Source organism: Carya illinoinensis, chromosome 10 (assembly GCF_018687715.1).
Source record: "Carya illinoinensis cultivar Pawnee chromosome 10, C.illinoinensisPawnee_v1, whole genome shotgun sequence".
Classification (NCBI taxonomy): Eukaryota; Viridiplantae; Streptophyta; class Magnoliopsida; order Fagales; family Juglandaceae; genus Carya; species Carya illinoinensis.
Window position 1 is genome coordinate 39,510,703 of NC_056761.1, and position 144,179 is coordinate 39,654,881.

The 144,179-nt window shown below is 36.9% G+C and overlaps 6 protein-coding genes across 10 annotated transcripts in view; 4 read left to right on the top strand and 2 right to left on the bottom strand.

Annotated features, from left to right (window-relative positions):
- The window catches only part of LOC122278913, a 2,765-nt gene extending 1,266 nt beyond the window's left edge, over positions 1–1,499 (bottom strand). Inside the window, exons 1-2 of one of the 2 annotated variants that reach the window (XM_043089122.1) lie at positions 664–1,499; positions 1–64 (exon numbers count right to left, since the gene is read on the bottom strand). The exon at positions 1–64 is cut by the window's left edge and continues 1,266 nt beyond it. In XM_043089122.1, coding sequence (XP_042945056.1) covers positions 1–17 — 17 coding nt within the window. In that variant the 5' untranslated portion in view covers positions 18–64; positions 664–1,499. Of the gene's footprint in view, positions 436–663 lie in introns of both variants that reach the window. The other variant, XM_043089121.1, reaches the window with a different exon arrangement.
- Positions 1,500–15,062: 13,563 nt separating this feature from the next.
- Positions 15,063–22,678, top strand: LOC122278912 (RING finger and transmembrane domain-containing protein 2-like). The gene is made up of 9 exons (XM_043089120.1): positions 15,063–16,023; positions 16,263–16,900; positions 18,075–18,151; positions 18,256–18,424; positions 20,087–20,175; positions 20,527–20,691; positions 20,822–20,899; positions 21,825–21,928; positions 22,345–22,678. Exons 2-9 carry the CDS (start codon positions 16,288–16,290, stop codon positions 22,448–22,450), a joined length of 1,401 nt encoding a protein of 466 aa, XP_042945054.1. The 5' UTR covers positions 15,063–16,023; positions 16,263–16,287; the 3' UTR covers positions 22,451–22,678.
- An 8,730-nt stretch (positions 22,679–31,408) lies between these two features.
- Positions 31,409–36,599, top strand: LOC122278911 (2,3-bisphosphoglycerate-independent phosphoglycerate mutase). 2 transcript variants are annotated; one of them, XM_043089118.1, is made up of 10 exons: positions 31,409–31,569; positions 31,759–31,975; positions 32,130–32,257; positions 32,923–33,073; positions 33,169–33,372; positions 33,832–34,256; positions 34,935–35,127; positions 35,212–35,307; positions 35,710–35,865; positions 36,193–36,599. In XM_043089118.1, exons 2-10 carry the CDS (start codon positions 31,814–31,816, stop codon positions 36,355–36,357), a joined length of 1,680 nt encoding a protein of 559 aa, XP_042945052.1. In that variant the 5' UTR covers positions 31,409–31,569; positions 31,759–31,813; the 3' UTR covers positions 36,358–36,599. The 2 variants fall into 2 exon arrangements, with proteins under 2 accessions (XP_042945052.1, XP_042945053.1); XM_043089119.1 differs by having other exon boundaries at positions 31,410–31,569; positions 31,768–31,975.
- Positions 36,600–60,115: 23,516 nt separating this feature from the next.
- On the top strand, positions 60,116–65,371 carry LOC122279875 (sufE-like protein 1, chloroplastic/mitochondrial). Its single transcript, XM_043090762.1, has 2 exons — positions 60,116–60,383; positions 63,912–65,371. The coding sequence occupies exon 2, from the start codon at positions 64,020–64,022 to the stop codon at positions 65,118–65,120; it is 1,101 nt and encodes a 366-aa protein (XP_042946696.1). The 5' UTR covers positions 60,116–60,383; positions 63,912–64,019; the 3' UTR covers positions 65,121–65,371.
- A 789-nt stretch (positions 65,372–66,160) lies between these two features.
- Positions 66,161–90,098, bottom strand: LOC122279874 (ethanolamine-phosphate cytidylyltransferase). Its single transcript, XM_043090761.1, has 9 exons — positions 89,704–90,098; positions 89,290–89,525; positions 87,866–88,047; positions 74,550–74,621; positions 73,640–73,707; positions 68,162–68,282; positions 67,352–67,417; positions 66,796–66,918; positions 66,161–66,521 (listed from the first exon to the last, which is right to left on the bottom strand). Exons 1-9 carry the CDS (start codon positions 90,006–90,008, stop codon positions 66,450–66,452), a joined length of 1,245 nt encoding a protein of 414 aa, XP_042946695.1. The 5' UTR covers positions 90,009–90,098; the 3' UTR covers positions 66,161–66,449.
- Positions 90,099–127,659: 37,561 nt separating this feature from the next.
- LOC122278942 (L-ascorbate oxidase homolog) lies at positions 127,660–130,215 on the top strand. Of its 3 annotated transcripts, none has more exons than XR_006229391.1 (4): positions 127,660–128,003; positions 128,129–129,235; positions 129,354–129,760; positions 129,965–130,215. XR_006229391.1 is itself a non-coding variant. In XM_043089162.1 (3 exons), the coding sequence occupies exons 1-3, from the start codon at positions 127,756–127,758 to the stop codon at positions 129,652–129,654; spliced, it is 1,656 nt and encodes a 551-aa protein (XP_042945096.1). In that variant the 5' UTR covers positions 127,660–127,755; the 3' UTR covers positions 129,655–129,907. The 3 variants fall into 3 exon arrangements, 1 of the variants encoding a protein (XP_042945096.1); XR_006229392.1 differs by having other exon boundaries at positions 129,986–130,215; XM_043089162.1 differs by lacking the exon at positions 129,965–130,215 and having other exon boundaries at positions 129,354–129,907.
- The last annotated feature ends 13,964 nt before the right edge of the window (positions 130,216–144,179 follow it).

Here is a 144,179-nt window from a genome sequence, read left to right on the forward strand (position 1 = left end):
CAAAGAAGAAGCCCCATCGATGCTTTGGAATATTTGACAGTTTCAGCTCAATGCCACTGAAATTCTGAGCTTGTAAAATCCCAGAGAATACCAGATGGACAACAACAAGAAATATTTTTAATCCCTCAGATCCATAGAATAATTGCGGAAACATGCAAATCTGAGCAAATAAGCTTCAAATCTCATACTTGGAGGCAACGTCTATCTCTACCAAATGTAAATAAAAACGGTCTTGGGAGTGTCAAAAGGAACAGTTATATTCTCAGGGAGGGTAAAGGGTGGTATAAAGCAGCTCTGAAGGTTTCAACCGTTGCAACGCCTTATGGCCTCAGCTCAGAATACCTTTATTTTCCTTTTGGGATCCTTGTAAAAGAAGCTCTCAAAGGCTCGGGGAATCTTTTAAGCATGATTTCATTTCTCCAAGGAATTGAAAGCCTGATTCCTCGCCATTTCCCCATTGATAAAAATTAAAGCAAACAATAATTGAAATTAAAAGCAAAGAAAATTATACACTCGAGAGAGAAATCATCTTGTTAAGTTTAAATGATCAACCTTAAAAAAAAAAAAACCAAACCTAGCTCTTACTCTTATAGAGTTTCTATATTTGGACCTAGAATCATAGGAAATCGTATCAGATATTATCAGCAGGAGGCAACTAAATACCTGATCTCCCAACGGATTAAGATGATGGGGTTTGAGTAGAAATCCCAAATTCTTCTCCGAAGTTTGAGCTACCCAACAAACAAAGGGCGAAATGTCTTACTTTCACAGTTCGCTTGAAACAGATAAAACCATGCAAAACCTGAATTCCCAACTCACAGAAACCCACGACGGCACAGCTATTAAAGACGTCAACGAATAGCATATCACCCACCAGAAAACGCATAAAGCCCTAGAATCTTCAAGAGTATCATCGTTCAATTTCTGGGTAAGATCACAGGAAAAGCTTAGCACCACCACCGACCCATATCAGAGTCGCCAGACGGCCTGCATTTTGGCTAAATCTGGATTCTATCACAGAGACATACGTTAGTTAGTGAAGATTATCACGGAGTGTGGAAGGAATACCGAGATATTTGGATAAGGTGGTGAAAGGAATAGTAGTAGAGTTGGGATTCTTTCTCCTTTCTTCAATGGACATGGCTAAGATTTCTTGGAGAGGGTAAAGAGTGGTACAAGAGTGAGCAATGGATTTGGAAGTTAGAAAGACAAAATCTTGTTGAGAAAATCTGAAGAATAGCTAAAAAGATAAAAGCTTCTGGATGCGGATGGACTGCAAAAGAGATGGACCGGAGGAACTCGTGGAAGTGGAAGAAGAACCATTAAAAAAAAAAAAAAAAAGGGGGGGGGAGAACATAAAAGAAAGGACAGAGTGAAAGTACGTAGAGCACTAACATGTATTTGAACGTAGGATATGTAATGCATTATGATGAGTTTGGTTTGGGTATAATGCAAATGCAGCGTAGTGTCGGAATAAAACAACAGCTGATTTACAGAGGTGAGTAAATGCAAAGACAACATTTGATTTGATAGATAAATCATAAAAGATAAAACCCCACATAATACTTTCGTCTTAACTCCTTTAACTTGAGCGTTGTATTGTGCCGAAATGAGCAATTGCCAGTTGCCACTGCTCATATCCTATTTTTATTATAATTATAATTTTATTGTTCTTAAGCTACCACTGGTCTTATTTGTTTTGTTATCAGTGTTATATCTCTTGTCTTTATTTGCCTGAAAACAGAACACCAACCAGGCCTACCTTGCCACTGCTCTTATACTGCAACTTCTCCACCAAACCAAGGTAATGCCCTTTTTCACTCAAACTTTTTTTTTATTATTTTTTATTAGTTAAAAAGTAATATTATATATAATCTTAAAATTCATAAATATCATATAGTTATTTTAAAAAATAATAAAATTTATTATTAAAAAAATTATTTTCTTTTTATATAAATCTCATATTTATTTTTTTAAAAAAATAATTACGCCTACAAGTATCATTCCTCTATTTCGTAAGACCGTGGAAAACTAAGTTCGTCGAAGACAACGTAATTAGGATCCTAATTACATCTTTGGATTCCAAAAATAAAAACTAAAATTCAGACTAAATAATTGTATAATAATTTCGTTATAAGAAAGGAACGCACTATAATCCAAGCCCTGTCTCTCCATCAGTTGTATTAGCTACGACTCTTGCTCTCTCAATCTCTCTTCTCTCCGCCCCACACTCTGTCAAGCAGAGACCAACTTGAGCTTCCCCGCCCCATCACTACCAACTTTGTAAAGCCCCTTTTTCGCCATCTCTCTATCTCTTCTTCTCAGGGCTGAACTTTTGTGGGTCTCTGCCCCATCACGCCTCTCTCTCCCTTTCCATTTTCTCTTCTCATTTTAGCATTTAAATAGGTTATATATATATATATATATATATATATATATATATATATAAGACAACTGCAAGATGTGCAGAAGTCTAAAAGGTAGGAAGCCAAAACAATTATTTCCAAGCCAGTTAATACAACGTGAGAAAAAAAATGAAAAGCGGGATATGAAGCCAATGGCTTATATCCATTTCCTACAAGGGGATGCCACTAAAAGAAATTTTTTTAAAGTCCGATAAACGGGTTGTGATATTAACACGACTAGAAATCGCAATAGATTGTGTTGTGCTGCACTTTGCTAGTCAAGTTTGGTCGAAAGAAACGCTCACTTCCTTTTTCGTACAATCTTTGGTTAGAATAAATGGTAACATAAAAAAAATAGCATCTGGTAGATGGTTCGATACATTGATGAACAGTCGTTAGTGGTTGTGAAGGTGCGTGAGAATCATGCGCCACTACTAGGGGTGTATAGAATTTGGTCTAGATTGGATCGAATCCTCCCCTGGTCGGTCTCGGTCCCATACATTATGGATTGAATAAATTCAGTCCGATTCCGAGGTCCATAAATTTTAGACCGAACCAGGCTGTACATAACTATATATATTTAAAATATTTTTAATAATTTAATATATTATTTTTATGTAGTAATTATATAATTTAATGTAATTTTCATCTAATCTATTATTATTGACTATATAAAATATTAAATAATATATGCAATCAATTAATAATATATCATAGATAATGTGATAAAGTTTAATGAAAAATTGCCAAGTATTTATTAATAATATACAAAGTGTAAAAAGTTTAATATAGCCCATTATGCATTAACTATCATAATACATTTACATATTCTAAATTAGTAACAAATTAGCAATTAACATTATGAATATAAATATAATTAATTATTTTTTAATGAGTTAAATAGTTAATTGCATAATCCATATTAAATAGTTTACTTAATTTTAATTTTACTAATTTAAATAATTTTTTTTATTAATTTATGTGCAAAAAAGAAAAAAGAACGGACTGACTGGACTGATAGGGACCGATCTGGTTTATTTCCTTTGGGGGTTCGGTCCGGTCCAGAGTGGAAAAATCTTGGACCAAAGGGATTCAGTCCGGTCAAAAAAAAACTCTCTGGACCAACTGAATCGGACTGAATCCACCTATAGCCATTGTTGGTGAGAAGATATTTGTTGGATCTACAAGATCTAAGGCCACTGATCCTATTTCTACCATGCATGACATTAGAACACGCATCGTAATACCACCATGAGTGGATCTCATGCACTACTCGAATGGATGCGATTCTCTCGGAAGATAATAGATCGGTAGTTGAGGAGTCTTGCAGAGTTGAGCGTGATAGTCGAAGGTGGCCGGAAAGTAATAGATCGACCCATCTCCATGCTATTTCTTTGAAAAAAAAGGCAAGACAAAAGCCGATGGACAACGTTGAAATGTACTAAAGAGAAAGAGGGGAGAAGGAGCTGAAGCTCCCACCTGCCTCTAAACAGCAGAGGGAGGATTTAGGAAAATGGATTTTGGAAAAACTTTTCAGAAGGGGAGAGAAGAAAAAAAAGGGGAGACCTTGATGATTATTTGATTGGAGCCTTGCTTTTTATCTGTGATAACAAATCTCATCTTCGAGTGTCCTTGGTTTTTCCCTATAAGAGCATTGGCAATGGCCATGTCTAAATTTTGGCTAAAATGAGAGCTTTTAACTAAAGTCTAAATCAATAGAGATAGTGACCCACATTGGACTAACCATCAAAATAATAATATAATATTATATATTTAAATAATAATTTTTAGTTTTTTTTAATATTTTGCAAATACTAGCCTTTTTTTCTTTTCAAAGAGTCGATAACCACACACATAGCAACCACATCCCGAATTTATTAAAATACCCTCACTTGTGGTGGAGAAATATTATGGAAAACATTATGACACTTGGGGACAAAGTATAACTAGTCCAAAACCAAGTGTCCAAACAAGCCAAAAAAAAAAAAAAAAAAACCAAGAAACCTGAACCAAAAAACCAAAAATACACTATGTATGTAAGATCCACTCCAACATGCCTAACAAGGTCCAAGAAACGATTACTTCCTAATGGATGGGAGTCCCAAAGCATCTAATCTAATAATACCCCTCAATAGCCTCAGAATGCAATCACTAAAAACAAAACTCTAGTTTAAACCCTCTTCTCCTTTCCGTGCCAAATAATCCACAGCTTGGTTATCTTCTTTAAATTGATGGACCACTTGGAATTGAAATCCATCAAGTTCCTGAATAAGGAAATCCCAATAATCCCAAAGATACCATAAATTATAGCCTCTCTTCTTCACCCAATCCACCACTACCTTGGAGTCACATTCCAAAATAATATTCTGACAAGCCATTTCTTTACATACCGTTACCCCTTAGAGTAAAGCTCTTAATTCAATCTCGTTATTGGTACCGAAGCCATAGTAAGCGAAGAAACCTGCTACTATCCGGCCCCCATGGTCCCGCAATACTCCACCCTCACCACAATTCCTTGGATTCCCATGGCAACTACCATTCACATTTAACTTCCACCAGCCAAGAGGAGGCTTTGGCCATGCAACTTGAATTGGTTTACATGCGACCCGAACTAATACGTTAATATCTAATGCATGCAGAATCTGTGCATCAACCGTGGTTAGCTTCTTATCCTTCATATCATTGACCAAGATCCCTAACCAAATCCGAGTTGATCTCCAAACATCCACTACATTGACCTGAACTCCCTCCATCTGAGATTGATATCATCTTTGCCATAAGCACCACGTAAGGATGCTCGATGGTAGGCCAACTAATATTCCCCTTTTTGTTCCTTTTTTTCGCACACACCAAGCAGGCCTCCACACGATGCCAACATGTTCTGGTACACAAACATGAAATGCCCAAAGCCAACAAAGTCAAATGTCATACCTATTCTGCAACCTGCCCAGTAGCAAGAACATGGTCCAACGATTCCGTCTATGGGGATTGACGACAATTGCACTTTGAAGCCATGACCACTCCACGTGACTGCACCTTAGTATCTGTAGCTAGGCAATTAAACCGAGCCCTCCACATACAAACTAAGATTTTCTTCTGCAAATATTTACTCCATATCTAGTCCATCCAAATGTGATGATCATCCTCCACTCGAATTAAATCCCAAGCACTAGCTGTAGTAAAATTTCCACTCGAAGTTGGTTTCCAAATTAAAACATCTTGCCCAAAACGTCTTGCACCAATTTTCCTGATCACATTGTCTGCCAACTCCACACCAACTAATTGTTGAAGCATATCAAAATCCCAAGAATCTCCAACCCAAGCCTCCTTAATTTGTAGAGAATGTCTACTAACCACATCCACCATATTGCATAATGGACCATTCGAAAACCATCTATCATACCAAAAAGACACCCTCCCCTCCCTCACTCTGATTTTGGTAGCCTCATAGACGTTTGGAATGACGGAGATTATTGATTTCCAAAGTCTCGAGTTGTTACTTCGAGCTACTAGCAGAGAAGCATGATGGCCCCTTCCCTACTTCTACACCATGAACCGAGACCACTACGAGTCCATCGATAAAATACGCCAAGCTAATTTCATGTGCATTGCTCGTTGAATTTCCAAAAAATTCATCAAACCCAGACCACCCTCCTCTATTGGCTTACTTATCTGAGACCACGCACACCACTTCATTTTTGCTTTCCCACTCTTCTCGCCCCAAATGAACGTGGCTAGAATTGAATTAATTTTTTTAATAACAACATGGGGGACGTTCGTCACAGCCAAACAATGAGAAGCCATGCTGGATAACACGTGCTTAAGCAGTATCAAGCGCCCCCTTGAGACAGCAATCGCGCCTTCCACCATGCAACCTTAGCTCGAAATTTCACTACCAGTTGGTCCAGATGGACATCTTTCAATCGACCACTTACCAATGGAACCCCCAGGTACATGAATGGGAAATTACCTGGTGCAAACCCCGTTAATCTCACTAAGCCACGCTGCCTGAGCTGCACTAATAACTGGGGAGGTAAAAATTGCCGATTTCTCTCTACTAACCCGCTGGCCAGACTAATTTTCATAGTAAGATAGGATGCTCCCCAGCCGTCTCAGAGATCTTTTCTCACCATTCAAGAAAATTAAAATATCATCTGCATATAATAAGTGTGACACCAAAGGGGGCCCCATAGGATGATAATACTTACCTATGCGGCCCTCTTCAAATTCTTTCCGAAGAAGTCTCGAAAGAACTTGCATCAATATAAATAAATATGGCAATAACGGATCCCCTTGCTGCAGGCCTCTAGTCGGTTTGAAAAAACTTTTATACGACCCATTCATCATCACCAAATACCAAGGGGACACTACACATTCCTTTACCAGGCTACAGAATTTATCCAAGAAACCAAAGCTAGCTAGGACATTAAATAGAAAATCCCAGTGCACCATGTCATATGCCTTCGCCATATCAAGCTTCACCATTACATTTCCTCTAATTATCTTCCTCTTCAAAGCATGAACCATCTCTTGAGCAAGAGAGATGTTTTCAAAAATACTACGACCCGGAATGAAGGTCCCCTATTCCGCTGAAATTAATCTTTTCAATCGATTCACAAGGATCTTTGAGAAAATCTTATAGGCCACAGAACATAGGCTAATTGGTTGGAATTTTTCAAAACTCTTGGGGTCTGGCACTTTCAGAATTAACACAATATATGACGAAATATAGAACCTTGGTAGCGTTGCACCCATAAAAAAATCCCTTGCTGCCTCTACCACCTCTTCCTTCACAATGTGCCAACAAGAAATATAGAAAGAGGAGCCATACCCGCCGGGCTAGGGCTGCTGTGATATGGGATCGAAAAAACCGCATACTTCACTTCCTCTTCCGATGGCAAACGACATAAATCTGAGTTATCATCTGCAAACATTTCCAAACCTAGCAACAGGGACAAATCCGCGGGCTCAATGTGCGGCATCTCAGAAAGGAAATATGTAAAATAATCCACCACCCCCGAGTGAACCTGCTTTGGTGAATCTAGCAATGTGCCATCCACCAAACGCATCTGGGAAATGACCGCTCCATGCCGCCGCTGCGATACAACTGCATGAAAAAACTTAGAGTTCTGATCTCCCTCTTTAAGCCACTTCTTCTTTGCTACTTGGGTGATATGTGTCTCTTCTCTTTTCTCCCAAACATCAATCTCTAATTTGGTGACGAGATAATCCGCTTCCATTTCTTTTGAGTACTCAGATTGCAATTGGGCCTCCAATGCGGCTAGTCTCTCTTCAAGTTCTGGCATGTTTTTTTCCACTTGTCCAAACACATTTTTATTCCAGGTGTGCAACTCCATCTTAAGCTGCTTCAATTTTGCTACCAATTTTACCAGTCCCGATCCCGACGTGGGTTTACCCTATCTCCTTTACCAAACTATGAAAAGAATTGTGAGAGCACCACATTTCTTGAAAGCGAAAAGGAGAGGGACCGTACCTCGTATTGACTCAGGATAATCACACCACCATGGGGCTATGATCCAAAGTCTTCCGTTTAATATACTCAACCTCTGCCATGGTGAAACGTTCCGAAAAACCCATATTCATAAGGACACGATCAAGTCTCGCCCACTTTCGAGCAGTCCCCTCCTGCCCATTACACCAAGATAGAGGATTACCATGATAGTTGAGCTCCACTAGGCAACAAGCATCAATACACTCATTAAAATCATCCATAGCTTGAGCAGCTCAGGGGCATCCACCCACTCGTTCCTGATCCTCTCGTATGATATTGAAGTTGCCCATAACAACCCACAGATGAGCATTAGACCTAAAATCCACCAAACTCTCCCACAATCCTCTTTAATCCATTTGAGTGCACTTAGCGTAAATGAAAGATACGAGCATCTGTGTACCCTCTAGCAGAAACCATCTTGTAATCATCTAATTTGATACACTAACCACCTCAAACTCATAAGGGGCTTTCCACAATATCCAGATTTTCCCCCCTACTGCCTCGTTACAATGTAACCATCAAAACCCAAGGAACTGACTAGACGCTGAAGCTTGTCTTCTCTTGCAAGAGCTCAATGATAGAATTGGTATACGAATGAATAAAAATTATTATTCTCTTGTTGTTGATGCGGGGGGTTTTGAGAATCTTTAATTTCAAGAAAAAGATTGTCGGAATTACATTGACAAGGCTAGACATTTACGATTGGGTAAAGAAGGTGGCGATGCACTTAATGAGTATTTCAAAAGCATGCGAGATCAGAATGATGGCTTCGTTTCTAGCATGGACGTGGATGATGAGGGAAGGTTATGGAATGTGTTTTGGGCTGATGCTCGTAGTCGAGCCGCCTATGAGTATTTTAGAGACGTTGTAACCTTCGATACAACGTACCTAACCAATAGGTACAGGGATGCCTTTTGCTCCATTCGTTGGTGTTAATCATCATGGGCAGTCCATATTATTAGGGGGGATTGCTTTCAAGCGAGGACACACATACTTTTATATGGTTGTTCCGAATGTGGTTAGATTGCATTAATGGTCAGACGCCAAAAGCTATAATAACCGACCAAGATCGGGCAATGAAGAGTGTTATTGCCATTGTATTCCCTGAAACTCGTCGTAGGTATTGTTTATGGCATATAATGTGCAAACTTTCAGAGAAGTGAGGATCTCAAGCCAAATTCAATGCTAGGTTGAAGACTGACATTCAGACTGCATTATATGACTCACAGACCATCAGAGAATTTGAGGAGAGTTGGGGTCAACTACTTGCGAAGTATGATTTGGTCGACAATAAATGGCTAGAAACCTTGTACGAGGAAAGGTCTTTTTGGGTTCCAGCTTACTTGAAGACTGTATTTTGGGCTGGTATGAGCATGACCCAAAGATCTGAAAATATGAATGCATTTTTCGATGGGTATGTCCATGCTAGAACGACGTTGAAGGAATTTGTCGACCAATTTAATAATGCTCTTAGAAAAAAGGTCGAGGTAGAGACAATTACGAATTTCAATTCTAACAACCAAACTATTTCATGCGTGTTTCATTTAAACATTGAGAAGCAATTTCAAAACTTATATACAAATGCGAAGTTCAAAGAGGTCCAAGTAGAGTTGTTGGGCCTAATGTATTGTAATTGTTGTTTGGTAAAAACACAATGGTGCATTTTAAAATACAATGTCTTGGATGAAATATCTATTGATGACCACATTAAAACAGTCCAATACTCAGTTTACTATAATGAGGAGGAGGCGGAGGTAAAATGCACGTGTGCACTGTTTGAAACGAGGGGGATTCTATGTAGGCATGCACTCAGAGTTTGTCAGTTGAAAAAGATTAATGTGTTGCCAGATCATTACGTCTTGGATCACTGGAGAAAGGACGTAAAGAGAAGATACACATTATTCAAAAGTAGTTACGATGACCAGCGGGACAGATCTGATGCAAGGAATTATGAGCTTGTGGTTAAAAGATGTTTGCAATTAGCAACAAAAATATCCTCAGATAATGAAAAAGTCAGTGCATTCCTGCATGTTGTTAATAAGTTTGATGCAAAATGTGAAGTTCAACTCCACCAAAGTCGAGTTCCGAACAAACGAAGGGAAAATCAAATGTGGTCTCGGAGAAGGGTAAGAAGATCTTAAGTCCCAACGTGGTCCGAGAGAAAGGGAGACCCCCAAGTAAGAGGAAGGTTCCACCCGTGGAAAAGATGGCAACAAAGAGGAAGAAATCGGTAATAATTGTCGAAATTTGCACTCTTAATACTTAGTATTACGATTCTAATACTTGCCTATTTTTATTACTGGTTTTAGACTTACAGGAAAATCTTGGTAGATGAGCCACAATTGGGTGACATCCCGGGATCTCAACAGGGTTAGATTGATGATGGAGTTGGTTTTGGTACGCAAAGCAACATTCTTATACAATTAACTTCATCAAGAAATGAGGTTAACTGTGTATTTTCAATAAATGATGACCAACGAGGACTGTTTTTTAACAAATTATAAACAGTTTGTTGAACACTTGATTTATTTTTGATTTTACAATCTTCTGAGGGTGTGTGCAGGATATTAGAACCTGACTTTTGACTGGGATGGCTTCCACTGTCGAGTTTGTTACTGCAGCAGCAAATATAAAGGTATTGCTTTTAAAGCTGAGGGAAAAGCACGGTATTTCACAACCATGGGGTACTTTTTAATCTGCTGCGTGTTGTTTTGACATGTTGCAGGCAAGACAAGCTTTGAGGGCATTGAAAGCAGTGGTGAGGCTTCAAGCTAGGATTTATTTTTGGTTGGCTTACATTGAGTTGCATGCAATGGTTGTTTGAGTTCAAGCTCTTGTAAGGGCACAGTGTATGAGGGTGTCCCCAGCTCTACTATTTGAGTTCAATCTTGCTGATCCTGTGAAGGAAGCTAAGGTATTAATGTCAAAACATCTTCACATCTCAACATTTTATGTATTCCCAAGGCCCAGAAAGTGAGGGCCTTGCCAAGGTGAGATTCCATGTCATCAAATAAATAAATATACCTCATTTAATGTATAGGCAATGCTAACTCTATCATCAATGTCATTTTTTCTAATAATTATTAGCAAGTATGGATCCATAGTCCAGGAACCATTGATGAAGTTAATTGAAAGTTGCAAATGATGATTGAAGGTGCTATGAAGAGGGGGAGAGCAATTGCATACACGCTCTGAAGAGATGCTGTACCGGTAATATTTGTTTCAGTATGTTGAACAAATTATAAGTAGTTATGTTGAATTTCTACACCTTCATTTGTTTCAGTATGTTGAACAAATTATAAGTAAAAATGTTGAATTTCTTGTTTTCAGCAATCAAGATTGAGCTGGTACACTCAATAAGTAGCAAACCAGTGACTGGGAGGTTTGGGGGTAGAGATGAGAATTTTGAGTTTGAGATGAGAGTTTAAAATATTATTTTTAGTATTATTATTGTTTTAGAATTTGAAAAAGTTGTATTGGGATTTGAAACAATTGAATTGTTTATATATTTTGTGTGAGAATTTGAGAAAGTTATAATGATGAGATGAGAATTTTGAGTTTGAGATGAGAGTTCTTTGCCCCCAAACCTGCCCTAAACTCAAGCATCATAGATTTGATAAGCAGATTGATGGAAGAATTTCATCCCGTGGGGTTTTGAAGCAAACCAGTGAATTTTCTCAAGCATCTACGTGGGGCTTTGAATAATTCAATGCGGCGTCTTTCCTGTTGTTTTTTGGGTAATTCAATGTATTTGAGGAATTGTAAATATTAAATGGTACAAGAATTCCCTACTGATCATTCTATGTGAACCAGATAAATATATAGAATATAACAACTATTATCTGTTTTTAAATTTTTTCCAAGGGTATATTTTAAATTTGTTACATTCCGATTACCTGTTTAATAATATTTTACATTCCAGAGAAGTACACTATAAAGAAATTGTTTGCTTGTTTCAAGTTCAAACTTGAATAGAAGATAACTATGTACAATGTATTTTAATTTTCAGTACACGAGTTAGGTCCAAGCAGTTTCTACATCCATAGGTATTGCCTTGACCATAAATAGCAAAAAGTCAGTTTGCTATTTACTTACAATTTATCCAAACCAAGCAAAAATAATTACAAAAATGACAACCCAATACAAATACAATAATTTATATTTTTCCTTACAAAGAGTTGTCTCTCACTCTTGCACTTTATTTTCCTTTTGACGAAGATCATCTTGCATTTTACGAACAACTTCTTGCATTTTATAAACTTCATTCTCGCGCACCAATACGTCATTCCACATCTTCCAAACTTTACTCTCTTATACGAATGTTCTTTTCTAATAAGTGAAATATATCTGCACAAACAAAGAAGTCACATTTCCTCACTTCTCCCTGCACACAATAACAAAATTTAATTAAAGTGATAAAACATGAATGCTTAATGAAACTGAAAAATGCTAATTAACTTTTACCGTTTTATAGTTTGGGTAGGCAAAGAATTTCCTTCAAGGATTTTTCGTGGTGCGCGATGTCTTTAGTGGTGCTTTCAAACCATACCAATAATTTGGTATTTCCAACATAAAATCATCAATTACAGACGACGATGATGATGGTGTAGATGCCATTAGTGATTCAAAAGACACTATACACAAGTTCAGATTAGTAAGGACAAATGGAATCTGAAACTGCAAATCTACTAGTAAACGATAAAAACTTGTCAAACACTCAATGTAAGCTCATATTTGCATCTTACCAGGGGTAAAGGATAACATTTGCATTTCTACGTTTTATGAGGTTGTAGAATTTCAACTAACTCAGTTCCTTTTACCAAGACTAATCCATTAGACTTGCAGAAAAGTAGATTCAGAAATATAATTTTTTGACTAGTTATTTCTAAATGAGTTTTTACTGTGTTGATGGGTTGGAGGCATGTTGGTTTGAAATACTTGCTGATGAATTCTCTGCTCATATAGGTATACATGCAGCCAAGGCAAACTCACACACATATGGTCATGATATACCATACTCTTATTTAAATCATATTGGGATTGCTGGGAGTTCATATAATTTGGATTATCCATGTATGTGAGGGTCTCACTTTCAAGAGTCAAAATAATTGGTTATATATATCTATATATATATATATATATATATATAAGGCAATTACATAGAAAATGAAGATAGATATGAAAACAGAGCCAAGGAAAAATATATATAAAGCAGAATGCAACTTTAAAGAAATTGGTTAAATCAGCAAAATTATAACATAGATACATATAAGGAAATTACATAAAAAATGAAGATAGATAGGAAAACAGAGCCAAGAAAATATATATAAAGTAGAATGCAACTTTAAAGAAATTGGTTAAATCAGCAAAAGTATAACAAAGATATATATAAGTCAATTGCATAGAAAATGAAGATAGATAGGAAAACAGAGCCAAGAAAATATATATAAAGCAGAATGCAACTTTAAAGAAATTGGTTAAATCAGAAAGTATAACAAAGATATATATATATATATATATATATATATATATAAGGCAATTACATAGAAAATTAGGATAGATAGGAAAACAGAGACAAGAAAATATATTAGAATGCAAGCAGAATGCAACTTTAAAGAAATTGGAACCCTAGAACCCCATCTATGATGTGTTGGGAAAACTATAAAGAAATTGAAACCCAAAACACCACAATCTATAAAGAAATTGAAACACCAAACACGACAATCCACCACACAACCCACCACCAAGCTAAGCACAACAACCCTAAGCCAAGCACGACACCCTTCGCCAATAACATTAAGATTGAAGACCAGAAACGATCTGCAAACCTTGACATTCAAAATTGAGTAAAATATTTTTTTTTATGAGAAGAAACTTAAGCCCCAAAATTTAAGCATTAAAGCAACGAAGTTAAACTAAAGAGGGGGTAGAAACTTAATCAAACGAAGCCAAATAAATTAATCTATTGGATATTCGAAAAAACCCTAATCTAAGTGAAAGTAAAACACAAATACAATAAGATGAAGTAAAAATCAAAATCAATTAACAAATAGCAAAACAAAGGAGATAAGCCAATACCAAAACTTCCAGATAGCGTGGAGAGGCCTCGGGTCGGGGAGCATGTATATTGTGGGGAAAGGCGCAGAGGGATGGGTTTCGGGACGGAGAGAACAGGGATGGCTTATTCGAGATTGAAATATGGTACAGAGAATAGGAGGCTCCGTCGTGGTGGGTAGGGATGGATATCGCTATGGGGAGGGGAACTGTCGGTGTGCTTGGCTTGGTGGTGGGTTGTGCAGAGAATATGAGGGCTGGTTGCACGGGGGAAGATCTTGATCGACAAAACCGGAAATGGCTGAATGAGCTAAACCGGTTCAGGCATTTAGTGAACTAGACACTTCATGCGTGCATGCAAATTCAAATCCTCCCTTATATCTGGTTAATGCATTAAGGTGACATGTCTTTTCCCAGTCAAAATTTAACAAAATAGTTAAAATTGGAGAGACAAGTTATAAGCTTGTGATGGGCTCTTTAATGGGTTATTCTTCTTCTTCTTCTTCTTTTTGTTTTTTTTTGGTCTTCCTTTGACTCAAAATTCATTTTTAAGGGTTGTAGATAGGGCTTCCAGTGGGTTGATGCTGCCCATATATTTTTTTCATTCTCTCCATCTCGTGATCTGATTGTGCCACTAGAATCATCCACTGGTCTTCCTAAAAATCATTATAGTCTCATAAGTTTCTCTTTTTTTAATAGAATTAATGATATAATTGACTAGGTAAGTGGTCTTAAGTTCAAACTTAATCACAAGTTGATGAGATTATTGTTCTTTATTTGCAGACATGGCACCAGCCATGAGCACGAGGAAAAGGGACAAGAAATACATATTAGAGATTATAGTATCTCTAATATGAGTTTTGTTGCAACAAATTAGATGGCATAATTTGTCTTCACCCTCAACTCTCTTAAACAATAAAACAAACAAGTTCCAAACAAGAATCCGAAACCCAGGTTATATTAACAAAAAAAAGCGAGTACTTTAGATGCTAATTAATTAACTTGTGATATTAGGTTTTAAGATTATACCTTTCTAAGTCTATCTGTCACCAAAGAACAATGTTTTTCTCCAAGCCCTAAGCTGCAATACCCATCTTACAAAATCTATGCATCAACTCTCTTAGTACACAAAAAGAAGATAATAAATAGTATGGAAGGTAAAATGGTACAACATTTACTTGCGAATGTAAAACAGAGCTCCATCGAGGCAGTGTTGTTGGTTTGGTCAGTTAAATGAGCTCACAAGGAGGGGCAACGTTGGGCAGACAGATGAGCTTCGACGGGTGGCTCTGAACAAAGGGATGGCATCTTGAGGTGGCATTGGGCAAAGCGATGCGGGTTGCTTAGCTTAGCTACGCGGGATTCAAAACTTAGCTGCTCCGTTTAGTGAGCATGCAGGGAGTGGTGGAGCTGGACAGACGGAGGAGCGTCGCTCGATAGCGTTAAACATAGAGATGACATCGCGTGGATGGTGCTGGGCAAAGGAACGTGACACGGGCAAGGGAGGAGGGATTTTGGGGGAATTTCGAATGAAAAAATGCAAAATTCAAACCGAGCTCGTTTAGTTAAAACAAAGAGCAGTTACTGTAGCAATAGAGCAACCACAGTGCATACTGCTACAGTGGCTGCTCTATGAGCTTCCTTTTTGTCTTTTAGCTCCCCTCCCTTGTTGCTCAATTCGTTATTGAATGAGAAAGCCCTTGTTGCTCAATTCGTTATTGAATGAGAAAGAGGAAAGAAACAACCCTCAATTCCATCAAAGCCAGAAAGCAGAGTCAGAGGCTCCCCTACAGGCCCTAGCCTTCCTTCTCACTTCCACATTAACCGGTTTTCGACCGATCGAAGCCCTAAATTTGTCTTTTCGAATTCCCATTTCTACACGCTCATCGGTCGGGAAGGTTGATTTCTTATCGAGTATAGTAACCGATTCTGAAGAAGCGGAAATGCCAATAATTCCGTCTACTCAAACCTCTTTCTACTTGGACCTAAGGGTTAGGGTTCGATGACGATGATTTGAATTTGGAGGTCCTCCACGGAGTTACGTCTTCGAAGGTAAAAGCTTGACTTTTTCAACCTCTCCTCTAATTTTCTGCGTGTTAACATCGCCTCAAAAAAAAAAAAAAACAAAAAGGGGAATTGTTTCAACCTTTTCTTGCTCCACACGGATATGATATACTATCCCATCATGTCATGAATAGACACATCCCTCTGTGTGTGTGATGGAGGAGATTCTTGGATTGATTAAGATGATTATCTTTCTCATTGCCTTTATGGTAACGATTTACTGATAGGTCTAGGGTTAGGGAATTGGGGCGAATGGATGCTTCCGGAAGCAATCTCGACACTCCGTACAGGAGAAGATACGGGTTTCTGTCTGCTTCCAGTATCATTCAGGCACCACTCTCGGCGTTGTTGGAGTACTTGGGGCTTCTTCGTGGCAGCAGTACCAGGTCTAATTACCAAGAGACCGAGGGTTTGATTCATGGACGTGTCTCTTCCCTTCATGCCCAGCTGGACCAACCTACGTCGACGAGTGCCACAAACCACGGGGAGGTCTCCATTAGGATAATCGGCGCAGGGGAGCACGAGCATGATGATAGGGAAGCCGCTGCTGCTGCCACTGCCCCTGGATTGGTTGTTGGGCAGCAGCACGGTGGAGAGGTTGCTGCTCCTAACGAGATGGCGATGGCCGGCCTGGCGTCAGAGACTCGGGAAGCAGATTCTAGGATTGACCGTGATGGCATGGCAGAGGGAATTTCCCAATCCGTAAATGTAACTGCTGACGGAGAAGCTGTGGATGCAAGCGCGGCTAATGGGAGGGATTCCTCTTATCAGAGATATGATATTCAGCAGGCCGCTAGGTGGATTGAGCAAGTCCTCCCCTTCTCCTTGCTTCTGTTGGTGGTCTTTGTTCGGCAGCATTTGCAAGGTAATTCTCTTTTTCCAATTTACATTATTATTACAGGTTATGATTTGATGTTGCCATAGATTCTGCTTATTATTAGGCATCACTTTATTTAACCTACAAGAAACGGTGTGATGGTTATTAGCTTGATCGGTCTAGGAATTTTTTGTGTATGTTTTGCCCTTTTTTCTCTACATGCCTGAGTTGTGTCAATGTGAATTTTCATATGAATGCTAAACGTTGGGAGCATTCCTTGCAACTTGATATTAAAATGGTTGTGGTGGGGAACATGCCTTCTTAGTAGAAAGGGGCAGACGATTTCGAAATTCTATGGTGAGCTCTGTTGGATGATATATTATTGTTCTGAGATCTCTAAGGTAGTTGATGATTATTAGTTAGCTTGAAGGAAGGCCTTGGAGACCAAATAATGTTCACGGGAGAAATATTCTTAGATTGATATTGCTGTGCTTATTAGCTAATGAGCCTTTTGGCATCATAGATATGCTTTGTTGATGTATTTCTAAATGCTTTAGATTTGCTGTCTCTTTTTTTTCTAAGGATAAAAGGCTTCACTATCTTATGTCATCTCTCTTAACTGATAAGAGGGTTTTTACAGAGTTATGGTCATTTCTATTGTGCTGTCATTATTTCAAATTTCACGGGAGTTAGTTTAAGTTGATAAGATAAACCCTTTTATGTGGTTCTTTGTTTTCCTTTAACACCCCCAACCCTTGGAAGAAAACCATTGAAAAAAGGTAATATACATGTATAAAATATTTCTATGCCTTGAGTGTACCAGATCCTTCAGATTTTAAAAGGTCCTGATTCTACTTGCTTCCCAATGACTCCTGTCCATTCTTAACTGCTTCCTAATGACTCCTGTCCATTCTTAACTAATTGGTTGTGTTCCTTCGTATGTTAAGTTGATGATTTCACTTTTTTTTGTGCCTGGATTAAATGTAAGTGCTCCTGTTCTGCACATGGTCTTTTCTGACCTTTCAGGTTCTATCTTGTATGTCCAAGAATCAAAGAAGAATTAGGGATGCATTGTATTTTTTGCTTTACACATAAAGAATTAGCCCTATATAGTGAATTGAATTTCTTGAACTGTACACATGGGTCTTTCTCATTGTGAGCATGTTTTAGCCTTTTTCTTTCTTTAATTTTAGTGACCTTGTCCTTCTGCCATGACTTGTAGGTTTCTTTGTTACTATTTGGATTGCTGCTGTCATGTTCAAGTCAAATGATATTCTGCGGAAACAGACAGCTCTCAAGGTACTGTAATTTGTAGATATGAATTTTAATGTTTTTGGTAAGGACTTTCTTTTTGGCATGAGAAAGCTTCCTGAATTAAGCAAGGGAATTGTTGGTGGTTGCAGGGGGAGCGGAAAACATCTGTTCTGGTTGGTATTTCTCTTGCATTCGCAGTTCATGTGGTTGGCCTTTATTGGTGGTATCAAAATGATGATCTTTTGTATCCATTAGTGATGCTTCCTCCAAAAGCTATACCACCTTTTTGGCATGCTATTTTCATCATCATGGTGAATGGTATGCTTTTCTCTGGCTGTTATTGTGAATTAATGAAATCAATAATATTTTTTTATGATGAGGAATCTTAGAAACCGTGCAAACGCAACATGTCTTTTATCCTCTTAAACCTTGGACCTGTGTAAGTTGCCCCTATCACACAGATCAAGTAAATCATTGGCTTTTCGCCAATGGGACATGGCCCCTATAAATTGTTTGTACCTAAGGGTTTGAACCTTATACTTGAAGGGAGCATACCACTAAGAGCAAGGCCCTTACCACTTGAGCAAACCCCTAGGGTTTGAATGAAATCAATATTATTGTAGCTACAATACATGTTTTAGTGAGCTCATCTCATTTTATTCAACATGCAATTCAATGGATCCTTCGGATATTGGCATGAAGGTGCTAAGAACATAGTTATTAGTAGAAAAGTAGTTAACTTTCTTCTAAATTTTTATTTTTATTTATTTTTTATTTTTTATTTTTTATTGCCGAGCATGTCAAACTCTACTAGTGAGTGGTCTTTTGAACTTGTCATATTCTGTGCTGCCATGAAGTTGTTGAAACATGCGTTTTTATATACGGAAATGGCTAGAATTCTGCAGGCACAATTCACTTTTGGCGATTAGCATAATTGTAGCACTCCAGAACCACATTAGGAATATTTTTTTTTATTGGTGCCGGGTGTCCAAGAACAGCATCCCAACTAATCCCGGGGGTGCAAAGGCCATCGGCAAGGAGTTTTCCGCAAGTGCACCTCGGGTAATTCAAGGGAAAAATCTGCCAGTCCAATGGCCTCTAAAGATTGTTTGCACCCAATGAGATTTGAATATTAGACCTGAGAGGAGCATACCCTCAAGCCCAAGGACTTTACCACTTGAGCACATTAGGAATATGAATAACCAATGTAGAGTGGGTAGGTTATAAAGATGGTGATGGGTGCTGTGTCCTACATTGAGTACTTACTAGGTGAAACTGAGTTTTAGAACTGACATTAGGGAAGCTTGAAATTGATTAGCCTTTTTGGGGTAATAGCACATATATGGTTAGTGCTTTTCCCAAGTTCTTACATATAGTGTTAAAGCCACCTACTTATAAAAAAAATAGTGTTAGTGTTAAAGCCACCTAATGAGGTCTGCCATGTGAAACTGGAGCACTTGATGATAAGTTCCTGAGAAGAATTTAAGGAGGATTTTGTAACACTCTAGTGCTGCATTTAGAATACGAATAACCCACAGAGTGGGTAGGTTATACAGGTGGTCATGGGTGCTAACTCTCACATTGGTTACTAGGTAAAACTGTGTTCATAAGTGATTCTAGGGAAGCTTCAAACTGTTACCAGTTGTGACTACACTTTCCCCCAATCCTTACAATAACTCCTGTTTTTGGCCTTTTATATTTATCTTTTGCAACTATGGGAAGGAGGTATTTTGTCATAAGCATCAGTTCAAATTTCTTTTTCTTCATTGAATGTCAGATTGAATTCTCGAGCACTTAATATTATGGAGTGCAGATGCTTTGTGTGTTTTTTTTTTTCTCATTTTACAAATTTTTATGGATCTGTCTTTTTTTGTACATAGTGATTATATTTTAGTTTGTTTTGGAGCGTTTCAATAGTTTCTTAGGTTGGAGTTTGTTTCGGAGCGTTTCTATAGTTTCTTAGGTTGGTGTTTCTTTCAGATGCTTTGGTTCGGCAAGCAGCAATGGCCTTTAAGTGTTTTCTGTTGATGCATTACAAGAACAGCCAAGGCCGAAATTATCGTAAGCAGGTGAGGTAATAGAATTGGCATTTAGAAAGTTTATCTGGGCTGTGTCATGCTTGAAAGTGAATGATTCAAGCAGGGTGAAGCTGCTGAAATTGATTCCTTTTCTTGAGCATTTTTCATCATTATTATCTTTTCTATTATTACTATGAACTAAACAGTATAATTAGACCCGATTCTCATGATAAATAAAATCTTGTTTACTGATTAAAAAAAAAAAAAGTATAAGTAAACTAGCTGGCTATCTGATAATTTGTACGTAACTAAACAGTGTTATATTGACATATTAACATGATTCATATGCATACGCCTTTCATTTGCAATTAATTACTGATTGTAGATGTGCATACTTTTCAGGGTCAAATGCTTACTTTGGTTGAGTATTTGCTGCTGCTGTACCGTGCCTTACTGCCAACGCCTGTGTGGTATCGCTTCTTCTTGAACAAAGAATATGGAAGCCTCTTTTCATCACTGATGACAGGATTGTATCTTACTTTCAAGCTCACATCCATTGTTGAGAAGGTATATTTTTTGTTAGTACATTTTTTTAGATTCTTGTCTGCTTAAATGTCTTTGATCTTTTCATAAGGATTGACTTTCTCCTCCAACCCTATATTTTTGTTTTCCCCTTCTCTTGGGGGGTGATGTTCAGGTTCAGTCTTTCTTTGCTGCATTAAAGGCATTATCACGTAAAGAGGTGCATTATGGGGCCCATGCAACATCGGAGCAGGTAATGTGGATTCCTTCTCCCACAGACAAGCACACAAAGAGAATGCTAGCACATATATGCACGGTCTTCAGCTTTTTTTTTTTTTTTTTTGTTTAAATCTATTTTGGGTATGAAAACAGTCATAGCAGTGTTATGAGAAAATTGAGCAGAATGGGTTTACAGAATTGAAAATGGTTAGGCTGTAGACATGGGGAGCTGGTTTGTGGGTCCCATTAGCCGTTATTTTACATTTTTGTAAGAGTTTGTTATGCATATAGCCAAATCACCTTAAATATTATAAATAGTTGTACTCCCTTAACAGCATATCACTATGTGTGTATGTATGTGCATGGGTGGGGGTACATGTGTGAACACATGTATGCCACACTTTAAATCATTCTTTTAAGGCCTGACTATGAGGAGTTTTCATTGATATGGTTCATTTCATGCATTCTTTTAGACTAGGGATTGAGTTTTTCGTTCTTTTAGATCTTTTTTAAAAAGCTGTAAATTGTAATTTAGTCTTTAGGATACTAACAGATGGAGTCTGTTATCTTTATATTGAACCAGTACTTTTTTAAACAGCAACAAACCTGCTGCATGTATGGTGCTTATGTGAAGACCTTGTCAAGTTATCATTGATAGAATTTAATCCAATTGCATGAAACAAAATGTTGGCTTAATCCTTGGTTGGCAGTGTATCCTTGCTCAATTTTACCTCTACTTATCACTCATATTTTCATATTATTTATTTTTGTGTTAAACATGGGTAGAGAGTTAAATGCCTTGCGAGAAGAGCTGAAGTTTTGACTTCACTCTTCTATATCAACAGTCTTCCATAGGTCCCGGCTTAATAAAAAATTTTGCAGTTTTCTGGGGTCTCCTATAGTGGTTGTGAAACTTCAGTTCTTGCCTGGGATTTTAAGTTTGTAGGTATCTGATGCAGGTTAATGCAGCAGGCGACATGTGTGCTATTTGCCAGGAGAAGATGGATGCTCCTATCCTTCTTCGTTGTAAACACATATTTTGTGAAGACTGTGTATCAGAATGGTTAGTTTATTTCTGTAATTTATACTGTTAATTTTTTAATTTATCATTTACTCTGTATGGGCTTGGCTGGTCCCTATTTTAGACATGTCATGTGCCCCCTAGCATGGTCAATTTGCCTGTGTTGTGCACGCTAATAAATAGTTGGCCAGATTTATGGTAATCTCCATGCTGTGTATAGTGTCTTTTCTGCTCATGGGTTTGTATACGTTGTCTTCCATTTCGGTTTATCAGTTTTTTTTTTCTCTTTATATTTTCATTTTTTTCTGGTTTTTTCTTTTGAAAAGTTGTGGCCTTATTTATTTAACCTGAATTGTTAGAAGGTTTTGTGTTATAATTTCTATGCGGTCATTCTGCTTATTCTTGTTCTTGTTAGATAACTTAGATCCTTTGAATGACTGATGGTCCTGTTTCCTCAGGTTTGAGAGGGAACGGACATGCCCGTTGTGCAGGGCTTTGGTCAAACCTGCTGATCTCAGATCCTTTGGTGATGGATCAACTAGTCTTTTCTTCCAGTTGTTCTAAATTCTTTTGATGTAAAACGGGGAGTTTTTCTGCTTTGAAGCCCGGAATCCTTATTCAAAGCAACCTTTTCCCAATCTCTTCATCTTCGTGGGTAATTGGACTATATTTTTGCTCTGGGTTGCACTGGAAAGTTGATTGACGTGTCTGGCTAGTATTGAATGGCAATATGTTCATATGTATTGAGAAAGGCTGATTAAATGTTGTAATGCCCTTCACCCCCCCCCCCCCCCCCCCCCCCCCCCCCCCCCCCCCCCCCGCCCCAAAAAAAAAAAAACAATACAGAAATTCTCCCTAGGACATACCATTTGTGTAACATTTACAATGAATGGAAGTTTTATACTTTTTTATATTTTACTTTTTTGTTTATCTTAATCTCCCCTCTCTACACTATTATCGTCAAGGAAATTATTGCCTGTTTGAATGCAGAATGGACCAAACTAGCTGCAATATAAATCCTCCTGGGTTTCAGAAGCCTTGAAGGTTGGGTTGTGGATTGATTAGATAGGCGTGCAATGCAATGTCAGAGACTGAGGCACACCGATGCGATTCACCCACTTACCTTCATGTTGAACCAATCCATTCGAATCCAGCAAAAATCTCTTTAAAAAATAATAATGAAATTCTCATCCCTTTTGTATTCGTTTGTATCTCCTTTTCAAATTGATGCCTTGGTAATATTCTTACAATTGATTTCATTTTGGTACCTATCTTCTTGCAATCTTTTGTGCTTTAGTTTAAGTTCTCTCTCTCTCTCTCTCTCTCTCTCTCTCTCTCTCTCTATATATATATATATAAATTTCGCATCCACTTACCTTCATGTTGAACCAATCCATTCGAATCCAGCAAAAATCTCTTTAAAAAATAACAGTGAAATTATCATCCCTTTTGTATTAGTTTGTATCTCCTTTTCAAATTGATGCCTTGGTAATATTCTTACAATTGATTTCATTTTGGTACCTATCTTCTTGCAATCTTTTGTGCTTTAGTTTAGTTCTCTCTCTCTCTCTCTCTCTCTCTCTCTCTCTCTCTCTCTCTCTCTCTCTCTCTATATATATATATATATATAAATAATATATGGCCTGGCCTGGCCTAGGCAACGATCAATTTAATAAGAGAGAAGTCTTAATTTGGTACAACTCAGTTTCAATCAATCATCTCCCATGGCGTTGACCATTTTCAGGTAAGAGACAATTATTTTAGGAAATTGAATCATATATTTATTATAAGTGACAATAAATTATAATTTGGGAGAGGATGTAACTCACCGGAAGAAACAAAATATAAAATGGAGAGAAGGGGGAGGGAGGGAGTTGAGCGTGTGGGTGAGTGAGCTGTGAGTGACAATTGGGTTTTACCTAACGCCGACTATTTATGTTATGTTATAATAATGTGGCGTCAGTACCTAACAACAAGCTTGACCTTCAAATAAATAAACAAAAAGCTTCTCATGGGCCCTTTTTGTCTATGTTATTCGCATTCTGAATTGTTCTTTTTCTTTATCTGATTCATGTTCTCTCAGCGTTTAATTTTTTATCTACCTAATCCATACCAAATTTTTGGTTTCTTCGCTAGTGATAATACCCATTGTAAATTTTTTATTTTTTGAAATGAAACTTGTTTTATTCATCGGAGCCTTTAATCAATGACTGTATACGTGAAGGGCAGTCCTTCATGTCCACAATTACAACATAAACAAGTAAAGCATTTTGTGCTAAAGCATGTGCTGCTCTATTAGTGGTTCTTCTCACATGATGGACATACCACTCTACATAGTTTTGAAGCTTCTTCTTGATGTCACAAACAATCATTCCTATGGTAGACTAGGATTCCTCTTCCTTTGTTGTATTTTGAACTATCTATTAAGAATCACACTTTATAATAATTTGACTAATGTCCAATTCCAGACCAAAAATGTTAGCTTCAAGTGCACCAATTGCTTCAACAAGCAGAGGGTCAGGGAATAGGGGTCGATTCATCCTCCTTGTGGCTATTACTTTTCCCTTCCAATCTCGAACTATGATTCAATACCAATTTTGTAGTAAGAGTCCTATCAACTGCAACCTCCCAATTGATCTTGAAGGTATTCATCTGAGGAAGGTCCCATCTTTGTTCCACAAAACTGGAGGTGCCTGACTGACTTGTTTTATTTGTATGTAAGGCCTTCATCTCATGCATAACTTCTTATGATTGCTTTACCATTACATTAGGATGTTTGAATTATGCTTGATTTCTTCTTTGCCACACTCTGGAAACCACAACTATTTCCTTCATAACTTCTTCTTAAAAAACAGTCAACTTATCTTCTATCAGATCCAAAAAGGTCTTCTTTGAGAGAGAACATTTTTGGATTTTTTTGGAACATTGGCCCTAGATATCTTGTGCTGTAGGACAGATCCATAGAGCATGAATTACAGATTCCTCCCCCTCTAAACAAATAGGGCAACTTGGACTATCCACAAACTTCTTTTTAAATAGGTTCAAATTAGTAGGAAGACCTTCTCGACAAGCTCTCCACAAGAAAATTTTATTTGCTGGGGATATATTTAGCTTCCACATGTCTAACCAAACTTGCCTACTGTTAATACTGCTTGAGGTCTGACCCTTTGACTGTTCTTGCAAATCTTTATGAAAGTGATAAGCACTCCTTATTATGAACTAACAATTTGTATATTTGTTCCAAATCAGTTTATCAAGACTATTTCTGTAGCTTATAGGTATTTTTTTAATGCTAGTAGCTTCCTCCCTCAAGAAAATTTCTTCAATAAGAGATGTTCTCCATTGCTTTGTATCAAGATCAAATACTTCTTGCACTTTAGCATTTCCATCCAATAACTTTAATGCATTATGGATTCTGAATGAAGATGGTTTTGGAATTCACTTGTCTTTCCATATGTGAAACTCTTTGCCATTCCCTATTCTCTAGATTGTACATGTATAAGTTATGATCTTGCTGCAATGATACTTCTACAAATAAAATAGGATTTGTTGCTAGTTTTAGCTTGGAAAGAGTTAACCTTTGGAAAATATTTCAACTTTAATACTCGAGATGCTAATGACTGAGGGTATTGGACCAAATGCTTGCCTTGCTTAGCTAGCATGGCCAGATTGAAACTTTCAAAATCTCTAAATTCCAGATTTCCAGCTAATTTAGCTTTTCTCATTTCCTGTCTTGTTCTTGTTGTCCCCACTAATAATTTTGCATAACTCTATTAATATTTCTGAGAAGGTTGCAACGGAGTTTAAAAACTCTCATGCTATAGGTAGGAAGAGCTTGCACTATTGATTTAAGGAGGATTTCTTTGCCTGCTTGAGAGAGGGACTTCACTTGCCTTACTTTGTCCAGAATAGTTTTGAATGATTTGGATTGAGACCTCCAACAAGAGTTGGCAATCCAAGATATTTCTCATAAGACAAAGTAGATCTGACTTTTGCAATGCTCAGAATAATATCTTGTGTTTCTCTAGATGTATTCCTACTTAACTGAATGGAAGTTTTCTCCTTATCGAGCCTTTGACTAGATGCCTTTTCATACATTCTTAGCATATGAATCAATCTGCTCAATTTTAGGGAATTAGCTTTGCAAAAAAGCAAGCTGTCATTTGCAAAGAAGATGTGATTGATGTGTTGCTTGCCTTGAGCAATTGGAACCATGTGATAGATCCTGACATTTATACATGTTTCAGCATAGAACTCAAAGCTTCAGCATATAAGATGAATGGTTAAGGGGATACAGGGTCTCCTTACCCAAATCCTCTTGATGGCTTGAACAATTGTTGAGGAATCTCATTAATTAGAATAGAATATGACATAGAATCAATGCATTTCATTACTAGATCAACCCATCTCTTAGCAAACCAAACTTCCTCATTACTGCTCTAAGAAACTCCCACTCTATTCGATTATATGCATTACTCATGTCGAGTTTCAAGGCCAAATGTCTAGATTTTCTTGATAGTCTGCTATTCATAGTATGCATAGCTTCAAAAGCTACAATATAGGTCTAAAATTGGACACTTTGGAGGGAGATTTTATCTTGGGAATCAAAGCAATATGAGTTTCATTTATCTCAGATACCAGACCATTTGAGTTAAGCACATACAGAACAGCTTCACTAACCTATTTACCAATTGAGCTCTAGTGGTTCTGATAAAAAGCAAGTGAAAATCTATTTGGTCTTGGGGAGCTTAATGAGTTAATCTAAAAAATTGTCTCCTTAACTTCCTTAGTAGTGAATTTCTTGATAAGGTTGTTTTTCATGTCAGCAGTCACTCTAACATTCAAGAAACTCAAGTAGTCTTCAATGCCTTCTGGTTGAGATGTGGAAAAGAGCTCCAAGAAATACTTTTGAAAGTGTGCACTAATATCCTTGTGAGTTATTGCCACATTTCCTCTTCCATCCGTTAGTTGGTGTATGGCTTTAGTTTTCCTTCCTTGGTTTGCACATTGATGAAAAAACTTTGTATTTCTATGACCTTCCTTTAACCACCTCTACTTTGCCCTTTGTTTTCATTTAATGTCCTCATCTTCAAGTAGCAAATCAACCTCCTTTTGTTAAACTTATATACTACTACCCAGATCACTTGTGTTAGACTTTTGGAGTTTTGATATCTGGGCGAGTTTAGAGTTTATAAGCCTTTTAGAATTCCCAAAACTCTCTTTAAATCATGCCTTTAGTTTTGCTTTGCATCTCAGTAGCCCTTCTATTGTCATCTTTAATTTATTAGATGCTTTCATAAGCTTGTTCCATACTTCCTCTACTAGCCAATGCTATTCTTCTCTTTGAGCCCAATTAGCTTGAATGGTCTTTCTCCTCCTCTTGCATCCTGCATACTAGAAGCCATCATAACAATAGGTCTATGAATGTTGCTCCAGACATTCATGTTATCTTTCCACAGAAAAGCAATTCCACCGCTTAGTCCTTTATTGTCCACCACAAAGCTATGTTCAAGGCCTAACACATTTCTCACATTCTCAACTTTATTCTACTGCATTTAGTTTAAATAAGAAAAATGAAACTTGGGCGCTTATCCTTCACCATATGATGAAACTCTCGAACTGTCTAAGAGTTTTCAAGTCCTCGGTAGTTCCAGTTGATACAATTCATGGCTGTTGGTGGGGTTGCTTAGTAGCCTCCACCAAATTTTCCTAGTTTGAGCTCCTTCTAGGTAAAAGTATTGTTTTTGATTTTTTAACTAGATCTCCCTCTATACTTTCCACCACATAATTACTGCAATTCCTTTTGTTTAAGCCAGTGACACTAGAAATCACATTGGTCTCATGGCCAGAAGATAGATTATTAAAGAACTTATTCCTAGCTCTTCTATACCATTTAGCTTGTTTTTTTTTTTTTTCGGAATCAGCAAGCAATTGGATTTGATGAGAAAGGAATTGATCCAAGGAGCTTGCTTGATTTGCAATAGATAAGCCTGATTGGAAGCTAAAACTTGTGATTGATTCTACCTTCTGTTCCTGATCCTCTATATCATCGAATCATATCATTGAATGCTTCCTCATTTAGAGTATCACTATCTCCCATAATGTGTTGACTTTCCTTATTCGTATCACTCCCATAAAGAATTGGATCCGTAGGAATAGGAAGAGGAAAAACCAACTCTTCTCCCTCTTTTTTTTTTTTGTTTGAATTCTTGCCACTATTGTCAACTTTCCTTAACTATTCTTGAATTTCCTGCATAATAGAGATTTCCTCCATTTTATCCAAAGATTAAGCCTGAATGACTCGATTGACATTTCCACTTTCCTTGTTGAGCTCCTAGCTAGTGCTCCCTTGCTTCCGACTATTCTATGGCTGCTGAGCAGTGTCTCCACCATACCTTCTGGTTGCGTTGCCATTAAACTTTAATGGACTAGCATGTAACTAAGGACCATATTGGGATTGCATCCCTTCTGCAGTGTTTCTGTCTTGATTAATCCTTGAACAATGCTTCTGTACATGCTTGATGACACTACATTGAAAAAATAAAGAAGGAAGAATGGAACCCATAACTACTTTTGATCGATAATTAGGAATCTTCCTCTTGTTAATAGCTTGGTGATGTCGATCTCCACTTAGATACGTAAAAATTTTCCGTAGCCAAACCCTTTTGAATTCCAACCTCTTATGTCATGCTTGCTAGAGGCATATTATGAATTTGAATCCAAAATATTTCGGTAGGGAATGGGATGTCCTTTGATGGAGTGTTTCCATCGAAGTCCCGGAGACAAACCAAGATTCTATCAAAATACTAAGGCCTTCCGTTCATTAATCTACTTTTGCATCGTTCATTTTGAAACTGAAGGACTTGGTTTTCCCCCACATTTTTGAATTGTATCCAACCTTCTAGTCTCCATATTTTAGACATAGTTGTCCTGAAATCCTCACTGTTGATCATTTTGTCAGCATTGATCAATGCTAGAAGAAAAGTCTTCACTTTAGTGAATGATATATTCAAAGTTGATGGATCCAAAACTACTTCCTGTGTTTCTTAGTCTGTAAGGCCGAACCCTTCCCTCATCTTTTCTAACTTTTCCTCTATATTTCCATCTTCAGATTGACGTCTAAGAGACAGTCCTTTGCCTAAGCAGAGACAAAAACCTCACCTTTCATAGAGGAGATGATCCATTGTAGATTTAAAACTACAAGAATTGCATCATGGAGACAGACACATATTATCGGATGCAATGAGCATAAAACATATTATTTCCAAGGAAAATAATCAACATATTATTCTATTAAAAAAAGAAGAAGAAGCGTGGTTTGGCAGTAGGGGTAGTAGGCTTTGTAGACGCTTGGGGACTACCACCAACCAAAAGTTTTTAAGAAATAATATGATGTATTGTAAAATTATAACTCTACACTCAAATATCTTTAAAATATTTACGATTGCCCTCCTAACACTCAAAACACCCTGAAAGTAGCATGTTAATTTTTAAAAGTCTAAGGGTGGGTTTGGGTGTTGAGAAGTGTTGAGGAGAGTTGTGAATAGTAATAAAAAGTAGGTGAAAAGTAATAATAAAGTAATGAATAGTAATAAAAAGTAGGTAAAAAGTAATGAATAGTAAAAAAAGTAGGTGAAAAGTAATAATAAAGTAATGAATAGTAATAAAAAGTAGGTAAAAAGTAATGAATAGTAAAAAAAGTAGGTGAAAAGTAATAATAAAGTAATGAATAATAGTGAGAAGTGTTGAGAAGTGTTGAAGAGACTTCAACACCCAAACACAGCCTAAATCTATTATATATCTTCACACACACTAACACATTATCTCTATTAGCTTATAATAGAAAATGACATAATGAAATTTAAGTATTTTTTCTCATTTGACCGATTGAATAACAAAACAACTCTCTTTTATCTGTCTTCTACATTTTTTTTTTTTTTTTTTTTTTATATTCTTCACGACAGTTATAGTGGAGGAAAATGAAATCTAGTGGAACTTAAGTGAGAGGTTCATATGAGCAATTTTAATAATCGATGGCTTTTTTCGAGAGATGTAGCAGTGCCCCTATCAATAACGCTAGAGACCAAATCCTAGTTCCGGCTGTTTGGCCGCAAACAAAAAGGAAATGGTGGTAAGGAAAGAATATACGGTTATATTCCTTCTTCTTTGAAATTTTGATACTTGGTATATTCGTTTTGGGCAGTCATATTAATTAAAGTAACTCTAGAAATGAGAAACCTCACGTGCGTGCAGCGTTACCTTGCGATTGATATAAAGCGTTCGGTAAGGAGTTGGTTTTATTGGCCGGATAGAATTGCCAATGGTAGGAGCGAGAGCACTGGATTGTTGCAGTTGCTTTAATTAATTAAATTTGTCGGCATGCCAAGTGTACCCTAACATCGTCATGGCGTGAGATGTGCTTTCTATGGGCGACTCTACTTTTTATTATGGGAAAAGCTTCAAACAGGTCGGGTGCCGTTCTCCTTTTTACACTATCCAGTAAAATTTTGACACATCATAGTTTTACGAGAATTACCGTGAGTGCGGGTCCAGCCTCCCCTTTCCCATTCACAGACCCTCGCTTGATTCCTCTCTCTCTCTCTCTTTCTTCCCCGAAAATCTCCTTCTTCTCTCCTCTATTCGAACCTACCGTCTCTGTCGAAAACCCATCCCATCCCTTCTCCATCGAAAACCTCCCTGGAGCTCTGTCGAACCCATGCCATCTCCGTCGAAAATCCAATATCCTCCTTCTCCCCCTCCTTAACACCCCCTCCGTCGTACCCATTCCATCCCCACTCGCTGGAGCACTACGAACCCACTGAATCCCACTAAACCTGAGCAACAAATGCACCCACAGAGCATTTTCATAGCAACAAATGTGCAAGGCACAATTTATTGAGGATTTTTAATGCATATATGCCATCCAAAATACTACTATTTCTTATCAAAATAGATCAGGTCCCATTTTAATATTAGATTTGCTACCTTTCATGTCTAAATAATTTTGTTCTGCCGCTGGGTTAGAGATCGAACATGATGATGATGAATGGTATCGATCATATAGGAAAGGTAAATCCTAGGTAGCTAGCTTTTTCAATTCATTCAAATTAAATAGAGACAAAATCTTTGACCTTGAATCCGTTCTTTGCATGGTAGGATCAGCTTCCAAATTCTAATTAATTAAAACAAGCGAAAGAAGCATTGCTTTAATGGCAGTTTTTTTGTACAAACTGCATGCAAAGAAAAGAAGTGGTGAGACTTTCTTTGTTTTACACCCATTACAGAGCAACAAAAACACATGAGAGGGACAACAAGCGACGAGGGAGGCGTGGGGGAAGATCCTTTTTTATTTTTTATTTTTTTAAAGGGCACAGCAAATCAGGGTTATTTTGGGGGGGGGGGGGGGGGGGGGGTGGGTTGGGTGGACAGAGAAGAAGGGCACAGAGAAGGATACACTACAAGGACTTTTATTGTTCTCCTTGGTGGACCTCCTACGTGTTATAGTGTTATTAGTGGGTGTAAAACTTCATTTTACACCCATCCGGCTGGTAGAGCCTCCCTTTTATTATTTATATTACAACAACATAAAGCGCAAGTGTAGAAGCTGTTCTGGAAAGTGAAGGCGGCTGCTGCTTCTCTCTTTCTGGATCTTTCTTTGTTTGAATTGTCGTAGTAGTAACAAGGTAAAGTGGGCGTTTCTGTGTTCGTATTTGACCGTATTTCTTGTATCCCAGTATTAGTGCGACTGTGATTCGTCGATGTTGTTTGATGGATACGTACATATTTGACCTTTTGATTTCTTTTCTTTAAATATCTTGTCAATCCGAGAACTGACCAGTTGTTGGTGGTTTTGGTTTGGGTATTACTATTAGTTTGTGCAGAGAAGGAAGAGACCACAAACATCAAAAATAGAAATCCAAATCAAACATGGGGAGCTCAGGATTCTCGTTTAAATTGGCCGATCACCCGAAGCTGCCAAAGGGTAAGACTGTGGCTGTGGTGGTTTTGGACGGCTGGGGTGAGGCCAAGCCCGATCAGTACAACTGCATCTCTGTCGCCGATACTCCCACCATGGATTCCCTCAAACAGGTACTACTTTATTTTCATTTGCCCACACAGATCGATTGACCTCTCCGATTATGCATTTTCTGTCTCTATTTTCATTTTTCTTCTTTTTTAAATTTATTCAATATCAGATCTCTGAGGTGGGGTTTTCTTCGCCACTCTATTTTATTTTCTATAGGGTGCTCCTGAGAGATGGAGGTTAGTTAAGGCTCACGGTACTGCCGTAGGCCTTCCTACAGAAGATGATATGGGCAACAGTGAGGTTGGTCACAATGCTCTTGGGGCCGGTCGCATCTATGCTCAAGGGTAAAGTTTGTCTTGCCTATCTTCCTATCCTTTTCTTATACCGTTTGCAATCATACAGAGGAGTCTGGAGTATTATAATTTAATAAAAAAAATTATTCTTTGAATGATGTATGGATCCTTGTATTAGGTCGACAACTAAAAAACTTCCTAATGTTATCTATCTTTCGAACCAGTGAAAGTGGTTTCCACTTTGTTCTAATATCCATGAATCCGTTGCGTGCTCATTACTTATTAGAGTAAATGCCGTGACTTTCTAATTATTGGGTGTTCGAGGTATTGACCTGGACTATGGTTTCGTCATAACGCACAAGGCAGTAAAAATATGTATTACGCTTTAGGCTGTAAAGCAGTAAAGTGGTGAGATCAACTCTCATTAGATGTTAGTCCTTGGTTTGGAAAACACATTTATGAGTTGTTTAAGCTGTTATGTGCTTGTTGATGGCATCGATAAATAAGCTTGGGACTCATGGTATGTCAGTTGACATGCTCTCGTTGATTCCTCTCTACACGTTCTCGTTAATCCATCAGCTTTCACTTTTACTTTTTCTGGAGATCATTTTTCGGTTTCTTTACATGTTTATATGATCTGTAATAGATTTTCAATTAAAGGTTCATTTGTGGTGTGAATGGCTACTTATTCATTTTTCTTTTGGCTGAATATATAGTGCAAAGCTTGTTGACCTTGCTCTTGCCTCTGGAAAGATTTATGAAGGAGAAGGTTTTAAGTACATAAAGGAATGTTTTGAAAATGGCACATTGCATCTCATTGGGCTTTTGAGTGATGGCGGAGTTCACTCCAGGCTTGATCAGTTGCTGGTAGGTCTTAATAGTTTAGGACTCACTTTATTGATTTGTGCTTTTGTTGACATTCCAAAATAATACGTATCCTTTTTTTTTCTTTTCATATGCAGTTATTGCTTAAAGGATGTAGTGAGCAAAATGCTAAGAGAATCCGTGTTCATATTCTTACTGATGGCCGTGATGTTTTGGATGGTTCAAGCGTAGGATTTGTAGAAACTCTTGAGAATGAACTTGCAAAATTACGGGAAAGGGGTGTTGATGCACAGATTGCATCTGGCGGCGGTCGCATGTATGTTACAATGGATCGTTATGAGGTATGAAATAGCATAGACTCGGGTTCTATTATAGTTATGATTGCTTCTTTATTGTTGTTTGTTTTGTGTGTTCTTGTTTCGTATGATTGTAGTGTAACATCAGCATATAATTCAGGCGTTCCATTCATCCTTGGATAGTTTGGCTAAATATGGAAAGTTTCTAGCCGGCCTAAACTTTTTTCTTTTATTACTGAATAGTCCTAAGTTGACCTCAAAAGGAAAGATGAAAGTGGTGGTTCCCCACCCCTAGATTTTAGAACCAAGGATGTAAGCTGCTACTTGATGGTATCATACTTGAGCCACTTTGCATCTATGTGAATGATTCCCATGATTGTTATTGATGATGCAAGCTTGTTTGTTTGTTTGTTTGTTTGTTTCATTTTAACTCTCAGGTTCAATCATATTAATTAATGATTATGATAATTTAGCTGTAAAGAATATTAACTGGGTCTTTTGCAGAATGACTGGGATGTAGTCAAACGTGGATGGTACGCCCAGGTTCTTGGTGAAGCCCCTTACAAATTTAGAAGTGCTGTTGAAGCTGTCAAGAAATTAAGGGAGGAACCTAAGGCCAGTGACCAGTATTTGCCTCCTTTTGTTATTGTTGATGAGAATGGGAAGCCTGTTGGCCCTATATTTGATGGTGATGCAGTGGTTACATTCAACTTCCGAGCAGATCGGATGACTATGATTGCTCAGGCGCTTGAATATGAAAGTTTTGACAAGTTTGATCGAGTTCGATTCCCTAAAATCCATTACGCTGGAATGCTTCAGTATGATGGTGAGTTGAAGCTTCCAAGCCATTACCTTGTTTCGCCTCCAGAGATCGAGAGAACATCTGGTGAATATCTAGTGCACAATGGTGTTCGTACTTTTGCTTGCAGGTTAGTTGTCACTAGCTTGATTTGTCACTCATTTTTACTTTTCCATACAGTAGGAGTGTTTTTTCTTCGACTAATTCTATTCTTGAAGTGAAGTCTCCTCTGCTCTGGTACATATTTTTTTATTTGAATATGTTGAGGGTGGAGCTCATAGGATTTTGTAGGAACTGGCCATTGGGGACGGAGAGAGTCTGTCCTATTTTGCAGGGGAAATGCAATTATGGGAAGTGGAGAACTTTTTCTTTTTGTCAAGTATGACAGAAAAAATTTTGTGGCTTGTGGGCGGAAATTTCTTTTGAGCATTGCTTGTGGGTTTTTTTTCGTTGCTTTCTTAAAAGGGAACTCCTCAATGTGCTGGTACAAGCAGCTTTTGAAGAGAGAGCTAGAAGCTTGTTCTTCCCAATGGTAGCAATTAAGCTGCACTATTAAGTAGATGCGATACCCAAATAAGAAGCCATCATTTCCATATGCCTAAAATTTGGCTCGATTGTGGATGATCTTTGAGATACAATATCAGTTTGACGTTACATCTCATTTTTGGAGGTGCCCAAATTATTTTTTACCCTTTTACTCCAATTAGTATCCAATTCTCTTGATTATAACTGAAAGTCATGGATGTTTGAATATCATTCTACTTTTTTTGTTGTACTTATAACAAAAAATTGTTTTGTGGGACAACAGTGAGACTGTCAAATTTGGTCACGTCACTTTCTTCTGGAATGGAAACCGCTCTGGGTATTTCAATTCGGAACTGGAGGAATACATTGAAATTCCAAGTGATTCTGGAATAACTTTCAACGTGCAGCCAAAGATGAAGGCATTGGAGATTGCTGAAAAAACGAGAGATGCTATACTTAGCCAAAAATTCGACCAGGTAATTCAATGACTTAAGTGATATTTTTGGAACATGGCTTCAGCTTGAACAAAACTTGACCTGTCATTGCATGTATCTACCTAGGTGCGTGTTAACCTACCAAATGGTGACATGGTGGGCCATACTGGTGATATTGGGGCTACAGTTGTTGCTTGCAAGGCTGCCGATGAAGCTGTCAAGGTATGAAGGTTTTTTTATTTTCCTTCATGTTCAGACTTTGCAATTCTGGGTGTCCTTGTAAGAGCGAGTGAATTAAGTCTTTTGGAGCCTCTTGCTTTTCTTATCAGAGTTAGTTGAACCGGTTGGAATTAAGTGTTTACTCGCAAGGAAACTAAGAAATATTTGAAAATGAAACTCAATAGCAGCCAATGAGCTCTAGCTCAAATTGCACTTCGTTCCCCCATGAGAATGGGCCAGAGGATGAAGTATTAGGTTCATAGAGTACATGAACTGACTAATAAAAAAAATGATAGATGCTGTGGGGAGCTTTAATCATGTCTTCCACCTTCTATTCCATTTTCCTTTTATCCATCGAAAGAAAGGGCTGCATATTGGCTGACTGAAGAAACTATCAACTTGCAGATGATTCTTGACGCAATAGAGCAAGTGGGTGGAATTTATGTTGTTACTGCAGATCACGGTAATGCAGAGGACATGGTGAAGAGGAACAAGACCGGGCAACCTCTTCTGGACAAGAATGGGAACATTCAAATACTCACTTCCCACACTCTTCAACCAGTAAGTTCACGGAACTCTTGTTTTGCAGTGGAAATAAAAGTGGATTTATCATTTTGGTTTGGCCAGCTTGATTAAAGCTGTGCTCTTGGCGTTGGGAATATTTTGCAAATAAGACTACTTTCCTTTCATATGTAGTGTGTGAATTTCAATAACTTGGGATTTTATCGGTGGCCTATGTCCTTTTCCTTCTAAAGCATTAAGAAATTATGTCCTTTTTGCACTGACCCTGGGATGTTATGGTAGTTATTGGTCTATTAGCATTCTACTGTTAAGTGTTAAAATGGATTGTGCTCAAGTTTTAAAACGTTGGATTATTTATTTATTTAGGTGCCAATTGCAATTGGAGGTCCTGGATTGGCGCCTGGTGTTCAGTTTCGCAAGGATGTTCCTAATGGTGGGCTTGCAAATGTTGCTGCAACTGTGATGAATCTCCATGGATTTGAGGCTCCTAGTGACTATGAGCCATCCCTCATCGAAGTTGTTGATAACTAGCACAGCATAAAGAAAGATTTCTATGTTTTACTGCAATTCAGAAGGCTGTTGAGTACAGCTTGTCATTCTGATAAATAAGCATCAATTTTCTTATCCTGTCACCATTATGGTGGCTTCGGTATTTTGGAACCACATTTTGATAGCTGTCTGTGGAGGTTGACAGAACAGGATGGTTAAAATGAATTTTTCATGTATTTTTCTTCTTAACCATGATCATGGTCATGCCGCGGTGTTCGCAGACATTCGTGTTTAGATTATATTTTTGTTTTCGGTAAAAGAACTTGACTTTTCTAACAACATATTTATACTTTAATTTTGTTATGAAATCATAGAAAACAGAGTCATAACGTATTATAAAACTTTTAAAAGGAGAGAGAAAGAGATAGAGTTCAGAAAGGTTATGAAACTTATGAATTTCTTAAAGAATTCAACTATATATATAGGCGTACAAAGGGAACTATGTTAGTTTACTATGCAGTACTATGTTGGTATTATGTACTGTACATATGTCGATCATTCACTATGTCAGTTATTATACTGACACTATGCACTGTACATACGTCGATCATTCACTATGCTAGTTACTATGCAGTATGGCACTATGCATTATGCATTTGACGACTAGATAAATGTGGTCATACAATTCAAGATAGTTTATAACACTTTCATTTTGGATGACCATATTTAAAGAATATGCCTCGTTAAAACCTTGTCAAGGAAAAACCCTGTGGGAAAAAATCAATGGCGAAGGAAAAAGAGTACAGTATTCATGTGTATTGCCGAGTGCTTTAGGATTGCTTTATTAAAACCTTGCAAAGGAAAACCCAGTAGGATAAAACCTTAGCGAAGGAAAAAGAGTACAATCAGCACAAGTCTTCAAGACATTACTTCCTCTGAAAATTGCATGATAACAGGTCTTCAAACCTCCGCATTCTAATATTCTGCATAATCTTCTTAAATGTTGCAGTTGGTAATGCTTTAGTGAATAAATCTGCCAGATTTTTACTTGACCGTACCTTCTTGATATCAATTTCAACTTTCTTCTCATGAATTGCAATGATCTTCTTGTGTGTATCTGAAAGATAACTCGCATCTATACATCCAACTAACTGTGGACTTGATCCATGTTGATAAAATAATCACAACTGGATCTTTCTACTCATCACTACTCTTCTGGAGTTGTACTCTTCTGGAGTTTTTGTAAATAACACAGTTAGTAGAGAATTCATCAACATTAAACCGCTAACCTCATTTTTTAATAAAAACGGTGGCCAGCCTTTTAAGATCAGACAAGCATCGCGGATTTTCAACTCCTCTGTAGGTGTCAGGCGTGCTGTCAGGCGCCGCAGAGCTATGAAGTTATATTCCATCTCTTTTCTTTTGCTTCACGAGAGATGCTGTATCATAATTTTCTCTATAAAAGAGATATTCAGTTCATCTTCATTCGCATCTCATCTTCTTTACTTTTTTGTAATCATACTGCATTTTTACTCTACAATCTCTTTCTGCATTCTTATCCTGCAATCTCTCTCTGCAATGACTCAGCAATCTTCTCAGGGTCAATATATGAGGTATTCTGCACCTCATTCATCAGCTGTTCCTGCTTCTATCACAGGTGCTATCATGCAATATAATGATCTGACTCGTAGGTCAGATAATGAAGCTATCTATGAGCTTGTGAGTCTCGATACCCGATACTCATCATCCATTGTCGCATTTTCTCAGCGACTGCAATCCAGAACTTGTGGAGTTGACAATCTCCATGAGAATATTGCTATACTTCAGCGACTTCTTCTGGAGTCCAACATGAAGATAAAATCAATAAAGAAAGAGAATAGAAATTTAAAATCCTTACTTAAATCTTCTTTTCGATTGTCCACCCCTTTAGATAGGGATGCTATGCAGATTCTTGAAGAACAAGAGCGTTTGAAGAATGAGGCAAAGTGTCTCAAATTTTTGTAATTCTTGCTTCAAGATAATAAAATAATATTTCACAAATATTCATATTTGTGTTTCTATCTTTTGGTAGATGTTCTGTGTGCTCCCTTTTATTTATTCTTTAATAATGCACACTTCATATCAAACCCATAATATGAATCTGAAATACTAATTGTATTAAAAGATGGTATTTCATGACTAATAACATCATTCATCTTCCCCTTGAAGCTGCAAGGGTTTCAGATTTATATTTCAAATATGTGCAGTTTTTATGAGCTCTTTTGGAGCCTCAATGACATTTAAATCATATATATAAACTGCAATAATAGTTTGTTTTCATTTGCGTTTGGATTGCTTTAGATCATATAAGGATCTTTGAAACTTGATAGAATACATATTTCCAGATGTATTCATATTAGAAGCTTCAGACATTTTCTATCTTTCAGGGATTTTCATATATATATCATGATCCAATGATCCATATAAATTTGCAGTTAATCATGCATATCCAAACTCTCGGTAACTTTCAAGCTAATAAAAATCTCAATATGATTTCAACCACTTTAAAATCATATCAATATTGTTTCTTCGAGAAACTAACTTGTGATTTCTATATCACATTTTCATATTAAAAGTTTCAGGCTTTTTATATTATATATATAAATATCCACTGATATTTAACAAAAATCACCTCTTTAGGTGTTTGGACTTCAAATCCATATTTATCACATTTTACTTAGTGATATCAATTCTGCAGGAATTGAGAAACTGACTCGTGATTTATATATCACATTTTTATTTCCTTTTCATAAATACCCACTGACATTCAACAAGAATCACCTCTTTAGGTGTTTGGACTATAAGTCCCGATGCATCATATTTTACTAGTGAATCAATTCTGCAGGAATTGTTTCTTTCAAATTTGGCCAATATTTTACGTCGTATTCCTCGACGATTCTTGATTCACTTTCATCATTACTTCTGGTAATGTTAATTGCCATCTCATATGGAAATACATTATCGACAACAATTTTATTTCTATCCATAATTTCTCTATTATTCATGAAATGTAACGAGATCTCGTTATTTTCAGGTACCTGTCCCTCTTCAAGGGAAGACATTTTCATGAAAAACCTCTTCAGGAGGTACTCTTCAAGAGTTTATATAGGAGAATTTTATACAGAAAATTTGGATGGACTTTATTACTTGTTTTGTGGGTATGGCCTCTTCAGGAGCACCAAATTATTTGTGCATTTCTCTTTTGAGATACTCTATCTTTTGTATCGATAAGTCTCACATGCCTTTATACATGTCTTTAGACTGCTAAATTTCTTAATTGTCCTACAGGGACTTCAATCCTCGCTGGGATTTTAACAGTTAGAATATGAGACATTTTTATCTTATTGTATCCAAAATTTAATTATCATCTGAACTTCTGGTTCATATATGATAATCAAGATAACGTCGAATAATTTCATCTTATTTGCTTCAAGCAAATTTTTCTTTTCATTTTTGGTGGTAAAACTTTATAGTAGAAGAATCTTCTGGTTCTTTTATGGACGTCCATATGAAAATCATTCGATTTATCGTAATTGATTTTGGATGATCAAGATAACCATGAAAAGATACAAATATTTTGAATTATATCACCTTTTGATGCATCATAATATTTGATTCAATAATTTGTATAATATCATCTCAAAGAGAAAGCTTACAGCTTTTCCAATACGAGCTTCTGGCCCAAAAAGATATTCATTATTACGTCCAATCTCTTAGTTTCGCATCATTCTTTTCACTTCAGGGAATAGAATGATATAAATTCATTATCATTCAATTCAGGAAATGATGTAGATCTAGTAAGACGTGAATAATGATTCTTATAAAAAACTCATTATTTTGCTCAGTCACTGATACTGATTTAGAATATATTGTGAACGTTTGCATTTCATATTGCTACTTCAGGAGCACATTCGAGACGTTCATTCAAATATATATTCTTTCCACAATTTCAATTATGTAACTTCAGGTGCATAAATTATAATGAGTTTTTGGTACAAGTATCACTCATATGAGATACTCAATAAAATTATTGATTTAGGGCAATCCTTCAGGGATGCTCCATTTCCATTCTCAGATAAATCATATCATTAATAATTTATAACAAGTATAAAAGAATAAATAAAACTTTCATTACTACAAAATATTGCAGAATATAAAAATATTTTATAATAAGATAAAGTAAATACATTAATTAAAAAGGAACACTTTCATGATCAACTCTACCATTAGAATCCTCAAAGAAATCAGAAACATCAAGACTTGTAATATCTTCTCCATCTATAGAATCTAAAGCATATGATGGTTCAGTAAAATTTGTTTCAAATTTCTTTGTTTTTTCTTTTATAGAAGACTGATATAAGTCAACCAAGTGCTTATCTGTACGACAGATACGAGCCCAATGTCCAGTCATACCACATTTATGACATCCATCTTCATCTTTCTTTAAAAATTTGTTTTGGGGACCTTTGCCCTTTTCTGAGTTGAACCACTTCTGGTGGTATGGTGTATATCTATTATTGTCCCTTTTAGTGTGGTCACTTCTAGGACCTCTACTTCCATAGTTTTTCCTACCACGTCCACGCCCTCGTTTTCTTTGAAAAGATGCACCATTCGCTTCTGGGAATGATGTAAATCTAGTACCATTCACTTCAGGGAATGAAATAGAACCAGTAGGACATGACTGGTGATTTCTTAACAAAAGCTCATTATTTTGCTCAGCTAATAGAAGACAAGATATAAGTTCAGAATATTTTTTGAACTTTCGCTCTCGATACTGCTGCTGCAGGAGCACATTCGAGGCATGAAAAGTAGTATATGTCTTCTCTAATAAGTCATCATCAGTGACTTTTTCACCACATAATTTCAATAGCGAGCTAATTTTAAAGAGTGCAGAGTTATACTCACTAACACTCTTGAAGTCTTGCAACCTCAGGTGCATCCAATCATGACAAGCTTTTGGGAGGATTACAGTTTTCTGGTGTTCATATCTCTCCCTTAAATCATTCCACAAAATAAGTGGATCTTTCACCGTTAGATACTCAGTTTTTAATTCTTCATGAAGATGGTGCCGAAGGAAAATCATTGCCTTAGCACGGTCCTGCAGGGACCATTGATTTCCTTCTTTAATTGTATCTCCCAGGTTCATCGCATCCAGATGGATCTCAGCATCAAGGATCCAAGATAAATAATTTTTTCCAGAAATGTCAAGAGCAACGAATTCCAATTTTGTAAGATTTGACATTTTTTACATATATAAATCAGGAATATAAAAATATATTGAAAAACTTACTTGAAGTTGAGGACTACTAGCTTCAAAATCGTCAGAACTTTCGTGCTGATAACGTGTTATGAAATCATAGAAAAGAGAGAGCCATAACGTATTATAAAACTTTTAAAAGGAGAGAGAAAGAGATAGAGCTCAGAAAGGTTATGAAACTTATGAATTTCTTAAAAAATTCAACGATATATATAGGCGTACAAAGGGAACTATGCTAGCTTATTATGCAGTATTATGCTGGCACTATGCACTGTGCATATGTCGACCATTCACTATGCCAGTTACTATGCAATACTATGCTGGCACTATGCATTATGCATTTGACGACTAGATAAATGTGGTCATACAATTCAAGATAGTTTATAACAAATTTCTAATTTTCTTGCAATTTGATGGGTGATGACTGCTGATCATTCCTCATTATCAGCCGGACTGGATGCGATTGCCAATCAACAAGAATGGCCAATTCAAATTAGGAATGTTATTACAGACGCACTTTCGTTTTATTTTCATTCTACCGTGTAAAATGTGGTATTTTTATTACTTTTGGGATTATCTTTTATTTTTTCAAGAAAAATTTAAAGGTTGATAGACAATGCTATTTTGTTATAACAAGATGAAAATGAGATACTTAGTTATAATAAGATAAAAATGAGATGAGAGTGTAATCTGTAAGATTTTTCAACTAAATTCAAGAGAGTCGGTGTCGGGAGTACTAACAGACCAACCAATACAGAAGGCCTATGGGTACACGTTACTTCTTATCAATGGTACATTCTGAGTACGCAAGGGGTCTACTTTATAAGGGTAAGTCTGAGTAGTGTGATGGCCTGGGGGTGATTGTGGCTGAGGAATGGTTTTAACAAATAAAATGGTGCGTTAGGAACTTCAGTGAAGCTGTGCGCTTTGGGGCATCAGGACTTAAGTGATGCTGTGCGTTTTGGGAAGCAACGAATTTTAACAGAATGGAGATCAAAATGGTGCGTTAGGAACTTGAATGAAGATGCGCGTTTTGGAATAGAAGGCATCACGCGAGAAGGAAGAAATATACACTGCATTTCTCTTAGATGCAATGAAACGTTTAGTTTTGTAGTATAGAACAAGTATAAAAGCTATAAACTTGTATAAGAATTCCTGTTCAATATTGTTGGGACTAAAGTTCCTTTGGAGGTTGGAGGTTCCTCGAAATCCTCTTCCAAAAATAAAGAATTGAGTTCTTGGGAAACTTTTCATTATTGTTCTAAGTTCTGCATCATTTTCTCTGCCATTTGTGTTGTGTATAAAAGAAGCCTGTGACAATTGGTATTAGAGAGGCCGATCCTCTTATGGCGGAAGGCACTCGAGCAACTTTGAAGTTGCACTAAGAAGGATCATAGAAACAATAGGAGGCTTTACAAAGGCACTACATGATCATCACCATGCTATACATGGCATTATTGACAGGTTAGAACAACTTATTGATATGATCAAAACTCTTGTAGAAAATCGTCATGTAACTCTATCTGGATAGGGTTTTCGAGGGGTTAGGATGGGAAGTAATGATAAAAGGATTTCTGTACCTCATGGAGTGGGGTTAGACTTTCCCCATTTCAATGGGAACAACCCTACTAGGTGGATTTTCAAAGCCATCCAATACTTTGATTTCCTTCAAAACCCTCAAAACAGATACTTTTGATGTCATCATATCATATGTAGAGTGGGGCTTTGGTACGGTACCAAGATGCCATAGACTATCTAGTTTTTACTGGTTGACTTACAACTTAGATTTAGACCAACAAGTTATAATGATCATATGGAGGCTTTGCCTCGCCTCAAGCAAACATCATTTGTGGCTGTTTGTAGGCTCAATTTGAAGTTTTGTTTAACAGACTTAAAGGGTTGTCTGAAAGACACAAATTGAGTTGTTTCTTGAGTGGCTTAAAGGATGAGATTCGATTGCCTATACAAATGCTCAATCCTATTAACCTCAATGTAGCTTTTGGATTAGCAAAAATACTAGAGGAGTACTTGATGACTTCTAGGAGATCATGGAAGGGTGGTGGAGTAAGTACCAAGAAGGGATTCTTTGTGATAGTGTTGGAAGGGAATAGAGTATGGAAGCCTAGTATTTTAGTTAAAAAGAATTTTTCTTCTCAAATGAATGAAAAAGGAGAAAGGGCATTTATTACCACTATGATGTAAAATGGAATTGTGTGTAAGAATCCAAAAGTATACCTTTTGCAAGTTGAAGATCCTGTAATTGAAATGGTGGAAATGGAGGAGGATAGTGAGGGGCTTAGTGTTGTGGTGGAAAAGACAATGAATGAGGAGGAAATTTTGGAGATATCCTTCACATAACAATAATGCTATGTGATTACTTGGAAGGATTGGTTCAGTAGAAATTCTAGTAGACTCAAGAAGCACTCATAACTTCTTAGATCTACTAGTGGTGTAGGCAGCCAAGTTAAGGATCCATAGTGATTCCAACTTACAAGTTAGAGTGCCTAATGGAGATAAGGTGCTGAGTAAATGGCTAATGGAGATAAGGTGCTAAGTAAAGGTAGATGTGAGGAATTGATTAAGATTCAAGGCTTAAGGTTCAGAACTCCTTTTAACGTTTTGACTTTAAGGGATTGTAATATTGTACTGGAAGTCCATTGTTTGAAAACCGTGGGACCCATTTGGGATTTTAATTTTATGTCAATGAGCTTTGTGGTGGGGTAGTTGAAAGTGACTTTGCGAGGGATGAAATCTGAAAATTTGAAGGTGCAGATTGGGGAAAGTTGTTTTTAGTCTTCTCTAGTTAGGCAGCAAGTTTACTTTTTACAATTAGTGGCAGGTGAGCAAGCAGAACAACCTGGAAATCAGGTAAAAGAAGTAATGTATATTATTGAAGAGTTTAAGGAGGTTTTTGCTTAACTAGTGGGTTACCTCCAAGAAGAACTTTTGACCATCACATTCTCTGGAAAGAAAGAATTGTTCCAATGTTAGTTAGTCCTTATAGATACCCACACTATAATAAGATAGAAATAAAAAATATTGTTCAAGGCTTGTTAATGTTTGGGGTAGTGAGGCCTAACCAAAGTCCTTTTTCTTCACCAGTATTACTTGTAAAAAAGGTAGATGGTACTTGGAGGATGTATGTGGATTATCGTGCATTTAATCAAGTGGCCATCAAGGACAAACTTCCCATACCTGTTATTGATGAGTTGCTTGATGAGTTGTTTGGAGCCAAGGTATTTTCCAAGTTAGACTTGAGATCACGTTATCACTAGATTAGGGTGATCAAAGACAACCTTGAAAAGACATCTTTTAGAACTCATGAGGGCTACTATGAGTTCTTAGTAATGTTTTTTGGCCTTACTTATGTCCATGCTACTTTTGAAGGGTTTATGAATATGATGTATTCGGGCCCTTCTTGAGAAGATTTGTGTTGGACTTCTTTGATGATATTATGATATATAGCGAGGATTTGGGGGAGCATGTGGGGGCATCTCACATTAGTCCTAGGAGTATTGAAACAACACATCTTATATTAAAAAAAGTCTAAATTTAAGTTTGGAATGGAAGAGATTGACTATTTGTGTCATGTTATTTTGGAAGTGGGGTTAAAGTTGATCCACCTAAGATCGTCTCAATGTTGGAATGGCCTATTCCCATTTCTCTGAAGGCATTGAAAGGGTTTTTGGGTCTCATGGGCTATTACAAAAAATTCATAATGAATTATGGAATTATAGCAACTTCATTGACTGGATTGTCAAAAAAGAACACTTTCTTTTGGATTGAAGAAGCAACTTGAGCTTTTTTGCAACTGAATAAGGCTATTACTGAACCTTTTGTTATGAGGTTACCTGATTTTTCCAAGAGCTTTACAATTGAATGTGATGCTTCTGGAGTAGGTTTGAGGGTTATGCTCTTGCAGCAAGGCTTTGAAAGGTAAGACATTGCTGTTATCCACATACAAAAAGGTGTCGTTGATACTTGTTTCTGCAGTCAGTAAATGGAGACCATATTTGTTAGAGAGAGTCTTTAAAATTAAGATTGATCCACTGGCCTTGAAGTGCTTATTAGAGCAAAGGGTGGGGGATTGAAGCTCAACATAAGTGGTTGTCAAAGTAGATGGGTTATGATTTTACTATTGATTATAAAAGAGGGAAGGATAATAAAGTTGTAGATGCCCTTTAAGACTTTGATTACTTTTCTAACTCTTGTCTAGATTGAGGAATTGAAGCAAACTATCAACTCTCTCCCAACTTAGTGATATCTATTCTAAATTTCAACATAATTTGAAAATTCCAAACATTACACAATACAACAAGGCCTATTATTGAGGAAAGGGAAGCTAGTGGTGATTCATAATTCTCCATTCAAGGCTAAAGTATTACAACATATACATCATAATCCACAAACTAGTTATGTGGGCTATCATAAAACAGTGCTAAGGTTCAAGTTGGATTCTTATTGGGAAGGTATGCATAGGGACATTAAAAAGCTAGTCAAGGAATGTGATGTGTTGGACCAGTAAGCATGAGACTATCCATCTAGTTGGACTACTGCAGCCACTACCAATTCCCACTTCTCCATGGCTAGATATTTTCATGGACTTCATTGAAGGTCTGCCTCTTTCCAATAGGTTTACAGTGATCTTCACAATAGTGGATAGCCTTACCAAATTGCTCATTTTTTTTTTCTCTTGCTCATCCTTATACAATAAGCAAGGTAGCCCAAGGTTCTCTCTCTCTCTCTCTCATCTTTAAGTTATATGGGATGCCTAAATCCATTATATCAAATATGGATCCAATTTTCACGAGTACTTTTTGGAGGGAGTTGTTTCAATTGTAAGGTACTTCACTCAATTTTAGTTTTGCCTATCAACCATAGTTTGATCTGCAAACTGAGGCATTGAATAAGTCGTTAAAGGGATATTTGAGATGTTATACCACTGGCAAGCCAAATGATTGAAGTTTGTAGATTCCTATGGCAGAATGGTATTATAACACCACTTGCCACTCATCAATTGAAGTCTCCCCTTTTGAAGCCTTCTATGGGTATTTTCCACCCAAGTTACTAACCTACATTCTAGGAACAATTGCTAATGCTACAGTGGATCGGTAATTGAAACCAAGGGAACATCTTATGGTGATGTTAAGAAAGAATTTGCATAAGGCTTAGTAAAGAATGAAGATGTTTGCTGATCGGAAAATGTCTAAAAGGAGTTTTGAAGTGGGAGCATGGGTGGGTTTTAGGCCTCAACCATATAAGCAGAAATTAGTATTCATGTGCTACAATCTAAAACTTACTCCAAGGTTCTTTAGGCCTTTTCAAGTCCTTGAAAAGACTAGTACATTGGCCTATAAGTTGAACTTACTTTCTTCTTAAAAAACACATCTAGTGTTTCATTGGTCATGCTTAAAGAAAAAAAAATATTATTCCATTACTTACACTACCTCCTCTAGATTCCCAAGGGCAAGTTCAATCTAAGTTTGAGTTTATTTTAGAGAGGAGAATGAAAAAAGTGGGCAATCATGCAGCTATAAAGGTACTTGTTAAATGGTTTGGAGCACCTTTAGAAGATAGTTCTTGGGAGTTACTATGGAATTTGCATAGCCTTTACCCACACCTTGTGGACAAAGTCTTTTAGTTGTTGTTGGTGGTGGTGATGGGAAGGCCGGGTGGATTTTTTGGGCCTTTTTATGTCCTTAAAAAGACTAGTACATTGGCACATGAATTGAACTTAACTTATTCTTCAAAAATACATCTAGTGTTTCATTGGTCATGCTCAAAGAAAAAGCTAAGACAATATTATTCCACTACCTACGCTACCTCATTTGGATTCACAAAGGCAAGCTCAATTTGAGCCTGAGTATATTTTAGAAAGGAGAATGAAGAAAGAGGGCAATCATGCGCTATCAAGGTACTTGTTAAATGGTCGGGAGCACCTCTGAAAGATAGTTCTTGGGAGTTACTATGGAATTTGTGTAGCCTTCCTAGTTGGTGGTGGTGGTTTTTTTTTGGGAGGGAGGGGGGGGGGGGGGAGGGGAAGGGGATTGGGAAAGTTTGAAAAGTAGTGTGATAGCCTTTTTTTTGGGGGGGGGGGGGGGGAGGGGAGGGGTGATTGTAGCTAAGCAATGGTTTTAATAGAACAAGAATCAAAACGGTGCATCAGAAACTTAAGTGAAGCTGTGCATTTTGGGGCATTAGGGACTTAAGTGATGTTATGTTTTTTGGGAAGCAATAGTTTTTAACATAATAGAGATCAAAACGGTGCATCAGGAACTTTAGTGAAGATATGCTTTTTGAGATTGAAGGCATCATGCAAGAAATATACGCTTTGTTTTAACTCTTAGATGTAATGAACTGACTATGTTTAGTTTTGTAGTATAGAATGAGTATAAAAGCAGAAAACTTGTATCAGAATTCTTGTTCATAATTGCTGAGACTGTAGTTCCTTTGGAGGTAAGAGATTCCTTGAAAGTCTCTTCCAAGAATAAAGAATTGAGTTCTTGGATTTTCTTTCATTCTTGTTCTAAGTTCTGCATCATTTTCTCTGCTATTTATATTGTGTTGTTATTGTGGTTGAAGGAAGTCCATGACATACTTACGGTCAGTGTTACATTCTGATGGGGCAATGCATTGTTCTTTCATAAATAAACTCTAATGTTGTCGAGATTATGAGTACCTAATTTCCTTGACTCAATTAAAAAATAAAAGAGTAACATGGATTCTTTATTCATCCAGCTTGAAATTCATGTTGTGCTAAATAATATCATGATCACTTGATCTTATTAGATAAGCGAATAAAATCAAGATAAGGATAATTGCTAGGATTAAGATACCAAACCCATATTTCATCTACTCGAAAGGGATGCAATTAATATTTTGCACAGTTATAACCCTCCATACCATTGTAAGCAAGTCGTAATCCTGATAAATAATTATTCTCATAAAAAAGAATTACATAAGAAATCTATGTTTAATTAGTAGAATTTTTAAGAATTCTTGAAAAAAAGGTTGAGATTTTTTTAAATTGTTTTTTTAAGTGAATAGGAAAAATGAGAAATTGCTTGAATAAAATTTTTTTGAGATGTAATTTTATTGGAATTTCCAATTCCCCGAAGTAGATAGATAGATTTGAATAGAAGTAGATAGATAGATTTGAATAAGTTGTTTGGATAAAAGTTTTGAAAGAATTTCCATTTTTGAACTTTTATTATTTTCTAGTTTTGTTGTTTTTTCTCAAGGAAACTAGGTAAAAGATTAGATGATATTTTTCTTAAAAATAGAGGATTTTTGGGATTTTTGGGGCTTAAAGATGAAGCTTTTCTTCTTCTTCTTTTTTTTCTTTTTTTCAAAAACTTTTGAAAAATACAAAACCCAATTTCCACTAATGCTATTAAAATTTTCAATTCTGCTGTATACATTTACTTTTGCGTACTCCTTGTGCACTTCACTAATGTGATTGGAAAAAATAGTTATTTTATATTAAAAAATTGATGCAATCAATCACATTAGTGGAGTGCGTAAGGGGTACGTAAAAATGAATGAACATAGAATTTTTGTAAAAACAATTGTCCGATAATATCTAGTTCTAATTTCTTGATCAAAATTTAATAAACATTGGATTTAGAATGACTTTTATATAAGAGATTTCTAGCCTTTTGATATTTTTTGAGGATCCTCTTTTAATCATGATTCATATTATGCCTGTGGTACAATTTAACATATATTTTCTCGACATGAGAAATCACAATCAATTTATCGACATCCAATTTTTATTTTTTATTTTTACCTTCTTTCTCTCTAAAGAAAAACTCTCTCCCTTCTTTCTACAAGAAATAAGAAAACATCCATAGGTTGCTCCTTGTTTCGACTCTAGTTATCCAAATATGTTCCGACTTTTCCTGAATAGTGGATGTGAGAGAATCTCCAATGGACGAGCAAAAATAGTTGTTGCAGGGTCCGGTTGTAGTCAATCCACTTGTTGGACAACATAAAACTACTTAAAGTGGTCATTCCTTAGTTAAAAAAAAAGGCCTCTGATCAATATTGATCTATTGCAATTTTTCTCCTTTTATTTTGTCCAACATGAAACTACTTAAAGTTGTCATTCATTGATTAAAAAAAAAAAGGGCCTTTGATCAATATTGGTCCATTGCAATTTTTCTCCTTTTATTTTTATTCTCTTTCAATTGTTTTTTTGATACATGGGGTGGGGGGATTCGATCCTTGGTTCTCTTAGTGAGAAACCAAGGTGTTGCCCATTAATCCAAATGATCTTGGTATTCTCTTTCAACTTTTGAAATCACTCTAATGAAGAGTTTGTTCGAGGCAACCTACCCCTCCTCTTGTTTCTTTATTTTTAATTAATGCAATTTACTTCTAAAAAATTTTTGGGATTCTCATTGAAGCCATAGCTTTTAATAAGTCTTCAACCTACTTAGGTAAAAATTTTGTAAATATTATTGTAATTGAAGCACTTAAAAACTAGTGTTAAATATTAAATATTCTACATGGTTTGCCTCTAAGAGAGATTAGTTCATACATCTTAATTTTGAAACTTGTACTCTCTTTCAATTTTGATTAGATTAATTTTTTCGTGACCATTCTGTTAGTCAACTATTAAAAGTGGTGGATTAATTCCTCAAGAGCTTGCACAAGTGTGGTTCTAGAGATATATAAGATTGGTTTTGGGGCAGAGTAGACATAAACATATTCAAAAGGGGTTACTTTTGTAGAGGAATGCCTATTGGTTTTATACCACCATCTAACTAGTGGTAGTTATTTAGCTGACTCCTATGGTCAATCACCACAAAAGCATTTGAAATATTGCTCTACAAATTTGTTCACCACCTTAGTTTGTCCATCCATTTGTGGATGGTAGGCTAAACTAAGCTTCAATTCAGTCTCCTATAGCTTGAAAAGTTCCTTCCAAAAGGAACTTGCTATACCCAAGAGATATAGGCAAAGCTTCTAAAAAAATCAAGTGAGATGTTAGCCCATATCTTTTTCTAGAATGGATAAATGTTGGAGTAGGTCTTGTGGATGTATATTTTCTGTTTTATTTATTTGGCATGTGATGCAGGAGGATCCAAGTTAGATGATGTTGAGTTATTAGATTGCACATTGATAACACTTAACTACCTTGGGACGGCAGGTCAACGCAAGTACAGCAAAGAAACAATGGCCTTTTCTTGATTTGAGGCAATTTTGAGCACTATCGTTATTTTGGCTATAATTTTGGTTATGGGTATCAAATTTGTAGATATGACCTCAATTCGGAAAACACTTTTTGGCACACACGCTATGGTCACCCAGCTATGCTCAATGGATATTGTTTTAGAGCCCAAAATCAGCTATTATCCCCTTCAAATCTCTAATTTTAGATTTTTTTTGGCATTTTATGCTAATATTTCGTTTCTTAGTTAGGAAGTGGTTTTTATCTCTAATTTGCTCAAATTTTTGGCAAATTGCTTCTTTATTTATGTATTTATTTTTTGTGTGTTTATTAAGATTTTGCTATTTTTAGTAAAATCTTGATATTTTCGGATTTACAGCTATTTCAGCCCGGATTGTGGATTTGGTTGGACATTCTGGAGTTTTGATAATTTTCAATCGAAAACAAGGTTGTTTTCTCTATGTTTTGGGTGAATTTCTTATCTTCTCTATTTCGATTATTTGTTGAAACTAACTGCTAGAATTAATCTAAATTTTGTCAGGCGTCAGTTGTCATCAGAGCTTTAGCATCTTTCCTGGGTTCATATCTCATCAGTTTCCATGGCTAGTAGTCATGGTCATCATGGGGAGGTTCTGAACGAGGAAGTCCATCACCGTAATCGTAGTGTTCAGGATATGATGATTGAGGATTTGTAGAGACAAGTTGTAGAGTTAACCCAGCATCTAGTCGTGCAAAATATCAGTGATTGTGAGATGGAAGGTCACGATTTTGATTTTAGTTTTGAGAATCCATATCACAATCATGCTTTATTTCCGAAGTACTATGGTAGGAAGGAGCATCATAGGGACCTTGGTTTCAGAGTGGATTTGCCTGAGCTTTTTTGGTACATTACAGGCTGAAGGTTTCATTTATTGGTTGTATGAAGTTGAGTGAATTTTTTATTATAGGGAAGTCCCAGATCGTGTAAAGGTGAAACTGGACGCCATTACAGGCTAAAGGGTAAAGCATATGCTTAGTGGGAGCAGTTGAAGCGATTACAAGACAAGTAGGGCAAGGCCAAGATTATTGATTGGGAGAAGATGAATAAAAAGATGAAGGGTCACTTCCTTCGTTGCGGCTACACTCAAACATTGTTTCAGCGACTTCACATATTGAGGTAAGGCACAAGATCAGTTTAGGATTACACAAACGAGTTCTATCAATTAATAGCCTAAAATGATTTGTCCAAAACAGAAAAGCAGATGGTGGCATGGTATTTTGGGTGGCTTGCAGCAGCACTTGCAAGATGTCCTCAGTATTCACACTTTGTGGACAATTTCTAAAGCATACTAGCATGCAATTGTCATGGAGAAACAACAGAGCAAGACGTCGATAATAAAAAAATGATCAAAATAGTCAAGTAGTTAGGAATCTCGTTCTACACCTTAGCCACTGTAGGGCGAGAGTTCTAATTCCAATATCAAGTGTTTTAAATGTGGCAAACCAAGACATCGGGCAACTGACTGTAGAAAATCTGCTAATAAGATAGGCAAAAATCTCCTAATTGAAGAAGTGGTAGAAAAAGCTGAAGAAATTGGAGAAATTGTGTATGATGACGAGGAGAATGCAGACAATGTTGTATTGTGATGGCCATGAGATCCTGGTCATTCGCAAGAGTATACTGGCTCCCAAGGGTGATTTAAGAGATGATTGGTTGAGAACTAATATTTTTCACACTATTTGTATTGTTGCCAATAAAGTTTGCAAGATGATAATTGACAGTGGCAGTTGTGAGAACGCGGTGTCTGAAGAGGCTGTTCAGAAGTAGTTGAAGACTAGGGGTAAAAAAAAAAAATCAGTGAAGTGGTGGGTTTGGTCCGGTACCAGGTTTGGTTCGGTCCAATATCAATTTCATTTTTTAGACAGGTCAAAACAGGTCAAAATTGGTCCCGTTCCATTTTCATTTTTCTAACACCAAATTAAATCGGTTCGTATTTTAATTTTTTATATTGTATAAAATATTTTTTGTATGATTTTTAATATTATATATATACTTTTTATAATAATTATATATAAAATAATATTTTATTAGATGATAAATTACTAATTAATATAATATTAAATTTTAAAATCCTATATAAATAACTATATATTATCTCTATAGTCGATTGTATTAATAGTTATATTAATACTATATCAGTATATATTATAATATATCATTATAGTATATAATACAATTATAATAAATATTATAATATACTACAATATACTATCACTATATTATTATAGACTATAATATACTATATAATATACCAGAAAAATCGGACTGGAGTGGGTAAAACTAGAAGTACCAATTTAGGGGTGTAACTGGTGTAATATCGGTTTTTCAAATATGAAAACCGGTATATACTGGTTCGGTTATAAAATATGTCCAAAACCAAACCAAATAGAACCAATTACACCCCTATTAAAGATAGATTGTCATCCAAAGTTGTATAAATTGTCATGGCTAAATAGAGTAGTGAGATAACAATAGATAGATGATGCTTAGTATCCTTTTCGATTGGCAGAAAATATTTTGATAATGTTTGGTGTGATGTCATCTCAGTGGATGCTTGTCATGTGTTATTAGGCAGGTTTTGGCAGTATAATTGCAGTGTTATTCATGATGGAAGGAAGAATGCGTATTCCCTTAACAGCAAAGGGAAAAATATCGTGTTGGCTAGGGGTGTAAAAAAGAACAGTTGAACCGGTAAACCGGATCGGACTGGATCGAATTGGTGGGTTTGGTCCGGTACTGAGTTTGGTTCAGTTTGATAATGATTTTTTTTTTGTTTTTTTTAAACCGATCAAAATTGGTCCAGTTTTGATTTTTCTTTTTCTAAAACTGGACTGGACTAGATCGGACTGGTTCATATATATTTTAATTTTTTATATTGTAGATAATTTTTATATATAATATATAATTATATATAAAATAGTTTTGTATTATATGATAAATTACAAATTAATATAATATTAAATTTTAAAATCTTATATCTCTATAGTTTATTGTATTAATAGTTATACTAATAGTATATCACTATATATTATAATATACTATAATATATCACTATATTATATATTATAATATATCACTATAGTCTATAATAGAATTATAATATATAATATAATATACTACAATATATTATCACTATAGTATATAATATATAATATAGTATATTAAAACAAGAAAACCGGACCAAATTGAACCTGTTACACCCTTAGTGTTGGCACCTCATTAGGAAGGAACCACTCCTACCTCAATAGCCAATAGTACTAACCTATTTGTTGAATCCAATATTTCAAGTTTCATATAATTATATATCTACATATAGATTTTGATGCTAACAAATGAATTCAAGCATACAGAAATTTTAATTTCAAGTTGTCTACACCATGGAGCCAAGCACATCAACAAACCAAACATGAGCAAGAAAGGGAACAAACTCATAAAGAAAGCTCTTAAAGAAATTTTGTACATCTCTTGAAAAATTTGAAATTGGATAAAGCTAAAAAAGAATTTTTTTCATAAAGCATCAAATTGCATTTTTCACATGTGCATGATATATTTAAAAGTTAAAAGTTTGAAATTTGAAGTTTTGGAAGATAATTAATTGTCATCTTTCACATATGCATGACATGATTAAAAGTTTAAATTTTGAAAATTTGAAAGATGATTGATTGTCATCTCTCACATGTACATGATAAGTTTGAAATTTTTTAAAATTGATTGATACTCTTTTTGACATATACAAAATGTAGATGATTTTGTTTGAAAAATTTAAAAATTAAATAATGTTTTTTTTTGTCATATGCTAAAAGTAAAAGATTAGCTTTAAAAATTTTAAAAAATAAATGATATTGTCTTTGACAGTTGCAAATAGGACAAATTTTTATTTGAAAGTTTTGAAAAGTGAGTGGTGCTCCTATTTGACATGTGAATCTTTTTAAATTTAAAATTAAAGTCTCATATGTTTATAAATAACTCACTTGAAATCTTCAAAATTATGATACTACACATCAACTACAAGTCTTACAATATTCATTCAAAACTTTCAATCACTCTTTTTTAAATATTAAGCCTTAGCCCCTATTCATTTTGAGAGAGATATAGTTTGCGCTGTATTATTTTCATTTCACTTATTAAGGAGTACTCTCTGATAATATACCCACTATCAGTTCTTGTATCAGTAAAATTATGTGTATAACCCTTATGCTCGTAGAAGGTGTTCTACATAAGAAATAGTTGAATCACTATGTGTAAGATGATTGTAAGTGTAGAGGGTATTCTATACGGATTCTTTGTAGCAGTATTGCTAAAATGTGTAATATGTTTCTATCTCCAACTAAAGGAGGTTAAATGGTGAATTTAAGAATCCTCAAGGGGTAGCTTGAACCTAGAACGTAGGCAGTAGGGCTGAACCTCTTTAAAATATTGAGTTTGTTTTTCTCTTACCTTTATTTTTTATATTTACTGTTGCTTCGTATTTGTTCGTATTTTATATTTTGTATTTGGTTTATAATTATTAATTTTTAAATACAACTCAATTCACCCCCCTCTTGTATTAGTCATTTGGCCAATACTACTTTCTATGTCCAGGTTTCTAAAGGAGATTGAGCGTGAAGATGCAATTTACGCTTTGCTACCTTGTGCGAATAGTGCAACAGACATTGATCCAAATTTACCACTAGAGGTGCAGTAGCTACTAGCAGAATTCTCTGATCTAATGCCAGAAGATCTTTCTCTTGGAATGCCACCTATGAGGGATACTCACCACCAAATTGACTTTGTTCTGAGATTAAATTTGTTGTGTATCGCCTCAGTTCCAGGGAATCTGAAGAGTTGCAATGTCAATTTGTTGAGTTATTGGAGAGAGGCTACATCCATGAGAGCATAAGCGCATGTGCAGTTCCTGCCCTTTTGGTATCGAAGAAAGACAGTTCTTAGCCTATATGCATAGACATCATAGCAATCAACAGGAACATAGTAAAGTTGTAACGACCCGACCCAATATTATTAGGGATGAAATATGAAAAATCTAATAGGCCTAAAATAAGTTTAATGGGTCGTATTGGAATAGCTCACGAGCTATTAAGATTTTTGAAGTTATTGAATTTTATGGGCCATAGTGGATAAGTTGCAAGTTACTATTTTGGGAGTTAGTTATGCCCAAGGCCCAAAATTTTATTTTAAAGTCGTTAGGATTAGTTGAGAATTTTAGAAGAAATTAATGGGGTGATAATTTAGAAAACCAATTAAAATTACTAAAAATTTTTATCCAATCCAAACCATTAGGCCAATTCTGGTTTCTCAATAATTTTAACCCATGCACATCTCAATTTCGATTAGGATTCACGTCTCAATGGAGTTCAATAGGGATTAACAATTCTAGACGCTTCGCATTAAAATTTTTAAACCTGTTTCCCTTCTATATATACCCACCTAGCCCCAGCCACACCTCACTTTCTCACGTTGCTTGTGATCACTCCCCCACCTTGATTTTTCTACTTCTACGGGCCACGACATATACCATAACAACCAGCAAGCATCATGCAAACCACAACACCGTAGCTCCACCCCTTCTCACGACAAACAGCCTCCGTGCACGACCAATGCACCACCCCTTCTCACGACAAATAGCCTTTGTGCACGACCAATGCACCACCCCTTAGCCTTCACATTAAAACTCTCTCATCCAAGCTGTAGTAGCCATGGATAGCCACAGGAAAAGAGCCTCTGCATGCTCTTTTATGTCTAGCCACCCTGAGCTGTAGGAAGCTCCTCCACGTCTCCTCCCTCAACCACAGCACACACACGACAGTGCACCAAGAACCACCAGCCTTCCCATGTGTAGCAACCATCACACAGCAGTTTTGCAGCCCACGTAAACGACACCAACCGAACCCTTGTTTTTCCACATTGAAATAGAACACGGCTCCTTCACGCATCAACCCCACAGAAAACCACCCAACATGCACCATAGCCCAGCCTTGAACCTATAATGGAGACACCCACAATTGCCATGCTTCCTTCCCCATGATGGATTCGCTAGCCATGCACCACCACAACATGTTTGGGCCAAACCAAGAGCCATGACCCACGCCTTACAATAGTGAGGCCACGCCCCAACCGCCAGCTGCAACAGAGGGCGTTGGAGAACAATGCTCCACCATTAAACACTGCCCAACCCACATGTTGCCTTGTACGTGAGACTCTCTCTATCCCTTGGTTTTTGTCTCTCCCTCTCGTTAGCTCTCTCTCTTTCTCTCTCCCTCTCTCTCTCAAACATAGTATTATACTGCTAATGGGTCATGAGATTGGATAGTATGGGTGTATGGGAGACATATGAATTTATGATGACTTAAGAACAAGTTGGAATATTTCATGGGTTTAATGGAAAATATTGATAGGGCCTACGAAAGATTTATTTAGGGTTTGGGTTTTAATTCTAAAATATGTGACTAAATTAGGAATTTATGTAAGTACATGTATTTTATAGGTAATCAGTCATGCCCTAGAGGTTTTGGAATTATGTTACAAGGTAAATAGCATGATCATATCCTTATACGTATGTACAGTAAACGTCATGTCTTTTTATAAAAATATTATGCATGTACACTCTCCATTGGAAGCCTCTTTTTACGTACCCAAATTATGATAAAATTATAAAAAGCCATGCATGATTTTATATGAAGATTTATACATTAAAATATTTATGAAAAATTATGATTTTATGTGAGGAAACATGTATCACGAAAATTTATAAAAGAATGCGATTTTATTTGAAATCTATGTTATGATAAGGCATGATTTCATATGAAATCTATGATATGATATGACAAGATATGACAAGTATTCAAGTCTGATATGATGAAGTATGAATGATAAGATACCTAACGGCTTATGTTATGATACGAAGAATGTACCGTATGTTATGGGCATATTGCATTGCCAGATTGTACATGTTGGTAGTGCACCCAGTGTGTCTTCCTTATGTATGGATTCCATAACCCGTAACTATGGGCAGAATTGAAATCTACTTAGATTCACTAACCCTAACTCATGGGGGTCAACAATGGGTATCAACCTATGACAAGTGAAGGATAAGTTCATGTTCATATTATTTAAGTATGTATTTATGAGTATTTATATTTTCATGAAAATCCTATATTTATTATGTTTACTATATGATGTGTTTGTTATTGAGTATTTGACTATTTTTTTGTATGTTTTTTATGTTTTAACCACCATAGGTGATGATTTTTATAAGGATGGGACTGTGGGATAGGACTTAGCCTAGGGAGGCGTAACAATGACCTAGATCATGCACAGAGTTTTAAGATATGATTTTTTATGGCGAAAGCATCTAGAAATTTTATTAAATGCTTCCACACACTCTCTTTTATGATCTCAATATTTTAATAAAGAATTATTTTATTTATATAATCTTTGTACCTTGTGCTTCCTTTAGAATAAAAGCAAATATTTTTAAGTCAAGGTTCAATAGTAACACACCAATTTCCCAAAATTTTAAAAATGACTTTATTGGGGAGTGGGGTGTATAGTATTATAGATTTTTGATTCCTCACCTAGATGACATGTTGGATCAACCATCCAGTTCTAAGGTTTTATAAAAAATTGACCTTAAAAGTAGATACCACCAGACTAGAATAAGGCTTGGAGATGACTGGAAAGCGTTCAAGACACAATATAGTTTGTATGAGTAGTTGGTCATACCTTTTGGATTGTCCAATGAACCCAACATGTTCATGAGATTCATGCATAATGTTTTACGGCCTTTTATGAGAAAATTCATTGTTGTTTACTTAGTTGATATTCTAATTTATAATCCGACATGGGCGTCACACTCAAATCACCTTTGATCTATTTTTGATATGCTAAGGAAGGAATGTTTGTTTGTCAATCAGAAAAAGTGTTCCTTATCTAAAACTTTTGTCACTTTTCTTGGTTTTGTTGTGTCTATTGATGATGTTCATGGAGACCAATCAATGGTAGATGCAATTTTGGAGTGGCCCACACCTAAGACCTTGCATGATGTTAAGAGTTTCCATGAATTTGCATCCTTCATTCTACTGCTAGTTCATCAGAAATTTCAGCACTTTGATTGCCCCTATCACAGAGTGCCTCAATGAATGTACCTTCCAGTGGTCTAAGGAGACATAAGAGTTTTCAATTGATAAAGCAGAAGATGATAGAAGAACCACTTTTGATTTTTCTAAATTTTGAGGTGTTTGAGGTTAATTATGATGCATCTGGGGTTGGCATTTGTAGTATTTTAAGCCAAGAGGGATGCCCCCGATAGCTTTTTCAATGAGAAGTTGTTTGGGTCCCAACTAGTTTGTCTCTTGAACCAAATGAGAGCCTTCCTTTCCATATGGAAGGAAGCCAGCATGACACGATCATGAAGATTAGATGATGGTAGGTAAAAAGTTGATTGGCTCAATAGAGCCACCCAAGGGGACCACTGCTCGACTTTGAATTCTCCCTTGTTCTACAAATAACGGGTTGGCAACTTGAGAACCAAAACCACTCCCTAAGTCATCCAATTTCTTCCCTTGACTCCGCACCAAAAGTTCTACATTGGATACCATATCTTGCAACTGTTGGGCTAATTCTTTGATAATATGCTATAAGGGAATGCTTAGGCCACCGCTAGAGGCTATCGTTGGGGTTTTTTTTTGGCTTAATGATTAAGTTAGTTTCCTGAGTTTGCTTTACTACTGCAAGAGATTCTGCCAGCTGCGAGTATTGATTTCCAATGCCATCTGGCATGGGCCCAAACTTGGCTTGTATACCACAGTGAAGAATCTCACAAGGCATTGAATAAGTAACAACCACTTTGAGGAGGTTAACCTCCAACTAACAATATAATTTTGGTTAATAAATACAATCATGACTCTAAACTATCAAGCAACAATCTACGGAATAATTGGTTAAAAGATAGGCTAACTGTGGACTCAACTTTCAACAAAAAGCATAATGTCCAATAAATGAACTTTTAACCAAGCAAAGGACTCAATTACCATTACATGACTCTTATTTGGACTCAATAACCAATGGGACTGGATTAGACATTCAGCCCAAGACTCTTAACATAACCCAAAATAGACAACACATAACATAACTCTTTAACTCACGCCTGGATTCTCAGCCCACTTTTGTTACTGGAGATCAGTCGGAACGTTCCCATTTCTGCGAGCCTATCCACTTCTGTATTGCATTTCTTTATTTATATTTTAAGACCTATAAGAAAAAATTAAAAAACTCATGTGAAGCCAAGGCCCGTTAAAAGCTCGAAGTCCAACCCTATTTATGAAAGAACATACGTAGAAGTGAAGGATCCTATCCACCTAGTTCCCAAATTTTGGTCTTCTTCCCTCCCTCTCACGGTTTCGTCGCTCGGTTGCGTCTTCCATAACCGCCCTCGGCCTCCATCCCGGTAATTTACGTTGGATTTTCTCTCCCTTTCTTTCTCACCTACCTTCTTCGCCACAGCCGAGCCATCATCATCGTCTCTGTAAAACCGCAGCAAATCCCTTCCGCACGAAGCCAAGGTAATATTTCTAGCTCTCAGTGATAATTGCCTAATTTGGAATTAGAATTTGGTGAGTAAATATGATTGAGCATTGGGAAACCTTTTTTTTCTTAATGTTACAATCAAATTATTGGACTTTATTTATTGTGATTTTTATTGTAAATTGAATTTTGATGGTTGATTTGTTTTCCGATAAGTAGTTATGCTAGTTGATTCTTGGTGCGATAGATTGGATAATTTGAAATGAGATGCGGGTATATCCGGCTTGGAGGAGTTCAGTGAAAGCAGATTTTGGGCTGAAATTTGGTTTATTTCTGAGTGACACTTCGATGGGTTTTGGGTGCTCGGTGTGTAAGTTGGGACTTTGGAGTATAGAAGTCTGAATATGGTGAAAGTATGATTTGACCACTATGAGGAAGCTTTTATTTTGAAGTTTGTGTATAGAAGTCTGAATATGACCCTATCAAAAAAAAAAAGAAGTCTGAATATGATGAAAAGTATGATTCGACCACTATGAGGAAGCTTTTATTTTGAATTTTTGTTTGATAGGATTGAAATTGTGGTTATTGTTTGTACTGATTGAGTTTGGAAGAGGATTTGTACATGACTCAGGTTTAGAAAAATCTATTTGGAGATGTAAGATACCCTCAAGGTAGCTTTCTTTGGTTGGACTGTTTCCCTTGGGAAACTCCTTATCACTGATAATCTGTGGAAACGTGGTCTTATTGTTATGGACTGGTGTTATTTGTGTAAGAAAATGGGGAAATGGCCAGGTTTTTGTGGGATGACATCTTCAACTGGACCAAAGTGGCATGGGTAATGGCCAGAAGGGTGGTGGTTATTTTTTGGTGTTGGAATGGTCTTCTGGGTAACCCCCAAACTGCTGCTGTGTGGGAAATGGTTCTTTGGATGGAGAGAAATGGTCAGTGCTTCGAAGATCGGGGGCATTCCTTGGACGAGCTTAAGAGATTTTTCACCACTATATTTTCATGGGTTATTGTCATTGATTTTAATGGGGCTAGTTTATATAATTTCCCTGTATATTTTTTTTATCAGTAAAAATAATAAAGTTTTAACACATCGGGGTAAATTTCCCTGTATCTATCACCCATTACTAGTTCTTGGCTTGTAGTTAGATGTTCTCTTTGTATACCTCCTGTGTACTTGGTCTATGCCTAATTTTCTATCAATAAAATATAATTTTACCTATATCACTTATCAAAAAAATAAAATATAATTTTACCTATATAGAGAGAAAATATTTTTTATTCTGAATGGGGTTTAGGTTTGAACAGAAATGACAATCTTATTGTAATTATGAAATCAGTTGGAGAAATAAAAGCATAGTGGTTTTTGTGTGCTCTGAAGTTTTAAATACTTTGCTGCTTATAGTCAATCCAATATTAAGTTATTCGGCTTAACAAGTTGTTAGTGGAAATTTCATTATTGGGGCCTTAAACTGAATGGTTAATTTGAAATGTGTCATGTATGTTTTTTGGCAGGGGAAAAAGTTTTGGAAAGAAACATTTTCATCTTCAAACTATTAGTTTTGGAACTGCTATTTGTTGAAGTTGAGTAACCTGGGAACTGTACTCTGCATGTGTGGTAAAATTATAATTTTGGTGCTGATTCAGATTGGTTGATGAGGCTGAAAATTTGTTGTCTTAGTTTTGAAGACCATACTTAATGTAAAAATTCAAATTGGTTTTTTAGTAGATACTGTTAGGTGATGGATTTAGAGAACTGGTTGCTGTCTAGCCGGTAGTCCAGCAGTAAGTAAGAATTGGGCTAGTATGGGCTTCTGTTCAAATGGCTGCATGAAGAGATATGTGAGCAGAAACAGGCCTAGTATTGTTAGTTTTGTATGGGAGAATGGATCAAGCTGAGTTAGGCTGGTGTGAATAGTAGCTGAAGTTTTGAGTGGGATCTGGATGAGAAATAAAAACTTTTGGGTGAACTTAGATGCTGTTGGGCATTCAGATTGCAAGTTATGCTTGGTTTAATATTATATGATCCTCTTGATTACAGCTATGAGAGAAAGTCGAGTAAAGATACTGTGTTACTCTTTTAAAACTTTCAAGTGGTAATATTAAGTGAGGAGGTTGTGCCACTGTACTTTTAGGTGAAGAAATCTGAACTTGCATGGTCAGAAATGGTAGTAGGTAAAAATTAGGTGTAGTTATGATTATTAAAATGGTTTAGGATTGGTCATGGTACCCTAAATCATAATAATATTCTCACCAGCATGCCCCATGGTGGCCTTGGCAGTATCGGTTGCAAACCAAGGCCAACATGAGGTGCCGCCTTGTGATGCTGGAATGAAACTCAAAGAGCTACCTCTTCTGGTGAGCAGAAAGATATCTGAGGGCCTGGTTTAGGCTTCGAGGTAGGGTTTGTAACCCGATTAGCCCAGCCCAATCTAATTTTTCTTTTGAGATTCGATATTCTTGATATATGTTTTGGTGATTTGCATTTTTTTGTCCTGCTATTTTGCTTCACAGCCTAGCCTTATTTCTCGACTCATCCTATTTTTTGTATTCTTTCCAAACATTGACCTGTTAGACCGTTGAATTGAATGTTGAATGTTGATGCTACTTAATCATTTCCCTCTCTTATTAGGTGTATTTCAAGTATACTCCTTACGTACCTTGATATTGCCTATTCTTCTCTTTATTGGTTATGAATGAAATTTTTCTGTCTTAAAAAAATGCTTTAAAAGAAGGGGAGACTCGTTTTGGATTTATGCTCTTGTCCAAACTTGGATTCATACTCTTCAGACTCTTGAAATAGAGGTAGTTTTTGTATGACTTTAAAATTTTTGACACTTTGGAAGCGGCCCTGATAGTGGCGTTAGCCATGGAAGGGGGAGCTAAGGGGTGTGGGGGAGGGTTGTTCGAAAGAAGGGTAAGCTCTCTCTTTACCTGGTGTTGGATCCGGCTATTTCAATAGATTAATTCCTCAACCATGCACTTAAGATGTTCTCTCTCCCGATGTGAACTAACACTTGTGATGCCCATCAGAAATGTTCATTTTCCTTAACTTTCAACACAACATGCTTTAACCGAAAATACTATAACATCTTCCCAAAACTTTTCATGTCATTAGTGGACCCAATCATTTTCACATGCAAACATTATTTCGATGGGGTCCACCCCACTTGCAAATACAAACACAAAACATACCTAAATAGTTTTTTTCCCTCAAAATTCTCGATTTTATTTTTCATTTTTTTAATGTAACTAATCTCTCTTCAATCTAACCCAAATTATGGACCAAGCGGCAAAGAGCCAATTTTTTTTTTTTGGGGGGGGGGGGGGGGGGGGGGGGGGGTGTTGGAAATCAGGTACTTGTGATTATTTTAAGCTTACTGAGTTTTTCTTATTTTGGCCACTTTTTTATAGTAGGCTGGGTAATATTGTTAAACTTTTATGATACCCTTGTGTACCTGTTGAAATGTCATGAGTCGGATCAATAATATTTTCTCATTCTACATATGAATTTTTTTTTTTTTTTTTTTCACACTAATGGTGGCACTTTGTTTATGAAGGGGTGACAAAAACAATGAGCTCATGAGATTAGAAACCTAACACATAAAAGGTCTTTGAAGCTGTATTTTTACTTGTCCACCACCTGAAACGAAAAGAACCACCACCTCATGTATTCACCTTCAATCTCACCCTCTGTCCGTTTATTCAGCACCAAAATCATATATCCTCTCCTCTCCTACAAAACCCTCACAGCCCCAAAACCCCATACTCTCTCATTTTCTAAAACCAGATCTTTTCATAGACTTCCCACTACACTGTCATCATTAGCATCTCCATTGTCATCAGCATCTGGCTCTGTGCCTCTGCAACCCATAGAAGAACTACCACCAAAGCTCCAAGAAATCATCAAGCTATTTCAATCTGTAGAAGAGCCCAAGGCCAAGTATGAGCAACTCCTGTTCTACGGGAAGAAACTCAAGCCTCTTGAAACCCAGTTCAAGACAAAGGAAAACAAGGTAGAGGGCTGTGTCTCCCAGGTTTGGGTCAGGGCCTTTTTGGATGCTGACAAGAATGTTTTCTACGAGGCTGATTCCGACTCAATCCTCACCAAGGGGCTTGCTGCTTTGCTCGTCAATGGGCTTTCAGGCAGGCCTGTTGAGGAGGTTCTGCGGGTCTCTCCAGACTTTGTGGTGCTTCTTGGGCTCCAGCAGAGTCTCACACCTTCGAGGAATAATGGGTTCTTGAACATGTTGAGGTTGATGCAAAAGAAGGCACTCCAACTGGTTGTGGAAACTGAAAAGAGCAAGAATTTGGAGCGGAGAGTCCATGGTGGCATGGGAAACATGAATTCTGGATTAAATCCCAATGTGGATGTTGAAGAAAACCCAGAGGTGATACTGAATTCCGTATCGAAAATCAATGACAGTGTTGGAAATGTGAACTTTGGATTGCATTCTGATGTGGGTGTTGACGAAAACATAAATTCAGGTGATTTGGGAAGTAGGGGGAAGAGAATTAAGGAGAAATTGAAGAGAGAGCTTAGTCCTGTAGAATTAGAGGTGGAAGATATCTCATATCAGCATGCAGGGCACACAGGTGTTAAAGGAAGTGATGGGGAAACACATTTTAATGTGAAAGTTGTCTCTAAGGAGTTTGAAGGCAAGAGTTTGGTTAAGAGGCATAGGCTTGTTTATGCTTTATTGCAAGAGGAGTTGCAGAGTGGACTACACGCATTGTCAATTGTGGCAAAGGCGCCTTCTGAAGTTTAATGGCGAGTGAACATGAAAAGGTGTTTAACCTTTTTCCTATATTTCGCAGGGCATGTAGTTAAGGCAATAGCTCAGATTATTAGAAGCATTGTCTTACAATTTTAATTTTAAATTAAGTTGCTAAAATTTTGAGATATTTCGTGTCTCGGATCCATATGATGCGTTGTGATTAACATACATACCGGTGGATCCTTGTAGCGATCCAACCACACATTTGTTGGCTTGCTAGGGCTTTTGTTCCAAGTGTTAAATCTTCTCGTCACATACTCAGTAAGAAGGCAGTGTGGCAAAAATTAGACAGAAAAATGCTGCTCATCATTCTTTTAATTTTCATCCTCTCTACTTTTCGTGATGTGGCATCAGATGATTGTTGAACAAGTAAAACATAACAAATAACTTTTTAATCAATTCATGCCACATCATATGATTATAGAAATAAATTGATTAAAAAGAGATAAGAGCTTGGACATATTTTACTTCGATTGGGAACTAAAATGTTAGAACTGGTTAGGTCTCCTTATTGGGAGAACTATATTAAACCTAGATATCATGATTGAATCTGCTTGTAAAATTACTAGTCCAATAAAGGAGATAACAACAACATGATGAATGAAATTTTGCGTAAATAAACAACACTACTCAAAAAGTTGCTCGAGATCGACTTTTTAAAACCCGAATTCAGATCGATTAGTTTATTGAGTGAATTTTTCGTAAATATAAATGTTGATCGACTAAAAAATACTTGTACAAAGTATGACCCAACTTGTGTAAACTTAATAAAATAAATTTTATGGTGTTATTTTTTACTTTATAATATAGATACCAAATTCCTTCCTAATACTATTCGCTATTTATCCTAATGAATATAATCATTAAGAAAATCCTTTCTACAAGATAGACAAACCAATAAAAAATAAATAAAAACCCTTTTTATGCTGTGTGAGAGAAGACTCCTTTTCATTTGCGAGGTGGCAATACACAAATACAAAATCTGCGTCCCCACGAAAAATTGATTGCATCCACGACCAACTCCAAGAAAGTACTCTAACCGTAGCGCCACCTCCTTGAATAATTTTATACTAGACCTTGTATCAAATTTGAGTTTAGTCAAAATCAATACACATAAATATAAAATCCCTGACAAGGCTAATTCAGCAATCACATGATATCTTGAAATTATGAATCAGTACGACACTATGGCAAACCCTCATCAGTGATGTTAGAACTGGGAAAATTTTATTAATCTTTCGTTAACAATAACTGAAGAAAATATAGCCCAACGCAATTAATCGCCTGGCCATGTATGTGCCCGAGACGATCCGGCGTCAATCAGTCACCAGACACATGAGTTTTACCCTCATAATACCTTTTCTCACTGTCTGCCTTTTTCTCGTTGCGTTTCTGCAGTGAAGAAAGAAAAGCATGCATCCCTTAGATGAGAACCAAAAAGACAAAGCAGATCAGCTACAAAAACATTCTAGATGATCTCTGTAGTTCTATTATATGCTGCTATTTCAGGCATCCTAAAAGTCATGCTTCTCACCCCTCCAAAATTTTAATTTTAATTTTGATTGTAGTTCATATACCTTGCAAATCTCTGATAATTTGATCGATATAGTAGGGTTGAAATTTTGATCACACATTGAAAAGTTGCAGTGTTTAGAAATAGAAGAACCTGGTAGGCTTCATGGTTTGATACGATCCTCCGAATTATAGTGGTGGTGGTGATATCCAGAGGACTCTCCAAAATTTTAAAGATGCCCATACTGATGGGAACAGCATAGGGGTTGTCTTTTTCCTGTAAGGTGAAAAATATGTATGTAACCAACAAAAGTATACACTTCCATAATGATGGTTATAGCATACAGGTGACTGCTTCCTTCTTTTATCCGGAGAAGCTGCCAAAGTCTCTACCACGCATTTTAAATATGCCAAAGTTTCGCATCCCATGTAGCTTATCTGTATTGTTTTATACCTTTGCTTCAGTGTTATTTGCTTTGTTTTCTATCCTTTTATCTTGGAAGGACTTCTTGTTACATAACCTTCCAAAGTTTGTTGGTTGTAACCAAAATATTCATTCGCCATAACTGAGGATTTTAATAAGATTATAAGGTAACCCTCTTTTCAGGGAAAAAAAAAAAAAAATGATTTCATATAAGATGGACTGCACATCATAAAAGTTGCTACTTTGGTCAAGAGTATCACCACTAGCAACTAATCTTACAGCTTACCTTCTGAAAGTCATTATTCTCTGCTACTGTTCCATGAACAACCAATGAGATGTTAAAGGTAGTGATCTGCACGCAAAAATCAGCTCAGCAGAGTGGACATTTTAGCCAAGTCCATTAAGAAACGAGCTCAGCAACTATAATGCGACCAGAAAACAAAAAAGAAACATACGAGAACTACAAAAAGATTTCTAGACCTCAATAACTAGTGACTTAGAGAGAAAACATAAAAAACAGAGAGAGAGAGAGAGAGAGAGAGAGAGAGACAGACAGACAGACAGACAGAGAGACAGAGCATGTTCCGCTTGAATCATCCAGAAATCACAAATAATCTGAGAATTTAAGATACTTTTATTTTTTTATGGTAAATTAGACAGGCACCAGGTAAGTCTTAAATCAACGACCTCACCTTCATGGGCGAGGAAATCTACAACATAATCCTCCTCTTCTTTTGAGTTAAGAGTTCAATTAAACGATTCATATTGCAACTTTATCACGCACTTATCGTCCTCTTTTTTGGGGGAGGGGGTGTTAAATTTATAAATACTTTGTTTATAGTATTCATCAAGTTATCACCACAAGTAATTAAAGAAAAAAAAAAAAAGATTTTCAGATCAGTTTTCCACCACACAGCAAAAGACAATTTTCACTGAACATCTTTTACACAAGTTATTTTTCTAAACCAGAGCTACAGTGAGAGTTGGAAACCAATATAACCTTGACACAGCAATTTACTGCAGCAAAAGAATGAAAGCTATAAAGTACATTATGGAGAATTAAAGTGACAGCAATAAGCTAGAAAGATGAACTAACCATGTCTCTTGACACCTCCCATGGAGCACCAATAATCACCTCATCTACATAGCGGCAAGCCAAAACACTTAAACTTCTTTCATGAAGATTCATTATAGGGCGATGTGTTCCCCTAGTAGCACTGCCGAGTCATTGCACAACAAAGGCAGATATACCAACTGGTTAAGTTATATAGATATTTGGCTTTATGTATACACGAGTGTGTGTGCATAGAACATCTGAAATTTTCCTTTTAGAAAATGCTGAATCAAACTATTATCTGATAAAACAATTTTTTTTAATAAATAAAAGTAAAACTTTATAAATAGAAAAAGGCGTGGCCCAAGTAAACAGGGAGTATACACAGAATATGCCTAAATACCACTACGCACTAGTGATTGATACAAGCAAATTATGAGAACTGTCCCCATTATAAATAATGACTGAAGCCCAAGAAAATAGTGAATTAAAAAAGAAACTCTGCAGCTCATCCAATGCACGCTCCTGATCTTCAAAAAACCTATTATTTCTCTCCATGTACAAACACCACACAATACAATGATCCATAACTCTTCTTGGCATAATCCATGCCACACCGGTCTGGTTAAAGAATCTCATTCCACAAAAACTGTGATGACCCGCTTTTAAGTGTATTTTCGCTGAAATAATTGTTTTTATTTTATTTAATATATCAGTTATTTTATTTTAATTTATTTGCGTTTTAAAAATTGGGTTTTAATTTAATTTAATTTATTTGATGTTGTGTTTTATTTCTTTAAGTTGTTTTGTGGTTTTAATCTTTTTCGGCGGTTTGTTTCGTTTTCCCGGAGTCAGGATTGGACCTCATCTCTTTTCACATCTTTTTCCTTTTTCTCTTTTTTCTTTTTCTTTTTCCCTTCTTTTCTTTTTCCTTTCTTTTTCTTTTTTTTTCTTCTTTGTCTTTTTTTTCTTTCTTTTCCTCTCCCGCTCAACCGAACCCCCCCCCCGTGCTCTCTCTCTCTCTCCTCCCTCTCCCTCACGCCGGCGTCACCTTCTCTCTACCCTACCGCCGCCGTCCGGCCACCGTTCGGCCTCCCACCGGTCCCATTATCTTCCTCTCCCTCCGGTGCACCACCCCTCCAAAACCCACCCCCAACCGGCCGGCCGTTTGGCCGGAAAAGCTCCAAGAAGGGCGCACGGATTTTGCTCCGATCCGCCGCCGTCGCTCCACCTCCGGCCACCATTTCTTCACCACTTCATCACCGACTCCTTGCCGTCCTAACCCACCTATTTCCGGCCTCCAACGACCACCGGAACAGCTCCTACGAGCTTAGTTTCCGTTTTGGGTAATCCGGCCATTCCGCCGCCACCCACGGCCGTTCGTCACTTCCAATAGCTTCACAACCATCCCTAGACCATTCCCTATCAATCTCGTGTCCTAGTTTGTCCCCGTTCAAAAGTGGGTTTTTCAAACCCACGGCCACAGTGAATTTTCATTGTGACGTTGTTTTTCCGCCGTTTGCAACGCCGCTTGTTTTCTAAAATTGCCGTATAGCGCTGTAAGTATTTTCCAAACCCTATTTTCAGATTTTAATATATATTGCTCATTCAATTATTTACTGTTGTTGGTTGTTGATTCCGGACTGAGTCCGAGGAGTTTCGGGGGTCGGATGGATGGAGGACGGAGTTGTCTGTTTAATTGATTTATGTTGGTTGGTTATTTTATTATGCATTGATATGGCATTTCATGGTGCATGCACGTGTGTTTTTGTTCATGTGTGAAAAGCCTGTGTATTGGCGTAAGTGTATTACGGGTGCGTGTGTATCACGAGCCCAAGCCGGGATGGGTTATTATCTCGGTGGAGCTCCTCTGGTCACTCGGGAGCGGAATAAACTGAGTGATGTCCCCTGAGTTGTCGAGAGAGATGACGGGAGCGGGGCTAGGGGATGCTTGGCTACAAACGCGCCGGGCGCGGAACCGGGCATCGCCCTACTCACCGACTCCGTGGCCCTTCGCTGGCGAGGGCTAGAGGATGCTTGGCTACGCACGCGCGGGGCGCGGAACTGGGCATCGCTCGTTAGGTGTCACATGCGTGGTGGTACTCTACGGTGTGACACTGGAGCCAGGGTGTGCGGATGACCCCTAGGGGAGGTCATGGTGCATACGGTAAAAATTGGATAATGGTTTATGAGGCCAAATGGGACTTTTGGCGTGGGCCAGATGGACTTCTGGCGAGATATTGGGCCGGATGGACTTCCGACGAGATATTGGGCCAAATGGACTTTTGGCGGCCAAATGTGATTTTTGGCGTGTTTTTCGAAAAGGATGTGTTTTTGGGCCAAAAGGGTTTTTGGCGTGTGTGGAAAACTTGTGTTTTTGGGCTTTGGGCATTGGGCATGGTTCATGCATCTTGTTTGAGTTTTATGTGTTTTTATCTGGTAGTGTTTGGGTTTTACTTACCTGCGGTACCATTCGTGGTTCCGTAGCTTTTGGTGCAGAGTTAGAGGACGAAGAGGAGGAGGCTGAGCCCGAGGATGCGGCTCCGCCGGGTTGCTGATGCTATCTTTTTATTTGTTCAAAACTGTATTTGTGTTTTGTAATATTTTATCTATGTACGTTTTAAACAGCTTGTATTACGTTAAGAAAAAGTCTGGTACTTAGTTATGACTTTCGTTATCCGCTGCGTGTTTCTCTGTACACATCTGTTGCCTTGCACACACTCGGCACCCGTCGATGGGATGGTGACCCGGGTTGTCACCATCCGGACGTCTCAATTTCCCCGTGTTCGGGCGTGGGGATTAAGGGGGCGTCACAAAAACTGAGCCACCCACAATGTAACAATAGATTATCCACGGATTCCCTGTTTTTCTTACACAAGAAGCAGCAGTCTATAATGATGAGACCACGTTTTCTTGAATTGTCAATGGTAAGGATTCTACCAAGAGATGCAGTCAATGATAAGGACTCTACCAATAGATCACTGAAGATTTTGTCAAAATGTTTGGTGTGAAAATCAAACTCTCAAGGCATCCTTCCCGGAAGTATTCAACATTGCTCATTTTAAGGAAGCTTCAGTAGCAGATTACTTGCATTTTTTGAATGAGGTTCCCTAATGGATCATGGATTTTATGACAGCAGCACAAAACTGGAAGATGGAGGTTATTACTTCGTTCTTAGATCAGTCATAATTGGTTGGCCTCACAATGGGTGGCGACTATGAGATCTGTTGGGCACCCTCAAACCTTGGGGTCTTTAATATAAAATCCTTTTATACCATGCTATATATATCTACACGAAATTAATCCACTCTCCTGGAAGACTATTTGGCGGAAGAAGGCACCCTGGAAAGTGACTTATTTTTTTGTATGGACAGCTACCTTGGGGAAGATACTTACCTTGGACAATTTAAGAAAAATAAACATTATTCTGATGGATTGGTATTGCATGAATAGCTGTGGTGAATGGCGAATAAATAAACCAAACTATCTAGTGTTGCACTGTGAGGTTGCTAGTGTTCTTTGGAATGCTGTTTTATGTTTGTTCAAGTCAGAATGAGTTCTGCCTCATGGTGTGGAGGATATTTTGGCGTGTTGGAAAGGGAGGTTTACTTGTCTACATAGCAAAGCGTTGTGGAAGATTATTGCTATTACAGAATTTTTCAGCCCGTTGTACTCTATGAGTACTGGTAGTTTTGTGGCAGATAAGATTCTTTGGATTCATCCCGTGAGTGGGAAATTCTCTGTCCGGTCTTTGTACAAGGCCACGACGGGACAAATGGAAGGGCATATCTACAGGAGTAAGGTGCCTCTTAAGGTTGCTTTCTTTGGTTGGGCTGCTTCTCTTTGGGAAAGTTGTCGCCATGGATAACTTAAGAAAGCAGCGGAATATTATTGTTGATTGGTGTTGTATGTGCAAAAAAGTGGCGAATCTGCTGACCATTTCTTACTTCATTGTCAGGTGGCCAGGGCCTTATAGGATGACATTTTCAGCAGAACCCAACTAGCATGGATAATGCCTGGGAGGGTGGCGTATCTCCTTGCCAACAGAAGAGGTCTTCAAGGTAATCCCCAAATCGCATCAGTATGGAAGATGGTTCTCTTGTGTCTTATGTGTTGCATTTGGTAGGAGAGGAATAATCGGTACTTCTAATATAGGAAATGCTCTTTGGAAGATCTCAGAATATTTTTTCTGTAATGCTCCAAGGGAGGCTCAAGCTACATTCGGGGACAAAACCAAAAAATGACTAGTCAAGGGTACAATTAGAGCCCCATTGAAACCACTTAAAGAGCGCAATGTGAGATCCTATACACCTATATTCACCACTCAGTATGGGGTATCACAATCTCCTCCCACTTAAATTTCCAAGTCCTCATCACGCCATTCCATCATAGGTGGGACAAGTCAAATCCCACAATTTTGGGTGGAATTGGATCTGATACGATTTGTAACGCCCCAAGAGAGGCCCAAGCCACATATGGGACCATAATCCAAAAAAGACTAGTGAATAGTACAATTGGAGCCCCACTAGAACCATTGTAAAGAGCAATTCACTCCAAGCAATGCAGGGATCTCATACAGCACCTATACTCACTTGTTATGGGGTATCGCATTTTCAATAAGTTATTCTTATGGACATCTTATATTGATTTTAGTGGAACTATAACAATTTCCTCGTATCTCCTTCAAGCACCTAACTCTCTCTAGGTGTTTCCTTTCTATACTTCGTGTGTACTTGGGCTACGCCTATTCATTTGATTCAATAAAATGTTATTTTACCTTTAAAAAAAAGTTGGTTATGTTGTATATGGAGAGAAACAAATGACCAGAGCTTTGAGTATAAAGAGATGACAGGGGTGGAACTTAAAGATTTCTTCTTTAAAATCCTTTAGTACTGGATTTGTGCTCATTTATATTCTTCTTTTTCAATATTTCAGGATTCTTACTTTCTAGTTGTCTTGACTGATATTATTACCTGTATTCGATACTGGGTCATTCATAGCAAACCTATACCTTCCCTGTTTAATCGACGAATTAAGGGGGTTGGTTATTCGTCAGCACAGGTTTAGCTTCCTCTTCTGATATAGGTTTGGGGGCAGCTCCTTCTCTCAACCTCAAAATTGATTGACCCGTAGACATAGACAATTGGGGCTTTTAGCCATCACATTGTTTAAGAGCGGCTATAATATTTACAGCAAACAAAAATGAAAATAGCTCCTCATGTAGATACTTTGTTCAAATTTCAATTTTTTGTTCATTCATTTCCCCTAACTTATACGTTTTCATAATTAACTAGTATAGGCCTGATCCCCCTTGGTTGTCTTAATAATCTCTTATGTGATATCCCTTTAAACAAAAACAGTGAAGTTTCATCAACCAAAGAGTTCCAAGACCCTTCCCAATCGAAAATAATAGAAAGGTAAAAAGATAGACAGATATAAGTTATGCATATAGCAAGACATTTATATTTCAATGCACGAAAGAAAAAAGAGAGGAAAACAGCAATAAAGAAAGCTTGCTACCTGACGGTCTGATCATTTTGTATGCCAACAAGAAGAAAATCTCCAAGCTCCCTAGCAACCCTCAAGATCTATACAAAACAAGTGGTCAATAACACAATTTATAAGGTCTTACTCTCTTCACTATCTGTCTACTTCAGCAGTCAACATCTAAATTATGACAGGAAGCGTGTTCATTAAATAGACATTACTAAGAAAGTAAAACACCCGGAAATCTAAAGGTTTTCCGAATTTTTCAGACATTAATTAGAACAAACATTGAAGGAAGAGCAAGGATCAATCAATCGACAGGAATCAGCATTACTGATTACACAGGATTTGTGTCGGACATAACTGCAGTGGTATGTTGTACAGGACAAGGTTATCTATGTCGTCCTGTTTCTCCTAATGGATTTAGGAGCTGTTTGTACCATCTGGTTGCTCTAGGTTATACCATTCTTTGACAGTAGTTGACAGTATTGATCTTATTACCCAGCTCCCAAAGGGCCCAAAAGAATATAAAGCAAAGAAGTTAATGCAAAACTTTTTCTTTTTATGACAAATAATATAATATTTTTTATAAGGAAATTTATGGAAAACTTCAAAGTTACGAGGAATAAACAAAAAATACAAAGAAAACAAAATTGTACATGACAAATTATATAATATATGAGAGATGAAAGTACAAATATGCTACAAGATTATCTCCCAAAAGTTATAATTAGTGCTACAAATATAACGAAATCAAGAAATAAAGAGCGCCAAATGCTGCCACACACTTTAGAACAAACAAAAAAATTGTAGAGGGAGGAAAGTCATCCATTGTCACACACACACCCACACACAATGTGTACATCCAAAAGTTAATGCCATTAATCCATCTATCCATGAATTTCTTAGCTTGAACATGTAAAGAAAAAAGTCAAGATGGCACCTCAACATGTCCAGCATGAAAAAGATCAAATGCACCATCTATATAAACTATGCGAGCATCCGGTCCTGGCCCCTGAAATAAGGATAAAAAAAAAGTTAGATAAAAAAATAACAGGGTAGACTTCACAATCCACACTTTTAAAGTAAAACAATTTCAATGAAATTACAACGGAGCTTGGATCCCTAGAAAACGAAAGACGCAAAAGAAAATAAATTGCTCGACACAACCAAGAAAAAATAAGACAGCGCAGAGCAGAGAGCCATTAATCTATGGAAAAATATAGTTGCAAGCATAATTGTGCACTAATCTGTGCACCAATGTGATGTGATTGGTCAAAAAGTAGATTTTTATTGAAAACAATGTTAATTTAAATTTTAAGTATGAATGAATCAGTATTGGTACACAGATTAGTACGCGATTGTGCTTGTATATAACAAAACTCTTAATCTATATGGCGTCTTAGAGAAGGTAGCGAAAAGGTTGTCGGGATGGAAGCGGCTTTATCTCTCAAAAGGAGGGAGAGTAACTCTCATCCAAAGTACCCTTTCCAATCTCCCAACGTAATTTCTTACCGGTGGGGGGTGGCTAATCGGATTGAAAAGCTATTTAGAGCCTTTTTGTGGGGAGGCATGGGTGAGGAAAATAAATTTCATCTTGTGACTTGGCAAAAAGTGTGCAGTCCGAAGAAGTTGGGAGGTTTGGGGGTGCATAACTTGATCACTTTTCATAAAGTGGTTGTGGAGATTCCAATTGGAAGGGACTTCATTGTGGAGAATGGTCGTGGGTCGGAAGTATTTGGGGTTTGTTTTTTTCTTTTTTTTTTTTTGGGGGGGGGGGGGGGGGGGGGGGGGGTGTTCCAAGGAGGGTAGGGGGTCGCATGGTGTGAGTCTTCGGAAATTTATCAAAAAGGGGTGGAAGGTGTTTGCAACACATATTAACTTTGAGGTCGGAGAGGGTACAAGAATTAGGTTCTGGTTTGACGAGTGGTGTGGTGAGAGAGCAACATCTTCTGTTTTTCCAGGTGTTTTCAGATTGGCTGGAAATTGTCTCAGATGTGCTGTGTCGAGCCAATGGTTCTGTGTGGAATATGATCTTTTCTAGAAATGCGCAGGATTGGGAAGTTGAGGATAGCAGGTTTTTTCAGCTTGCTTTATTCAAGGAGGATAGGAGGCAATGGGAGCGATAGAATGTTGTGGAAACCCTCGGGGAGTAAAACAGTTTCTGTTAAATCTTTCTATAAGGTGCTGACTAATTATCAGCCCATTGCATTTCCATGGAAGGGTATTTGGAGAGTTCCTATGCCTCCCAAAGTTGCTTTTTTTCACTTGGACAGCAACTTTAGGAAAGATTTTGATGGCTGACAACTTAAGAAAACGGGGGGATGGTCGTAATGGAGTGATGTTATGTGTAAGAACAAGAACAATGGCGAATCGATTGACCATCTTCTTCTTCATTGCGAGGTGGAAAGGGAGTTATGGGATGGCCTACTTAGTAGAGCCGGGCTGTCTTGGGTTATGCCTAAGAGGGTGGCGGAGCTCTTAGCATACTGGAATAGGCATCATCAGAGTCCTCAACTGGCTGCAACGTGAAGGATGGCCCCTTTGTACTTATTGTGGTGTATATGGATGGAAAGAAATGAGAGATGCTTCAGCAACAAGGAGAGAGCTAGGGGGGAATTATGGAGTTTTTTTGTACTTTCTTTGGTTCAATGGCTTTCTGCTATAGCTTTAAAGGGAGGGAATGTTCATAAGTTTTTGCTTTCTTTTCAGCTTCCTAGAATGTAACTAGGTGTCTTTTTTGTATGCTTCTTGTGTACATGGGCTTTGCCTATTTTTTTCGATCAATTATAATTCTTACTTGTCAAAAAAAAAAAAAAAATCTATATGGCATAATCATCCTAGGATTATAAGTTGAATTAAATACTAAAATAGTCCATGTCGTTTGCCTCTAAGACAAATTAGTCCCTAAGTTTTAACTCTGAACTTTTTACTCCTTGTACTTTCAACTTTGATCACATTAATCCTCCATGTCACTTTTTCGATAGGATTATGAGTAACTATGCTTTTCTTATGACTTGTATCTTTTCTTTTTCTTTTTCCTTTTTTTTTAATTCAAATTAAATCCTAAACTTTTGTTAAAAATATTTTTAGAAGTTCAAATATTTGTAGAAGTTTAAACTGAAATTCAATCCTAAAAATGATATTCATTGTAATTGAAATTTGTAGTTTAGATTTTTGTTTTTTAATTTTTAAATGACTGTTGTTTTTTATATTGTTTCTGCATTTTTTTAATTTCTAAAATATGATGCCAACCTGTCAAATATTTATTGGTGTTGACCTGGCATTTAGCAGTTGACTAACGGAATAGTGAAAGAATGATTAATTTTATCAAAATTGAAAGTACAAGGAATCAAAAGTTTAAAATTCTTGAAAACTAATCTGTCTTAGAGCAAACCACAGGGACTATTTAAGTATTTAACTCTTATAAATATTCAACGGGATTTGGATTCCGGAAAAGATTGATTATCTTTCTTTCCTTGTGATCAAAGCCCAACTTATTATAAGTACATTTTTAATAGGGGGTAGAATCACTCTTATTAAAATTACCCTTTTGAATTTCCCAACTTATTAAATTTCTTTATTTCCTTTGCCTGTCGGGGTGGGTAACCGTATTGAAATATTATTTCGTACATTTTTGTGGGGAGGAATGGGTGAGGAAACTAAAATCCACCTTGTTAGTTGGAATAGAGTTTGTTCTCCTATTTCAAACAGTGGTCTGGGGGTCCGAAATTTGAGTAGTTTTAACAAGGCCTTGTTGGGGGAAATGGCTGTGGAGGTATAGATTGGAAGGGGAGTGGTTGTGGAGGGAGACTATAGACCGGAAATATGGATGTGATTTTGGTGGGGGGAGGGGTGTTCTAAGGCGGTTAGAAGGACCTTTGGTGTGAGTCTTTGGAAATTTATTAGAAAGGGATGAGAGAATTTTGTTAAACATACAAACTTTTTTGTGGGTGAGGGTTCCAGGATCCCTTTTTGGTTTGATACTTGGTGTGGTGATTGGGTTCTTTTTAGTATGTTTCCAGTTATCTTTCGTATAGCAGCTCATTGGTTTGCTTCTGTTTCTGATGTGTTAGTCCATTCCAATGGAATCTTGCAGCGGGATGTTGGTTTTACTAAAGCTGTACAGGACTGGGAGTTTGATGGGGTGACTGATTTTTTCAGCTTCCTATATTCCTTGCGGGTTCGGGTAACGAGAGGGGATAAATTGACATGGAAGCATTCGGGAAGTAAAAAGTTCTCGGTTCGGTCCAATTACAAGGTGTTGACTGTTCAGCGCTGTTCTTCTTTTCCATGGAAGCGAATATGGAGGTCTCATGTGCCTTCCAAAGTAGCGTTCTTCATATGGACAGCTTCACTTGGAAACACTTTGACGATCGATAACTTGAGAAAGTGGGGTTTTGTTATTATGGAGTGGTGCTTCATGTGTAAGAAACATGGGGAATCTGTGGATCTTTACTTTTGCACTGTGAGGTGGCAAAGGCATTGTGGGATGGTGTGTTCAGTAGAGTTGGGCTGGTTTGGGTCATGCTGATGAAAGTAGTGGATTTGCTTGCGTGATGGATGGGGCTCCGTAGTTCTAAACAAGTGGCTGCGGTGTGTGGAAGATGGTTCCTTTGTGTCTCATGTGGTGTATTTGGTGGGAAAGGAACAAGCGATGCTTTAATAATGAGTGCTCTATGGAGGAAATCTGGAAATTCTTTGTATCTTCTTTATTGCAATGGTTTTCTGCTTTAGGACTTGATGGAGCTTCTGCTCAGGATTTTCTGTCTTCTTTTTCCACTTCTTAGAATGTAATTAGGTGTTTCTTTCGTATACTTCCTGTGTACATGGGTTTCTCTATTACATTCGTTGAATAAAATTTCCTTTTACTTAAAAAAAAAAAGAAAAGAAACCAGTAATTTAGCTCCTTCAAAAAGGGTGAACAGAACTTGACGGCCATAGAAATCTACCAATGTGCCATCCCTAAAGAATCAATGGCATGCCTAAAGAAAACTCTTCCTCTCTCCCCATATAAATCTACCAAAATCCTTTTATCAATACGGTGGATAAGTCAGCATCCTTAGAAAGAACTAGCTACCCCTTTCTCAACAAGGTTACATGTGTTTCTTCACACTTCCCATAGCATCAAGTAATAAATATTATAAATCTAAGAAAACCATGAATCACTTTATTTTGATGACAAGGAAGACCATGCTAATGCAACGTGTCTTTTACCTTGTTAAAAACCCCAGACCCATGCAATACACCCACGTCACATGGATTAGGTAAATCAACAGCTTTTCACTGATGAGACATGGCTCCTAGAAATTGTTTTCACTCAAAGATTCAAACTTTAGACCTTGGGGCAGCATAACCTCCAAGACCAAGGCCCTTACCACTTAAGCCAACCCCTATGGGTTCATGAATCACTTTATTAAATCTTAAAAGAATAAATATAATCAGATGCAATCATATCCAAACTACCCATACTTAGGTTGTGTTTGGGGCATTGAGTCATCTCAAATGATCTCAGGTAACTTTGTACGGGTGAGAGAATTTGAACATCCAAACAAATTGAGCTCATCTCAGAAACTGATCTCAGTCAGAAAACATGTGGTTTTGCACTGTTTATGGGACCCACTCCACTGAGACGCAGGAGCTGTCCATCACTGCCCCCTTGCCAACCCTGCCTCTCTCTCTCTCTCTCCCTCCCTTCATTTCCTTCGTAGCACATCTTCCCCAGAAACACCTGCACCCTCTGCTTTTCTTCTTCCCCAAACATTTCCTGCACCGATACCATTACAGTCCCTTCGTAGCCTCTGTGCGATCAGGTTACCATGATTACTTGTTGAATGTCTTTGAACTTATAACTCCTGAGCCCTAGAATCACTATAGGGAAAATTCCCACTTGATCGGAGACTGTCATAATCATCAATTTTAGAGAAAACTCTAAAAGAGATGTAGTTCCTGACATACCAAGAAATCCTAGTGATGCTAGGAATCCTAAACTTGCTAGGAAGCCTGGTCACACTAGAAACAAACAAGAAAAGCCCTATAAACCCTCCCTAACCCATTGTTGACAACCCTAGGTCCAATTAGAAACACTTCTAGCCCTCCAAGAACATGAAAATACTAGCTTAAGCTCCAACGAAAGAGCTGCCAGCCCAGTAGAAGCCTAAATGACGAAATTAACGCCCAACCTTAGTCCTAAAACCCTAGCTAAGTTGTTCCTTAAACGTTTGAACTTCTAATCACAGTAAGAAATCTAGAAAACCCAACTCATGCCTGGCCAAGACCCCCATGATGACAAAAACATGGACTCACGGCAGCCCTAGAACTACAATCCGCCAGATTCCCAAAAAACTTAAGAATTCTATCTCCACAAGAAACTACCAAAAATAGGTATGTGCCCAATAGGGGTGTAATCAGTCTGGTTTTTTTTTTTTTTTGTGTTTGGGCGGGCGCCGGGGGGGTTGGGGGGGGGGGGGGGGGGGTGTCATGGATTGAAAATTTCGGTTCACCCTTTCTCCGGACCAGACTATTAGCTATCAGTCCGATTCAATCCATATGACCTAGGAACATGTTTTTCCTCTTTTCTTTTTTTGGCAAATAAATTAATACAAAAAATCATAAAATTAAAATTAAGTGAGCTCTTTAATGTGGATTATGTAACTAACTCATTAAAAAAATAATTAATTATAATTATATTTATTATGTTAATAGTTACTAACTTAGTACTTAATATTATGCAAATTTTATTATGATGTTTTATGCATAATGGCCTATATTAAAATTTTAACATTTTATATATATATTTTTTGATAAATAAATAATTATATTGATAAAAGATGGCAAATGCCTGAATTACAACTCTGATGCCCCACCTAAGTGGGCACATTAGAGGCAAGAAAATCTCGAAGGGCCATGCCATTAAAATCTACAGCTATGACCCAACTACAAAAAGTTCTAAAAAATAAGAATTTAAGCTCCTCTACAGATCTTTCCTTGTCTTCGAAAGTCCGCTCGTTGCGCTCCCTCCACAAACTCCACAAGATGCAAATAGGGATCATCTTCCATATAGCTTTAATCGGTTGCCTGCCTCTTATGCTAGGCCAACGCTGCCTCCACCGTTTTTGGCATCACCCAAACCATTGCCAAACGAACGAACACTTCATTCCATAGAGTCCTTGCTACATCGCAATGTAATAGAAGATGGTTTACCGACTCTCCCCCTCCTTTACACATGCAACACCAGTCTGCGATAATGATCCTTCTTTTCCTTAGATTATCAGTGGTAAGAATCTTACCCAAGGAGGCTATCCAAACAAAGAATGAGGCTTTTGGAGGTGCCTTGCGACTCCAGATCTTTCTCCAAGGGAAACGAGAGTTGAGAGCCTTATAGAAAGACTTAACCGAGAAAATACCTTTTCTTGCTGGTATCCACCACATGACACTTCTTGCTAGCTGTTTACTCTTATGGAATAAATAAAACTGTAAAAATCTGCAATGTTGCTTATCTCCCAATCCTGAACTGCGCTACCGAAATTAATATTCCAAGTAATCCGTCCCCCCGACACCTCCATAGCATCCGCCACTGATAAATCCTTTACACTCGCCAATTGAAAGAGTGAGGGATACAAATCTTTTAAAGCCCTGCTATCACACCACACGCCGCTCTAGAATTTAATCCTGGTTTCTGTACCCACCTGGAGCTTAACAAAGCGATTAAACACCTCCTAGCCTCTTCTAATGTGTTTCCACAATCCAACTCCATGAGCCCCACTAACTTCCCTAGTGCACCAATCTCCCCATAAGCCTCCATATTTCTTTTCAATGACCAATTTCCATAGAGAGTCTGGTTAACATTTTATATATGGTTAATGAATAATTGTAATTGACTGTAGATACTTCATACTTGCAACTTAGCTATCTTACAAAAAACAAACTTAATTATTTTAATTAGGTGCAGATACTAGAGTATGTATCTTTGCATATAAAATTATGAATTTATGATTTATCATGATTCATATAATATATTAGTTAATTGATAGCATATTAATAATTATATATTTAACATTTTATATTATCAATGGTGATAGGTTAGATAAAAATTACGTAATTCACTTCTATAAAAAAATATTTAAAAATATATATAATTATGATTTGGTCAGTTCAGTCCAGTCCAGGGTGAAAAAACCACACCCCAAGACCGGACCGATTCCCGAAAGTGACCAAGCCCCATTTCAGTCCAGTCAGGACTGAAATTTTACACCCCTACTGCCCAGAATTCTTCGCTGAACTAAGAATCCAAACCCTACTAGGAATAAATGAAACCTCAGAACCACAACCTCTATAAATAAGAGGCTTCCTGCACCCCCTTCTTTTTTCATCCAGCCCCAAGCTTTCTCAAGAAAATCAGCCCCCACACACATCTGCCTTGTGCTGCCAGATCCAGACAAAGAAAAAGCAGATTTTCCTTCATCAAATCTTGACCCATATACACAACCGTATACAAGAGATATTCCCTGCTGTACCATCCCACATCCCTGCCCTTTTTCCCTGTTTTCATCATTAAGAATTTCAGGGGAAGCCAAGAAATCTTTCTGCAACTTAGATACTAACAGCAATTAGTTTATTTTTTTATTTTTTTATTTTTTATATGTTAGGGAATCTCTCCAAGGCAGGGTCCGAAGGATCCACCCCTACAGAGTAAACCCTGGTCTCGTGACCATGCTAAGGAATCTGTAGTAGTTGAAACCTAAGTAAGCGACCATGAGCTCACCCTCATCGTTCTTCTCAGTAAGAAACATGATCACAATCTTTTTCCTAAGAAATTGTTGGTATGTTTTTATGACATCTATTCTGCAATATGGTTACTTGTTGAGTATTCAGCTCACATTTGTTTTGTGTTTTCACCATCCCAGATGAAGAAATTACGACGACAAAGCTGCAAAACCAGGCGTAGTTTATGGGGATGAGACCAAATCTCAGAGCTTTATGGCTTTTAAGATTTTTTAAGTTTATTTCTTTCATAGTTAGTAAGCGATTGGACTCTTTTTTTGTTTTCATGTTTTTAATGTCCCAGGTAATGATGTGGATGTTGAGCAGGTGGGCTAGGCATAGACCAAGTGTTGCGAAATTCCAAACTTCATTAATAAGTGTTTTGACAAATAAGACGAGTTTTGAGGTAACTTATACTGCGTGGATCTCTTACCTGATAAAAGTTTCATGTCTTAGCAGCATTCCTATATATGCCGACAGGGTGTTACAAGGGTTTGCAAGAAGGATTCCAAACCTGGATGGAATAATTGAAAATAATTCAATCTCTCTAAGGAATCTTTGAAGGAAAGATCTTTTTGTAAGGATAAATAGTTGGAGAATCAATTATTTTTCTTACGTCTAAGTGCAGCAACTTCTAAAAGTGTTTCCATATGCTCATATCAAAAAACTTTTCTTAAACAAACCCGAGACACCTCTCTCTCTTTGCTTTTCTCTCCATACACAATTCTCACCGATGATGGTTCCTAGTGCTTAAAGACATGATTTCAAGTTTGATTAGTAGCATTATCATATATTAGTCATCAGATTCTCGGTTCCCAAGCGAATGATCAGGAGTCCTAGTCACTGTTTTAAATTCCTATTAAGTGATCATTCCGGTTTAAGCACAGGAGTGGAGTATTTTGCTACCAATGTGTTCTGATGTACCGTTTCAGGATTAGTTATATATATAAATTGATAATTAACCAAATAAATACATGTATATGTAAGTGTATATCATGTAAGTCGAAAACATTTAACAAAAGATGTAGAGATATTAATGTTAAAAGATAATATTAAAAAATCACAAACTTTAGTTGAGACACTCAAAAAGACAGAAAAAAATAAGAGTTAAGAAATTATTAAAAATAATGAGATCTAAAGAAAGGGAGAATGCAGAGACATATTTAAAGTTACAAAGAAATTAAAATTATATAAAGGCCTTTTAGATTTTAAAATTACATGAATGTCATCTATATTTAAAATTTACAAAAATGCCATACAAACTCAAGCAAATTCCGGCCTAAACAAGCTGGAATTTGAAACAAAATGGAATGAGGATGTATAGTGTACCGGGTGCTATACCGGAATGGAACATAATTTAAAACTATGGTCCTAGCTCTAGTTCTGCAATGGCAGATTTTTCTTACTTCATTTATGAGCAAGATCTTTTGGACATCCCTTTACTTGGTGGCACCTTCATGTGGTCTAGCAATCGAAAGCACCTATCGTGATCAAGAATTGATAGATTCCTCATCTCACCCGCTTGGGAAGCACATTTTTCAGATATAATCCTGAAATGACTTCCAAGGCTATGTTTGGATCACTTTCCTATTATCATTGATTGTGAAGGTATTCATGGAGGTAGAAGATACTTAAAATTTGAGAACATGTGGCTAAAATCGGAAGGCTTCAGTGAGAGAGTTAGAAAATGGTGGTTGTCCTATCTCATATAGAGCAATCCTAGTTATGTGTTGGCATTTAAGTTGAAGGATTTGAAGAAAGATTTGAAGAATTGAAATGAGCAAGTATTTGGAAATGTGAAACACCGGAAAAAGTCACTCTTCGATGAATTAGGGTTTGGAGGGTGTGGAGGAGGAGAGTGATCTTTCAGAAGAAGAAAAGGTTCGCAAAAAGCTTGTGATCTCAGATATTAAAAGGATGGCTTTAATAAAAGAGATTTCCTGGAGACAAAAATTGAGCGATTAATGGTTAAAAGACGGGGACATATGCACCAAGTTCTTCCATCGATTGGCTAATTCGCATAGGAGACACAATCTAATTGAGTCATTGTTAGTAGATGGGAGGCTCATGTCGAACCCTCCTAAGATCAAAGATCACATCACCAACTATTATGAGCAACTACTGTCAGTAAAATTCTCTTGGAGACTCAGACTAGATGGTCTTGTCTTCGAGTTGCTCGACCATAGAGAAGGTGGCAAGAGAGGCCATGCGAGGAGGTGGAGATTTGTAAGGCGGTGAAAAGCATTGCGGGTGACAAAGCTTCATGTCCGAATGGGCTCACTATGAATTTTTTTCAGGATTGTAGGGAATTAGTTAAAGACGAATTCTTTCATGAAAGAGGTAGTGTTGGAAAAAATGGAGCATAGATTGGCTAGCTCTAAGAGGATGTACTTGTCCAGAGATGGTAGAGTTACGTTGATAAAAAGTACTCTCTCCAACTAGCCCACATAATTCTTATCATTATTTCCACTACCATGCAAGGTAACCCACCGATTAGAGAAATTGCAATGAGACTTCTTATAGGGAGAATGGATGAAGACTTCAAGTTTCATTTGGTGAATTGGGCTATGGTTTGTACTCCGACACACGAGGAAGGGTTGGGAATTCGGAATTTATTGGTTTTCAGTAAGGCCTTATTGGGTAAGTGATTGTGGAGACCAAAAAGAGAGGTAGCTTTGTAGAGGGCTAAAATAGATCTAAAATATGGTGGATATTGAGGAGGATGTTGCTCAAATGAGATGAGCGGACCACATGGGATGGGTCTTTGAAAACTTATTAGAAGAGAATGGACAATATTCTCTCGATATATATACTTTGCTGCCGAGCATGGTTCCATAATTAGATTCAGACATGATTTACGGTGTGGTGATAGAACCCTAAAGGAAGTTTACCCAAAGATCTATTGTATTGCATGGAGGCAGGAGGCTTCAATTGTGAACCTTCTGGACCTATCTAGTGGCTCCCCTCAACGGAATGTCATCTTTCTTAGAGCTGCACAAGAATGGAAAATTGACACAATTACTGATTTCTCCAATCTTGTGTATACTAGTAGAGTGAATGGGGGGGAGCTAATAAGATCCTTTGGTATCCATCCAAGAAGGAGAGATTCACCGTTCATTCTACAAGTTCCTTATGATATAAAATAAAAAACCATTCCCATGGAAGAACATATGGAAGACTAGGGCCACCTGATATGAACCCGTAGGAATCAAATCCTTGGTACCCATCACCACCCTAAAAGCTTCATTCTTTGTATGGACAGCTTCATTAGGGAAGTTCCTCGCCCTAGATAACCAAAGGAAACGCCAAATCATTGTGTTGGATTGGTGCTACATGCGCAAGTGAGGAGTCCATGGACCATTTGTTACTGATAACAAATCCAGTTTCTCTGTGAATTCCTATTATAAGGTTTTAAATAGTCATGGTATTAAAACATACCCCTGGCAATGCATTTGGAAAGCTAGAGTGCCTTGTAAAGTTGCTTTTTTCTGCTAGCTGGTGTCGCTGAAGAAAGTTTTAACTACTGATAATTTGAGGAAAATGGGTTTATATGTGATGGATTGGTACTTCATGTGTAAAAAAGATGGCGAATCTGTTAACCATTTGTTTCTACATTGTGAAATGGTGACTGCTTTGTAGAATGAGTTATTTGCAAGGGTAGGCATTGCTTGGGTGATGCCCTTTCATGTGGTGGATTTCTTGGCTAGTTGGAAAGGTGCTGTGGGATGTGGAGGCAATAAAGCTGAATGGAGGATAATTCCTTTGTGTTTGTTTTGGTGTTTATGGCTTGAGAGAAATGGGAGGTGCTTCCAAGATTGTGAATGCACAATGGAGGAATTTAGGGATTTTTTCTTTAGCACTTTAAATTTTTGGGTGAACAATCTAGTGAGGGATATGAATATCTGTAATGCTTTATTTTAATTCTGTTTTCCTTTAGCTTGTATTTAGGTGTATTCTCTTTTAAACTTCCTGTGTACTTGGGCTATGCCTATTTACTTGGAATAAAATTTATTATTACCTATCAAAAAAATGGACCATTTGTTATTGCAATGTGAGTAGCCATGAGGTTATGGAATGATATCTTTGCTTGAGTGGGGCTACTTTGGGTGATGCCACGAAGGGTGGTTGATTTACTGGCAAGTTGGATAGGCATCCAAGGTAATTCTCAAATAGAAACTATATAGAAGATGGTCCCGATCTATGTATGGTGGTACATATGAATGGAGAGGAATGGAGGGAGTTTTGAGGATTGCAAACAGACAATCGACGAGTTCTTGGATTTGCAGCACATATGGTTCTCTAGTGGCTCAGAATTTGTTGGGGGGGAAGAGAGACTCAGGGCAGGTCAATGTTAGGACTTCTATCTTTAGTTGAGAGCCACAAGGCTAGAAGGTTTTGTATTCTCTGGACTCCTTCAAAGGCTACATGTAGCCGTGGGGCTGCATTCTAACCACACCAGATCTGGACAAATCTGGTTCTGTCCAGAAAAGCTAATCCTGACAACTTTAGGAGCAACCTTGTATTTTCTTTATCATAATTTCTTAACATAAACCATGTTTACTGATCAAAAAATACTTTCCAGAAAATAGAAGCCTAGATATAAAATTAGAGCTTACCTATGAAGAAAGAAACCTCCCTCCCTCCCTCCCTCCCTTTCACACAAACACACACACAGGAAGCATGTTAATATGTGTTTAGGTTCAGATCCTAAGCCTACCAACCAGTATTTCCCACCACATCCCGCTTGAGTCGAAATAATTTAAAGGTACTGCTTAAAGTTGTCATTGGTGAGAAGCTAATTACATTCATGGAAAACCACCAGAATTTAACTGCCAAAAAAGGCCCAAAGACTCAAAGAAGCACCTATCACACATATACAACACGGCAATTATCACATACAGTAGATTCTTCCTGTTTGAAACCCCAATTTGCAAGCTGCACTGTAGATCAAGCACATTTTCAAGAAGGCACCACATGCCAACTTTATTTATGGAAAGAACACAAGAAGAAATCATGTCAGCCAATGTAAAAGATAGAAAACACATCAGATCAGCCTCAATCTATATGGGCTAGGATGGATAATGCTGAGAAGGGTGGTGGATGTGTTAGCATGCTGAAAAAGGCAATCTGAAAATCCACACACATAAATTTTGTGGAAAATAACTCCAATTTGTTTGATGCGGCACATATGGAGGAAAAGAAATGAGTGAAACTTTAAAGGCATGTCAAGGAAATTGGAAGAACTCAACGCTTTATTTTTTACTACTCTTTACCACCGTGTGACAGGCTGACAGCTATTCCCAATTTTAGTACCCAGGAGTTTTTTTACCTATTCCCCCTCTCTTAATAGGTGTATTAATAGTATACTCTGTGTACCGTGATAATGCCAATGCCTTGCTTTGATTATCAATAAAATTTTACTTGCTTATCAAAGAAAAGGATCAAGGATTCAACAAAAAGACACGGAAAGACACGCAACACACACAGAAGACATACCTTCCCATTGGAGAATTGAACAATTCTGCGAGATGTTGGCAGAAAATGAGATACACGAGTTCCACTTCCAGAGCCACCATCTTCAAATTTCTGGCTGTGACCATGACTGAACTGTCTTTGCAAGGAAGAATGGTTGTGACTGTCATTAATGGCTCTCTCTCTTACACAAAGAAGCATACGGCCTGCAAACAAAATAACAAGATGAAAAATCTTAAATGCAGTAAATCCAGCAGTATCAAGCATAGGATGAGGCATTCAGTCAACCAGTTGAAACAAAATTTTAAAAACAAATATTTTACATTGGAATGGGAGAAGGCACATATATCATGAAAATAAGAAGAAAAACTAATGTTAATTACCATATTTGAAATAAAATAAGGACACTTTTCAACCAGAAATTAACTTAATAATAAGCATGAGACCAGAGCATTATATCAAGAATATATATCAGACCACCACTCATTTCCCTACCAATCCCTGATCACCAAGTTGCGAACACCACTCTTGCTGCTGCCACATCATTGACAACAACCAAAACATCATCACCTCCAACCAAGAGACCACCTAATGTCACATCTATAGCATGGTTAAAGAAGGATAACCACCTTCACATGCTGAATAATAAGAGGTCATGGAAACATGCCAACCAAGTAGCCTTTCGGTTGAGAGTATGCATCAATGGTATTTTATTAGGTCATCTGTCTCTTATGTTATATGGAATTTTTCTTAGACAAGTCCATAAAATAGATGATATTGCCTTATTTTATCATTAATAAAGTTTACCTTATAAAAAAATAGATCATAATTAGTGATCACAAAACTTCTGAACATGGGTAGTAGTTGTATTTATTGCCCCAACTTCATAACAAGATGGGCCCTATATGTCCTCTAGACTGGTTTTACGAGGTTAGACTTCTGAGATCAAATGGTTTCTAAATAGAGAAATGCTACAAGGAAGCCTTACACCACACACCTCCACTTAACCAATAAGTGATTTGTCAATTTTGTCTTTCTATTTAAACACACACATATTTGAGCCTTAAGACAGAAGGGCAAAAATTACAAATCCAATGTTGATTAGGTGGAAGTGTGTGATGCAAGGCTTCCATATAGAATTTATCTTCTAAATAAGAATCCCAAATCCATTAGTATAAGAGGTCAAGGTCTCTAATAACTAATAACAATTAATACATATGAGAGAGCAAGGTCTCTAATAACTTCACAATAAATACATAATAATCAAGTGCTCCAAATTTAGCTTTCTGACAATTTGTCACATTCATTGGCATTTTTCCCTTCCATATCAGAATTTCTAATCTTACTAAATTTATTTATTTTTTTTATAACTAATCTTACTAAATTTATAAGCATAGGTATATCTGAAAACCAGTAAAGGCATAGTAAAGATAGGAAACAATTCTAACCAACAATGTCTGTACTGGAGACTCCTTCAGTGCGCTTTATTTGCTTATAGCGACCAGCCTTCTTGGCAAGAGCATAAGCATCAGTACCATCGGGAAGAACACATGGATCGTCACCATGGATGATATAGTCTATGTTGTACTCGTCAAAAAGCTTCTTCATGAAATCTTCAGTTATGGCATAAGGCGCATCAGGGATAACCTCGTCAACCCACTTCACAGCGTTCACCATAATCATCCTACAACAACATGAAAATAAATAAATCAATACACGTGAGAACAAGATTAGGCAAATAGCAAAATATGATATGTTATCTGTCCTGCTAGTTCGAGCCGGCATTAGCAACTGAATTGATATAATCCAAAAGGCAGATAAAGAAAGATGAAAATTGGGGATAAGAGAATCGAAGCAAGGACCTTTCTTTAAGAGGGGTGACGGGAGGACCTTTGTTGGCAATGATTTCGGAGTCGCTAACAACACCGACAACCAATTGGTCGCCAAGGGCACGAGCCTGACGCAGGGCATTGCAGTGGCCGTAGTGCATCATGTCAAAACAGCCATCCATGTAGACCCGTACGGGTTTATTCTTCTTCCTCCTCCGAACTCCCAGAGGCAGTTGCGATAAGCCCAAAAGCGACACCCCCACAACCACCCCGACGATCAAGCACGTCACCAGAATCCTCGCCGTACTGACCGGCCGGCCCTCTTCCGAACCCATCATTCCTTTTTGTTGTTTTTTCTTCACGCCAACGCCGATTCCCTACACTTGAGTTTCAATATCAACCTCAACTCACCGCTACTTTTTATTCCCCCGTGTCTTATTTCTCGGTTTCATTTATGTTTTTCTTTTTTAATTATTTGGTTGCAAGCAAACGACGAGTCTCGTATGACAAATTTTCACTCATAATTCTGCGCGAATTTAATACAAAATTAGCGAATTAAAGTTGAAGAGATAACTTTAATTAAAGGAAAATCATCAATTTATAATTAATTTATAACTATTTTATAATTCTATATTAAATAAAAAAAATTGTCAAAATTAATAATTAAGTGACATGTTTTCATTGGTTAATTATAAAATAAGTTATAAAATTTATAATTAATTTGTAAATATTTTATAATTCTATATTAAATAAAAAAAATTGTCAAAATTAAAATCCTTTTTAATTAAGTGACATTTTTTCATCGGTTAATTATAAAATAAGTTATAAAATAATTAGAGGTTTATTATTACCTTTATATATTATAATAGCTTATAATTGACTCATTGAAAATTGATTAGCTAACGGACTAAGATAATGTTTAGAAATTGTTTTGGTCTCGTCTCATTCCATCTTATCTCACTTTATCTTATTTCGTTTCATATTATTTCATTCTCAAATATCACTTAAACAAAAACACTTTCAAACTAATCATTAAAAACTTTTTCAAACTAATCATTATAATTTTTATAAATTTTTAAATAAAAAATAAAAAAATTGAAATTTTCAAATCTCAAAATAAAAATTATATTAAAAAATTAAATCCTCATAATATTTTAATTTTATAATATTTTTTTCTTCAATTTTTTCTCTTTCCTTTCCCAAAACTTCATAAAATATTAAAGAAAATTTAAATAGTGAGTTGAGATGAGATGAGATGAAAGTTGAATAAAATATTGTTAGATTATTATTTTTTAATATTATTTTTATCTTGAGATTTGAAAAAGTTGAATTATTTATTGCATTTTATTTATAAATTTAGAAAAGTTATAATGCAGTTTAGATGAGATGAGTGGAGCTGATAGGCACCAAGATGGACCTAGTCTTAAAAATCTATTGCAAGTTCTATATGTGGCAATTACAATATCAAGAGTTATGAAGATCAATGAACTAATGTAAGAATTGGTGCAATCCACTTGGTATGAAGCTAGCAAGAGCCCAGCACTCAAAATTGACTTGAGAGAAATAGATCTAGTTTTGATCCACTTGATACAAGCTATAGAACATAATTTAAAGTTATTATTTGGGCCTATTATTATGTTTATATGATTGAGGATTTGAACTTATTTAACTCATTAAAAGGTTTTTTATTAGTTATAGAAATTAGTCTACAATAATTGGGTTTGAGAATGCTTGGCCCACATCTTATGTTTTATTTTATTGAACTAGGGTTTCAAAAAACTTTCTAAGTTACTGTAACCGAGTTATTGTAGCCACAGTACTATTCACTTAGGGTATAATTGAAAAACTCTCATTTTTATTTTAGCTAGGATTATGTTTTGGGAAGGGTTTAAATATTTCTTGTAGCGTCATTTTAAAGAGTTTATGAAATTTGATGAATTTTATTCATTATGAGTTGAGTTTATATTTTCTTATTCTTGAAAGAACTTTTGAACTTATTAAAAGTAAATCACAACTTTTGTAGCGTTTCTCCTTATAATCTGAGTCTTGAGATAGGTTTTTCAACGAGCCTAGATGTTCATATAATTTAGATTTTTAAAACGAGTTCCTTAACAGGTCTAGGTTTTTCCATTGACTTGATTTTGGCTTTCTTAGATGAGTTTTTAAATTGATTGTAGGTTCAAGTGATTCCACTCCCTTGGGTTCATATAATTTGATATTCAGAGCAAGATTTCCAATTAGGTCTGATTCTATCTTTTAATTATTGCATCTTTAATTCTAGGGTTTCATTGTTCTAGGGTTTATTTTTATTTTTTTTAAAAAGAAAGGCTCCCGAAATTCCTTAGGGTTTTTGTGGGCTGCTGAAATACCCTGTCTTAGGATTTTGTGTCTCTTGTTCTTGAGCTGCCGAAATTTGTATTATTAGGGTTTCTAAATTTTAGGGCTTCTTGCATCTTTGAATTGTCAATTGTTTAGGGTGTTGTTTTATTGTTTCCTTCTACTTCTTTGTCAATATTTGTGTGTTTGAATTCAATTGATTAATTGTCACAATTGAATATTATTGTTTGTGATTGAATTAGTGAGAAAAGAAAAGAAAAGAAAAAATTTGAAAAAAAAAAAAAGAGTATAGGAAAGAAAAATTGTTGATTGAGCCTTATCATCAAAGGAGTTAAATACATCATTATAGTTGGTATCTTGTTTTACAATTACTCTTTCCTTCGTATAAATTCTTTGAGTCTCGTGTCATTTTATTCCTTCATTTTTTCTTATTCTTGTTTCTTGAATCCATTACTAGTGGAAATAAAATAAGATTGTATTGTCTTGATTTAGTTTAACTAGTTCTTATAAAGACTTGAGCGAGAAAACTCTTTGAGGTAAAGGTAAGAGAGTACGAGACTATTATCGAGAAAAAGTCAATTAAAAGTGAAATACGAATGGAGTGCCATTATTTGAGCGTAGTAAACATGTAAGGGAGTGTGTAAGGTTTTCACTACTAACATTCTTTTTGTGTAGTGCATTACGATGTCTCACAAGAGTGACTCATCACCGAAGGAGATGACAGATAATTCATTATTTGTGTTGCGGGCCATGTAATAACAATTTGAGTAGTTGAATTTGGTGTTAGAAGAAGTGAGTGATAAGATGAATCATCAAGATAAAGTGATTAGAAATTTGCATGGTGTGAGAGATAGGAGGAGACATGATCCTATAAGGGAATGTGAATATAAGGATGAAGGAGATGGTGATGAAGAGGAAGACTTGACATCTAAAGTTGATATGGGTAGGCATAGATGAGTTAGGCGTGAAAGAGGTCTTAGGGGGAACTCACGGGGTCGAGACGGAGTATATAGGAATCTTAGAAGCATCAAAATGAAAATACCATCTTTCTAAAGTAGAACCGACCTTAAAGTTTATTTAGAGTGGGAGAAAAACATAGAGTTAATCTCAGAGAAGAAGAAAGTGAAATTGGCGATAATTGAGTTAACTGATTATATTATTATTTGGTGGGATCAATTAGTGACCAATAGGAGGAGAAATTATGAGAGGCATGTAGAGACATGGGGAAAGTTGAAAGCTCTCATGAGATAGAGATTTGTACCTAACCACTACTATAGAGACCTCTACCAAAAATTAAAAATCCTACATAGGGGTCTAGGAGTGTAGAAGATTATCATAAGCAGATGAAGTTGGTTATGATATAGGCTAATGTAGAGGAGGATTAGAAGGCCACTATGACTACATTTTTGTGTGGTTTGAATAGGGAGATAGCCAATGTGCTTGAGTTGCAGCATTATGTAGAGATAGAAGACATTATGCACATGGCTATGAAGGTGGAGAGACAATTAAAGAGAAATGGGACAGCAAGGTACATTTCGGTTTCTAGCACTCCTTGGAAACCAAGGTGGGAGAAAAATGATTGAGCTGTAACAAAAGGAAAGACAGAACCAGCTAAGGGAAAAGATGAGGGAACTAGCAACAAATCTAAGGTAGCATCCCAACCTTCAAGAAATAGAAATATTAAATGTTTTAATTGTTTGGGTTTAGGGCACATCGCTTCTTAGTGTCCAAACAAGCGGGTGATGATTATGTATGACAATGAGGAGGTGATGATTGAGACTGAGGATGATATTGATGAGATGCCCGAGTTGGTTGATGCTAGTGATGATGATGGAGTAGAATATCCTGTGACAGGAGAGTCTCTTGTTGCCAAGGAGAGTCTCTTGTTGCCAAGCGTGCTCTCAATACATAAATTAATAGGAATGATGTAGAATAACAGAGAGATGACATTTTCTATACTAGATATCATATCAACAGCAAGGTATGTAGTGTAACCATTAATGGAGAGAGTTGTACTAATGTGGCTAGCATTGCTTTAGTTGAGAAATTGAATTTACTTACATTGAAATACTCTAGACAATACAAGTTGCAGTGGTTAAATGATTGTGGGGAGGTTAGGGTGGATAGACAAGTGTTAGTTACCTTTTCAATTGGAAAGTATCAGGATGAGGTGCTCTGTAATATTGTGTCTATGCATACTGGCCATATTTTGTTGGAAAGGTTGTGGCAGTATGATAGGAGGATGACCCATTATGAGTTTAAGAACATGTGCAGTTTTGTAAAGGACGGCAAAACAATAAAGCTTGCTCCTTTAACTTTAAGACAAGTCCATGAGGACCAACAGAAACTGAAAAGTGAGATTGATCAAAAGAGAAAAAATGAAAGTGAGAGTGATCAAAAAAGAAAGAGTGAAAAAGAGATTGGGCAAAAAAGAAAGAGTGAGGGTGAAAATGAGTTAAAAAGAAAGAGTAAAAAAGAAAACAGAGAGGCGGTTGAGAGTAAAGAAAAAAGAGTAGAGCCACAAGAGAAAAAAGAAAGAGAACCTACGAAAAGAAAAGGAAAGACAAAAGTGAGTTTCTATGCAAAAGAGAGTGAGGTTAAGAGGCTTTATTAGCATATTGCCCTATGATTTTTCTTATTTATAAAGAGTCTTATCTTAATCTTGATGAAACTAACTAGTCTCTTCCTAGTTTAGCTATTTCTTTGTTGCAGGAGTTTGATGATGTATTCCCAAAAGAGATGCTGAATGAGCTGCCACTCATTAGAGGCATTGAGCATCAGATTGATTTTGTGCCCGTAGTTGTTATTCCAAACCGACCAGCCTATAGGAGTAATTCAGAGGAGACAAAGGAGATTCAAAGGCAAGTTGAGGATTTGATGAGTAAGGGGTGCGTGAGGGAGAGCATGAGCCTATGTGTAGTACCAATGTTACTAGTGCCAAAGAAGGATAGGACATGGAGGATGTGCATTGATGGCAAGGCGATCAACAATATTACGGTAAAGTATCGCCATCTCATTCCTAGATTAGATTATATGCTTGATAAATTTCATGGCTCATGTATTTTCAGTAAAATTGATCTTAAAATGAGGTACCATTAAACTATAATGAAAGAAGGTGATGAATAGAAAACTGCTTTTAAAACTAAGTATGGGCTTTATGAATGGTTGATTATGCCATTTGAACTTAAAAATGCGCCTAGTACTTTCATGAGATTAATAAACCATGTCCTATGTGCATTCGTGGGCAAGTTTGTGGTTGTGTACTTTGATGATATCATAGTATACAAGAAGGACTTAAATGAACATATTGAGCATTTGAGATATACGTTTGATGTGTTGATATGTGAAAAGTTGTATGCTAATTTTAAGAAATGTACATTTTGCATGAAAAAAGGTTGTTTTCCTTGATTATGTTGTTAGTATAAAAGGTATTGAGGTGGATGAAGAGAAAGTCAAGGCCATCAAGGAGTGGCCAACGCCTAAGAGCATCATTGAAATAAGAAGCTTTCATGGCTTAGCTAGCTTTTATCGACATTTTGTTAAAGACTTTAGCACCATTGTTGTACCACTCACTGAAGTAATTAAAAAGAATGTTTTGTTTCATTGGGGGCTAATCAAGAGAATGATTTTACTACTACTAAATAAAGGTTATGCTCTACACCTGTGTTAGCATTACCTGACTTTAACAAAACTTTTGAAATTGAATGTGATGCCTCATAAATAGGGATTGGAGCTGTTTTGATACAGGATAGGTAGTGCATAGCCTTCTTTAGTGAGAAGCAAAGTGGGGCATCCCTAAAGTACCATACTTATGACAAAAAGCTTTATGCTCTTGTTATTGCTTTAGAGACGTGGCAACACTACCTGTGGCCTAGGGAATTTGTGTTCCACACTGATCATGATCATGTCTACCTATGGCCTAGGTAGACATAGCTATGGACTTTGCTTTGGGGCTTCCTAGGGTAAAAATAGTTAGAGATTCTATTTTTGTGGTTGTAGATAGATTTAAAAAAATGGCACATTTCATTTCATACCATAAAACTAATGATGCCACAAATATAGCTGACTTATTTTTCAGGGAGATAATGTGACTTCATGGTGTACCTAGGAGTATTGTTTCTGATAGGGATGTTAAATTCCTTAACTACTTTTGAAAAGTGTTCTGGGGGAAGTTGGGTACTAAACTCTTAGTGTCCACTACTTGTCATCCAGAGATTGACGGCTAGACTGAAGTAGTTAATCGGACCCTAACTCAACTTTTACGCATTGTTGTTCATAAGAATTTAAAAACTTGAGAGGATTATTTGTCATTTATAGAGTTTGCATATAATAGGAATATGCATACTATTACTTATTATTCTCATTTTGAAGTTGTTTATAGTTTTAATTCTCTTACTCCTTTAAATTTGATTTCTTTACCTGTTGATGGTAAGAGTAGCTTGGATGACCAAAAGAAGACAGAGTTAGTGAAGTCACTTCAAGAGAGGGTATGGCTTCAAATTGCCCAAATTTGTCCAAAACGGGATTAGATCGGACTGGTTACACCCCTATTCTTGGGCGAGTTTTCAAATTGATTGTGGGTTCAAGAGATTTCATTCCCACAGAATCATATCAAGAGATGCTTTCTGAATCCAAACAAGGCCTCAAACTATCTCACTACTATTCACAAACCATCTAACTACTATTTACAAAATTCTAATATCATATCATTCCCCAATCATCCCCTATGTTATATGTGGAAGGAAGACAATTAATATAGTTGTTGGAAAGGGGATTTTGTATAAAAGAGGGATCAAATGGAAGAATAAAGTGAGGATGAAACGGTGCGCTTGAATAAGTGAAATGGTGCACTTCCAATAAAATGATAAGGGGCACTTTAGTAATAGGTTTAGTTTGGGTGTGTTTTGTATTGGGTTTAGCCTTTGTAAAAGGGTGTTAAATAGTGTGTTTTGTACCATTTAGTAATACGGGGTGTTTTACTATGTTTTGTTGTATAAAAGGATAGACGTGAGGGAAGATGGGATATCTAAATGCTTGAAAAAGTTTCTCAGTGTATTGAAGGGAGATTGAGTTCTCCTCGAAATAAACTCATTCTTGATTTTCTTGAATTCTTGATTTTGTTTCTTCATTTCATATCTAGTTGAGTTTTCCTCGAAAGAAATTCATTCTTGATTTTTTTGAATTCTTGATTACGTTTCTTCATTTCATGTGCATGTCCTAGTTCTCTCCTAACAATTAGTATCAGAGAGGAATGATCCTCTCATGGTTGAGGGTACTAGAGCAGCAATTGTGAAGGCCCATCAAGATATGAATCAATCAATAAGCAACGTGGTGCCAGTTGGATGATTAGCAGCAATCTATCCATGTTATTTTTGACATGTTAGATTAGTTGACTGATATGATGAAAACATTAATTGAGAATCAACTTATATGTTCACCTAGAATTGATATGTAAGAACTAAGAATCGTAGTTCAAGATGATAAACAATTCTTTCCAAAGGGAGTTAGATTGGATTTTTCCACATTTAGATGGTGGAAATCCTTCTAGCTGGGTCTTTAAGGATAATCAGTATTTTTGGTATCATCAGACCCCTCCAATTCAGAAGCTTTTGATGGCTTCTTATCACATGGAAACGGAGGCCTTGGTGTGGTACCAAGATATTGTTGATTGTGGACAGTTTGAGTGTTGGGAATAGTTTGTGAAGGCTTTGTTGATTACCCCATGGTCTATGATGATCCAATGGAAGCCTTGACAAGGCTTAAGCAAATGTCAATTGTGGTTTTATATAAAACTCAGTTTGAAGGGCTGTCTAAGAGACTCAAGGAGCTTTCTGAGATGCACAAATTGAGTTGTTATTTTAGTAGTCTCAAAGATGAGATCAGATTACCTATGAGAATGCTAAATCCCATTAGTTTAAGTGCTACTTTTGGGTTAGCAAAAATATAAGAAGAATATGTGTTAAGTTTGAGGAGGGCACTTAAGTTTTCTGTGGGAAACACTGATGGCAGTTCTCAAATATTTTCTGTACAAATGAATAAGAAGAGAATGAAGGGAGGAAGGGGTTGTGTTACCACTATAAAGAAAAGTGAAACCCGTCTTATATTTGTAAGATACCCAAAGTATACTTGTTGGAAGTGGAGAATGATGAAAAGTGTGTAGAAGAGGTCAAAAATATGCAGGACGTGGTGGAGACAAAGGGATCAAGTTAGTAGAATGATGATTTGAAAATTTCAATTCATGCTATTTCAGGGTTCCCTAGCCCTAATACTATGAGGTTGAAAGGTGTGATTGGTTCTCAACCTGTCGTTATTTTAGTTGATTTGGGTAGTACTCACAATTTCCTTGACACACAAGTGGCCAGACTAACTAATTTGAAGATTTGTGAGGAGCTTCAATTTCAAGTCAAGGTAGCCATTGGGAAAAGTTGATGAGTAAAGGGAAGTGTGAAGCATCTGTAGTGAAAGTTCAAGGAAATAAGTTTTCCATTTCTTTTCATCTGCTGCCTTTGGGGGCTGTGAAATGGTACTTGGAGTTTAATGGTAGAAAACTCTTGGTCCCATTGTATGGGACCTTACATAGATGGTTATGTGGTTTGAGTTAGAGGGCAGGGAAGTGAATCTACAGGGATGATGTGAAAGGGACACTGCTATGGTGGAAGTAATCATTTTATAAAGCCTTCAACATTAAGGAGACAATGATGGTTATTACAGATAGTACTTGTGGAAGAGAAGGGTAAGCAGAAAGTGCAGCAGCAGGAACTTATTGAATTGTTGAATGAGTTTCAAGGGGTTTTTGGGGAACTAGTTAGCTTGCCACCTAAAAGGTTGTGTGATCATCAGGTCATTTTGAAGGATGGAACTTAGCCTATTTCAGTGAGGCCTTACACGTATTCATTCTATTAAAAAGTTGAGATTGAAAAAATTGTACAAGACCTATTGAAGTTAGGAGTTGTAAGGCCAAATTTTTTCTTCACCAGTTCTTTTGGTAAGAAAAGCTAATGGAAGTTGGAGGATATGTGTTGATTATATGGCACTGAATAAAGAAACTATAAAAGACTATTTTCCAATTCCTGTTATAGATAAATTGTTGGATGAACTGTTTGGAGCCTAGATTTTTTTTAAATTGGATTTGAGATCTAGTTATCGCCATACTAGAGTTAAAGAAGATGTTTCAAATACAACTTTTAGGACCCATAAGGGTCATTATGAATTTCTAATGATGCCTTTTGGGTTTACTAATGCTCCAGCTACCTTTCAAGGACTGATGAATGATGTTTTTAGCCCTTTCTTAGAAAGTTTGTACTTATGTTCTTTGATGACATTTTGGTTTACAACAAGACTTATTCTGAGCATTTGGAGCATTTGAGAGTTGTTTTGAACACCTTGGGCCAGCACAAGCTATATGCTAAGATGTCAAAGTGTTGGTTTGGAGTGGCTGGGGTGGATTATTTTGGGCATCTCATATCAGGGGCTGTAGTGAAAGTTGATTTTGCAAAAATAAATTCCATGTTAGAATGACCAGTTCCGAAGTCCTTGAAATCTTTGAGAGGATTTCTGGGATTAACTGGGTACGATATAAAATTCATCAGAGAGTATGGTTCTATTGCTGCACCTTTAACAAAATTGTTGAAGAAAAATACTTTCAATTGGTTTGAGACAGCAGAACTAGCATTCAAGAAGTTGTAGCAAGATTTAACTCAACCACCAGTGTTGAGATTACCAGGCTTTTCTAAGCATTTCACAGTCGAGTGTGATGCTTGTGGATCTAGGCTGGGGGCAGTTCTTATGCAAGAGGGTTAGCCCATTACATTCTTTAGCAAGGCCTTAAAGGGAAGAAGTTGGGCATTGTCCACATATGAAAAGGAGATGCTAGCCTTGGTCACTACTATTCAGAAGTGGAGACCTTACTTCCTTGGTTAGACTTTTATGATTAAGACTGACCAATAAGCTTTGAAATTGCTTTTGGAGCAGAAGGTGGGAGGGAATAGAAGCTCAACAAAAGTGGATTACAAAGCTGATAGGTTACAATTTCTCCATTGATTATAAGAAGGGGAAGGATAATAAGGTTGATGATGGACTTTCTAGAAGAGAAGAGGAAGACAATGTTAAACTAGCATTGATTTCTTTTCTCACTCCATTATGGATTAGGGAATTGAAAGAGAGTTATACACTGTCTCAGGAACTTAAGGATATGTATTTCAAGCTACAGACGGGTGAGGAAATTAAGCACTATTTTATACAACAAGGGTTGCTACTGAGGAAGGGGAAAATGGTGGTGGTGCCTTCTTCTCCTTTCAAAGACAAAATTCTGCACGATATTCATAATAATCCATGATTTCCAATTTTGCCTTGGACAAATATTTCAATTGATTTCATTGGAGGCCTACCATTATCTCATGGTTCTAATGTCATTTTTTAATTGATAGACTGATAAAGCACTCCCATTTTTATTTTTTTAGCACTCGCTTATCCTTTTATAGTAGTGAGAGTGACAACAAGTATTTTTCTTTGGAGTTTTCAAACTCCATGGTATGCCCAAATCTGTGGTTTCTGATAGAGATATCATTTTCACAAGTTTTTTATGGAAAGAGTTGTTCCATCTCCAAAATACTACCTTGGCCTTAACTCAGCATACCATCTAGAGACTGATGTTCAAATTGAAGTGTGTTAAGTCTTACTTGAGGAGTTATTGTGGATTAAGACCAATGTTTTAAAAATCGTTCCGTTCCGGTCGGAATGGCCGGAATTTTTCGTGTTGGAACAGTGACCGGAATGGGATAGGTATCTATTCCGTTCAGGGTCAAATTCCGGCCGTTCCGGTCAATTCCGGCCGAAATTCCGGTATTCCGGCCGGAATAGTAATTTCAGTCCGAAATTAAAATTCAAATTAAAAAAAATAAAATAGCTCTCTTGTAAATAAGTTGAAAAATAATAGATAAAATTATACTTTTAGAATTCAAATACCCATTTCCGTGCATTAGAAGTATTGTTACTTTTAATAATCTGTCTATTCTTTAATTTTTTTCCTTTATTTTTGTGTCTTAACTCAAGTTTGTGATTTTTTTCAATATCTATTCATTTTATAAATCTTTAATTCTTCTATATATATACACATATACATATCACACTTACATATATATGTATTTGTTTTATTAATTGTTAGTTTATATATACATATAAATATTTATATATAATATATAATTAATCCCGAAATGGTACACCAAAACGTACCAGTACCAAAATATTCCGTTCCAGTGCCTCAACCGGAATGGTCTCCGGAACGGATTTCAAAACTTTGATTAAGACCCAAGGATTGGAGCTTACGGTTGCCAATGGCTGAATGGTGTTACAACACCACAGTCCACTCTTCTACTGGTTTATCTCCCTTTGAGGCATTATATGGCTATCGACCACCAAGACTGTTATTCTATATTCATGGAACAACAACTAATGAGGCTGTGGATCAACAGTTGAAGACAGGAGGTGAGGTAATGGGACTCTTGAAGGAGAGTTTATGGAAGGCACAATAGAGAATGAAATTCTTTGCTGACAAAAAGAGGATTAACAGGAGCTTTGATGAGGGTGATTGGGTTTTTCTGAAGTTACAACCCTATAAATAGAAGATAGTAGCCCTTAGACACAATTTGAAGTTGGCTCCTTGTTGTTATGGGCCTTTTTAGGTCGTAGCTAAGGTTGGTTTTGTAGTATATAAATTGAATTTGTCTTCATCTTCAAAGATACATCCTATTTTTCATGTGTCTTGCCTAAAGAAGAAATTTGGATAGCAGATAACTCCCTTGCCAACCTTACCACCTGTTGACAAGGAACGTAGAATTCAACTCAGAGACCTTCTTGAGGATAGCACATGGAATTGGGACTCAGAGACCTTGTCAAGGTAGGTAATCATGTAATGAATGAAGCTTTGATTCACTGGAGTGGGACTTTTCCTAAGGATAGCATGTGGGTGTCTTTATGGAAACTCAAAGACATTTACCTTCACTTTGTGGGCAAGGTCTTGTAGAGAGGGGGAGCTTAGTACTGAGCCTTGTGGTCATGGCTTATTGAAGGGGGGCGAATGTTATATGTGGAAAGAAAACAGTTAATACAGTTGTTGGAAAATGGTTCTTATATAGAAGAGGGATAGAAGGAAAGAATAAAGTGAGGATAAAACGGTGCGCTTGAATAAGTGAAACGGTGTGCTTCGAATAAAATAATAAGGGGCATTTTTGTATAGGTTTAGTCTGGACCCGTTTTGTATTGGGTTTAGCCTTTGACAAGGGTGTTAAATAGTGTATCTTGTACCATTTAGTAATACGGGGTGTTTTACCATGTTTTGTTGTATAAAAGGGTAAACGTGAGGAAAGATGGGATATATGAATGCTTGAAGAAGTTTCTCAATGTATTGAAGAGCGTTCCTTAGAATAAACTCATTCTTGATTTTCTTGAAATCTTGATTCTGATTCTTCATTTAACGTTTTACTATACTTGAAGATTAGTTTTTTCAACCAACATGAAAAGTGGTAATTCGTGTTTATAATACAAAAAATCATATATAAATATTATATAAATTATACAAAAAATTATATAAAAAATATTTTATATAATATAAAAATTTAAAATATATATATGAACCGTTCCGGTCTAGTGTTAGAGAAAGGAAAATCGTTGTAGGAAAACGGGGACCTCGAATGACTAATTGCCTAGCATTCCTCTCCACCAGATGAGTGGAGGAAAAGGGAGGCCTCATAGAAGTAAGAACCCAAAGAGAATAAGGATTATGAGAAGGAGCGCAAAGAATGCCCCTCGTAGAAATCTAGACAACGTTCCCTTAGGAAAAATCCAAACCATCTCCCTAGGGGGAGGGGGGAAGAGGTTTGTTAGAGGTAGCTTGTCCACACTAGCAGAATGGTGTATGCCAGAAGGGTGAGTTACGAGGAAGGTTTTAGTATTGGGAGACCAGCTAAGCAGGCACGGAGCCAAAAGGCCACGACCATCTCCTTTGACGAGATGTGAGGGATTGATTTACCCCCACGACAATGAATTAATGGTAACCTTGCTAGTTGCCAACTTCACCACCTGAAGGATACTAATAGACTGTGGGAGTTCGACTGACATACTTTTTTAGGAAGCATTCGCAAAGATGGGTTCCATAACCCTACATGTTACAATTGGATTGAGAACACGCATATCTACCACTATGACAAATTTTTTGGTGGTCAAAACATTGAGCAACCGACCCTGAACAACCTGAGGGTTGTTGTTCTATGTACTACCTAAAGACAAATGCATGGACTATTAAGATTGATGCATGAGATTGTGGTTATTTCATATTTGAATGAAATCTATGGCATTATTAATATAAATTTAAATTTATTACGGGTTATTGTTTGAAATTTAAATTTATCATTTGCGATTTATAGTTTGATTTAGTCATTGTATTTAAATTAGTGTTTTAACTTTTTTTTTTACAGTATTTTACATTTTATAATTATTTTTTTACATTATTTTATTTTTTTAATATTTTTTAAACAGGGGCCTTGGATATTGGGTCGTGGGCCCAAGCCCAATCTGAGTAGGGAAACTGAGCTAGCCCACTTCAACTTCGATCAGAGTCGAACTCTAACTCCAATCAAAGTCAGGGTCGGAGTAGATTTTGATCTTCAACCCTAGTCGGAGTTGGAGGTCGGAGCAGATTTTGACCTTTGACTCTAGTTGGAGTTGGAGGTTGGAGGTGGGCATTCCAACTTTGTCGGAGTCAAAGCCCACCCCTAGTATCTAGTGGATCGTGGATTCAATTGTCAGTTACAAGATGATGAGCTTCATGGATGCCTACTCTAAATACAACTAAATCCAGATAAGTCAAGGCGATGAGGGAAAAATCGCTTTTGTAATGGACCAAGGGCTATACTACTATCAAGTAATCCCTTTTTGACTGAAGAATGTCAGGGTGACCTATAAGAGGTTGGTAAACCGGATGTTTAAAAAAAATCGAGCGTAACATGGAAATTTATGTAAACAACTTGCTTGTCAAGAGCAGAGAACCAGAACAACACACCAACAATTTATAAAAAGCCTTCACGGTCCATTGGAAGTACAAAATGAAGCTCAACTGCACAAAATGTGCCTTTGGAGTATAGTCAAGGAAATTCCTCATCTTCATGGTCTCAGAAAGAGGCATTAAGGCCAATCCAGAAAAGATCCAAGCCATTATCAACAAGAAGTCTCCCAAGACCCTCAATGAGGTACAAAGATTGGCAAAGAGGATCGTAGCACTCAACAAATTTGTTTCCAAGTCGATAGACAAGTTTCTACCATTTTTCCAAGTGCTATGAAAGGTCCACGAGTAGAACAAAGAATGTGAAGAAGCGTTCACTCGGCTCAAAGAATACCTCTCGAAACCTCCCATTCCGAGTGAAACCGTGTGAGGAGAAATCTTATACCTATATCTGTGGTGGAAGTCTTGTTTGCAGTATTGGTACAAGAAAAAGATAAGGCACAGAGGCTAGTTTACAACGCTAGCTAGGCATTAAGGGAAGCCAAAATAAGATACCCGTCGATGGAACTACTAGCGTTTCATTGGTTGTAACTGCTCGCAAGTTGAGACCTTATTTTCAAGCACACTCGACAAGGGTCCTGACAGAGGCCCCTCTCAAGAAAGTGTTGCAATGAACACATTCGAGTGGTTAGTAAATTGACCAATTGAACTCAACGAGTTTGACATCGAGTACCTCCCTCGGGCAGCCATAAAAGGACAAGCCCTGACAGATTTTGTTGTCGAATTAACTAATCCTACCAAAGACGTGTCTGCCTTGCCCGCTAGGAATCATTGGCAAATCTACATTGATGGCTCGTCTTGCCGCTCAAGCAGAGGTGTAAGAGTATATATGATATCAAGCTTGGGAGAAGAACCATATTACTCGGTCAGGCTCAAATTCAAAACTACCAGTACCAGACCGGGTACACGAGTATACCAAGCCTGGAACCCAGCTTTTGGCTCCAGTATACCCGGGTTATGACCCGGGTCGGAACCCTGATTAATCTGAGTTTTTACAATCTGGAAATTCAATTTTTGGCCTATACCCGGGTTTTTTGTTTTAATATTTTAACAAAAGCTTATATTATTAAATTATTTTTCAAGAAAAAAATAATGCTGAAAGCCTATATTTTGTTACACTTTTTCAAGAAAACATATCAAAATTACATTCAATAGCATCAAAATTACATGCAATAGCATCAACTTCATCTGTATTGACTATTGAGTGAAGGCATGAAATCCACTACTAGATGTGGGTTTTTTCCCTCGACAACTAGAAGTGATTCCTTTATAGCTTGAATGGAAGTTGCAATCTTGTAAGTGAAAAATCCTACCAACATTGGTATCAATTTCAAGCACATATACCCATATTCTGGAACCAGGATCCTGCACCAAAAAACTAGATTGTCAGACACAAAGGTAAATGTACACATCAATCAGCTTACAAAATAGCCAACACTTGATGCAACGGCAGTTTGGGAATGTTGACAAGCTCGACACTTTAGTCTTTCAATTTCATGCATGCATGCACGTATATTGGTATTACAATGAGTGTTTCTGCATCGAACTTGCTAGAATATTCATGAGAAACCCAAAAAGAAATAGCCAAAATTTATTTATGCAGAATCATTTTTCTAACTAGCATAATAAAACTAGCCAAAATTTTTCCAAACATAATAAAAGTAGGCCACTGAATGTAGACTTCATCTTGAAGATAAAATTATTAGGAGAACAAGCCCATGATTAAGTCACTAAACCAACACAAGCACCAAATTAAATGGTCGAGTAAAATGGTTTTCGAAAATAAGTTAGAGAATATGATCCATTTCCAATCTCACATTGAAAGCTTGCAAAAATGATAAAGTAAAGCAATGTCAACATATTGCAAGTAGAGATAAGGCTAAGGACTACCTGTGGTTTGAACAAGTTGTTAGCAAGTGATCTACTGTTGCAAGCAAAGAGTGACCACCTAATTTTCAATAGGTTTCAAACAGCAGCTTCAGATGTGAGATTATGATATCGTTAAAGAAAGAAAAACAACTCCATTGTCAAAATTAAAAAAGAATGCACAAATCTCTTACCTCCATTAAAGATGAACATATTCTCTCATAACAGGTTCTAAATTTTTCACATAAATGGGAAGAGAGACTCACAACAGCTTCAGTTGAAGATAAAGTTACATGATCATCTAAAAAGATTTTAAAAATTGAGTTAGATAATAAACTGAGTTAAATAGATATAAAAAAAAAATATTTCATATTTCAAACTTACCTTCAAGGTCTATCGACTTTATGTATTCTTCCAACTTTTGAATGTCGATTGGCTTGGTTCTTAACGAAATTTTGGATGCAAATGAGGGCTTCAACAGTTTCCTGGAGATAATAAACTCCTAAAAGGATCCAATATACGTCCTCGAGTATTGAATGTGGACTTTGAGGCAACAGTGAAAATGAGGGAGGCTAACACATCATGTGCTATCTCAGCAATGATAGGCATCTCAGCAATGATAGGCTTAGGGGGGAGTATCGACTGGTCCGGACCGGCAAAACAGACCAGATCGGCCATTTTGGTCCGGACAGGGAGTAGGTCCGGTTGGTCTCGGTCTGAATTTTGCTAGACCGACTAGTCTTGGTCCAATCCCGGTCCAGGGATTTTTTACCTGAGATCGGACCGAATGAATTATATATATATTATTTATATAATATTTATAATTGTATATAATTAATTATAATTTTTATAATTTTTATCTAACCTAATAGGCTAATATTTATAATACTAATATTTATAATTTTATACTAATACTAATATTTATACTAACTTACTAAGACTAAATTACTAATAGTCTAAATTAATACTAATATATTATTATATAGTTATACAGTATACTAATCATAAATTCATAATAATTAAATCATTATAAATCTATAACAATATCTAATAGTATTAGTATTAGTTAATTTAATATCTAATATGCTAGTATTAGTAATAAAATTATAAGAGACTAAGAGTATTAGCATTAGTTAATTTAATATCTAATATGCTAGTATTACTATATTAGTAATAAGATTATAAGAGTATTAGACTATTAGTATTAGTTAACTTAATATCTAATATGCTAATATTAGTAATAAGATTATAAGACACTAAGAGTATTAGTATTAGTTAACTTAATATATAATATGCTAGTATTACTATATTAGTAATAAGATTATAAGACTATAAGAGTATTACTCTTATTTAATAAATGAATATAGTATTACATAGAGTATTAGTAAATGTGTTGAGTTTGAAGGCAATGAAGAGATATAGTAAATTAGTAATACTAGTTATTAGTTATTATCTATTAGTACTAGTGTTATTACATATTATTAGTTACTAGTTATTACATCTAGTTATTAGTTATAGTAAATAAGTTAATAAATATTACTAATTTACTATATACTAATAGTATTAGTATTAGTGTATTACTAATATATATATATATATAATATACTATTAGTTATATATATTAAATTAATATCACAATATAATTACATAAGTATTAAACATATTCCCTTGGATATAAAAAAAAAAAAAATTGTCAATTGATATACTCTAACTCTCTAAGTTAGTAATAAAGTAACAATTAACATCATTAGTATAATTTTAATTAGTGATTTTTAATGATTTAATTAAATAATACACATTAAATAGTTTACTTAATTTTATTTTTAGTAACTTAAATATCTTTTTACTAACTTATTAATTTTTTTATTGTTTAGAATTAGAAGTGAAAATACATCTCAATCTCTGATCTTAGTGAGGGACTGAAACGTCGCCGTTATAGTAAAATTGGACCTAAACGGCGTCGTTTAGGTCTAGTGTTAGAAACTGCGTCATTTCACACAACCCATATATTTTTTTTTTCCAAATTCGTGTATTAAAACGACGTCGTTGGGGGTTAAAAATAACCCCAAACGGCACCGTTTCAGTATTAGAATTTGGGTATTCCCCTGATTCCCTCCCCTCCCCTTCCCTTCCCTCCCCCTTCACTTCAGTTTCTCTCTCAACTCTCATCTCAGAACTCTCTCAAATTCGAAAAACCCTGGCCCCATGCGCATCCCCTCCAAACTGTAGCTGCTCCGTCGCATCCCAATCGAACAACCAGCCCCTCCATCACGACTTACGTCTGAAAGCCCCTACAAATGCAATACGTGGTGCCTCTCTCTCTCTCTCTCTCTCTCTCTCTCTCTCTCTTATATCTTACCTATTAGTTATTATTTTTGTTAATTTGCTTAATAGTTATGGATATTAGGCTTGTTTGTGTGCTGTATAGTTGTGGATTTTAGGATTGTTTGTGTGTTGGATAGCAGTGGATATTAGGGTTGTTTTTGTGCTACAGACCATAGTGCTACCAACGTTGATAACAGTTTGGAGTCTTGGACTGCTCGTGCCCTTTTTCTTTCTTTGCAATATTTAATTAAATTAAAACTTTTAAAAATATTAATTTAGTTGTTTAAAAAAGGATTTTATTTTATTTTATTTTATTTTATTTTTTAACTTTCAACCCTAACTTAAAGAGGAAAATCAATTAAGGATATGAAACACAAAATTTCTGCACAACAAAATGTTAATATTAAACATTTTCAAAGCTTTTGAATTGACTAAATGAATGGTGATCATAAAAGTTGCCCTCGCATGTGATTTTCAGTTGATTTTTTTTTTTTGCTTTAATTTTATTTTAAAAGGAAAGATAATATATACAACACTGTAGAAATCATTAACTCTATATTGAGAGATTGAAGTTTATTTTATAGTTTACATAAAAAAAAAAGGTTTATAAATAATTCCATGTAATGGCTATGAACAAGTTCTGAAACTGCCACCTTGAAATTAGAATGATAGTTCATGCAGTAATTGGTTTGTCTTCTCTCTAACCAAATCATTTAAACCAGTTTCTACTCAACATCTTGATCACTTAATATATTGATTATTTTCATATCTCACTATATATTCTTGCCATGTATAAATATAAGAGTACGTATGCTGTAAATCGATAGATTTGCAAATTAGCACTCCCTAATAGCATCTTCATTGGAATAGCTAAACTCAAATTCTTGTTTTAGTTAATATAAAATAAATTTAGTTTTGGTTATTCTATTCACATCAAATCTTTTAATTAACAAATTCTTGTGCATTGGATTTAATTGGTTTTGGATTCCCTAGCTATCAACAAATCTTGCTGAAAGCTAGCTGATGTGTACGTACTAGTGGTTCGAAACCTTTTCGATGGGAAGAATCTCACAGAATATATATAGAATGTATGTGTGGACACTAGATTGCTTAACCAAACTTAATTAATTAGTTCATGAGACGTAAAATGTGATTCATCATTTTTTTTTTTTAAATTATCATTCCTCATTGTATTATATCATCTTTTACAGTAATGTGATATATATGACAATTATTTTATATAATATTTTTAGATAATATATATTAATGATCATGCTTGCTTACAAATTAATTAGAACAATATTTTTATTTAAGTAAGCAAGAATTAATATATGCTGTTGAATATTTAGAGTTCCAGTCATCATCCTTTGGACTGGTTTATTGATAGTCAAAATAGCATGTTATCAAATATTCAAATTAATGAAAAATGTAATGAAATAGCTGGATTTGTCAAAAGTATTCTGGTCTCTTTTGTGCACTTTTGAATATGTTTATAAATAATGTTATATATATGGCCACTCTCCTGTTGAGCCTTGGACAAGGTGGAGGATATGCCTCCACCCCTGCCTCCACCCCCACCCCCACCCCCATTCAATGTAAGTGGGTAACAAAGTGGTAGAGTGAGGTAATTGGTTTGGGATCACTTTTCAAAAATACCAAAAGGTAATTCCACTAAACTTAGGGCTGCATATAATTATTGTGGTGTTTCGTACGTACGAAGTCCATGAAGTATCACATTGAGAAGCAATGTAAGAAAGGTTCATTTAAGAATGCAGATAAGTCACAAACGACTCTAGGTTGGAAGGTTGAGCGAGGTAGTGGTAGTGGGGGACTTGTGCCTATTACATTTAGTGTTGAGACTTGTCAACAAGCCTTAGCAAAGATAATTATTGTTAATGAGTTACCCTTTAGATTTATTGAAGGGAAGGGTTTTAGAAAATTTATGCTTGTGGTTTGCCCCAAGTGGGTAGGGATTCCATCTCATTGGACGATTGCCAATGATTGTTTTAATTTTTTTATGAGGAAAAAAAATAAATTGAGAAGTGCTCTTCGAGGGCAAAAAATTTTCCTCACCATGGATACATGGACATTCGTGCAAAACCTTAACTATATATGTCTTACGGCGCATTTTATTGATGAAGACTGGAAGCTACACAAGGGGATTCTTTCCTCTTTTTTTTTTGGTTGAAAATCACAAGGGTAATACACTTGGTAAAGGCATAAAGTTGTGTTTGCATGATTGGGAGCGACCGAAAATACTTGCAATCACTCTTGATAATGCAAGTTGTAATAATTGGACTATTTCTTATTTGAAAAAAAAAATCAAGTATAGGAGGGACACGATCTTGGAACATGAATTCTTGCATGTTCGATGTTGTGCCCACATTTTGAACTTAATTGTCCGTGAGGGATTGAAAGAATATGAGGAGTCTATTGCGAATGTGACAGGTGTTGTGAAGTATGTTAAATCCTCATTTCAAAGGTGGAGTACATTTAAGAAATGTGTGGGGTTGGAAGAGATTCAATCCAAAAGTCATCTCTATCTAGATGTACTGACTAGGTGAAATTCCACCTATCTTATGTTGGAGAGTGTTAGAAATTTAGAAAGGCTTTTGATCGGTTGGCGGATGAAGATTGAGGCTTTTTAGGTACTATTGGAGATGACGATGATGAAGGTGGTGTGATAGATAGGAGAAAGTCAAAAAAGTTAGGGCCTCCCAATAGCTCCAATTGGACCAAAGTACAGTTGTTTGAGAGGTTTCTTGGATTATTTCATGATACAACTTTACGCTTCTTGGGGGGTGATTATGTAACTTGTAATACGTTTTTTACGGAGTTGGTTACTATTAAAAATGTCATTAATATAGAGTGTGAACAAGGAAGCCCTGTGGTGGGATTAATGGCCACAAATATGAAGCAAAAGTTTGAAAAGTATTAGGAGAACTTGGATAATCAGAATATGCTGTTGTACGTTGGGATTGTTCTTGATCCTTGCTATACAATGCGATATCTTGACTTTGGGTTGAGAAAAATATATGCAAATGACTACAAAAACCATTGATTTGAGTTGGAGGGTGAAAAATGCATTTATCCGCATGTATGAGGCATACATCCAAAATGAAGAAGGGAGTTCTCCTTAGCGCACAAGTTCTCCACGTGAAGATGTAAGTCCTTCAACTGATCAGTCTACGAATAGACAAGCATCACATGCTGCATTGATGGCCCAATTTAAGCAAGAGTTACAATTAGAAGACTCTTTGGAAAGTAAGTCAGAGGTTGATAGGTATTCAGCTAAAAAATGTGAGGATCAAGGTTATAGTTTTGACCTTCTAAATTGGTAGAAGGTGAATTCAGTTAGATATCGCGTACTTTCAAAGGTTGCACGTGATGTATTAGCAATACCGGTATCTACTGTGGCCTCTGAATCTACATTCAGCACTGCGGGTCGTGTACTTGACCCATTCCGAAGTAGTTTAAATTCGATGATGGTTGAGGCTCTCATATGTGAAAAAAATTGGCTTCATTCTTCTTCTTCTCTAATAAGCCTTAGGACTTTATTGGATGAATTGGAAGAATTTGATAAGTAGATGGATATGGGTAAGTTATTAAGTACATGATTATTGTAAAATATATTTTGTGGTATATTTTGTTTTATCTTCTATGTTATTTAACTTTATTTAATTTGTTTTGTTTTAAATTTTTATGGATAGAATTTGTTAGAAAATTTGTTGATTCTGTGGAGGGATCAAATTCAATACCTACCGGCTCTTAACCCAATGCTGATTAAAGACTAAAAAGGTGAGAAAAGAAAAAAGAAGCATAAACTATTTGTAATTTAATTTATATTTGATTGTTTGCATTATTGAGTTTTGTAATTGTTGAATATGATAGACCAGCACGTTAACTAACATTGTGGATTCTCTTGCAGGCAGTTTGATATAACTCAAATTCCTGATGTCTATGATTTGTGCAAGTAAGTCATCAGTTTCAAATCCATATTGGATGCTGATTTTTTCTTTTGACCATAACAAAAAGTCAATTAAATAAATTACATTCCAGAAAATACAAATCAAGGATTTTTGTACTTAAAACCAAACATTTATATCATGTTAAAAGGTTGTTTTATTTTATGTGCACCAATATCATATCAGTATCATCTTGTTTTGTACCAACTCACGAGCTGCACCAACTAGTTCAGTTAAATTATTTGGAAATGTATACACCATACAGTTTCTTGAGAAAGTGATATTAATTCCATATATGACAACAACCCTATAGTCCTGCAACACTAATAATCTTGTGTAGGCCGTTAAGGGAAACTTCTTCGAAATTAAAGTTCTAGAGTAATTTATTGCATTAGGATATATTATATTCTTGGATTTGGACTTGTGACAATTCTTATTCATATTAAAAGATTTATAGCTGGAGAAAAATAAATACATAAAACTGATATTATAATATTTAATGAACATTTAATTGTGCTTGTGAAATTGAGATGATATATTTGATGTGTCTATCATTTTCTCACGTTTGTTTACATTTTATAATAAAAAAGTTATGCTTTTCATTTTGTCAAGCAAGAATAGATGCTCATGCATGATCTGATCTTGCTTGATTTGATCTGACGAGTAGGAAACAAAGTTGTGTAGTGTGATAACACTTATATATAATAGAAGTTTATTCATGACGTTTTGGTGCATATATATATGGTAAATTGATAATTCCTTTCTTTACATATTACAGAGTATTGTGAAAAGTATGCAAGATGTGGCAGCTGCCAAGCTCAGGAGGATAATTGTTATTTTTTGAATTGATGTAATCATGTAAATGCTTTATGTAGCCACTTATAGTTTTCTTTTCTTTCATTTTATAAGTAATTTATGTTATAGTGTTATTTCAATTTCATATTTGAGAGCTATGTTTTTATTTAGAGCTTTTGATGTAAATTACTAATATGACTCCTAGTCTCCTACTCTTCTAGTTTTAGTATTCTACTATTATTTTTTTGAAGATCTTTTAATTTTCAATTTCTAAAACTTGTATAATTTTTAATTTTCATTATTTATGCTTGTGATTTTTTTTTTCTTTCTTTCTTTTAGAAGCTAGATTTGATGTATATTACCTTGTTTAAACTTGTTTAAATTGTTTAGATGGATATAGAAAATTTTAATTTTTTTTTGTAATAAAATCTTTTATTTAGGTTTATTAGCCCATTGGGCCGAAAATTATAAGAAAATTTAAGACTATTGGGCCATTGGCCCATTTGGACCGATCGGACCGGACTGTCCCGAATGGAACCGGACCTGCTCGATCCTTCATGAGTTTGGTCTGGTCCAGGGTGGGAAAACCCTGGACTGAATAGGTCCGGTCCGGTCCACAAACCCTCTCCGGACTGGACCGAACTCTCCCCTAGATAGGATGATTGGCGGCATTCACTCTCCACCAATATAAGATAGCAAAACCGAGCGAGTTGTTTACACACGTATCAGACAAACACCTCTCTAGCTTCGATCTAAACATCATAAAACCCCGCTCTGCAAGGTATTTCTGCAAGGTATTTGGTGAACATGACCTTAAATTTATTCGGAGGTGGTGCAGACTCATTACCAATATTTATATCAGCATTACTTTGCCTCTATTGAGCCATATTAGAACTCTTCCCACTAGTCACAAGAAATGTAGTATACTGCTCAATCAAGCGGTCTAAAGGGAGTTTGACCATGTTCTCAATCTTATCTGCCAACTCATACACTATGCACTTTTGTAACCAAAAATTCATTGCCATCATTTTATATCGTGGATCAAGTACAAAAGTAACATATATCATCTAGTTGAACCTATTTGTGCTATTCTAATACTTGTCATACTTGCTTCTCATATTTATGCCCATAGTACTAGTGATAATATCATCACTCAAGCACATATCATTTAATGCATATTCAATTGTGCAAAGTTACTCAAAATATACATTAGTCGTCACATACAAAAAACCAAAAATGCACAATGTAATATCATAAAAATTTTTTAGCAACTCTACAAAAATCTGTGCATTTTTTCAATCATCACCAGTGGGGTTCATGAATTGTTCGTCCATAAACAATATTATTCAAAGGCTTGTTTATGTTTTTCAGCGGTACTCAACATCAAATATGTGGAGTTCTATCTAGTAGAAATATTCAAACAAATCATCCTCCCACTAATCTTTTCCTTTTCCACACAAGCCTTGAATTTGGCAAATGTTGATGGCGATAATTTCACATACCTAACAGTATACCTAATCTTTGATACAAAATCATAAATATCCTTCAAGTTATCCATAACAATCAGATTCAATATATAAGCAACACACCACACGTGAAGAGATTCACCACCCAATATAATACAATCATTGTCTTTTATTCTTCTCCCCATGTAATCAATAGCAACATTATTTGAAGAGGCATTATCAATTGTGATGATATAAAAATTTAATCAACACCCCATTCATGCAATTACAAGTCTAACACTCTTTCAATAGTTTCGTCCCTATGGTTAGGAATTTGGCAAACTTTAAGTATTTTTTTTATGCAATCTCCAATTGCAATTAATTAAATGTGCGATAATACACATGTAGTTCATATTTTGCACCGATGTCCAAGTATCGGTAGTAAGACAAATTCTTTAACCATTCAACAATTTCTTTAGCTGTATCTTCTCTTCGTTATACAGCTTAATACAATCCATCTTTAAAGTGGTTTGTGATGGCAAAGTAAATTGAGACTCTAAATTAGCCATAAATTCAATAAACCTATCATGCTCCACAAGCCTAAAAGGCAATTCACATCTAATAAAAAACTTAACGGTTGACATTCTAAGTTTTTTTGCATCATACTTCACTAGATCTTATGGGCTATGCACTCATCCCTCTGCATCCCTCTTAACACTAGAGGATTGACTTTTTCCAACTTCTTTTCTAAAATGGGAAGTTTCATTTGCATTCTGGAGGTGGTGTATTATAGATGAAGTGTCATTATTGTAGTGACAACTATATAGCTTAGTAGAATAATTACACTGAGCTTTTAGGTTATCATGGTGAATAGGTTGCACTTTAGTAAAATGTTCACATACCACAGATTGGTTGCTAGGTGTTTTTTTGGATTTCCTGGGTAAGAAGTGAGATAAAATGGGTAGGGTGTTGTGTATGTGTGGATGAAAGGATTGGAAGACTTCCAAGCTAATCCTGTACATGCAATGGAATAGAAGAGGAGTCGCCAACCCCTTTGGTTATACCGACATTACAACAGACATAATCTTCTTACATTTGTTAAAGTTACAACAAAATTAAATAAAAATAGGAAATTAAAACACAAGCATGACAAATTAACCACCACAATATATTATGGCAAATAATAATCACAAATAGTTTTACTATTTGAAGAGAGCACTCCCATTGGGTTTTGTAAAACCCATTTTTATGTAAAATTTGAAGGATGGTAGCTTAAAAGTGCATCTAACGGATGATGCAATCCATTTCTGTTTTCAATTTATCTACAGTGTTACTTCTAAATATAGAAGGGACAGTACACAAATGTAAACATTTATTTATTTATTTTTCGTCTCTTCTTGTACTTTGTCTCTCACAATAACTTCTCTCTCTTTGTACTTTTTCTCCCACAAAATATTAAAAAGTATAGTATTTAAATGATATGAAGAAAAAATATATAAACTAATGTATGTCATATTGTAAAAATCAATATGTAAAATAGAAAAAGTGAGTTTTAATGATATATTTTAAAGAATAAGATGAATAAACTATTGGGAGTACTCTTACTCAAATATATAGATTTATGTTCGTTACCAAAATATTTATGTTAATGGTTCAATACTAATTTTTAAGTACCATACTTTTTTTAAGGCTTTTTATCAGAACAATCAATCGCTAAATTGTAACAATATTTATTCCTAGAGCAAATTAACTGATTGCATGGTTGCTATACATGACATGTCAACGTGTTGGCTAATATTGAACGGTGCATGAGCATGACCATTCAAAGATTCTTCTTTTCTTCTTTTTAAATAAATAAAAAAACTGCTTTCCTATTCCAAGGCTTACCATATTGGATGCATTAAAACATGGTTTTATTCATATTGGATTTCACAAATTACAATATTAGGGAGATGCATGCAGGATAAGAGCATGCATGTGTGGATACAGGGATCCATGACACATGATACGGTTTATACCACAAAAACATACTATCTCTCCAACTTCGAGCCTAGCTTTCTTGTTCATTCAAAACCCGATCAAAGATTAAAAAAAAAAAAAAAGGAGCTCCATTGTCAATAGTTTTTGTTGCTTTCACGATATTCTCATGCCAATAATTCCATCTACCATATCATAAACACCCAAACATCATATTTCCATCTTTTTAATACATATATAAATAAAAAAAAAACGGAAAATCATAACCATTTTCAAGGCAAAAATAAATAAAAAAAATTGGGCAGTGAAATTGCTGGACTTGACTCAAAATAAAAGACAAATCTAAATGACTGGAGAACTAGGCTTCAAAACCAGATCATCATTATCATCTGGTCCACACCAACGAATGACGCCCTCCAAACAAACCTTGGATCGATTTCAACTCAGCAACAGAAATACAAGAACCCATTTCAAAAACAACCCAAATCGAAATAATAGCACAATACATAGAGCGAGAGAGAGAGAGAGAGAGAGAGAGAGAGAGAGAGAGAGAGAGAGAGAGAGAGAGAGAGAGAGAGAGAGAGAGAGAGAGAGAGAGAGAGAGTGTGTGTATGAAATGGAGAAAAACTAACCTTGAAAAAGTGGAAGATAATGGCCACGAAGAATTAAGCTTCAATTGGCAGAGAGAAGATGGTTTTTGAGGATGATGGAGAGTTGGCGACGATGATGATAGGGTCACTGAGGGAGGGAGGCTAGAATTTGGAATCTGAGAGAGAGAGAGAGAGAGAGAGAGAGAGAGAGAGAGAGAGAGAGAGAGAGAACCAAGGGCGGGGGGCCTTTAACCCCAATGCCAAAACAATGCCTAGGTTGGGTTTTAAAAAAGACCCGGGTACCGAGTTTAAAACCCGGGCTGTGTACACGTACCCAGGTTTTGGAAGACGGGTACCGACCTCAGTTTGTTTCGGACTAGAAAAAAATTCGGTCCAGTTGAACAATCATAGTGACCAATAATGAAGTGGAATATGAAACTCTACTGGCAGGGCTCGCCTTAGTGAAGGCACTGGGTGCAATAGAAGTGAAAGTAAATGTAGACTCCTAAGTGGTGATTAAGAGCATTGGCAATGGCCTCGCCATTGCCCAATGCAAGTCTAAATTTTAGACTTTGTTGGTTATTTTCCTTCACATCGGATTGGCTATAGATGAAAAGTTTGAGACTTCAACTACAGAAATTCTTCAACCCTCGCCATCTATGGAGAGCTACTGTACAGAGACCAAATTTCTATTTTATTATTTTATTTAACTCCCGCACTCCACTTCCCTTGTTTTTTCCTCTTCCTTCGTCCTGTAATCACCGATTCACCCCATTTCCTCTTTGGTTCATCTTCTCTCGAAATCACCCCACATTCGTTTCTCTTCTTCAACTCGCATCGCCTCCTTCTCTTCATCATCGACATTATTGTACGCGGCTTCTAGCACGGTAATTTTTCTTCACTCCTCTCTCCCTCTTCTCTATACGTGGCTTCCGAGGATTGCCAAGATGCTCGCATAGCAAGAATCACCGCAGCCATCCGAGTCATCCCAAACTTCCCTAAACCAAGTGCTTTTCTTAATTTTATAAAAATGTCTATTTTCTTGTTACAATGCTATTTTGCTTCTATTGGGCGATCCCAGTTGTCTTCTGGGTAGTGAGTAATCTTTTGTTTAATTTAATCTTAGATACAGGTAATATTGAAATTCTGAGGATACTTTGGTTTACTGGCAATCAACTTGGCAAGGATTTTGTTCCAAGATATAACCACCTTGCTTCTTGATACGAGGGCATTCAGGAACACCATCAATTTGTTCGTTGAGAGGTACAAAGACAAAGATATCTCCATGGTTTCAGGTATTCTCTCATACTCTGGCCAATAGCCCATGTGATGAAGATACCATCAAACGCTCTGCGATTTTTTGATTTGGGCATCTTGTTCTTTAATTTGAACAAGCTCGAGACTTCAGGGTGTTTTTAGACTATGTAGTGTATATTTGGATAGTGCCTTGATACTAGGCTTTATTGGCTGCTCGATGCAGCTTAGTTTGAACTTTCAGATGTATGGGTTTTGTTTTTCATTTTTTGTTTTTTGTTTTTTTTAAATCTTCTGAAATTTTGGTAATTAGTGACTTGCGTTTTAGTCTGGGATTGACTGGTTTTTCTTGCATGTATATTAAAGTAAATTATTTTTTGATTGTACCATTAATACAATGCAGGAATTAAAGCTAGCTAGACTTAATTATTTCTTTGATATGTACTAATAGTTCTCCACACTTTTTTCTCTCCGTACACCTGAGAAAATACAATGATCCATTTCGATGGTGGTTGTATCAGAGGTGCTTAGATCAGTCTTTGAGTCCAGTTGAGTGTTATAATCTAGAGTCAGCTGTGTTGAGATGGGGTGGATTAGGAACATTATTATTGACCAGAAATGTTTTGAGTTTGAGAAGGTTAGTGAGAGGTGGTTGAGATGTACAGAGAACAATTGTAGAGCTGTAAATCTATATCTCTCGAGCAAGGATCCTTGGGGTGGTTGGCTACAATGGTTAAGGAAGGCGTAGCATACCGGGGGCTATCAGAGTTTATTAAGTCATGTAGAAGTGGGTCTCAAGTTCTGGTGATGCAGAGATAGCGTAACTCTTATGGGAGTTTTTTCTCCTTATCAGAGTTTGGCCAAGTGAAACATCATGGTATGATAATGATACCAGAAGGAAAGAAGGGGGTGGGGTGGAGGAACCTTGATGAGTTGCTGCAGGAACTCTCAGTAACATACTCTACTCCGGGAGGGCAAAACAGGGGTAGCTGTCCATGGCAAATTCCTTCATCGTCGCAGGGGAACCATCCCCTTTCGTACAGTGAAGCCGTGTCTCGAGCGCCAAAAAACATAAAGGGAGCAGTTGAGATTTCCTCTCTAGTGAAGAGTCAATGTCGCGTAGGGGATGGCAGAGGGGTGTCGGGGTTGAATATGGAAACTGTGGTTCATGCGTTGGCTGAAATGGAGAAGCAAGTGGGTTTTCTGCAGGAGTCTATGACTTTATTGAAACGCAGCGTTGAAGGGGGGGAATGTGGGTCTGGGCCAGGTAGAGGAAAGGCCCACGCAGGTGGGCTTTGAGAATAATGTTGAAGACCTGGTAATAAGGGGAGATGAGGAATTGTTATATGGGCCTCAAAAAGGTAAGGGGTCAGCCAAAAGCCCACGAAAGAAATGGATGCCCACTGGAGGCCAAAATGTTTCAGCTCTGGGTTTCTTGAAGGGGCCCGATATACACCCAGTGGGCCCAAGTCTTGGACTGGGTCTCGAACAGAGTGGGCCGATGGAGGGAGGCGAGCCGTCTGGTGGTGGTTTGACGCTGAGGCTACCGCTGGAGGAGGAGACAGTGAGGGAGCCTTCTCTCGATAAAGTCAAGGAGTCTCCAGTACCACAGAAAAATTCGAATACTGAGTCTGAATAGATACAGAAAGGATCGATGGAGGCCTGTGATGTTTCAGGAGCAAGTTTGTGTATAGAAACAGGGGAAATCATAGAGGGAGAAATCTTGTCTCTGAGCGTATGTGAACAGCAAGGGGAAGGAATTTTTTTTTTCACTACCATCTAACTTAGTGCAGGCTAATTTCAGTTCTTGGAAAGATGTGTGTAAGATGGGAGAGGAACTTGAGGAAACTGATATGAATTCCTTAGCTATTGTGACTAAGGAGGTCTTGACAGATCAAGAGAAAATAGAGGGGGAGGGAAATCTGGTCCTGTTTGACCCGTGTGACAGTGTTTTAGAGGGGGAGGAAGATGTTGAGGCAGACCCAACCCCTATCAGTATGTTATCTCCTACTAGATCATCAGAATGGATTTTGAAAAACATAGAGGATCTTCAGAATTGTTTGGGAATCTCTTGCGTGGGTTATGAAGAACAGTTTAAAGCCTTGATTATAGCCATTTAGGTAGGCCAGCATAGGGCTGGGTCTAAAAGAGAGAGGGAGTTGAGGAGACTGACCTGGTCCATCAATTATGATGGCAAGGAGGGGAGTGCAAGCTGCGGAAGAAACAAAGGGAGGGTCGGATCAGTTGTTAAATGAAGCTCAAAATAATAAGCTAGAATGTTAGGGGTCTTAACGAGATTAATAAATGTCTCCATGTAAGAGCTTTGTTAAGGCAATGGAAGGGGGATATAATTTGTCTGCAGGAAACTAAGTTGAAGCAGATTGATAGAAAAATTATTAGAAGTATGTCCAGTTGCATTTATGTAGGCTGGAATTTCTTACCGTCGAACGGGGCTTCCGGAGGGATCTTGGTTATGTGGGATAAGAAGGTGGTGGAGATCATAGAAGAGTTTGTGGGAGAACACTCGGTGGGATGTCTCTTCAAAAATATAGATGATGGTTTTTTGTGGGCCTTTGCTGGGGTTTATGGTCCTAATATAGATAGCGAAAGGTGTCTGCTTTGGGAGGAGTTAGCTGGGTTATGTTCATGGTGGGAAGCTCCATGGTGTATCGGAGGGGATTTTAATGTGACAAGATTCTCTAGTGAGAGATCGGGGGGGTCGTCAAAATCAAGCCATGGTGGATTTTTCAGACTTCATTTCCGAGATGAGACTTATGGATATACCGTTAATGGGAGGGGAATTTACTTGGTCCAACAACCATGCGTGGTCAAGGTTGGACAGATTTATTATTTCCCCTTCATGGGAATCACATTATCCCGGCCTAAGTCAGAAAAGATTCCCGAGAATATGTTCGGATCATTTTCTCATAATGCTAGACGATTGTGGCATACAAGGGGGGAGAAGGCCATTTAAGTTTGAAAATATGTGGCTAAAAGTTGAGGGGTTTGTGGATTTGATTAGGCAATGGTGGATTTCATATTCCTTCGAAGGTAATCCAAGTAAGGTGTTTGCGGAAAAGCTGAAAGCATTGAAGAAGGACTTGAATATATGGAATGAACAGGTATTTGGCAATGTAGCCTCTTAGAAAAAGAATTTGTTTCAAGAGTTACAAACCTTGGAGGGAGTAGGGGAGGGGAATAACCGTAAAGTTCAAGTTATTGCTGAATTAGAAAGATTGATTTTAATGGAGGAAATATCGTGGAGGCAAAAGTCAAGGGCTTTGTGGCTAAGAGAGGGGGATAAGTGTACACATTTTTTTCACCGGGTGGCTAATGCGCATAGGAGATTCAATGCCGTTGAGTCCATGAACATTAATGGTGAAAATATTTCAGATCAAGAGGTGATAAAGGAACATGTGGTTGGTCATTTTCAACAGTTGCTAGCGGAACCGCATGAATGGAGGCCGACTCTAGATGACTTAGCTTTTGAGACCATAGACCAAACTAGTACAGATTGGTTGGAGAGACCGTTTGAAGAGGAAGAGGTACACCAAGTTATTAAGAAAATGAACAAGGATAAAGCACCAAGGTCGGATGGTTTTACTATGGCTTTTTTCCAATCTTGTTGGGAGGTGGTGAGAGAAGAGGTAATGCTGGTTTTTAAGGAATTCTTTACGCATGGCAAATTTGAAAAAAGCTTAAACGCAACTTTTATTGCTTTAGTCCCTAAAAAGGTGGGGGCAATGGAGGTTTCTGATTTCAGACCAATAAGTCTGGTGGGCAACGTGTACAAGATACTCTCAAAGGTTCTTGCCAATAGGTTGAGTATGGTAATAGAAAAGATCATTTCTAAATCTCAAAATGCCTTTGTGAAGGGGAGGCAAGTTCTAGACTCGGTTCTTATAGCAAATGAATGTTTGGACAACAGAATCAAGTCTAGAATCCTAGGTATTTTGTGTAAACTTGATATGGAGAAGGCGTACGACCATGTGAATTGGGATTTCTTGATTTCTATGTTGGATAGATGTGGGTTTGGGGCAAGATGGAGGCGATGGATAAGGCACTATGTATCAACGGTACGATTCTCAATTTTGGTTAACGGGGACCCAGTGAGATTCTTTAATAGCTCGCGGGGGATTGTGGCAAGGAGATCCTTTATCCCCCCGATTATTTGTTCTGATAATGGAGGCACTAAGTAGAATGTGTCAGCAGCAGTAGGGGGTGGATTTTTCTCAGGTTTTAATGTGGGGGCAATCATGGTTCCATCATTATTTCTCACCTTTTGTTTACAGATGATACTTTATTGTTTTGTGAGGCAGAGGTAGGTCATATAGAGTCCCTGAAGGCTATTTTGCTTTGCTTTGAAGCCGTGTCCGGGTTGAAGATCAATCTTGCTAAAACGGAGATGGTTGCGGTGGGGGAAGTAAATAATATCAGGGGGTTTAGCCAACATCTTGGGTTGTGTTCTCTCTTCCTTGCCTTTGAAATATCTGGTCCTTCCACTGGGAGCTTCTTTCAAAGCAAAGTCTATATGGGAGGGGGTGTTGGAAAAATTTGAACGTAGACTGGCTGGGTGGAAAAAGGTATACTTATCTAAAGGGGGACGACTAACTTTGATCAAAAGTACTTTATCTAATCTTCCTACATACTATCTATCCTTATTCCCACTCCCTGTTAGCATTGCATAGAGATTGGAAAAACTTCAGCGAGATTTCCTATGGGGTGGGATAGGAGAAGAGTTCAAGTATCATTTGGTAGGATGGGATAAGATATGTACTCCGTTGAGAGATAGTGGGTTGGGGATTCGGGATGTAAGGGCCTTTAATACGACATTGTTGGGTAAATGGTTGTGGTGGTATAATTGTGAGAGGGAAGCATTATGGAAAGGAGTAATTGACATAAAGTATGGCAGTGAATGTGGGGGTTGGTGTTCAAAAGAGGGAATGGGGACTTATGGTGTGGGGCTTTGGAAGTATATAAGGAAGGGGTGGGATTCCTTTTCTTGTAATACCCGGTTATGTTTGGGGGATGATAGTAGGATCAGTTTTTGTATGGATAGGTGGGTGGGCGATCTGGTTCTAAAAGATGCCTATCCCACAATCTTCGCTATTGCACGGGAAAAACAGTTGTGGTGGCTGATTTGAGGGTGATCAATCAAGACACACAGGAGTGGAATATTAGTCTTACCAGGGATGCAAACGATTGGGAAGTAAATGACTTGATGGAGTTTATGAATTTACTGTACAGTGTGCCAATTGCTGCCACAACTGAAGATGTGATGGTATGGAGGCCGAATAGAAAGGGGAAATTCTCGGTACGTTCCTTTTACGAAGCCAATATCATGCAACAAAGGCCCAAGTTTCCGTGGAAGAATATTTGGAGAAGTAAAGCACCCATCAAGGCTGCATTCTTTGTTTGGACAGCAGCACTAGAGAAGATTTTGACCACTGACAATTTTAAATGACGTGGCCTTATAATTGTGGATTGGTGCTGTTTGTGTAGAAACAATGGAGAGACATTGGACCACATACTCCTACACTGTAAGTTCGCAAGTGAGATATGGAACTACTTCTTCAACAGAATAGGAATAGCATGGGTAATGCCAGGTCGGGTGGTGGAGCTTTTAGCAAGCTGGCGAGGAATCACCGGGACTCTACAAATTGCATCTTTGTGGAGGATGGCTCCAATTTGTATTTTTTGGTGTATTTGGAATGAAAGAAACGAGAGACTTTTCGAGGATCATGAACGTTCCTCGGAAGAGTTTCAGAGTTTCTTATGGAAGACTTTATTTCTGTGGGCCATTGCTTTAGATTTTAATGGCCTAAGCTTCCATGATTTTCTTGCTTCTGTTTCTAGTTCTTAAATAGGTGTATGCTCATGTATACCTCCAGTGTACTTGGGCTATGCCCATCTTTATCTTAATAAAGCTTTCTATTACCTATAAAAAAAAAAAAAAAAAAAAAAAAAGGAATTAAAGCTAGAGGTTTTATCTTTGGCCCTCCAGTTGCATTGGCTACAGGTGCAAAGTTTGTCCCCTTGAGAAAGCCCAATAAGTTGCCTGGTATTGTTTCATTTTGTACTTTTTTGCGGTCGAATTGCATCATTTTTTACTGTGTTTTTGAGAGGTCGATAGTATCTTTGATCACTAATTGGAGGGACACATTGTATATTGATCAACCTAATATTCAAACTCGACATAACAACTTGACCCAATAGGTATACAGCTTAGATGTGAAAAAAACTTTAGCAGAAGAAAACTGGACCTTAAACACTTTGAACATGTTTGCTTTTCAGTTTCTTTTTAGGTAAATCATTGAGGGTTTTCCATGGATGAGCTTAACAAACTTTAGTAGAAGAAAGCTGACTTTTTTTTCCCCTTTCTTGCTTTGAAATGAGTTTTATCAATGAGTTTTAGGGACTAAACTTAGTGGAGAAAACATAATTGTTTTGGTCCATTTTCTCTGTTTTCTAGTGATATTTTTATTATTATATGAAAACTGGTAGATACCAATCAATAGGGGCTTAATGGCAAAAGGTACCATTTTTAATTGGAGTTCCAGTAGTAGTGATAGACACTTTATTTGTATTTTTTCAATTTTTGTAAGCAAATGTTGGTGTGAATTCAGGGAACCGGGCATAACTCACAATAAAAGCTTAAAAAGTAGAGGGTATTTTTCCTAATGGAAGCAAGGCAGAAAAGTGATGGGCATTTAGTTGTGAAAGCAAAGGATAATTATGCCTGCTTGTCTCCATTGGTATTTATGCCAACACAATTTCATTATAAGTGAAGTATGTTCCTGGCTTTCCTTAATGAAAATTACATTTTGAAGGAAGGAGTTTATGTGGTGGTACTTACGTGGTGTGATTCCTGGTGTGATTCTATTTGTTTTTCTTGGTGTAATTCTCTTTAGGACCCCAGTTTGAATATTGATGGGAAGGTAGTCAAGGCTCAGATTTGGGATACTGCTGGCCAAGAAAGGTGTGGGTTACTTTTTTTCCCTTTCTACATCAATATCTTGGGTTCTTTCATGTGGGCTTTGAATAGGTTATCATGAAATTCATGGATTCATGATTCTTACTTGGAAGATTTTATACCTGTGCCTTGGGTTTTGATATCTACTTATGAAGATTTATTGTATTAATAAGAGCAAGAAATTTGATAGTTTCTGGTACTTACTCTGTGGTTTTTATTTGTGAAAAATCATGGGTTTAGAGGCCAAGAAGGCTAATTCTTTCCTCTCATAATTTTCTGCTTATAACTAAATAAATTTGCATTTTTATGTGCAATCCAATAGGTTTTAGGCCGAGAAATTTCCTTCTTAGTATATATATTACCTTAACCAAAAACAAAAAAGTACATATATTACCTTGATGTTTTTATTTTTGGGTTTGATTTTTTAAATGAAATATCCTGGAGGCTTTTAAAGAAACATAATTATGTTTCCCACGAACTAAAAAATATATATATATATATAAAGATAATCATATGAAGTGGATTATAATATTTTGTTTAATCATATTCACTTTATCAATAAAATACTATGAAGCGCTTGTTCTTATGTTCGTCTGATATAATTAGTTTCTTCTGGAATTGTCGTGGGGACCTATTTTCCTCTTCTGACTGAACTTTTGGCCTTTGAACTATTTGTATGTATATGAGATAGCACCTGAATTGTCTTTATCCCATCATTCTGTCCTCCAATTTCATTTCCCTTCAGGAATTAAGTTTTACTTTTGGTTCTTACAGAAAGATAAATATAAATATGTGTGTGTGTGTGAGTTTGTTAGAATTTTTCTTTATAGATAGATTATTTAGAAGGTTGGGATCATTTTCTAATGGATCGTTAGTGTATTTGGTTGTTTGTTGGCTTCACAAATTCATCATGAAAGGCAAAACAACTTGATTGCAACTTTTTGGCACACATTCACGAGTTCCTTTTTTTAGCCATATCATCATGCTGACAAGATTCAGCAATATGATTGAACAAATTAGAGTAGCAAAGCCAGCAGCTTTTTTTGAGTATGAACTCTTTGAAGGAGACCCCAACCACCTTAGAACTATCAAAGCCACACCAACTCAGATTGGTCCATGGATTGATCCTTCCTCTCTGAAACTTAAGCATAGGATTGGTCGGGGCCCCTTTGGTGATGTTTTCTTAGCAACTCCGCATATTGTGTTGGCAATTTGTAGAGTGTGTTGCTACTGTGTGTTGCTCAATATTGTGTTAGCAATGTGATAATGTATATAATTGCAAATCTGGACTGCTTTTGCTTCAGGAAGTGTATTTGCTGTGTATTTAAATTTGCTTCAGGAAGCGTATTTGTATATATAATTGATACAATATATACTGCTCTGCTTCAGAAAGTGTATTTGTAAAATAATATATATATAATATTAAAATATATAATATTATATTATTATTTTACTTTTAAGATGGCTAGATCAATGTGGACTCATCTAACTAAAACTTGATACTATATCCAAAAGATGAAGTTTTAGCTAAATTTTAGACTTGCCAATGCCATTGCTCTAATCATGTAAAGCGAGAGTAAATGGCAAAGGGCCAAAGACTCCTTTCTTAATTGAATAGTGGGTATACGTTCAAACCTACAAATTTTGCACATTCGAAGTATGGTTACTCTCGAATGTTGTTTTAGTGATATAAATCAATTGTCACAAAAAAAAAAAAAAAAAATCTTTGGTAACAATGACAATGTGACGGGTGTAGACGGTTTTATTGGTCACAAAACTTTTAATGATGCTCTACTCCTTCGCAAGAATACTTTTGGATGTAGAGGGTGAAATAAGCGGCTTCGCTAGCTAGCTTAAACGTCACATTATATAACATTGATCTAGCTCTAACTTTCAACTTGACTCGATAATTCTATTGAAAAATTCTGAAGGAAATATTGCCAAGATTAATTAATCTTGGCAATATATAAAGTAGTACTATAAGTAAAAAAAAATTCACGATTTTCTTAGAAGGATATGCTCCGTGAAATTATAGTTCAAACACAGAACTAACTATTTTGGCTTCGTTGAATGCATCCATTCAAGATTAAATTTAGATCTAGTTAGTCTTAATAGTTTCCTTTTAATTTGTAAAAAGTGAGGTTGAAAGGCTTGAAAAGTGGGTTTGGAAGTTTTGGACACAGCTAAATTCTTGATCTCCTTGAGAAGATTAGGTACGGGTTGGTTATGAGAGAGAGAGAGAGAGAGAGCGCTAGCACGCGTTTTCCGGGGTAGGGGAGAAACGAAACAAATGGAGAGGAAGGACGGAATGGTAGGGGGCAAAACAAAAGGGTGAGCTCAGAAAAGATTGCGGAGACTTTGAATGGTTGAGAACGTTTTTGTAAGACGTATAAAAGGAGAGGTCGGGTGGGGTGGCCAGACCCGCTCAAGAAGAAGGCCAAGTATCTTCTTCAAAAATAGGCCACATATACGAGTAGAGAGAGAGAGAGAGAGAGAGAGAGAGATGGGAGAAGGGACGTTCTCGTTGCTCGTCTGCCTCTTTGCAGCGGCAATGTCAATGGTACACGGTGAGGATCCTTACCTCTTTTTCACATGGAACGTTACCTACGGCACAATTGCTCCACTTGGAGTCCCTCAACAAGGCATTCTCATAAACGGGCAATTTCCCGGACCCAATATCAACTCCACTACCAACAACAACATAATCATCAATGTCTTCAACAACCTAGATGAGTCATTCCTGGTGACATGGTGTGCTCATTCTCCTTTTTTAGTCGCTTTGTATCAAGTAAAAAAATATACATAAAAATGAGTTGTGAAAATTGTGACTAATTATTTGTGCTCAATGTACGTCTAACGTTTGATTTGATTGCCAGGAACGGCATCCAACATAGGAAAAACTCTTGGCAAGATGGTACACTAGGAACTATGTGCCCAATTCCCCCCAAGACAAACTACACCTATCACTTCCAAGTCAAGGACCAAATTGGAAGCTACATCTACTACCCCACCACTGCCATGCACAGGGCAGCTGGTGCCTTTGGTGGCCTCCGAGTGAACAGTCGCTTACTCATTCCTGTCCCATATGCTGACCCCGAAGATGATTACACTGTCTTGATTGGTGACTGGTACATCAAAAGCCACTCTACCCTCAGGAAAATCTTGGATAGTGGCCGCTCCCTAGGTAGGCCAGATGGTGTCCTCATCAATGGAAAATCTGCCAAGGGCGACGGCAAGGATGAGCCCTTGTTCCATATGAAGCCTGGCAAAACCTACAAATACAGAATATGCAATGTTGGCCTTAAGAATTCCCTCAACTTCAGAATCCAAGGCCACACCATGAAGTTGGTGGAGATGGAGGGCTCCCACACTGTCCAAAACACATACCAATCCCTTGACGTCCATGTGGGACAATGTTTCTCAGTTCTTGTCACTGCGGACCAAAAGCCGCAGGAATACTTCATGATTGCCTCAACTCGGTTCACCAAGAGTGTGCTTACTGGTAAGGGTCTCATCAGTTACACCAATGGCAAGGGCCCAGCCTCACCTGAGATCCCTGAGGCCCCTGTTGGTTGGGCCTGGTCCCTCAACCAATTCCGCACCTTCCGTTGGAACCTCACTTCCAGTGCTGCCAGGCCTAACCCTCAAGGATCCTTCCACTATGGTGCCATTAACATCACCCGCACCATCAAGCTCGTGAACACAGCCAGCAAAGTTGACGGCAATCTTCGTTATGCTGTAAATGGCATGTCCCACGTCGACCCTCCCACCCCGCTGAAGCTAGCAGAGTACTATGGAGTCGCGGATAAGGTCTTCAAATATAACATCATCTCTGACGATCCACAATCTCAAGGTGTAGAAGTTACCAAGGCACCGATTGTCTTGAACACAACTTTCCGGAACTTTGTAGAGATTATCTTCGAGAACCACGAGAAGAGCATACAATCTTGGCATTTGGATGGATACTCCTTCTTCGCAGTTGCGTAAGTGGCTAATAATGGTTCAATGTGCTCTTTTTAATTGAATATTGTTTTGTTCGTGTAATTGATGATAATTTTGTAATTGATGTTTCTTGTGTTTTTTATTGACTTCAATTAATAGCATTGAGCCTGGGAGGTGGAACCCAGAACGTCGAAGGAATTACAATCTTCTTGACGCTGTAAGCAGGCACACAGTCCAAGTTTTTCCCAACTCATGGGCAGCCATTTTCTTGACATTTGATAATCCCGGAATGTGGAATATAAGGTCTGAGGTGGCAGAGAGGCGCTACCTCGGACAACAACTCTATGTTAGCCTTTTGTCTCCTGCCCGCTCCCTTAGAGACGAGTACAACATTCCTGACGATGCCTTGCTTTGTGGCATTGTAAAGGATCTACCCAAGCCCCCACCGTACAGCATCTAAGATGATCTACCCTCACGTCACGCCATTTCAGTGAGAGTGAGAAGAAGATAACGGGAGAGACCACCTATCATGTGTATGAGATGAGACACATTTGAGTTATGAAATTGTACGTATACATTTTTTAAGCAAACAGTCGTAAAGAATAAGAGATATATTGGAAAACGATAGTTACTGCTTATACGTCAACCGTAGATGACATTAAATTTTTGTATCATTGACTTACATATGCTATCCTTTTTCTTTTGATCTTTTACGGTAAAGTCCACATCATTGATTTTTCCTATCTATTGTTTTTTTAATCTAATTTCAGCTGCTTGGACTACCATCTCAGGGAAGTTCTGATCAACCCAACTTCATTTATGCGATCCTAGAATTCCAATCCAGAGGACTAAAAACCTTGACTAGTGGCCCTCGAACTGATGGCCAACACAGCTAGCATTCCTAAAGTCTTACGAAATCATAAATTTTATATCCATTCACTTTTATATATTTCTTGTGCATTTATTATTGTAATTGTTTGCATCACTTTTTTTTTTAATATAAAATAAAAGTTTTGGCCAATCACATTAGTGAAATAAGTAAAGAATATGCAACAGTAATTATATATAGCAAAAACACATCTCAAAGAGTTTCCATAAAAATTAAAAAAAGAAAATACAAAAACTAAAACTACTTTCCCAAAAATCTGGAACAAATTTTATGTAAACAAATTCTCAATTCTATCTACTAAATTTAACAAACTCCAATAAAAACAAATATTAAAAAATTATCCAAACAATTTTAACCATAACTTTTAACAATTTTAATGTAAACACATCTCAAATGTTTTCAAGAATTCTCACAATATATTGTTACACAAATTTTCATTTATCCAACACACCCCAATACATGAGCCTAGAATTTAACTAAAATTTATTTATTTAAAGGAAATGAGCTAGAGTACTCTGAGTTTACAAGAATCAACTTGTTCTGCATATTTAATTAATTCACTACAAGTAAAATGATGATGAATTATTTAAGATAAAAATGATTATTTATAATGAGAATAAATTTATTTTCATAAAAAAATAATCATTTTAACAAAAAATAACTAAAAACAATAATCAGATTTCTTGTAATCTAGGCAATCAACTTCGTGTTATAAAACAGTTAACTCTAATCCAAATCAAATATATACCTAAATATGTCAATTGGGGTCCCGTTAAGTTTTAATTAAGAGTACTCTTAAAACTAGTTTGCATTGCATTGGCTTCTTTTTATCACTCTCCATAATTAGACACATTTTCTAATCCATCTGCTTCATCTAATTCTTCGCAAAAACTTCTCTTTTGCTTGCACATGCAATTATCTAATCACATCAATATATAATTAATTGAATTAATGAGATCCGTAGCACATTATAAGCTAGGTCTTGTTTAGTCATCTCATTTCATATCATATAATTATTATAATTTTTTCAAATTCTTACATAAAATATAATAAATAATTCAATTTTTTAAAATTTTAAAATAAAAATAATATTAAAAAAATAAAAATAATATTAAGAAATTATATACTTACAATATTTTATTCAACATTTAATTTTTATCTCGTCTCATTCCTTCCATATGTGATACTAAACAAGGCCTAAATTTGAATATTCGACTTTTTGGAATTCAAGCACATATAAGGGTACTTATAATAAGTTAGCTATTATACATATATAAAAAAGTAGATAATTTCTGTAAAAAGTTAAAAAAAAAAAAAAAAAAAAAAAGAAATGGAGCATGTACGGCCAGTTGTTGACTTTTTCATGAATTGAGGCGCATTAATCGCATATTAACAATATTTTATTTAATATTTAATTTTTATCTGCTCTCACCCCTTCCATACGTGATACTAAACAAGGCCTAAATTTGAGTATTCGACTTTTTAGAATTCAAGCACATATAAGAGTACTTATAATAAGTTAGCTATTTTACATATATAAAAAAGTAGATAATTTTTGCAAAAAGTCAAAAAAAAAAAAAAAAAAAGAAATGGAGCATGTACCAGTTGTTGACTTCTTCATGGATCGAGGCACATTGATCGCAGTGGGTCTCGACTATCTTTTCGAGCTTCGAGTTTAAGGATTAGTTTAATTTCAACCTCTCTCAATAATATTTATAAATAGTATTAAAATAATTTATTATTAATAATAAAATCAATCGAGTTAAGATAATTAATTGAAAAGAAACAATTGAATATTATAATATTTAAAACTTATTTAAATATAATTTTTTAATATTTAAAAATATATAAGAATATTAGAGGGCCAGAATCTCTCGTTGGCCTTAAGGCCGACCTATGCCCAAAGTAAAAACCCAAAACAAGCCTCGAACATCGTGTGTGCCACCCATTTAGGATCCATGCATCACCCTTAGCAAAGGTATCCAACACATTTCACATCATCAAGATAGATTCAAACGCATCATTAGTGATCGAACAAGATAAGAAAAGAAGGGGGTTTCAAACCACTAATATAATTCAAATAAGAGTTAAGGTTGTTATAGAGATGAGAACAACAGAGCCCTCATGACCTCTATATATACGAGAACACTCAAACTAGCCAAGTGAATGAAATCTCCATTCTTTGTTTAACTCAAACTAGTCGTCCAACTTACGCATCAGAGGCATTTTGATACCCTTCAAGCCTTTCTCCGTCAAAGTGTTGTAGGTTCGTGATGGGCACGTGCAGGAGTACAAAACATGCCTAAAACATTTGGCGCTGTCTGTGGGATCTTCCTTCCACATTACAATGTGCCTTTTGCATGCTTGCCACCTAGTGCTCTCGAGCAACTGGGGACCAGGAAGCGACATCTATGAACATGAAGAACAGATTAGCAAAAATGGAGTATAAGTTGAAGAAGGTAGTAGAGGAATTGGAAACACTACAATGCAAAAATGAGGCCCTAAAGTGTAGGAATATGATGCCAAGTGAAGATGCTGTGCTGAGTCAAGTTCATAGAGCAGAAGGGGAGTCACAAGCACGGGTAGGCTACTCAGCAACAATGAAGAAAAGAGGAAAATGCACCATGATCTACAGAGCCTCATGGAAAAATATGAAGAAATGGCGTGAAAGATAGGTGCATCCTCCTTAGTAGATTAGCTGCTGACTAGCACAAACCCACCATACAACTAGAGGTGTAATCAATTCGGTTCGATCCCATTTTGGACATATTTTAGAACCGAACTGGTATACATTAATTTTGAGATTTAAAGAATCAGTATTGTACCGGTTACACCCCTATATCAGTATTTTTGGCTTTTACCAATTCTGGTATATTATATAGAATATGCTATATATTATAATATATAATATTATAGTGATAATATATTGTAGTATATTATAATATATATTATAATTTTATTATAGACTATAATGATATATTATAATATATAATATAGTGATATTGTATTAGTATAACTACTAATACTATAGACTATAGTGATAATATATAGTTATTTATATAAAATTTTAAAATTTAATGTTATTTTAGTTAGTAATTTAGCATATAATACAAGATTATTTTATATATAATTATATATTAGAGATACAAATTATGTATAATAAAGAAAAGCATATAAAAACTATTTTATAAAGTATAAAAAATTAAAATATATATTTATATGAACCAATTCGGTGTTAGAAAAACAAAAGTTGAAACCAGATCGAACCGATTTAGAACCGGACTGAACTCATTAGCTTGGTCTAGTTTATCGATTCACTGGTTTTTTTCACCCCTGCATACAATGCAGAAATCATGGCAGTACTACTCCCACCAAAGTTCAAAGTCCTATTGGTGGAAATGTATGATGGATCCAAAGACCCCATTGAGCATTTGGAAACTTTCAAAACACTTATGATGCTCCACAAGTTTTCCAGTGAAATTGCATGCCAGGCATTTCCTTTAATGTTGAAAGGAGCTGCACGTGGGTGGTTTGGAGGGCTGCAACTAGGGTCCATAGAAAGCTTCGAGGACTTGAGAAGGTAGTTCCTGACCCAATTCATGGTGAGTAGAAGGAGAAGGAGACCAGCCGCATATTTGCTCACAGTGAAACAATGGAAAGATGAAAGCTTGAAAACTTAACTGGCATGCTTTTAAAAGAGAACGTATGATGACCGACAACCAAAATAAAAAGATCATGCTAGCAGCCTTGTTAGGAGGGATCTGGCCTAGAAGCCCCTTAATGATCAAGCTGGTGAGAAAAACCCCAGTTACGCTACGAGAGTTCATGGATAAGGCAGATGACTTTGTCAATGCAGGAGACACACTATGGGCTCTAACCTCACCAAGAAAAGTAGAGATATCAATCGGAAGATTGGACTAGGAAATGAGGTCAAAGGAAGGATCGAAAAAGTGAGTTAAGAACAAAAGAGAACCAACGTGAGGAGAGGCGAGAAACAACAGGTCTTGCATGGGCGATGAATTTCAGGACACAATACTCCAGCATGAATGTCTAGGAAAAGACCAAGGAACCTTCCTGGAGCGACGACTGCAAACAATGATCCCAAAAATTTTGCACGTATCACAATATCAAGGGGCACTGGACAGAAGATTGCCATATCCTAAAACGGAATAGTTAATTTTTTTAATTATTAATTTATTTTATTTTATCATATTTTAATTATTAATTTATTTATCGAGGAAATGTAGGACAGTGGTCAGCTTGAGCAATTAGTTGTTCGAAATACTAGGCGTCCCAGGAAAGCAAACGAAAGGAGACAAGATTGGGAACGGGGAGGCTAAAGAAGCAAGAGCCCGAGAAGGGAAAAGGCGACTAGAGAGCCCCACGACAGAACTCCTAGGCGAAGCATGGACTGAGCTAATCCACCTCTTGGAGAAATCCGCACAATCACTAGAGGAATTTCTAGCGGTGACCCTACCTCCTATGGATGAAAGGCCTACGCATGCCAAGCCAGATACAGGGAAATTTTCAACATCCAGGGGCCAGAAAAACAGCCAAGGGCACAACTAATAGCCACAATGTCCTTTAGCGAAGATGATTGTTAAGGAGTGATTTATTCGCATGATGACGCATTTGCAATGACCATGCTAGTGGCCAATTACACCACACAAAGAATATTGATTGACAATGACAGCTCGACTGATGTCCTTTTCTGGGAAGCGTACAACTCAAGGATGGGGAAAAGGACATGAAGATGATCGAGTCCCAAGCATTAAGTGGTCCTTTTCCACTTCCATTCTAGAAATACTAGTGTAAGAAATAGAGACAAGAAACAAAGATGCCCTGAAGCAAGGTGAGACTAACAAGCCTCTTGAACTAATCACCATTGATTCGACCCAGCCTAAAGCATTGGTAAGGATCAGGACCAAAATGAAAAGTGAAGAAAGACAACGACTGAAGCAACTACTTACCAAACACCAGGATATCTTCGTTTGGAGTCACAAGGACATGCTTGGAATCGATGAGAAAGTCATAGAGCATTGACTAAGCATCAACCCGGAGTGCAGCTGGATAAACAAAAGAATATAAGCTTTAGTACCGAGAAGTACTCAACTATTGTGGAAGAGTTTGATCAACTCTTAGAACCTGAATTCATAAGAGAAACCCACACCCCGAATGGCTTCCGAATACACCTAAAAAAGTCAAATTGAAAATTACGAATGTAATTAGATTTTACTGATCTCAACAAAGCCTGCCTAAAGGACACCTTCACCTGCCTTTAATAGACTTAATCGTAGACTCCACCGTGGGACATGAAATGCTAAGTTTCATGGATGCCTATTTATGGTATAATCAGATCCAAATAAGCCAAGTCGGCTAGGAAAAAATGGCATTTATAGCCTATTAGGGATTATACGGTTACAAAGTCATGCATAGGGCGAAACATGGAGGTTTACATTGACATCCTATTGGTCAAGAGTAAAGAACTGGAACAGCATGTGGAAGACCTGAGGGAAGCCTTTGGGGTGTTACAACAACACAAAATGAAACTTAGCCTTATGAAATGCGCATTTGGGGTACACTTGGGCAAGTTTCTGGATTTCATGGTATCGAAGCTAACTCGAAGAAAGTACGAGTGATCATTGAGATGGAGTCGCCAAGAAACCTAATGAGCCAAGCTCTTAGAGGGGTGAAAACTAGATTTGCCGATACCCAAAAGTTGAAATGATAGCATTCGCGATATTGATAGCCACTCACTAGCTGCAGCCTTATTTCCAAGCACACCCTATGAGAGTAGTGATGGTAGCACCACTATAGAAAGTGTTGCAACAACCAAACACCTCGGGCCGACTGGTAAAGTGGTCTATCTAATTAAGCAAATTCAACATCAACTATATTTGTTGGACTACAAAATCGGCTAGGAAGGGGCAATTCCTAGCCGATTTTGTAGCTGAATTTTCAAATTTTCCCAAGGAAGTGTTGGAACTTCCTATGGGGAAATTGTGGCAAATATGTGTCAACAACTCATCCTGCCACATAGAAGGGGGAGTAGAGGTGTATGTAGCAGCAGAGAATGGAACTGAAACATATTATCCGATAATATTAGGATTCAAGGTCACCAACAATAAAGCTGAACACAAAGCAGTATTGGTAGGACTCGCCATAGAAGGAGCCTTGTGAGCAAGGGAAGTCTAGATGAAGGCATACTCCCAAGTTGTAGTCGGCCAAGAAACAGGGGAATATTTAACAAAGAGCAAAGAGCGAGAAACTTGAAAAATACCTACAACAAGTCTATGAAGGGCACAATCACCTTCATTACTTCCTAATCGACTGCATCCCAGGGAAGAAAATTGGAAGGACAACCGACTTGCATGGGCATATCACATAATCAAATTCTTAATAACCGAGAAACTCCTACCTGGTAAGGAAGAGGCAAGAAAGGTGGAGAACAAAGCAGCCCAATTTACCATGATTAGCGGTGCACTATACAAGCGAGGTTTCTCAACCCCCTCTTGAGATGTGTGTCAAGAGAATAGGCCCAATACGTTATGGAGAAAGTACATTGAGGGATATGTAGGAATCATTCAGGAGGAAGAGCCCTGACAACTAAGATCATGAAGGAAGGGTACTATTAGACGCACATCCTTAAAGATGCCAAGGAGTTCACAAGGAAATGTGCCCAATGTTAATTACATGCACTAGTCCCAAGTAGCCCACATGAGGAATTGACATTAGTCACCACACCATGGCCATTCACCTAGTAAGGGTTAGACTTGGTTGGCCCTATGCCGCCAGGCAAAGGAGGAGCAAAGGTTGTCATCATCTCTATCAACTACTTTACAAAATGGGTAGAGGCTGCCATGGTAACAATAACTGCCCAAAACATCTCCAAATCCCTATGGAAGATAATCATATGCCGATTTGGGATACTTATTGCAGGGCATCATCTCAGATAATGGAAGACAGTTTGATTCAGAGCACTATCAAAACTGGTGCTCCAAGTTTGGAATTAAAGCCAAGTACCCTTCCCTTGGGAATCCTCAAGCAATTGGAAAAGTTGAGGCAACGAATAAAACCATCATGTGCATATTGAAGAAAAGCTAGAAGAGAATAAGGGTGCTTGGACCAAGGAACTCCCCGAAGTGATTTGGGGTTACAAAACTGGAGAAACACACTTCGCCTTGGTATACAACAATGAGGCAGTAATACAATTTGAGGTGGGAATGCTCAGCCATAGAACCCAACACTTCAATGTGAAACAAAGCATGAGGGCATTGTATGAGAGCCTTGGTCTGCCCAAGGAAAAAAGAGATGGTGAGGAGACCAGAGCAATAACTAATAAAAAGAAGACGGAGCAATATTTTAATAAAAGAGTCAAGCTAAGGTCCTTAAAAATCAGAGATTTGGTTGTGAAGGAAACGGGAGTCACCACCGCAGAAGAGGGAAAGCTCAGTCCACGATCGGAAGGTCCCTACATTGTCAAAACTAGCCACAAACCGGGATTTTATGGCCTTAAAGATGCTCTAGGAAAGGAGCTAACCCACCCATGAAATGTCAAGCATCTAAAAAACTACTCTGTATAGCTCCCTATGTAACAATTCTGATGCAATAAAAGAGCTGTTGAATTCTATTATCTATCTTTGCACTTGGCGATCATTGTAGGAAAACAACTCAACAGAGTGTTTCCCTCCTCATCCCTTTAGTGTAGTCAAGTTATCCTCCAGCCAAAACATAAGTTGAGTGTCTCCACTCGCCACTTTTAGCGTGGTTGAGGCAGCCTCCTGCCAAACACAAGTTGAGTGTCTTCACTCACACCTAGCGATCATAGGAGGAAAACAACTCAACAGAGTGTTTCCCTCCTTGCCCCTTTAGCACGGTTGATGTATCCTCCCACCAAAACATAAGCCAAGTGTTTTCACTCGCCAACTTTAGTGCAGTCGAGGCAACCTCCTACCAAACACAAGTCGAGTGTTTCTACTTACACCTGACAATCATAGGAAGAAAACAACTTACTAGAATGTTTCCCTTCTTGTTCCTTTAGTGCGGTCAAGGCATCCTCCAGCCAAACACAAGCCAAGTGCCCCCACTCTCACATAGGCAACCAAAGGAGAGAGCAACTCAACGAAGTGCTTCTCCTCTTGCCCCTCAACACAAAAAGGCACAATGTCATCCTTTGAACAAAACACTGAAAATGAAAGCAAGCATAAAAGACATTATCCATACAAACACTATCCATCATACGAACACAAATCAAGTGGAAAAGCTTGACAGCAACCAGAAGAAGCAATCAATTGCAGTAAACAAAGCAGTCAAGCATCTTAAAAATATTAACAAATATGATGTTGTCTTACACTTCACATAAAAAAGAAAAAAAAAACAAAAATAATGAGGAAAACGTAATAGGTAATCAAGGGTGAGCAGTGGTATTAGGAGGAAAGGCATTTGGCATCTTGTCACACCCCAAAGAGTCAAAGACATGGTAAGTGGCATGACTAGCCCTTATGGACTTCTAGTCCAACCTATGCAAATCGGATCTAGGGCGGGCAAGCAAATACTCCCTCAACTATTTAATGCCGAGCTTCTAAACCAAGCCCTAGGCTTGATTCCAAATGGAACAAGTGGCTGCCATGTGGGAGGAAAGGTCGACAACCTCTTCTTGAGAAACCTGTAGCTCTTCAGCCAACTCAGCAACGTTTAACTCTGAGTCCAATAGTCTGCTCTTGTAACTCTTGGATATCTCGTGCAATGGTGCATAGCACTACTCAAGCCTTCACCTCATGGTGACATCGGCTTACCTACTCCTAGAACTCCTTAAAGTCCTAACGAAGGCAACAAATCTCTTCATGAAGAGAAACTATCTGGTCTTCCAAGGAATAGGAATATGATTCAACTTGGGACAGACTCCTCACCATCTCTTCCCGGTTAGCTTTGGCCACCATAACAGCGCCATGCGCCTTACTGATGAAGGAATGCATCGAATGATTCTCTTTCTCCAAGTCAATCTAACTATCCACCAACATGGCCACTAGGAGATCCATGCCTTGGGCAAACAAACAAACCTCAAAAGAAAAAAAAAAAAAAAAAAAAAAAAAAAGGAAGAAAAGAAAAAAAGAAAAAAAGAAAAAAAAAATAGGACAAGGGAAAAACGTATCAGGGACAAGAAACCTCAAAGTTTGTACACCATGGCACGTACCTCCCTAAAACTATCCACTAGTAAGGAGGAATCCGTAGGATGGGAGCTCGAAGGACTAGGCAATCCTGATGCATCAAAAGGCCTTCCAACGAAAGGAACAAAACCACCCATCTTGCCTGTACTACTTACCGATGAGAAACTTGAGTGAAGAAGTGGAGGAGAAGAAGAGGCGACAAAAGTGATGTTTCCTGCGTGATCGGCAGATCCCAAATGAGGGTCCACAAATGGTGAACTAATGGGAAACACAAGTGATGAAACACCTCCTCTCATTGGCGAGACATTGAAGAGTGATGACATAATGGAGACCCTACTACCCCTGAGGTCCGTTCTCATGGTTACCTCAAGAAAGAACTTAGGAAAGGCGAGGGGAATCTTGGGGGTGAATCCTCCTAAGGTTGTTAAGGCGGCAATAGAGGTCGCTGGTGTTAGTGTCAAACCCTTCGACAATGTATTATCTCTATCACCCAAGGAAGCCTCACCCAATTCATCGAAAGTGATTGAAGAAGGCCACATTGAGACAATGGGAGGAGTCTCCAAGAATGTAGGGTTAAGGGTCATCTCTATCTCGCTCTCATCCAAGCCAGAGGCCTTGCGTTGATCCCCCAAAGGAGGCGAAGCTGGTGAAACAGCCTCACGATCAAGTGACATAGTGAACTATGCTTCCAACACCAACTCTAAATCTACATCAGTCTGCACTATAACATCTTCAAAGGGATCAACCCGAGAAGCCATTGGGCAAACCGAACTACCCTTCCTGTGTAGCAAGGAAGAAGGGGGAGGACCCAACTTGATTCATTGGAAGGATTGACCTTGGTGCAGACATGGGGCACATTAGAACAAGCTTTTTTCCCCTTTGATCATTTGTAGTCGAAGATCCCCTCTTTTGCCCCCAAGATAAAGAGGGGGTGCCCAAAAAATGACAACCAACCACGTGGGCCCTACTAGGCAAAACCACAAACCTATGAATACATGGTGAGCGCGTTAGACAAAATCCCAACAGAAGCACAAGTGAAACATGTTGCGGATATATAACAAGCACATTAGTCAAAAGTCCAGCAGAAGCACAAGTGAAACATGTATCAAATTATATGATACACATTACCACAAACCTGTTAATATTGGCATGAGACAGAAGAGCGTTTGACGAAATGGAACTATTGTTTTGTTCCACCCAAGCATACACCAAATGCGAGCAAGCCTCCTCTCGATCAGAAAGGATAATGACAAAGTCACAATCATCAAGAACAACACCCTACACTGCCCAAATTGGGAACTTGGGGCAAGCAGCCTCATTCGAGGGAAATTCCTAACCGTCGCTAGAGATAAAGAAGAATTCCTCTACCACATTTTGGCATGAGAATAATGATGCTCCAAACACACAACAGGATTACAGATACAAAATTGAAAAACTGCACAGGTTCTCGTGTATGCGACGAACTTTGTGGATAAAAAGTTACTCCCTCGTTGTGAGATCTGGGTAATCCTTGCCAGTGGGCTCTAGAAATTACCTCCAAGCAACAAAGCAAGCCATAAGTATCCTTCACGTGTTTGGCACCAGTTGTGAGGGAGCAAGTCCCAAAAAATCAAGCATGTCATTAACAAGCCAACAGAGTGGCAAGCGGAGCCCCATTAGAAACATCACAGAATACAAGGCCACTTGGGTAGCAAGACACCCAGCGTCAACGGGTCCTCGGTAAGATTCCTGCAAACTTAGTACAACTGGTTCAAGAACTTTTTAGCGATTCTTCAAAAAGTCCAAGTCGTTCAGTGACGATGTCGCCATCTAGCGGCACTCTTCGAAGATAGGGGTGCCCTGCGACAGTCTTCTCCGTGTGAGGAGGAGAATCACAAGCTCAATAAGACCTAGTGCCATGAGAAACAACATGAGATAATGAAACTTTGCAAGGTAATTGGAGAGGCCAAAATCTCCTCCAGGCCTCAAGGCCCACTTATGTGGCTCAAAGAACCTGGGCCCAAAGTAAAGAACCTAGGAAATGTCTTGTGAGCCACCCGATTGAGCTAAAATATTACATATTTCATACGTTTAGAACTAATACATTTTAATTAGCTCATGACATTATTATTGGTTTTAGATAGAAAAATGGTTTATAGGCATAAATCCGAGTTGTGATTTAAATTGATTAATATTATGATTTATGCTTAACTTTATAACATGTGATTTAATTGGACAATATTTCATCACATACACAACACATTTTTGATATTCTATCATTCCTTTTAATTTATTTTTAGATTTCTATTTATCGTGTGTTATTTATTTTCATTGTTTTTACTACTTTTAAATTCAATGCACTCAGCTTTCCTTGCCTTTTTTATGTTTAACACGATAAAATAAAAAAAGAACAATACGACAGTTTCTTCTCTTGCCTTTGAACAGATGCACACGGGAAGCTTCTCACCTTTTTAAGTCTCTTTGAATTTTGGAAAAAAGAAAGGAACAAGGAATTAGCTCTCTTTGGCATAAAGAGAGGAAGACCTTTTGGCAGCAAGGGATAAGGGACGTAAAAGGCCTGGCTTTTGAAAGGCATAGACCCAGGTGGTCTTTTTTGGAATTGGTCTTCAAACATAAAGGAATACAGAGTAGGTGGGCGCTTAAAAGGAAAATAGAGAAAGGAAAGATGAGAAAGGACTAGAGGACACTTATGAAGGATGCTGGACACTAGACAGTCTAAGAACAGAAAGTAGGGGGAGACTTTTGGCTCGTGGACAAACAGAAGGCACGGACTAAAGAGAGAGAGAGTAGGGGGAGAGACAAAAACATAGCACTCTTACACGAAACGGAGGAGGGACTGGAACACTAAACTTAGACAAACAAGGGACTGAATGCTTGACACGAAAAGGAGGCGTTGGATGCTGGGCACATTTTTATTCTGGAAGAGAGAGATGAGGATATTTTTTTGGGGAGAGACTTACACAAGAGCAGGGGGCTTCGGGAGGAACACGTCAAATGCTATAGAGAAGAAAAAAAAAAAAGCTTTGCATCCTGGAGCTTTTGGACTTACAGAGGGCATCACGCAGGAAAGTTTTGGTTTGTGAGGGACTTATCGTAGCTGGTTTTGAGAGAGAGCAGGGGCTAGCTGAAACTTAGCTTTGGTGAGAGAAGCAAGACTTATGAACAGTAGGGCCTTTTGGGAACCAAGAGAGTGAGAGAAGGAGGTCTGGTTTTTGGAGTGAGAAACATTGGGACGCTAAACAAAGAAAGGAAAAGGGAGCTGGACGGAATAGAGGGGGACGCACAGAGCTTGAAAAGGAACGGATTGGGATTTTTTGAGGCTCTAGGTTGATTTGAACAGGGAAAGCTTTTCTTCTGCAGCTTTGGGAATTTATGGGCAGCTTGGGGCTTTCTTTGTTGGGTTGAGGAAAGGCACAGAGGCTGCTAGTTTAATTTCTTTGTGAGGGGAAAAACAAAGCTAAGAAGCATGAGACGGGAGAGAGTTTTTGGACCGAACGGACTGTAAATTTTTTTTCCTCTCGTTTTGGGCTCTTATATTATCTTTACTTTTGTTCTATGGTCTATATTATTTTTCTAGTGTTACACTTTGAGTTTTATTTTAGTTTTTTGATGGAGAATACTTATTTGATTTCCATGGCTCATTTGATGAACATGATTAGCTAAACTTTCGCATTAAGGTTAGAGGTGAAGTATAATGATTTAAACATTATTTTTAGATCAATATTAGAGTTTATATTGAGAGTTTGATTAATTGAATGGTTTTATTATTGGATATTTTGATTATCTATATATTTATCTTGATCCATTGTGATTTTCGAATACATTGAATGCTTGAAAATCCCTATGATATTCAAATAAATTTGTGAATGTTATAATCATCAATAGTTCATACTTAATCATTAGTAACTATTTTTCTTGACTTTTAAATGTTAAATCTTTCAATTAAATAAAATTATTATTCTAGTTTAATTGAAATAAATCGGTTAGAAACAATATCCTAAATTATTAAATGAATCTTCAAAACCTTAGTCGTTCTCCATATCGATTTATTTTATCATTTTAGTTTTATTCTATTATTTTAAAAATCTTCAACTCATTAATTTTCTCTTCTATTTGATTACACGTTCCTTTTAGTAATTTTTTTTCATTGTCTGAGTTTATTTTTCTTATCATATAAGTCAATTCCTATGGATTCGACTATATTAGGTACTACAACACATGCATACTTGTAGGTAAAATTATTCTAAATTTTTGATTCACTAGTTGAGTCAAAATTTAGGTGCAACAAATTTTTGGCGCCGTTGCTGGGGATGCATGCATCACCCACAGAAAAAGAATCCAACAGATTCCACATCAGCAAGGTAAATTCAAATGCATTCTCGGTGATCAAGCAAGATCAAGTAAGGATGGAGATTCAAACCACTAACTCACTCACTCAAAAATGAGTAGCACAAAGGCTATCCCAAGTGCAGGAGGATGTCGTATAATAATTATGAATAAAATTTCTAAATTGTTTCATCAGGAAAAGTTGTTTAAAATCAAACTTGTGTAAAAGGTAAAAATGTTCACAAAGAAGAAATCAAAGTGATGATATGTGCCTTAAGTAGAAGAGTGCAATGGAAATAAAAAGGGCAATAGCTATAGACTAGATTTATATTTTTGAATTTTTTGAGTGTCGAAATGGAATGTAAAAGACTAACAAATTGAAATTAACAATTAAAGAATCAATTAAGCTAAATAATCTTCATTAATCTAAAAATGAAATAATAAAACTGAAATTATTTAAGTCCTAATTAACCTTTAATCAATCTAAAATGTAATGGAAGTAAGAGATTAATAAAACTAAGCCATGAATTAAACTAGATTAGAAAGTAATTGACAAAATACGAGCTGAAAATTGAAATGCCCAAAATCAAGATTCTAGGGTTT

Bases quoted from the DNA above. Each gene is read 5' to 3' on its own strand.
- LOC122278912 (XM_043089120.1), top strand. From the start codon at position 16,288: ATGGATGCTTCCGGAAGCAATCTCGACACTCCGTACAGGAGAAGATAC. The intron at 16,901-18,074 runs GTAATTCTCTTT...CATGACTTGTAG, and splicing joins TGTTCGGCAGCATTTGCAAG to GTTTCTTTGTTACTATTTGG. The intron at 20,176-20,526 runs GTGAGGTAATAG...CATACTTTTCAG, and splicing joins GCCGAAATTATCGTAAGCAG to GGTCAAATGCTTACTTTGGT.
- LOC122279875 (XM_043090762.1), top strand. From the start codon at position 64,020: ATGTATTCACCTTCAATCTCACCCTCTGTCCGTTTATTCAGCACCAAA.
- LOC122278942 (XM_043089162.1), top strand. From the start codon at position 127,756: ATGGGAGAAGGGACGTTCTCGTTGCTCGTCTGCCTCTTTGCAGCGGCA. The intron at 128,004-128,128 runs GTGTGCTCATTC...TTTGATTGCCAG, and splicing joins GAGTCATTCCTGGTGACATG to GAACGGCATCCAACATAGGA. The intron at 129,236-129,353 runs GTAAGTGGCTAA...TTCAATTAATAG, and splicing joins TACTCCTTCTTCGCAGTTGC to CATTGAGCCTGGGAGGTGGA.
- LOC122278911 (XM_043089118.1), top strand. From the start codon at position 31,814: ATGGGGAGCTCAGGATTCTCGTTTAAATTGGCCGATCACCCGAAGCTG. The intron at 32,258-32,922 runs GTAAAGTTTGTC...CTGAATATATAG, and splicing joins GGTCGCATCTATGCTCAAGG to TGCAAAGCTTGTTGACCTTG. The intron at 33,074-33,168 runs GTAGGTCTTAAT...TTTCATATGCAG, and splicing joins CCAGGCTTGATCAGTTGCTG to TTATTGCTTAAAGGATGTAG.
- LOC122279874 (XM_043090761.1), bottom strand. From the start codon at position 90,008: ATGATGGGTTCGGAAGAGGGCCGGCCGGTCAGTACGGCGAGGATTCTG. The intron at 74,622-87,865 runs GTATGTCTTCTG...TCCTTATTTCAG, and splicing joins TTCAATTCTCCAATGGGAAG to GGGCCAGGACCGGATGCTCG. The intron at 67,418-68,161 runs GTTAGTTCATCT...TTTTGCGTGCAG, and splicing joins GGGAGGTGTCAAGAGACATG to ATCACTACCTTTAACATCTC.